The sequence below is a fragment of the Protopterus annectens genome, chromosome 2.part1 (assembly GCF_019279795.1).
Source record: "Protopterus annectens isolate FY-2018-M chromosome 2.part1, PAN1.0, whole genome shotgun sequence".
NCBI classification, from domain to species: domain Eukaryota; kingdom Metazoa; phylum Chordata; order Ceratodontiformes; family Protopteridae; genus Protopterus; species Protopterus annectens.
Genome location: NC_056729.1, coordinates 1361378311 through 1361522489, shown reverse-complemented (window position 1 = coordinate 1361522489; position 144179 = coordinate 1361378311).

Sequence of the window (144179 nt, the reverse complement as noted above, 5' to 3'; positions counted from 1 at the left end):
TAAGTAGATGATATGTGACATAGACGGTCAGCATAGGGCATCTGCTTTAGGCCTGTGATTATTTTAGTGAGGTATTTCTGCAGCCTTTCCAGTTGTTGCAGATGTCTTGAGAAGTGCATACCAAACAGGGCGTTGCATTCTATAATGGGTCTAATGAGGGATGAGTACAGAGGGACAATGACCTCCTTTTTTCTGGATGAAAAGCCTTTAGTGATGAGATGTGCCACATATACAAGCATTTCCTGACTGTTGTGGTGATGTGGTTATTGAAGGTGAGACCACTGTCCACCTGTGTCCCTAAGTCTCTTATCACACTTTCAGTGTTTACTGTACTGCCACCTATGTGGTAATTCACAGGTACATGTTTTTTTTTCCCAGAGGAGATAACTATACATTTCTTGGCATTGAGTTTGAGCACATGGCTCTGGCACCAAGCATCTGTTTCTGTAAGGCCCTTTTGTACAATATCCACATCATTTGGGAACTCAGTAATGGCTCCCAGTTTGCAGTCACCTGCAACTTTGTTAGCCAGAGTTCCTTAGTGTTGGCCTGTACTTTAGAGAAGTAGATGCCAAACAAGACTGGTCCCAGGACTGAATCCTGAGGTACTCCACTTGTCACTTGTCTGGAGCTGGATTTGGAGTCAGCTACTTTTACAGTGTGGGTTCTGTCAGTAAGCCAGTTGGCAACCCAATCGAGTGATGTAGGGATTAATGCCCAGCTTAATAAGTTTATCTATGATTCCAGAGTGGGGGATGGTGTTGAAGGCCTTGGCAAGGTCCAGATAGGCTGTGTGGACCACCTTACCCTCGTCCACATCTCTGGAGACTGATTCAAAGAAGTCAATCAGGTTCAGGAGACAAGATAGGCCCTTCATGAACCCAAACTGGGTGGGGTCCAGTGTTTGAAGGTTGCCAATGTCTTTGTTTATAAGTTCCATGATAATATGTTCCATGGCCTTGCAGATCAGGCTTGTCAGACTGATGGGGTGGTAGTTCCCATGATCCAAGGTGGACCCCCCCTTGTGTAGTGGGATAACTGTAACTGTGCGCCACTCAGTGGGCATGAAGCCTGAGGTGAGGCTATGATTAAACATGACACTTAGGTGAGGTGCCAGTTCATTTTGTAGTTCATGTAGTACACAGCCCAGGATTTCATCTGGTCCCATGGATGCTGTATTCTTAGCTTTGGAGAGTGTGTTTTTTAACTGTGTGGCCATTATTACTGGAATTTGTCAATCTTTCGGTATTAAGATGGGCCTTTTGGGGGTGAGAGAGGGGTGAAGTTGGCACTGAATTGATCTGCCAGGATATTGGCAATATCCTTGGGATCAGTATATTTAATGCCATTCTATTGTAGCTCAGAGCAGATCTGAACATTGCCATTTAGATTCTTGAAATAGCTATAGAATGCTTTGTGGTTGTCTTTGGAATCTTTGGCAATTTTATTTTCATAACTAGCTTTGGAGGATTTTATGAGGGATCTCAGTTTCTTACTGAGGCTGGAAAGGGAGTTTTTTTGCATCGTGGGATTTTCCTCTTTTTTGCAACAGTTTCTTTCTTGTGCAACTAACTCTGGGCAAAACTGCAATCCAAATTGTAGCTTGCTACAGATCCCCCACCATGCCCCAGGACTCCCACTCCTCTTTTCTTGATATACTGGAAAATATTACGGTCCATCCAAACAAACTAATAATGAGCGATTTCAACTACCCCACCATTAACTGGGAAAACTACTCATGTACCAACTCCTTCACTCAACACTTTCTAGAATTCATAAACTCCAATGCCCTGGATCAACTTATCCACACCCCCACCAGGGGCAACAATATCTGAGACCTAGTCATTATCAGCATGAGTGACCAGTGTTCCACACCTGAAGTCAACTCCTCACTGGTCAGATCCGACCATAAGCTAATCACCATAGATATCCACATCCTGTCCCCACCCCTCAATAAGGAAACCACTGTAAACAATTTCTCCAAAGCCAACATCATGCTTCTTAAGACAGAAGTGGCAAACTTCATGACATCCTTGCAGATGGGCACTGCAGCTATGACTGCAGAATCCTACACAAATGCACTATATAAGCACTTACACGAGTGCATAGATCATGCTATCCCTAACAGAACTAAGATGCTATCCTCCAAAAAAAGGAAGGCAATCTGGTGGTCCCCCACTATAAAAAAAACTCTACAACAGAAGGAAGAGACTGTTGCAGAAGAGAGTAAAATCCCATGAGTGGAAGAGATCACTGGTCAACCTCATTATGAAACTGAGATCCCTCATAAAATATTCCAAAGCTAGCTATGAAAACAAGATTGCCTCTGATTCTAAGGACAACCACAAAGCATTCTATAGCTATGTCAAGCATCTCAATGGCAACACCCAGGTTTGCTCTGAGATACAGCACAATGGCACAAAAATTACAGAACCAACTGATATCGCTAACATCCTGGCTGATAGGTTCAGTGAAGACTTTACCCCCTCTCACCCCCTAAAGGGCCCATATCTATACTGGAAGAATGCAGCCCATCCCTGAAATCATAACTGCACAGGTAAAAACTGTACTTTCCAAAGCCAAGAACACAGCTTCCATGGGACAGGACAACATCCCAGGCTGCGTTCTACATGAACTTCAGAATGAACTGGCCCCCCACCTAAGCACTATGTTCAGTCATAGCCTCAAGTCAGGCTTTGTACACACTGAATGGTGCACAACAACAGTTATACCACTACACAAAGGTGGAGCCACCATGGATCCTGGGAACTATTGCCCTATCAGCCTGACGAGCCTAGTCTACAAGGCCATGGAACACATCATCATGGAACTCATAAGCAAAGACATAGGTTACCTCCAAACCCTGGACCCCACACAGTTTGGGTTTGTGAAAGGCAGATCATGTCTCCTGAATGTGAGTGACTTCTTTGAAACAGTCACCAAAGCCATATACAAGGGAAAGGCAGTTCACACAGCCTATCTTGACCTTGCCAAGGCGTTCAACACCATCCCCCATTCTGGAATTATAGATAAACTCACTAAACTGGGTATAAATCCATACATCACAAGATGGGTTGCCAACTGGCTCACTGACAAAACCCACACTATAAAAGTTGCAGACTCCAAATTGGACTTCAAGCCAGTGACAAGTGGAGTACCACAGGGTTCAGTCCCGGGTCTTCTCCTGTTTGGTATCTACTTCTCTGAAGTAAGGGCTAACACAGAGGGCCTATGGCTGACAAAGTTCACGGATGGCTGCAAACTAGGTGCTATAGTCAACTCCCCAAATGACATGGACATCCTACAGAAGGGACTCACTGAGACATATGCCTGGTGAGAGACATGGCCTCAAGCTAAATGCCAAAAAGTGCATTGTCACCCCCTTTGGTAAAAACTCTGTTCCCATGAACTACCACATAGGCAACAGTCCTCTTAATGCTAAGGGTGTGATAATAGACCTTGGGACTCAGGTGGACAGTAGTCTCTCCTTTGATAATCACATCACCACAGTAGTCATAAAATCCTTCGACGTGGCACACCTCATCATGAAGGGGTTCTCATCCAGGAAAAAAGAGGTCATTATTCCCCTCTACTTGGCACTCATTAGACCCTTTATTGAGTACAACACCCCTTTTGGAATGTACCTCACAAGACATCTGCAATAGCTAGAAAGGCCACAGAAGTATTATGGGTCTCAAACAGTTGTCCTATGCTAACCATCTCAATAAAACTCCAGCTTCACTCCTTAGCATATCGCCTACTCCAAGGTGATCTCTGCCTAACATACAAAATTATGTCAAACCCAGAGCTGTTGGACATGCTACACCTAAAGAAATTCCAATCCCTCTGGGATATATGCTCTAGGGATCTAAACCATGTCACCACAATAAATAGAACATGCTGGAAGGATAGATTCCTGTCCCAGAGACTTCCCATACTCTGGAACAAGCTACCTATCTATGTCAAGCAAAGTTCATCATTAGCACTCTCCAAGAAAAATCTTGATGAATGGATGGGAATTAGGAAATTCATCCTGGGGATCACTCTTGTGGCCCTGCTTGACAGGGGCTCAGGAAAATAACTTTCATGGGTGGCGAAAGCCAGGGAACCTTGTTTCTAGGCTTACATAGGCCCTAGGGCTGATAGCCTAGTACCTACCTATGAACCTATAAACTATGAACCTCCTTCTACCCAGACTATAAGGTAGTTACACCACCACCAGCCACTCCAAATCCAACTACTCTAAGACTCTTGCAAGGGTACCCAATTATACTGAGTGAAATTAATCTTAATACAAATGGCAGTTTGACCAACATCAAGGCTTTCAGGAGCAGCCAGAGCTGTCACCAAATATATATAAGTACTTTCAGAGATTAAAATATTCTCCAAAAGATCAGCTACAATAAACAGTTTAAACATATTTAATAAGAAATAACAAAAGAACATGAAAATACTAAATATCTATTTACATTAAACAACAGAGTTTCAGCCACAGGAAATATTAAAATAACACAGGCAAATAGATTCACACAGATACAGAAAAAAAGTTCTTAACTAATCCCACTATATTTTCTTGACTGATCTAAAGAATTACTATTCCCTGGTTCACTTACTAGAGCAAGGCAAGATGAAGTAGGTGAGGGGTCCTTCTTTGTCATTTTCCAAGAACAGAGTGCCATGAGACTTCAGTCTCACCTAGTATTAAAATATCATTTTTAGTGAAGGATTAGAGAATTACATCACATAATCTGGTCGTCTGACTTCTGGTTCCCATGCCCCCCCCCCCTTGGCTAGAAGCTGTCAGAATTTAGCACATATATGTCAATAATACACCTTGCTAAGATCTGCTGCAGCTCCTAAAAGTCACAAAACAATTTTCAAACCTCCACCCTTCCAGAATAGCAATTAGTTCACCCCAAAGACAATGCAGAATACTTCCTAATACAGGGCTTTTGTCTCTGGCTGCATTGAGAACTGTGAGATACAATTGTTAAGGCCTAAGCTAAGTAATTTAATTTCAAACTATTTTTAAAGTTAGGTGGATTGAGATTAATGTCTTTTCTTCCAGTATCGTCTGTTAAAACATATACATTTAAAGAGTTACAATAATACATTTATATTTCTTTTCTGTCCAGCAGGTCACACTGTTGATACATTTTAACACAACCAGCTTTACAAATACATTTTCAGCACAAGCATCTGTACAAATCAGTCTGATGTACAAATGTCATATAATTCTTTACAAAATTCCAGCTAGTTATGCTGGCATATGTTACAAATCCACTGCCCTACTTCTTCTGGCATAGCTGGCAATACCTCACATCATCACACCACCAATCCCAGCATTCCATTCTTGTTTGAATAGGAATCCATCACTTTAGCTAGACCTAACATTTATTCCCTGAGAATAAAAACTCCTCTTCTTTGTGAACCAAACTGAGGGTCAATTAAAACTGAATAATCTTTTAACAACAATCTGTTTAAATCTTTAATTAATAAATGAGTTTCCTGTAGAAAAACAATGCCTGCTTTATGTAGAGTTAAATACTTATTTAATCTAGTCCTCTTTAAAGAGTTATTTAATCCATTTATATTTAACGAAAGGCATTTATGTGCTGGCAGCTATTGGAACAATAGATATAGAAATGACTATGAAATGATTTACTGCAATAAGCTAACAAAAGAACAACTTGTTATGGAAAAACACAATAAGGATAATGTGAACAATTCAGAATTAAAAAATGTTTAACCTCCAACATGGAATGAAGTATTCCAGGCTTGATGAAAAATCCATACAAGCTGCTTACTAAAAATACCATAACACAACCAATCACATTGCTGCTACTACTTCTATGTACATAAACTGAAATTTTCTAAATAAATATTTTACACTTTTTAAGAAGATGTTAAATTACTAAAAAACAAACAAAAAAAACTAACAAGGTTAATATATAATATGACCTATCAAATAGAAGAACTTTGAATACCTATTCATTTATAATAAATAGCATTAATTATACATAGCATTTATTTATATATTAATGATCATACTGAAGATATGCTCAGACCATTCTAAATACCTGAAATATATATATGAATTAGGAAACTCTGTGTTATGAGTTAATAATGTCTTTTTAAGGTACATGTGCCTGTAAATTAACCAGGACAACACTCCTGTCCTTTACGTACAACATTGTATGACAAACAGATTACCTGTTATTACTACACTTTATAAAAATATTATGAACCAGTACCTATATTAACATTTTGCCTATGCAAATTACGTACATTTATACAGCTTTAACTACAAAAACCTCATAACTGATTACAAATTCTCAACTAATCTCTCACATAGACTAGAATGTTGTGAAAACAGCCTGCATAGATATTGCTATTTACATTCATAGGATCATAGGATCATAGGAGGTTACTAGGCTATTGGCCCTGAGGCCCTTATAAGCCTAGCCAAGAGTTTAGCCCATGTTTAGACAAATCAGCACCCAATGCCCCAGTCCAGCAGGGACATGAGTAGAATCCCAGGGGTATATTTTCGGTTTCCTATCCAGTTATCCAGGTTGCGCTTAAGAAGGGATAAAGAGGAACTCTGCTTGATGTGTAGAGTGAGTCTATTCCATAGATGGGGAGTCTCTGGGAAACAAATCTGTCTCACCAACAAGTCTTGTTGATGTCACAGACCAGGTTGAGGCTAAGCGTGTGGGTTACTCAAGTGGAGCTTGACTTGCTAATATGCAGCAGCCCCATCAAGGTGGGGTCCGTGATCGCCTTGTATGCCTGACAGAGGTCCCCTCTGAGGATTCTGTATGAAACTGAGTAGTGGGATAAGGCTTTTGGTCTATCTGTGTATGGTAGATGCTTGAGGCCCTGGATTCTCCTGGTGAGGAAACTCTGTGGTCTCTCCAGCTGCTGCATGTGCTTTGTGAGATACATGCCAAAAGGGGCATTGTACTCAATAATGGGCCTTAAAAGGGAAGAATACAGGGATGTTATGACCTCCTTGTCCCTGGATGAGATACCCATACTTATGAGGTGGGCCATGTAGAAGGCTTTCCATATAACAGAAGCAACATGGTGGTCAAAAGTAAGGTTGCTATCAACCTAGGTGCCTAAATCCCTCCCAAATGATTGAGTGCTTAGGATGCTGTTATTAATTTGATAATTTTTGGGGACATCACTTTCTCCAAAGGTGATGATGATGCATTTATTTATATTCAGCTTGAGGCCATGTTTCTGACACCAGTCATTTCTCTGAATGAGGCCCTCTTGGAGGATGTCCACATCACTAGGGGAATTGATGACAGCACCCAGCTTGTAGTCATCTGCAAACTTAGTCAGCCATAGCCCACTGGTTTTGGCCTGCACCTCCGAAAAGTATATCCCAAATAATAGAGGCTCCAAGACTGAACCTGGGGTATGCAGCTTATGGGTCTACTGCTTGAAGTTGCTTCCCCTATTTTGACTACATGGGTTCTATCAGTGAGCCAGTTTGCTACCCATCTGGTGACATATGGATTGATGCCTAGTTGAGAGAGTTTATCTATTATGCCCATGTGGGGAATAGTGTCAAAGGCTTTGCCAGGTCAAGACACGTGGTGTGCACCGTCTTCCCCTCATCCATGACTTTGGTGACTGTCTCAAAGAAGTCGACCAAATTTAGCAGACATGACCTCCCCTTGATGAAGACAAATTGTGTAGGATCAAGTGTTTGGAGGTTGTCAATGTCTATGTTAATGAGGTCCATGATAATCCATTCCATGGCCTTGCAGATCATCTTAGTAAGGCTGATGGGTCTATCATTTCTCGGATCGGTGGATGCTTCACTTTTGTGTAAAGGGATGATAGTGGCTGTCCTCCATTCAGCTGGGATGAAGCCAGTACTCAAGCTTTGATTGAATAGGGTGCCTAATGGTGCTGCAAGTTCCTGCCTGAGTTCATGTAGGATGCAGCCTAGGATGTTATCGGGTCCCATGGAGGCTGTATATTTTGCCTTTGAGAGAGCAGTGATGAGCTGTTCATGAGATATAAGGGGAAGGGGGCAGGTACTGGGAATGTCCTGATTTACTGATGGGGGGACAGAGGGATAACATTTTTGCTGAATGTGAATTTGTATATGTGGTGTCCTTGACCACAAGTTCTGAACAGATCAGGGTGCTTCCTTTGAGGTTGCAGACATATGTGAAGAAGGCCTTATGATTGTCTCTATAGATGTGACCAATTTGGACTCAAAGTTTGCTTTGGAGGATTTCACTAATGCTCTTATTTGCTTGTTCAGGCTAAGGAGACATTGCTTCCCACTTGGACACCTGCTCCTTCTTGGTCTTGGACAGCAATTTTTTCCTTTTGTTATAGAGTGTATTTATTGCAGATGTCTACCAGACAGGTTTATTCTTCCTTGTGGAGGATGATTTAGTCCTGTCAGGTATTCCTGATTCCATGCATCTATATAAATGGTCGTATAGTGCTTTGGTGTAGTTTTGGATACTGATGCCAGTTCCTACAGAGGGGGAGGGGCCTGTAAAGCTGTTTATACCATACCTCAGGAGGTTGTAATCAGCTTTGGAGAAGTTTTATGTCTGATCCTAGCTAGAGGAGGGGTGGGGGACAGGGTGACTTTGAAAGTGAATGCTTTGTGGTCAGATCTTACCAGGGAGGATGATACTATAGGGATGCTGCAGTGGTTACTCATGTTGGTTAATACCAAGTCCAAGATATTATCACCCCTTATGGGAGTATTGACTAGCTGTTCCAAGGCATTTGCATTGACAAAATCAAGGAATCTCTGAGCATTTGTGTTCTGGCATGTGTAGTTGTTCCAATCTATGTTTGGGAAGTTAAAGTCACCCAGGATCAGGGTAAAGGGTTGAATCTTGATTGATTTGAACAGGTCCAACTAGGCAGATTAGGAATCTTGATTCAGATTTGGGGGCCGGTAACTAGCTATGATTTGAATAGGGATCTTGTCAATGGATAACTGCACCTGGACTGTGTCCTGTGCATCATACTGTTAGACCAGCCTGGAGATGTGTATGTTTTTAATGTATATTGAAACTCCACCTCTTTTGGCTTTACTGCCTATAGTTTGAGGTGTAAATGTATGATAGGAGTTCATATTCATTATCAAACAAGGTTGAATTATAAAGCAGACCGCTATTGTTTGCATTGTGTTTTTCAAGTTATGTTATTCCACTGTTCCCTATATAAAACAGATATCTGAGTCTTCTGACTAATAAAGTAGTGCTACAGCATTATCTAGTATGAACAAATGCTTCAACTAGGAACAATACCCATTAATAGGGTTGCCACCTTTCGTTGTGACTAAAACCAGAGTAAGGCCACACCCCTCACATCACCAGTAACCTCGGCCGCCCCACCCCCTCTCCTGCCCATATCATGCCTATTTTGTGACATCGCTATGTCATCACCTGGTGGAGAACACCCTCTTTTTCCATTCCTGCTGCCTGCTTTTGGCTGATTTACTATGCCTTTCTGTAAAAAAGCATAGTAAATCAGCCAATTTACAAACTCTGATAGTTTGTTTCCTTTTTTGAAACAGAATACCAGAGTTTGTACAGTGTTTTCCAGACTACCAGAGAATCAGTTTGATTTCTGCATAGTCCGGAAAAAAAAAACAGAGGGGTGGCATCCCTACCCAATAAAAACTTCAGAATTACAGAGGGAATATGACACTCAGTAGTAATGTTAAAAACATTTAACACAAATTTCCATTCAACTAGTAAGTGTGCATTTGTGTATTGTGTTTGAGGTTTAATGAGAACACCTCTATTTGTCTCACATCCAATATGCAGCCTTTGTCCATCATTTCACTTGTTCCTCCTTCAATAATTAAACAGATGTTCCAGGTATATACAATTAAAATAAGTCATTCAGAAATCTAATTAATTGCTATTATATTAAATTGCAGTACTTGAAGTTTGTCTTTAATACTGGGAAATATCATTTAAAAGCTAGAGCATTTAAAAGTTCATTTTAGCAATCTCTTTCTGTGTTCTGTAAGCATCTTGCTTCTGAGGGGGTTAAAGGTCATGTTGCACTTCCTTTATGACTCAGAAACTGTTTAGGAAGGATTCAGAGTGAAGCAGAGACACACAGAAACTCGAGGCAAGCTGAAAACATTCCCTATACTGTTTTGAAGTAATTCAGTGGGAAAATAGACTGAAAATAAAGTCTTTAACACAGAAGGTTTGTGGACACATTGAGCAAGTCACATTTTAACTGAACATTTTTTTAACACCAAATAAGCAGGGGAAAGTTATACAACCTTAAGAACACCACTAGAAAGAAAAAAGGATTAACAACACATCAGTGCACACATTTTAACTATATCCCCTACTGTCAGTAACACTATATGTAAATACTGTAGTAAATATTGAAATTTAAAACAGTAAAAAGTTTTAACATTCCCTTCTGGGTGGGACAGTGGTGTAGTCACCTCACAGCAAGAAATTCTCCAGTTTGATTCTCAGGTAGGGTGCCTTCTGTGTGGAGTCTACATGTCTTCCTTGTGTTTGAGTGGGTTTCCTCTTGGTGCTTTGGTTCCCTCCCACATTCCAAAGACATGCAGCTGGAGGATTTCTTCCCAGGCATCCACTGAAAATAGGCTCTGTCCTAGTTGGACTTTCCCAGTTAACAAATGTAAAATAAGTTAATACATTTTAAACACATACATTTCCCAACAGTCAAACCAACCCCCAAACCAGACTCATTCTATTAAAGTTTCTCAGTTAGTAACTTATTGTTGAAATGGAAAGAGTGAGAGGACAAAAAAGAAAGGCAAAGGAATAAAACATAAAGAAAAATAAAACTGTTTGAGTATGGTATTTCCCTTTATATTCATACTAGTTTAGTTAAAATAAGCTTATTACTATATAGTTTACCATCTCTAGTGGAAAAACTGCAATATTACAGTAACAGGGAGACTAATACTTGTAAATTAAAATTATGTAAGGGAAATAAAAAAGTATTACCTTTAGTTGATTTCATTTAAAAGATGTTTCAAAAAAGCCTATTTTAAGACAAAGAAAATATAACCAACAGGGAGTTTCATTTGTCACTGGGCTTTTTTTTTTTTGCTCTCTTTAACTGTCCAATCATTCCTTGTAGCCTGTCTTTTTAAAGGTACACTCAGGTCCATATCATCAGTAGAGTTAAGTAAATTATTTTTCTGGACAAATGAAACTGCATCTTCTAAGGAATCAAAAGTTTTTCCCGCTCTGGCAAGAAGAATCTTAGTTTTGCATGGTAGATTAGCTGAGTTTTTATTCCAACTTTTTTCAGTGATTTTTAACAGAGGAAAACCACCAGAAAGGAGTAGCCATTGTCAAATCTAATGAAAGAATCACCAAGCTTTCTGGGTGAAGCAGACCAGGCAGTTTTTAAAACTAGATCCTTGTCTTGACTAGAAATAAATTTAACTATTATAGATATTGGATTTGAAAGTTTTTTGGTTGGTGTCACTACAGTCAGTGATCTATGAATCCTCTCTGTGCCAAATGACAGGGCTTCAGGAAGGTTTAATATTGTAGGGATTCAAGTGTATAAGAAGTTTACCATGTTATCTCCTTTTAGTTGCTCAGGGACTCCATAAATATGGATGTTGTTCCTCCTTGCTCTATTATTCAGGTCATCATTTTTTTTCTAAGAACTTGTTTTATTGAAGAATAAAATTAATGTTATGTTCTCCTTCTGTAAGTCTGCTGTCTATGTCAGTAATCTGGAATTTCTGTTGTTTCACTACTTCCTTGATTAAATCAATCTGCTTTGTGCAATCATCTTTTGTTTTGTTGACTTTGGAGTCCAGTTTATCTAGATTTAAGGATAGGTCTTGTATGCTACAAGGAATAGACTGTAACTTTTTCTTCACTGAATTTTCTTGTGAAACTACTTTAGAGTGGTTCATCTTCCTTTGGCAAATCCTTATCTTGAAGTTTTGACAGGAAAATATTTGAAATGTAAATTATTTTTCTAGCAAAATGTCCCAAGAAGTTTCCAACACGATATTCCATCTTATTTAAATGATTTTTGATGGAAATGAGAATTTAATCCTATCAAAAATCTATAGGAAAAGCAAAACAGAATTCCTGTGCTGCTAACTGCTTGCCCTCTTGGCCACGCCTCCCCATATGTGCTTTTTTGATGGCTATAGAAAGGAGTTGGTTGAATCTGGGATTGTTGTTGATTTAGATCTCTGGAAATTTGGTCTATGATGCAGTCTCAATTTTAGTGCTGTTTGATGAGAGAAAGTGAAATGTGTGCTTATGTTCAGAAAAATGTCTTAGGATGAAGAGAATTAGTTTGGTTTTATTTGGGTGTAGGAGTAGGTGGGAGATAGTGAGCTAGGATTCAACAGATGAGAAAGAATCCTGGATGATTTTTCTGGAGGACACCAGTTAATTGAATTGTTGTAGACTCTTTGCTGGCAGTGTGAGGTTTGCTTATGAAAATATTCAGTAGGAGAGGACCTAATAGAAAGAGCCTTGTGGGGCTTCTCCTGCAACTCTTAAGGATAATAAAAAGTCGTTTTGCCATTTCACTGCTTGCTTTCTGTTAGATAGCTATGAAACCAATATATTGTTGACTGACTGAAGTTTTGCATATGAAACAGTTTCAAAGATTTTGGCTAGGTCAAAGAAGAAGAGATACTACATTAGCAGTGTTAGTGTTTTTATTTTTGGTTTTGGTGAAGTTGAGGGGAGCAGTTGTAGTACTGTGGTTGGGTTGAAAGCCATGTTTTGATTCTGAGAATAGACTGTTGACTTTAAGATATTTGAGGAGCTGGGATTGGATACATTTTGCCAGGATTTTGGATAGTGCACATAGAATCACAATGGGCCTATAATTAGAAAAACAAATCTGTTGAGTTACTGCCTTTGTGTAGTGGTATAATGCAAGATTTTTTAAATAACATGGATAGGGTTTTCTTCTATGAGTCAGGTTGATTAGGATAGACACAGACAAAGCCAGAATATTGGCTGAAAGCTTTAAACATTTCATTTGGTAGGTTATCAGCAGCCAGGGCTGTTGGTTTAAGGTTAAGTAAGCATTTCCTTATAGTGGAGAGAGGTATAGGTTGAAAGTTAAAATGCAGTGTTATGTGCAGCTGAGATGGTGGAATAAGGGAAATAATTTTATTGATATAGTGGAAGTTAAAATGGATTGCAATATTGTTTGTGGTATTATTAGCTGAGGGAGTAGGAGAAGTGGATTGGCCAGGTTGGAGTATTTTTTTTATTTATTTTATTATTGGATATCACAAGTAGTTTGGGATTACTGTGATGCTTGTGCTGAATTTTAGTGTAATATGATTGTTTATTATTCTTTATAAGCTGTTTGGTAAGTTTTCTAAGGTGTCTAAATGATTGATAAGTGGTTTAGGTTTTTTTGTGGACTATAATTTCCATCTCTGTCTTGATGGCACATTTCTTAGTTTCTTTTGAGAGTCATATTAATGGGTTTGATTTTACTCTCTTTGTTCTTAGTGGGGCCAGACTGTTTAGAAGTCTTAGGAAACTTTTTTTTGTAAATGGGAGCTAGCATCTTCTAAAGATAGAGTTTTTAGTATATTCCATTGATAATGGTGAAGGGAGGACATAAAGTTACATTTATTGAATATGGTTATGTTTTACACTTGAGTGTACAATACAGATTTGTTTGTATTAATGTGATGTCTGAGTACATATGTTGGGAGCTGACCACTAATGCAATCAGGTAGGTAGCCGGAGGAGTTTTTTGTTTGGATTCTGTTAGAAAGAATCTAGTGATGCATAGACTGCCTATTGCTATTTTTAATAGTTCTTGTACTGACATTGATTTGTGGAGAGAAACAACATAGGTTTATTAAGTAACCATTTGAAATGTTGAGACCTGCTTTAAGTAGCCCTATAATGCCGAGACTAAATGGCAGAAAAAATAGACTTCCATATACTAAGTCTGAGAATGAAAGGACATTGCTCAGAATATTACCTTTTCTCTAAGGATGATCTTGGAGTTAGTATAAAAGCTCAGAGTGTGTGGGGGGCTTGCCTTCCTGCAAAAAAGAAGTTTAAAGGAAAAGAGCAATTTTTTTTGGGGGGGGGGCAGGTCGGCACTCAAATTTGTGCTGGCATTTCAATAGGGAACCATTTTATTGCATTTGTGGCCATGGCTTAGTTGCTATGCTCCAACAAAATGCCTCGCAAAGGCGGCATGCACGGTCAAACCAAATACATAAATCCACAACGACGAGCAAAAACGATAGATGACACCATTCCAGTGAAAATCCTTTATTAATAAAGAGATCTATTCATATCCAGACCGGTTTTGGCCTTACAGCCTTTATCAATGGATAGCAAAAACTTTTAAGGTTACACAAATGCTTCTTATATTTATATGAAATTTTTAATCGAATGAGAAAACGTGGTATAGCCCAACCTAGTGGTTAGGATGTTCAAATGCAAAGAAAAAATTCAAAGAAAAAAATATTTAGAAACGAATTGCTCTTGTCTAAATAATCTCATAGAGATAATATAATGTATGTAATACAAAACCCATAAAAGCATATTTCTTACAAGCATGGTTTAGATATTAACCTGGATAGCATATACAAAATATAAAGAAAAATATTCCATATTACTGTGTTCATATAACATAGTTAAACTGAATTATAACTAACTTTTCAAATCAAATAAAAATAAGCTATTAGTGTCACATTATACAAAGGCATTCCAACAATATAAAAATTGTATATACAAAACATATATGTGGCAGAATATATTCCGATATGTTAAATGATATATCAAGAGAAATATATTATGATATAAGTGTAAGAGGGACAACATCAATGTACTTATAGTTCAAATAAACCCATAGTTTCTACAGCATATATTACAGAAAAAGGCCACCATCATGTGCAAATTAAAGTAATTAGTCAGTAAACTGAAAAAACCACATCCAATAACAGATTTACAAGTCTAATTAATCCATGTAAATCAGTATGCATCCGTAATATAATGGAGAACTCCCTCATTGTCCAGTACTGATTGGGTAGATACAAAAACTATTTTATAAAAACTATTTTATAAATGGTCATTGAGACCTGGCGGAAATAGTGCACCCAGATTAGTAATCTAATATTGTTCCTTTTTAGTTAGGATCGAATGCCATCCCTGTTGATTACTTCTATCCCCCACGATTTTGTCAATGACCATGAACATAAAGCGTGCATTTGGGTGTTTAATAATATGCCTATATAGCGCATTAGTATCTCTCTTATTCTTAATGTCGCTTTTATGTTCTGTCATACGTATCCTAAGAGATCTCGATGTTTGTCCCACATAAAAGGACTTGCACTGACATGTTGCTAAATAAATTATCCATGTAGTGCTACAATTGGCAAAAACTCTTGTCTGATATACCCGATCAGTATTGGCGCTAGTTGTCTTTGAGTGTGTGAACCTGAGAACAAGAACTGCAGTGGCCACAAGGAAAGGTGCCTAATAATTTATCCCCAGACAGGGTTATCTGTTGGTATATAGCTCCTCCCCCTTCTCTATGTTTATAATGCAAGAACAACCCCCCTAATGTTTTGCCTCTTCTGTAGGACATTTGGCATCTAGTGCCTAACAATGTTCTCAATTCATCCTGTGCCAGTAAGATATTCCAATTGGAATTCAAAATGTCTCTCACAATCTGGTGATTTCTGCCATAGGTTGTCAAAAACCTAATCGTAGTGTCTTTTTCAGTATCATGAGTTTTTTTTATATTGTAGTAATGTTTTTCTGTCTAAGGTATTACACCATTCACTAGCTGCAAATATGTCTCTATCCCTATAGCCCCTATCCTTAAATCTGCAACTAAGATCCTTCCTGGCTGCTTGAAAATCATCTTCAGATGAGCAAATGCTTTTAATACGCATAAACTGAGACTTAGGTATATTGCGGATGGTGTGGCTTGGATGCATACTGGATGCATGTAATAAAGTGTTGTATTGAGGGTATTTATGAAATATTTTGGTACTCAATGTATGATCCTTATTGCGGTAAACTGTAACATCCAAAAAGTGGATAGTGTTGTAATCATATGTAACAGTAAATTCAATACCCCATATGTTATCATTCAGGTATTGTATAAATTCATGTAAATATGATGTATCCGCTCTCCACACCTTCCAGCAATCATCTAAGTACCGTCGCCAGATGTCAATTTCCACCATGTAGATATTGTGTGACATATCATAAATCATACTCTCCTCGAAATAGGCCATGAAGAGGTCCGCGTATATAGGAGCAAAGGAAGCTCCCATTGCTGTGCCTTGTAGCTGTAAAAAAATTCACCATGGAAATAGAATACATTCTTGTTTAAAACATGTTTGCCATGCAGATCAATAGAGTGTTAAATCCTGGTGGATACAAATCAGATCTTTCTAACCAATATTGTAATGATTGTAATCCAGCCCAATGTGGTATACTTGTATATAATGATTTAACATCCAGTGTGCACATGATCCAACCCTGTTCAAGCTGTGTATCTTCAATAATTTGAAGGAAGTGTGTCGTGTCTTTTAATCTAGCCCTTACAGATGTTAATAAAGGTTGAAAGTAATGTGTCAAGAAAGCAGATAGCGGTTCAGTTAAAGAGCCATTGCCAGACACGATAGGTCTGCTTGGTGGTTTGGTGATAGACTTGTGCATTTTTGGAAGAAGGTATTTGTTTTTGTGGATCTTTAATGGTAAGCTGTTTAACTATCCCCAGGATTCACGAAGCCTCCGTGTAAGAGTTATAACTCTTACACGGAGGCTGCAGTTAAACTGAGTGATGTCAGCATGCTCTGCATATTCATGAGAGCATGCTGAATCACACCCAAGTCGAACACGGCCGTGTAAGACAGTAGGAGGCGTGTCCGTAGGCTGAGCCCTGCAAGCGGACACGCCCCCAGAAGTCTAAAAGTGTCCAAAGTACACACCCACAACAGAGTCCACGGAAATGTGAATAAACACAACACAACACATGCCCCTACAGACTATTAAACATAAAAGAAATATCAATGTACATTTAATATTTTTTAAATTGTAAAGATGTTTAACTGTGAGTGCGCAGGCGCTGGCGTGCCCGTAGCGCAGCTACAGTTAGCAGTCAGCATGAAAGCAGATAAGAACTACATATGCAAAATAAGCCAGAAAGCAATAGCGAAGCGGTAGAGATGCCGGCTGCAGAGCAGGCATCCATGGTTCGAGCCCCCACAACACAATTTTTTTTTTCCTCAAAATAAGCATGAAACAAGTCTCTGACACATATATGTACACATAAAACCAGAATATATGTAAAATGCAATGTAATAGCCTATTCATATTGAATAAATGTGAGCCAAGAAATGAATATAAACTGCCTTATATGCCCATAGCTGAGCTACAGTTCAACAGAGTGAGATTATGTGCCCGTAGATAAGCATAGGTTTAACTAGTGCAAAATGAGTGCCTGTAGCCGAGCAGTGGTTTACCACGCTAAATATATGTGCCCCTAATTGCGCTAAGCGGCATATGCGTGCCAATAGCCAAATCAGTGTTAAACGGCGTACCCGCTTATGCGAGCTGCGCACCGCAAACGAGCTAACCGACGGGCAACGGTGAGCAAGCCGTATCCAAAATGCCTTTACACAGACACACCCCTCAACATGTCTAGACAGTCCTGAAAAATAAAAAGCAGTGGCCAGGTTCGAACCCAGGATACTATACACCATAGTCAAGGTACAGAACCACTAAGCCATGACAACAGTTCTTAGAAATGCAATATCAGCTCATATATAGGAATGAATACAAACTACAGCATGACAATGCAGGTTTACTGAAGTTGATACAATTCCAAACTGGCCAATCACAGATATGTGCGGAAAACGGACTATATAAGCCCCATAGGCGGAATACACAGCATAAACGATTGTAGAACAGACCTGCAGTTAGAATGTCAGGTGTAGGTGAGGGTAGTCGCTTCCGAGCACAGAGGTGGGGTGTTGAGGAGTCCAGGTACATGGCCTGGCTCCTAGTCCATAACCATGAGGCCCAACTCATGCAGGGCCAGGTCCTTTGGGGAGCATACAAGGCTGAGGCGTGGGACCAGTTGGCTCATGAACTCACCAGTGCCACAGGAATTCCTAGGACAGGTGAGCAGGTCCGTCACCACCATGCGGACCTGAAGAGACGTAAGCAGGACCAACTGAAACGTTGGATCCAGGAGGCCCGGCAATCACCCAACGCCCCACCACTGAGTAAGTATAAATTAATTATGTTTGTAGAAAGTTAAACTACCTGAAATCATGGAGATGTGTATTCCAATATTGCTTCATTTATATTACAGCTGCAGGTGTCCGTTCTGCGAACCGCAGAGCCTATGCTGATAGGCTGGTGCGGTTGTGCCACCAGGCAGGTCAGTAATCCACTACTAGTAACTGTAAAGATATATAAATGTATGACAGTTAGCATAAGAGTGCAGTGTAGCCAGGAAGGAATTAAATCTGCAACTCACAGAGTGTGAAAGTTTATGCAAGTATTGCCTGATTACAACAGTTCCCAGCCTGTAAGATGAAACTAATCATGAGACTGTCCAACACATATTTGTAAATAAAACTGCCCTGCCTGTAAGAAAATAGTACACAAACAGCAGCAGCAGGTAAAGTATAGCTGCAGAAGAGGATGAATCCACCTGTGTGAGATGTATACTTGTGGAAATACTGAAACATGACAGAAGTGAGAGTGCTGGAAAGAACTGCAATAATTTCTGTTAAAACATGTCAATAAAGCCTAGAAGTACCAGTCTGAATAGTAACATGAAAGCAAGTGAGAGAGTGTGAGAAAGTGTCAGGAATACAGCACTACAGTAGTAATAACCCCTGAATAAAGTATACTGCAGTCAGGACATAATTAAATGCATGTGAGACCCAAAACCAAACAGAAACATCTGTTAAAAGTGTTGCTGCATGTGGAATGTGTACACCAAAATCTGGATATGCTGCTCCCAGTCTGAAATATGCAGATAGGATGACTGTCTGATATCCCAAACATCCACACCTGTCTACAGTTATACAAAGAACAGTTAACAGGAGATGTATCTGCACAAATTTCGATATGACTTGTGTATGAACAGCAATAAAATGTAGACTTATGTTGCAGTAACAGTCCCATTTGCAAGGTTAAGTAGTTAACATATAGGACACTGTAGTCAGAACAGTAGTGTGTATATAACTGTAGCTATTATAAATGTACACCATATGTGGTTGTATTCGAAGGTGTTAATAATATGTCTGATTTACCCCACCCTCTAACCATCTATAACCCATTCCATGGGAAAATGGTATGTGCAATCACAATTACCACCCCTGGACATCTGTCCTGTTGGGTCATATATATTTGCATGTCTGTTGATGCATCCGCCCTGTTCATACATCCACACCCGATGGCCTGTTGCCATCAACCAACCCTGCATGTTGTTGGACTGTGTATTACTGTTGAAATTATGCATGTGCTATGCACGCTGTTCAATGGTGTGAATAACTGGTTGTGTGGTTAATGGGAATACTAATGCATGCTGTTAAAACTAACTGTGAATGGTATTTATATGTCACTAACCCAAACTGTTATGACATAATGCAAAACATAGAACGACAGGGAAGGCGGGTTCCGGCGGACCCACCTCTCCCACCTCAGCTGGCGAGTGCACCTGGCACTAGTGCCGAGTCCGGACCCTCCTCCGGTGGCCCTGTGCCACCTGCGGGTGGAAGCTGCAGGACGGGCTCGCCTCTGCAAGCGTGGCCGGAGGAGATCCACCACTCACCCTCCGTAGCGTCCGGACTGTGGTGTGTAGGGAGATTCGGGACTCTGTCCTCGAGCCCCTACGCCAGCTCGAGGCACGGGTGGCGCAACTAACGGGCTTGCCCGTTGCCCCGCCTACACAGCCCCCAGCACAGCCCCGTCCTGGGCAGTGAAGGAACAGTGGCAACTGCCTATGGGTGGGGATATCAGTTCCACTGTTGCCATCTGTGGGCTCATGGGCTCTGGACATCCCAACCTCCGTCCTCGTCATTTGTGTAACCCCCCCACACGTGTCACACACCGCCCCTGTATGCGTCTTGTTTGTCTTGTCTGTTAACCTACCCAACCTACCTCCCCAGCTGTACCGACTACCTTCACCTGACATACCACTCTCACCTGAAAAAAAAAAAGGGCACTCTGTACCCACAAAAAAATGACGCCCCATACATAGCTGTCCATTCCGCACACATGTCTACTGGACATGGAACCCATCAATTCCAATTGGCTGTACAACAGGTATTATTGTTGTCCTGACACCTCTCTCAGGGGTGGAAGGTTTCAAATGTCACACCAAATTACATAAATATGCACAGCTGTTGCTGCTGAAGAAATGGGCAGCTATGGGCCTTACCTACATCCCTCCTGCACATCCCAAGCTTGTTTCCCTACTGTCTTACCCTCTTTGTGACCCCTTTTTCACCACTTTCCTGTCTCCCCTTTCTTTTCTTTCAAAGAAAATAGCCTGGTGTGCGCAAGAGTAAGCACGTTTAAGCGGTTTGTAAGCGGTGTGCGCCAGGTGCTGAGCTAACCGCCAGTGCGCATGTGAGCTCCGCAAACCAGCGCTAACCTGGTTACAACTGCTTAAAAGTGCCTTAGTCACTTTGATTGACAGGTCCTGCACTCAGTTCAAAAGAAAAATAAAATCCCACTGTGAGTCCCGAACCCAGGACCTTGGCAACTATAGTCTGCATGTCTTCCCACTAAGCCATGACTCTTACATAGAAACACTGTGCTAAAGTAAATATATCATTTAACAGTAGGAATGAATGTAAAGGGAATATAGATGTGTAGTACACAAAGCATGACATGTAGAATCACAAACAAAACTGGTGGATTTCCATAATAGTAGTGTGTGAACAGAAACAGCCATGCTAGTTGGAAGCTAGTAGGTAATAATGTCACTGTAGCACCTTGCAATCCACACACATACTCACAGCAGGATAATCACTGCCCATACCCCACAACCTCTTACAGGAACACATCCGGACCAAGTAATACAATATGTGGAGCAAAGGCCCAAAACCAGGGACACATTACAAATGAAGTTACAACAAATGCAGACAGTTCAGAAAGTAACAGGGTCTACACCTTGTGGGATGTTTGGAAGGGTATGTAGTCTGAACTTGAATGTTTGTCACCATATTCTGACTTGAGCCCAGACTGACCTGCCAGATAAAGGTGTGCATGAGATAATGACCAAATTATGAGGCAGACATGTGGACAGCCTGCAAATATCTGTACACATGACGGGTGCAACACCACCATATTTGAATAGTTAAGAACCTAGACATAGCAACAGTGAATGTCTTACAGGGATGCCCCACAGACCCCATGTGAAATGTTCAAACAGTAGGCAGAAAGGTGTACCACATGCAATGGTAACTATGGAGTCCAGAAAGTATTCACCACTCGCATGGCAGAAAAAGTGTAGTAATACCTATGCTCATGCTAACCCACAGTCACAACTGCAGCATACCAGACATATTAATGGGTGCACCCCACTGATATGTACCATTCCATGAGGCACATAACTGGTGAACCTGAAAGCCTCTGGGGCCTGCTCAGCAGCATACCCACATATGCTAATAGATGTCAAGGCCCACACCATGGCCAGACCACACTGCATGCTGTAACACCCTAGCAGATATAGCAAGCATTCCAGGGTGTGAATGTACATGGGAAATAGGAAAGCTACAGCAGCACACAACAGTCAAGACACCTAGCAGGCACACCAGTACTGACAGTAAAGGGCAACTATTGAAGACGTAGCAACAGAGTGCAAGCAAAGGTGAAAGGAAAGCACACACACACACATGCACACATCAACAATAGTAGTAGTTGTTAGTGTACATACACAGTCAGTACAGGAAACTGGAGAAATGAATGGAGGAATGTTAACCCACAACCCACCGAGTAAAATTAGAGATACCAACCTTTACACTCACAGAATGTTGTCCACAGCATAACAGCATGGTCCCTGCCATTAACATCTGAAAGGGCTACGCCTATTTCACACACCCTTTTATAGCACAGTTCTGTAATCACAGTGAGAACTGCAATCAGTACACAACAGGCTGCATGCAATTAGCAAATGCTGGCTAACAATTGGTGCAGAGGCCATCACATGGGCATATGCAGATACCTACAAAAGTATGCTGTATTCCATGTCCACGCATGCAATAATTACATTGCACCTGGAGAGAGAAAGAGAGACAGAGAGACAGAGAGACAGAGAGAGAGAGAGAGAGAGAGAGAGGGAGAACCACACCCAGAACTAGACTGCAACTAAGCAGACAGACAGCAATCCCCAGCAACAGCTACCTGAAGCTGCAACTGTGAATCGGAGCAGCAGGACAGAAAGACAGACATTCAGACACAGCTGTGACAAACACAGGTACTGTAAAGTAATACTATCAAGGTGTACATACTGTGAACCCTCCATATGTGTTATTGGGCTGTATCCATATGTATATGAAGATGTGTAATGGGCAGGGGATATACAGCACCTATCAGTGAAGGCTGTACATACAGTTGTATGTGAGCATCTATGTGCACATATATATGTCGTTTGATTGTAGGTTGTACTGCCATGTACTATTTAGATTACACAGCTATGTATGTTTAGCAGTATGTTAGTGTGTGTATACAGTAAGGTAGACATATATGCTGACATACCTGTCCAACATATGGCTATGTAGTTATGTCAACATATGTATGTGTATATATCTTATATGTATATATATATATACATATGATATGCATATATGTATACATACATAGAGAGAGAGAGATGTAGGACTACATAGACAGATACTGATAGAATATTGTAGCGACATATCTATGTAATGCACACATGCAGAGACAGATATATGTAGATACATATACATAGACAGACTGATCTGACCACCTACAGGTATGATTGTATATGCTGACCTGCAACACAGCCTGCCCCCTGTCGCCCACCCCTCTGCGCCCCACATCTACAGCAGAATATGTACATCAATATATATATATATGTGCAAATGTATACACACATATGTACATGTATATAGAAATAGACATATAGACATATCTTAATACATAGACATATGTATAGAGAGAGAGTGAGAGAGATGTATACAGAGCTGGAGTGAGGCACATGTGTACAGATGTATTGCAACTGGTGCCTGGTGACAAAGGCACGGAGTGAACACCAGTGTCACATCCGAGTATCATACCACAGTCCACATCACCTACACAGGTAACCACCATATAAATGAGTGTCCGCCCCGCACTGCATGTGTCAGGGGTGGTCAGGGTCAGACATGTGTACAATAGTGGCCCCAATGATAGTCACAGTGGCACACTATCCCTGGAATAGCTGCACATGATATGTGTCCGCACACATGGTCAGTCAGGCATGGACATGTAGGTCGGTGTACCCCCCACAGCACGTAATGTATGCCATGGTATGGACCTCACACGACAGCAACAGATATGTAGAAGGACACAGTGACATGTACAACACAGTGACAATGCACCCAAACACAGTACCATTGCACAGTGACTGTCAACACCACAGAGTACACATATGCCGCCCACGTACAGGTTACCACCCCCAGATGCACATATGGAGGTCACACCCATGACAGATGTCCAACAGGCATTGTACCACCGCCCAGCATCCACAACCTACCTGTCTGCTGTGTGTCGTCTGTGCCACTGCAATGTAGTGCACATGTGTAGGTACGGGTCCAGACTCACAGACAGGACACACCCTGCAACAAACCACACAGTGTTACGATGCGAGACTCCCCATGTGTACATGTCACACATACCCCTGCTGCATGTCACTCAGATAGGTAATATGCCATATGTGTCACCCTGTGTAACTGTGATGGCAGCAGGTACCATCACACCACATGTGTCACAATTGTCAGGTTAGCAGAACAGTACGCTGCTGTAGACACGGGGGCATTAGCATATTGTATAGTATTGTATTACAATGTCATGTATTGTGTTGTATTGTATTGGTATGGTGAGGTGCCTCCTGCATGGAGTGGAACCACTAGTGCTGTGCGCCAGTGTACAGGTACATACCCTGTAGTCAAGGTAGTGTAACATAGCACCTCTATATGTGTGTTTAGCGCCTGTCAGAGGGTATGTAGCATGCAACTGGGGATACCAGCAGGTCCCGTCCATGTCGTGTATTCTGCTCACCTGTGGGTGTCTCTCACCTGGATAACTGTGATGACCTTGAGGTTAGGGTCAGCAGGGATAACCATGCCTTAATACAGGGGAGGGGGGTGACACCTGCACTGACCCTGTCCGCCACAATGTCGCCTACCTGTGGTGTAGGTGAAATATGTGTAGTGTACTACCCATGGGCATAGAGGATGGTTCCTGACCAGGTCGCTAAATAGGTCAGGTGGGCCTCCTGGTCATCTGCAGTATCACGCTTGACGTCCCACTCAACATTGCCCATGTAGTCAGTGTGATGGGAAATAGATCCTTACCAGTGCTGCTCAGACATACCCTCCCTTCAGAGACTGATGCTCTGTCTCGTAGTAGCTTACATGAAGTGTAATACAATCAGTATATGGCTGGGGTTCGCCAGAGAGGATTCTGTCCCTTTGTGGACAGTGTCCTGGACATATATGAGACTGCATGAGCCATGCGGTCTTGGAGATGTCTGTAGAAAGCAATTGTGTAGGGGTCAGCATTGTGTGTTGTCTCTGACACTGGCCCAGTGGGATGTAAGGATACCATATCAGTGTTACAAAGTGTGACGTCTGTATCTGTAATGTTGTGCACTGTAGCCATCTGTGCTGGTGGTGGAGGTGGGATATGTATATCCAGGGCAAGCAGGGTGTTGTCAGCCCACAGTAGTCGCCGATGTACCATACAGTACCTAGACACAAACACACAGAGTGAGGAGGTGCACCTCACCTGAATTGGTGTTCTGACTGCTGGTGTCCAGTAGTATGTTGTACGTAGCCTGGCAGGTACTGTACAACAGTTGCTGGCCGAGCAGTGATACCTGGCCATCTACATGTGTATCCACCAATAGACAGACAGCTGCTACATATGTGTGATATGTGGTATCATGACAGTCAAGTAGCATGTGTAGTATGTGTGCCAAGGTCTGCCAACATAGATTGCTGATACCATGTTATCTTTATTCCCAGGTACATGGCCCACCCAAGACATGCAACCTACTCCGTGGCTGAGGATGAGGAGATACACCAGAGCCTGGTGCGGGACTATGCAACACTCTTTTCCCGCACCAGCCAGAATCAGCAGGTGAGGGCTGCACTGTGGCAGGACCTTGTCCGTCGGGTAAATGATATAGGCATGCATAATAGGACATATGAGCAGGTACGACATCACTGCAGTGATTTGATTAGACATGTCCGTCAGCGTCAAGGTCAGATATCCACAGGCAACAGGTCGCCACAGGTGGTGGGTGGCTACACATCCCCACTCACCAGACTGGAGGGACTGCTCCTGAGTGTAGTGGCTCCAGTCCACCTGCAACAACAACAGCAGCAGACATGCGTCATGATGGAGGCTGGAGCCACAGCAGCAGGACACTGAACGTGCAGGTAATATGTCACATGTGTAGTTGACTGTTCTGTACACTGGTAGTTAATGCATGTGTGTGGTGTGTCCTTTGTTTGTTGCTGCAACCATAGTATATAATGTGCAAGTGTGATATCCGCAATATTAGCTGCAGACCTTTGAAAGGCGACTGTGGTACTCCTGACCTGTATCATACTCAGTAATATTGGCACAGTTGTGTCCACTAACATTAGTTTCCTCCTGTCTGCAGGACCCTCCGGTATCACTGCATTGCAGCCTATCCATGCTGGTGAGTGTCTATTTACTTTACCTGTATAGTTGTTGGTAGTAATAGTACCTTTGGCACACTTAGTGGTGCCCCTTGTATGCATGTAGGTGTGTCTGTGTCTGTGTGTCAATATCACGCATACTGAGTACTGTTCAATTGTGTGAAACTGTGTGCATGTGTGCATGTGTGCAAGTGCGCAAGTGTGCAAGTGTGCATGTGTGCATGTGTGCATGTGTGCATGTGTGCACCTGTGCACCTGTGCACGTGTGCATGTGTGCATGTGTGCATGTGTGCATGTGTGCACCTGTGCATGTGTGCATGTGTGCACCTGTGCATGTGTGCACCTGTGCATGTGTGCATGTGTGCACCTGTGCATGTGTGCATGTGTGCATGTGTGCATGTGTGCACCTGTGCATGTGTGCACCTGTGCATGTGTGCATGTGTGCATGTGTGCACCTGTGCAAGTGTGCATGTGCATGTGTGCATGTGCATGTGTGCACCTGTGCATGTGCATCGCTGGCAGTGTGAAGACATTGTAAACTGTGTTTCCTGTTTCCTTCCCACAGGTTCTGTTGCTGCTTGGTGTTATCTAGCAGGGAAGCTGAGTCAGGTGCCGTGGGTACTGCTACTGATGACATTGGTGTAGTGGCACAGGACGGTATGCCAGGGTCCGCCATTGGTCAGCCAATTGACAGTACACAGCTGTCGACACCATCCATGTGCACAGTTATCCTGCCAATACACCCCTTGTCACCACTGTCCCTAGGTGATGGACAGCATACAGTGGGCATTGACCAGGGTAATGTGGTATCTGCGGCACATGCTTCCGCACAGCAGCCATGGGCATGGCCCAGAGATGGTACCACACAGACAGATGTCCAGGGTTCTCGTAGGAGCATCCATGGGCGTACTGCCCCTGGCAGACGTGCCCACAGAGGACTTACAACCTCAGCTATGTTTCGGACTGTCATGCAGGCACAGTCACGTATGGAACGGTACACCAGACAGGGTCTGAGGGAGCTGACAGCATGTCGCACAGCCATGACCGATGGTATGCGTGACATTGCGGCCGCCATCCGTGATTTCACCGACGTCGTAAACAGACGCTGGGGACATATTACACCGCTCCACAACTACATGTCCATGAGCCAGGGTGATGGTGGGCGGTTGCGTCGTCGACGCGGCAGATGCCAGCAACAGCAGCAACTGACATCCGGCGGGGACGACAACAGGGCCGCGGACGCCCCCGTAGAACCAGCAGTAGCCCCAGCAATGCTGGGTCTGTGCTGTCATCAGACCGCCCCAGGAGACCACGCACGTGGCTCTGGCCAGGGCCGACAGGGCTCTGTGTCCAGTCAGTGAACACCCGCTTCTGATGACAGTACCCAGTCTGGGTTGGTACCGATACGGTCCGTAGCACCCTGCAAGGCACAGGTACCGTGTCCGTGGCCAGAGACACTGATCTGTATGACCTGGCAGGTACAGTCTGTGGCTGTCCACAAACACCAGTATATGGCAGCCATGAGGTGGAACTGTGTGCATCCATACACACATGCAAAATAACAACACCTAGGGCTACCGTGACACGCACACACTGCATCAACACTGCCCCACCTTCTACTGCTGTCCCTCACCAACACACATACACATACATGTCAATTGGTGGTATGGGTGGCTGACCCAGGCATACCAAGTTCACACCCTGTGCATATGATGAAACTGTGCCACCTCCTGCAGTCTGTAACAACTGTGCAGGTACAGGTTAACATGTTGCTGATGCACAGGGTGACCACATAGATGTGTAGTAATAGTATCATGTTGTGAACAGTACTGTGCTGATTTAATTGTGGGTATATCACAGCATGCCTGATGCAGTATTTGTGTGATTGTCATGTCCTGTTGTCTACACCCATGGTAAGTACCATAGTGTATCATCTGCACATGTTGGCATACTAGTGGTAATGATGTCAACAGCAGCCTACATACATAGGTAGCACAGGGAATGGGTAATGAATGTAGTAATACACAATGATGGACATGTAAATTGCAAGTGGCATGTTGGCCACACTAGACTCTGCAATGCAGATGTGTGAGGATGTTGATATGTGTGCAGAACTACACAACTGGTACAGGACACACAGGTGCACACTAGCACTGCATGCACACACCTCATACCATGCTAGACAGCACCAACACACATAACGAACTGTCACAGGAGGGAGAGTCCCCATATATGTCAGGGATACTGTGGTGGCAGGCCAGGGAGCATACATCCTACTAAGTATGGCACCACTGAGAGACGGATCGGTGTCTGTTATTTGACATGTGTATTACTGCAGGTATGGGCACATGGGTTTATATCCAGTTATTGTACATCCTGACAGTACATGCATGTTCCGTACACTTGTGTGCACTGAGACTGGACCCTGGCCATCTGACCAGTGTATTTCCATGTACATGTGCTTAGCGCCTGCATATGTGCAGTGTTACCTTATGGAACTGGTACAGCTTGTTTGTTGTACAATGGACTACATGGAGCCCTGTTCACTGTACCTTTGTTTGCATGCATGTTTGCTTGCAATTACCCTGGAATACCGATCACACCTGCAATGCATAGTTATAGAGCTTCTGTGGACTCCTAGTGCCATCTGTGTAGCCTGCTATATGTATGGCCATGTCCCACTTGAGAGGTTGCCACTGTTTGACCTGTTCACATGTACATTGACTGTGACACAGTGCATATGACCTGCCTGACATGTGTCCACGTGAGCAGTCATATATGCTACTGCTAAGTAGTCACAGGCACTACACCTTCACACATCCATCTCCTGTTGAACTACCTGCTTTGCTAGGGACAGCCTGCACCTGTCACCCCTGGCCTATCAGATATTGGCAAAGCCTCTTGCTACCCCCATAGTGCCTATGTTAGGCAGGGCTCACATGACAAACCCACCTTCATAGGTATCACAAGGGATAAGACACTAAGAGCAATGCTACCCAACGCCAGATGTCTAAACCTCCAGATGCATGCACCCAAAACACTCCTTTGCATGGGAAACATCGATATGTGTGCAGTAACAGATGCCTGGTTCAGGGCTACTGAGACCACCCCAGCACTACCGGGTGTAACCCGGTTGATTTCTTTGCTACAGTCACCAAGGCCATTGCCGAGGGGAAGGTGGTTCACACAGCCTACCTGGACCATGCAAACGCCTTTGCAACAATACCCCACTTGGGCATTCTAGGGAAGCTCACCAGCTTAAATATGAGCCCCTATGTCACTAGATGGATTGCACAGTGGCTCAAGAACAGAACCCACATGGTTAGCATTGCTGGAGCCATGCCAGACCCCATAACAGTTACAGGATGTGTCCCAGAAGGCTCAGTCCTGGGACCCTCTTGTTAAGTACATCTTTATTGGAGGTACAGGCCAACACGGATGAACTGTGGCTGTCCAAATATGCAGATGACTGCAAACTGGACACCATAATCGACTCCCCAGCTGACACAAGCATCTTCCAAAGGGGCATCATAGCAACAGACAACTTGTGCCAGAGCCATGGCCATCTGCTGAACAGTGTGTAGAAGGGGAATGTGCATCCTGTAGTCTGTTCACCTAGTTACCAAAAGGGACATTGTCCCCACACACACTAACCCCCCTCAGCCAAAAACACACACTTGCCAATTGCAGGATTCAAACCCCTATCTGACTGTTATGACACGTGAGACAGGCGCATTAGCTGAGCACGCTATTTGCATTACTGGGGGTTTTTGCTTCCCCTGCTATACTTATAGAGTGCTGACATCATCAGTGTTTAGAAAAGGGAATGGGCATCCTGTAGTGTCCTATCCTATTTGCCAAAAGGGACACTTCCCTCACACACTAACCCCTCTCAGACAGACACACACACTTGCCATTCACAGGAATCAAACCCCTACCTAGTTATGTTATGACACTTGAGACGGACGCATTAGCAGAGCGTGCTATTCGCATTACTGGGAAGTTTCCTTTCTCCTGCTCTACTTATAGGGTGCTGACATCAGCAGTGTTTAGCAAAGGGGAGGGGCATCCTGTAGTCTGTTCACCCATTTTCCAAAAGGGACATTTCCAGCACACACTAACCCCCCTCAGACAAACACACACACTTGCCATTCACAGGAATCAAACCCCTACCTAGGTTATGACACTTGAGACGGACACATTAGCAGAGCGCACTATTCACATTACTGGGAGGTTTCCTTTCTCCTGCTCTACTTATAGGGTGCTGACATCAGCAGTGTTTAGCAAAGGGGAGGGCATCCTGTAGTCTGTTCACCCATTTTCCAAAAGGGACATTTCCAGCACACACTAATCCCCCTCAGACAAACACACACACTTGCCATTCACAGGAATCAAACCCCTACCTAGTTATGTTATGACACTTGAGACGGACACATTAGCAGAGCGCGCTATTCGCATTACTGGGAGGTTTTCTTTCTCCTGCTCTACTTATAGGGTGCTGACATCAGCAGTGTTTAGCAAAGGGGAGGGGCATCCTGTAGTCTGTTCACCCATTTTCCAAAAGGGACATTTCCAGCACACACTAACCCCCCTCAGACAAACACACACACTTGCCATTCACAGGAATCAAACCCCTACCTAGCTATGTTATGACACTTGAGACGGACGCATTAGCAGAGCGCGCTATTCGCATTACTGGGAGGTTTCCTTTCTCCTGCTCTACTTATAGGGTGCTGACATCAGCAGTGTTTAGCAAAGGGGAGGGGCATCCTGTAGTCTGTTCACCCATTTTCCAAAAGGGACATTTCCAGCACACACTAACCCCCCTCAGACAAACACACACACTTGCCATTCACAGGAATCAAACCCCTACCTAGCTATGTTATGACACTTGAGATGGACGCATTAGCAGAGCGCGCTATTCGCATTACTGGGAGGTTTCTTTTCTCCTGCTCTACTTATAGGGTGCTGACATCAGCAGTGTTTAGCAAAGGGGAGGGGCATCCTGTAGTGTCTTTTCCTATTTGCCAAAAGGGACATTTCCCTCACACAGACTTACACACACGCCAACCTCACACACAGACAGACACACACACACAGAGCACTTGCAGGATTTGAACCCCTATCTATCTATGTCATGACACTTGAGACGGACGCATTAGCGGAGCGCGCTATTCGGATTACTGGGAAGTTTAATTTCTCCTGCTGTACTTCTAGGGTGCTGACATCATCTGTGTTTGGAAATGGGAATGTGCATCCTGTGGGGAAGCAAACACCAAGCACACTATGGCTAAGCTGTCATTCCCTAGGGCAAACAGCCTAGTGTTGACCTCTACACCATTATGTTTAATTGTCAAGTGCACATTATTTGTTGCTGATAGACTGTTTGCATATCTTTATTGCCATAGCATTCCCTGTTGGTATGAACAACCTCTGCATCTGTGGAAACCGTTTGCATATGGGAGGGATCCACTATATCACGTATGTCTCTGTAGTCATTTAACTGTGTGCACTGGGCAGACTGCTGTAATGTGGTTGGTTCCTGGCATAACACATAACAATACCAGATATGTGTGTCCCACTGCTAAACCAAGATTTGGACTAAGTGTGTGAGCATGCCCAGTTCAGCCTTCCCATGGCATGTTGTCAAAGTGTGTGAGCATGCCCAGTGTGAGCATTCCATATGTTGGACTCTGCAGCCCACCACATTTGTGGATGTGTGTGAACTTCACAAACTATCACCCGTTCATGGTTGTGGGTTGTGTGTCATGTTGTGTAGTTACTGTACAACTGCTTTGTGTGTGAACACAACAGGATTATACTGTGCCTGCAGTGTTTACTTGGGATACTTTGCATGCAGTCGTCAACATCCTTTCACACTGACCTAACACTGTAGTACTGTATAGTGTACTGGCAGTACTTTGACTGTGGTGGACAGTAACCTGGGCTTTACTGCTATCACTGCTTTACATTTTGATCGTGGGCACAACAGCCTGGTTGGGGCCAGTTGTGTACATCTGACCATGTTGCATTCTGTTCAGATATGCACTACTTACACCAGGCTTGCCCAACATTGTTAGTGTATCCCACAACATAGGTGTACAATTGCAAACACTAGCGATGTGCCCTAGTCCATGGCTAATGCAAGTTGGAGAGTGTGTTTGTCCTTCAACACACATTGTATGGGGAGTTTGCCATGACATATGTCATGGTTGGTATACTGTGCCTCTGTCTACCTGTGACATGACAGTGATACCCAGGATAAACCTACCATCTCCCGTCCACCCATCAGGATTCCTATTGAGGAAGATTGATAAGTGACTCTATGGGTAGCCTGTGCTGAGGGTTCACTCATGGGTGGGAGTGGCTTCTGTTATGGATCACACAGTACAGCCTGTCCTATGTAAGTCAGTGCTGGGGTTCAGGTCTGTCATGTGCATAGCTCACTGCCATTCAGATTGTACTATGTGCAGCATTTTTATTGATGCCAGCAACACAGGCAACACATGGCATGTGTGTAGGCTGATTGATACTCCTGATGAGGTACTGTTGGGGACTTTACAGTTGCTGGAGGTGTCTGCTGAGGTACATCCCACAGGGGCTATTGTAGTCGATTGTACCACTGATGCAGGAGGACTGCAGAGCCACAATGACCTCCCCTTATGTAGATCTGACATCCTTCATGATTAGGTGGGTATATGGTATGTTTCTGTAAACACTACAGCACATGTTTGTCCAGTGCAGGATATCTATCACCCTGTGTCCCCAGGTCTCTCATTACATGTTAACTACATAATGGGTTAACACCTATGTGGTAATTGGTGGGCACTTACTGTATATCCACGGGGTTGACTATACACATTTCTGCACTTAGCTTGCTGACATAGCTATGGCACCAGTTGTCTGTTTCTATGTGGCCCTTTTGTGGGATGCATGTGTCAGCTGGTGGATCATATGTGGTGGGCGGTTTGTAGTCCTCTGCAAACATGTTAGGACACAGTCCTTCCATGTTTGCCTGTACCTATGGGACATATATACCAGACGAGGGAGATACCAGGTCCAAGCCTTGTGGGATGCCAGTTATATCTGGTTTGTAGTCTGACATGGCTGAAGCATGTCTGACCATGTCTGTTCTGTCCTTGGTCTGGTTTGCAACCCCTCTACTGACATGTGGGTTTATATTTACACTGGTGAGCCTATCTATACTGAACATGTAGGGTATTGTATAGAAGCCTTTGCAAGGTCCAGATACACTGTGTGGAGCACATTGCCCTCATCAATGACCTTAATGACTGTTTCAATTGAGTCCAACATGGTTAGGGGCAGGATCTGCACTTGAGGAGGCCACACTGGGTTGGGTCCGGTGTCAGTAGGTCCCCAACATCCATATTTCTGTGGTACATGCTGCTCCTTTCCATAGCTGTGCAATCTGGGCTTCTCAGGATTCTGGGGTAGTACTGTTCAGTATCCATTCAGGCAACACCTTTTTTGAGAGGGACCACTGTTGTTGTACACTGCTCTTTGGGTACATATTCTGTGGTAATGCTGACATTGAGCAGTAGTGTGGTTTGGCATTCCATTCATCTTAGACTCCATGTTGCACTACGCCCAAGTCACCATCTCATACCATTGCTGCTGTGTGTTTTGCTTTGGAGATGTTGTCTGTTACCTCAGCATCTGCTATGTCAGGGCCAGCAGTCTGCTGGGATAGATATTCTGCATAATGGGGGTGTGGGGTTTGCACTGCACCTGTCGGGATGTATGTTGGCAATATGTGTGTGTGTTTGTGGTATTTGTGTGATTCAGGGCATATCTGTGAATTCACAACATGGCTCCTACCATCAGTTGTGTAAGCCTTCGGATTATCCTTCATGTCCTGTACAACTTGTATCTACATAGGTTCATAGGTTCATACTAGGCTATCCACCCTGGGCATTTGTTAGGCTAGCCAGGGTGTGTGTGGCTTTTGAGACCCCTTGCTATCTGGATATTATGGCCATGTATTATTTGCTTAGCTGTGCCTCTGTCTGGACATGACACAGTGAAGACCCCCACTCTAACTCTACAATCATCCATCCACTTGGCAAAATTCCTGTTGAACAGTGTCAGTGAGGGGCTCTGCCTAACATGGGGTGGGATTCTGGTCCAGGGTGTGTGGAGCCTCTGGATTATGTATCTGTCCCACCGGCACATCCTATTTCATTATGTGTTGGGATTGACATCTCTCACTCTCACAGCCTCAATGGATATGTGTTGTCTGGGGTGGAGCATGTCCATTACTCCTGTGTTGGGCATGGCCTCCTACAACAGGCATGCAATGCCTCTGTGTGGGCAGTCTGCGACTGGAGTCAGCTGGGGTGTCTACAGCCTAGCAGCATATGACATATATGTATGACACTTTATCCTCTTGGTGAGGTACCTTTGCAGTCTTCCTAACTGCTGCAGGTGTCAGGTAAGGTAGATCCCATATGAGGCATTGTACTGGATTATGGGTGTGATTGGGATAAAGTATAGGGGCACAGTGACCTCTGTTGCCATAGATGTGACTCCTTTCCTACTACAGTGTCACATGTAGACAGTCTTCCTAGCCACATTGGCAATGTGGGTGTCACATAACAGGTTACTGTTCACTTGTGTCCCTTGGTCCCTGGTTACTCCTTCCATACATAATGGTTTACCACCTATGTGGTATTTCGTGGTACCTTGTTTGGTATTTGGTGGGACATTCATACTGTCCAGTGTCTTCAGGACGGTTGGGGGGGGGTTATTGTGTGTGAGAGTGCGGTCTGTAGCATACTACAGACTGCACAGCAGTCTTGCCTACAGTTAGTTGCACGTGGGTGAACTCCACTGCCTTGTGCATTGTCAGTTACCTGGACGTATGGGTGTCTGTGCTGCCTATGGTTACTCACCTCCTTTTATGTAGTGTTCCATGTTTTGGGGCCATGACACATGGTACATGGTATAACATGGTAGTGCTGGTGTGCTGTCAGGAGCCTTGCAGCAGGTTTCTGTCACTGCACAGACATCGATGTTCTCTATGCTGGGGATGGCCTCGAGCATGCATATTGGGGTGTACACATCTGGCATCAGTCAGCATTTCCCTTATGTTTCTTCCCACTTATGTTTTCTCGGGTGGTGGGTCAGTCTTTTCAGCCTTGCCTACAAAGGCTGTGTGGAGGTGTCCAAGGCCTTATCCACTATTCAGACGCCAGGGGTAATGGGTGCAGGCCATCCCAAGGGCAGCTGCATGGCTTGTCAAGCATGACATCCCAAGCTGACAGACATTGGATCCCCTTGGACTGACACCAGTAAGTGTGCTACTTGCTATGACTGATCATTCCATGTTTCTACTGTGGCATTATTCTTGGTAAGGGTAGGTTGCTGCAAGCGGTGAGTGTCATACCAGCCTGGACTACATAATCGGATAGCTCATCTGTGTCTCTTTACATGTAGTCTAGGGCAGTACATCTCGGGTCATTCACACCAGCATGGACTATGACTGCATCATATTTCTGTTTGCTTTGGAGTGACCTTCATATTTCTGTTATGTGGCATATTGTGGCGGCCTACAGGCAGCTTACTGTACCCTTTCCTTTGTTCAGTCTGCTGTGCGGGACAGCAGTGTGTCTGACTATGGAGTCACCTATTACAACTGTATCAGGCATGTTGTTTCTCCTTCTGGCCTGTGACTGTTTGGCATACCAGCTTTGTGTGCTATGTGTTGCATGTGCTATGTTTGGAGGCTGTTTCATTGGGTGTCTGCTTTATTGGCCTCTGTTGGTGTGCTGTGTGTGTGATTTCTGCCTCTGGGAATGTATTTCTGTGTTTATGTGTTTGGTTTGCAGTTGTGATAGGTCTACGTGGGTATGTGTTTGTGGTGTGTGTGGTTACCTTCTCCTACTGACTTGTTTTGGGTGTACTGAGTTGGGGGAGCTCTGCCTCCGGTTTGGATGGATGGTTGCATCTCTCACATATATTTGTATTTCTTGGGTGGAGTTGGTGGTTGTCTGTGTACTTGGGGCAGGTGTAACATTGCCTCAGGATTCACAGATTCCACTTGTTGTGCCTGGCCTTACTGGATTGCATGTGTGGACAGATTATATTGCCATACTACTGATCAGTAATTACGTCATTGTTCATGCTTGCTCTATCATGTAGTAGCTTCCTCTTTCTCTTGCATGTTTTGGTTATGGCTGGTGTCCACCATGCCAGATTTAGGCACTGTGTCTTGTTTTAATTTGGGACTGCATCATCCAAGCATTCCTGGCGGTGTTCATGTAATGGCTGTCTTACAGGTTCTGAGGCGTGGCCCATATTTTGCACCTGCATGGGACCTTTCATGGATTCCACATCATTTTGGAGGTGTGCAAATAATGCTTAGCACATGTTTTCCACTGTGATTTCCCAGACAGGGACTGTGGTCAGGATTTGTATATCCAGTGTGATTACTATATGGTCTGGTGTTACCAGTGTGCAATACACTTCTCATCTTGACATCCCGTACCCATGTTGCTGATTATCACATCCAGTATGCTTGCCCCTCTTGTGGGTGTGCTACGTTGTTCCTGGACCTTTTGGCTTGTGGATTCAATGACCTTTTGTCCTACACTGTTGCAGCTGGTATAATGCTCCCAGTCTATGTGTCTGGGTATTTGCAGTCACCCAAAATAATGTGGTTTGGAGGACTTGATATATTCATGTATTCCAGCATGGGCGATGCAGTTCCTGGTGTTGGGCCAGTACTCTGTAGCAGGCTATACACTGGTGGGCGGTTTTAGCCACTGTTACTTGAGCATGGCTAGTCCATGCTGCTTTTGTGGTGGTACCAACATGGGGTGTGGTTATCCTTGACAATTCTTGCTGGTCGCCCTCCTTTTGTAGCTTGTTCCAAGTGTTGAGGATGTACAGCACAGTATGAGGTGTAACCTGGTAGTGTTAGGGTGCTGTTGTGAGCCTTGCCTCAGTATTCTGTTACAGCACAGTTATCAACATTCTCCATACTGGGTGGGCTTAGTCTGCATGCATCTTGCTGTTTGACCTTATCCCTTATCTGATTCTTATCCCTTCTGGTACCTATGGAGATAGGTTTGTGTTTTGCACCTTCCTATTCGGGGCACACTGTGCATGACAACAGCCTTTGCCAGTATCCATACGGCCTGCACTGATAGGTGCATGCCAGTCCTGGCAGGTGGTGCATCATGTCATGCTCAGCATGTCATCCCAGACTGGCACACAGTTCGTCCCCTTTGCCTACCTGCATTACTTGATTGTTGCACTTCATCATCTCGTTGTCCTGTTGTGGCATGCTGCTTGTTGAGGGTAGGATGTTAGACGGGTCCTCAGGTGTGCATATGGTACTTGGTGTTACATTACTTGACACACAGCAGTCATGCCTCAGGTGGTGCTGCAGGGCTGCCTCTGTCGGATGCACATATTACACTTCCCTGTACATGTTTGTGAGCAGGTTGTGTCACATTAGGCATCCCTGTTACTATATGGTGAGTCGGAGGGGTATCATTCCCAAGGTTCCTACTGAGCCAATGTATGTGCTATGCGTTGCCTCTTTGCCAAAGCCAGGGCATACTGGGCACGCCTCCTTCTGCCTACTGGGGCAGGCTCAGGTTGTTCCTCCTCCGAGTCACGCTGTGCCTGTGCTGGCCTTGGCGATGGTGGGGGGCTGTTTGGCCCAGCCCTATGGTGATCCTGCTGCAGCTGTTTTCGCATGATCATATTATGTAGCATAGCACATACCATGACAATTTGGGTACATGTAGTTGGTGTGTACTGCAAGGCTCCACCAGATGTGTCCAGACACCGGAACCGTGACTTGAGCAGCCCAAACACACGCTCTATTACATTACGTGTTTGTGCGTGTGCCTCATTATGGCGTTCCTGTTCAGGTGTGTGTGCATTTCTGATGGGTGTCATCAGCCACCGCTCCAGTGCATATCCTGCATCCCCCACTAGGTGTCCGTGTGGGATGTCCCCATTGGCAAATGTCTGGTACAGCTCCGTCAAATGCCAGATGTGGGAATCATGGTAGCTCCCAGGACAGCCGGCACACACATTCATTATTATGCCCTGGGCATCACACACGACCTGGCAGTTGATGGTGGGGAAGCCCTTGCGGTTTATGTAGGCCCTACCCCGCTCTCCTGCTGGTGCTTTGATGCGTATGTGCGTGCAGTCTATGGCACCCAGTACCTCAGGGTATTCCGCTATTTGCTGGAAGAGACGCATGTTGCTGGCCAATACCTCACGGGCATTGGGGAAGTATACATGATCACCGACATGTGCTGACATGGCATCCAGGAACTGGTGCAGTACCCTGGAAGCTGATGCCTGTGATATCCCCATCATATCGCCAGTTGGTCTCTGGAAGGTACCTGTTGCTAGTATTCTTAGGCCAACACATACCTTGGTTTCCACTGGAATGGGTTCCCCTCTGTTGGTTCTGTGTGTGAGGCGTGGCCTGCACAGCTCCACTATTTGCTGCAGGAGGTCTCTGTCCACTCTATAGCGCTACTATCTCCAGCTCATGTAACCCGTGGTAGGTGACCCTGGGCCTGTACACTCTTCTCCGTCTCCTCACTGGGGGTTGCCTGGCACCATCTGCATTGTCACCACCCTCAGCAAGTCGCCTATGTCTCATTATGACAGCTATGGCAGCCCCTAACATTTCTGCTCTGAGTTCAGCTTTTTCAGTTTTCACTTCTGATAACTTAACTCCTGTCTTGCAGTGTCTCTTGAGAGAAACATTCTGCACTGCTGTTTGCAGAGTTTTAAGTGCTGGGCTGGCCTAGTATTCTGCCTGTGTAATTGCCTGCATCTAATTGTTTTCACCTTTCATATAAATATAGGAAGCATTTGTGTAACCTTAAAAGTTTTTGCTATCCATTGATAAAGGCTGTGAGGCCGAAACCGGTCTGGATATGAATAGATCTCTTTATTAATAAAGGATTTTCATTGGAATGGTGTCATCTATCGTTTTTGCTGGTCGTTGTGGATTTATGTATTTGGTTTGACCGTGCATGCCTTTGCGAGGCATTTTGTTGGTGCTTTGCTTTTGGCTTCGCTGGTGGTTCTCGATAGATGCCCATTATTCTCGTACAAGGAATATTTATTTTTCCTTTTTTTGTACCTTCGTTTTGAGGAAGAGTGGTTACCGTTGGTTTTCCATAACAGAATAAGCAATTTGGTGTTTGTTTGTTAGTAACACCACTTGTTGAGGAAGGCCTACTTGGTTCGTTTGTTCATAAAAACGCAGAGTTATATTTTTTCTCGACCACTAGTGTGGAATCGGATGAAGTTTGGAACTTTGTTCAAGGGACATATGTAAATTGGCGAAAGCTATATAAGCACAAGGGTGGATTCATCTTATGCCAATTGTACTGGATTGCTGATATAAGGAGCCACGATTTATGCTAGGTATTCCAAATCAAGGGTGGACAGTCATGTTGTGTACTTAATCGTTTCTTCACACAAAACTGGTTGGACACAATCGATATTGTTGGTTTGCTCACTATTGGGAAATACTGACTTGTTTGGGCAATCATCGGCAGTGATTTTGTTTTGTATTGATCGACAACAAGATTGGGAAGCTGGAAGTGTTGGGAATATTCTGTACATGGGATATGTGGTGACTTGTGAGGGTCACACAGGAATAAGGGCGCATTTATTTTTCACTTATTTGCTAACAGTGACTGAAGTTGCTGAACGAACTGGATTGCCTAAAACATAGGTATATAATTCACATAAGGTACTGTCTATAAGGGTTTGACTATTGTGTGCTCGCTAACTTGAAACAGTGGTGGATAAGATATGGCGTACCTATAGTTCTTCTACTTGATTAATTGACTTGGATCACCATTGGCATTGTCAGCGGTCTTACTTAATATTGGCTTAATGAAGACTGCTACTTGTTATATTTATATACACTAACATTTTGTTTTTTTCTAGCCTATGAGGCATGTTATTTACAAATGTATGCTTCATATAATATTTTGGACAAAAATTTTACAATTGTTTTTGAGTAATAGCTGATTTCAATACATCACAGTATACCTTTTGATGAAAACTTGGAATTATTGCTTTTGTACTCTACATACATCATAGTCATGTTTCATGGGTTAATAGTGTTACATAGGGTTTGACTAGGTGGTCATATTTTCTTGAATAGTGGGAGCATCTTTTAGTCCATGCTAGCTAGTGGTTTAGGGAACATTGACTTGATAATTTATATATGTTTTGAATGTCTGTAGTTGTATGACATAGGGATTTCCTTTACATTTATTTTTTCATTACATTTCATGTACCATCGAACATCATTTAGGTACTATAATTATTGTGGTATTGTTCCCCACAAATGGTTAGTATGTTTATTTGACATGAATCCACAGATAGTTACACTATAAATACTATTTTCATATATAATAATAAGTTTTGATTCTTGCAGGTACCTGTGAATTGTGATTTTGTAACCTGTCTTTTAACTAATACATTTTTTTGGTGTTTTCGGATTATTAGATATAATATAGTGTTTACTACAACCTTTGATTTTCAGTGCAGTTCCTATATATTGTTGGAATACTAAGTGGGGGAATATTAGTCTGTTGGTCATTGGTAGACTGTACAATATGGATCTTGAGCAGATTTTGAATGGGTTATGTGCTGATAGACATGATTTAGGTGTCTTTGGTGTTAATGACATGTCAAGCAGTAACCAAAATGGCTCTAATTCAGGTCCTACTTATAGTTGTGACTTAGCTTTCAACAAATTTAATAAGGATCTTAAAAACCTCAGGGCAAATATTTGGCACCTGAGACTATTCAAAGCGTACATCAATAAAGATATCACTCCTAGATGCCTTAGAGTCAGGTTGCAGCCCTTGGTCAGCAGGTCGGAGGACAGGCTTACAAAGGAATGGAACCAGGCTCTGCATCAAGCCTCTATGACATTTGTTAGAATTCTAGCAGCATATTATCAAAGGATGGTGGACATCTGTTTGACAGAGGTAAAGGCTTCATGTCAGGAGTGTAAACAATTTGAGTCACGACCTATATATGCCACGTTAGTAAATAAATTATCTAAAGATTTAGCCACCTTTGACCAACAGACTAGGGATAGAAAAATTCGCAAATTTAATAGGGACTGTTCTGACTATGAAAGGGGACGTCCTTTTGACACTTTGAAAACAGTTAGATTTAATGACATTGTTCAAAAGACATCAGGTACTAAATCCTGGAGAAGACCTCGTTCCATTTTGAAATCTACTGATGCATCCTTTGCCAGTACTTCTGGTGATGAATCATCTTGTACTGATAATGATTGCAATAATTATCGAGAATCACCCAGGAATAAAAAATCTAACTCCAAACTCCCTTTAGACATGTGTCAAGGCGACGAGGGGGTCGCAAGCACAAACATAAACACAAGAACCAACTCTATGGAGGGTTTAATTCGAACACTTTTGAACTAACTGCATCTGGCTCTAATAATGTACTGAATCTTTTTGATGTATCATTGACAGAAGCACAAGCGGTTTTACTCAATAAAGGCCTTGGATTCATTCCTGGTTCCTTTAGTCATGAATATAGCATTGTGAATGATGTAGTGTCATTCTGTCGCAATTTAAATCTTAAACTGTTTTTTTCAGGTCATATCTGTCAAAGATCAAATGAATTTAGGTTTTTGAAATCGGATTTCCAACCTCCGATGAATAAGTATGTTTCGATATTTCAACAGTCTGTCATTAGGAATTTACACTTTCATCATCTAGAATCACACCATCTAGGCCCAAACATCTCCACCATGGAAAAAATTGCTTTAGAAGAACTTAGGAATAACCATAACATAGCTATTCTGCCTGCAGACATAGGGGGTGCTGTAATAGTCATGAATATTGGTGATTATCTTAATGAAGGTAAAAGACAATTAGCAGACCGTAGGTGCTATATGCAAATGTTTATTGATCCTACATCAGGGTTTAAGAAGGAAATTGATTCCTTCTTACGAGTAGCTGAAGAGAAGGGTATCATAACAAAAAATATAGTTAAACAGCTTACCGTTAAAGATCCACAAAAACAGATACTATACCTTCTTCCAAAAATACACAAGTCTATCACCAAACCACCAGGCAGACCTATTGTGTCTGGCATTGGATCTTTAATTGAACCGCTATCTGCTTTCTTGATACATTACCTTCAACCTTTACTAACATCTGTAAGGGCTAGATTAAAGGACACGACACACTTCCTTCAAATTATTGAAGATGCACAGCTTGAACAGGGTTGGATCATGTGCACACTGGATGTTAAATCATTATATACAAGTATACCTCATTGGGCTGGATTACAATCATTACAATATTGGTTAGAAAGATCTGATTTGTATCCACCAGGATTTAACACTCTATTGATCTGCATGGCAGAACACGTTTTAAACAAGAATGTATTCTATTTCCATGGTGAATGTTTTTTACAGCTACAAGGCACAGCAATGGGAGCTTCCTTTGCTCCTATATACGCGGACCTCTTCGTGGCCTATTTTGAGGAGAGTATGACTTATGATATGTCACACAATATCTACATGGTGGAAATTGACATCTGGCGACGGTACTTAGATGATTGCTGGATGATGTGGAGAGCGGATGCATCATATTTACATGAATTTATACAATACCTGAATGATAACATATGGGGTATTGAATTTACTGTTACATATGATTACAACACTATCCACTTTTTGGATGTTACAGTTTACCGCAATAAGGACCATACACTGAGCACCAAAATATTTCGTAAATACCCTCAATACAACACTTTATTACATGCATCCAGTATGCATCCAAGCCACACCATCCGCAATATAACTAAGTCTCAGTTTATGCGTATTAAACGCATTTGCTCATCTGAAGATGATTTTCAAGCAGCCAGGAAGGATCTTAGTTGTAGATTTAAGGATAGGGGCTATAGGGATAGAGACATATTTGCAGCTAGTGAATGGTGTAATACCTTAGACAGAAAAACATTACTACAATATAAAAAACCTCATGATACTGAAAAAGACACTACGATTAGGTTTGTGACAACCTATGGCCGAAATCACCAGCTTGTGAGAGACATTTTGAATTCCAATTGGAACATCTTACTGGCACAGGATGAATTGAGAACATTGTTAGGCACTAGATGCCAAATGTCCTACAGAAGAGGCAAAACATTAGGGGGGTTGTTCTCACATTATAAACATAGAGAAGGGGGAGGAGCTATATACCAACAGATAACCCTGTCTGGGGATAAATTATTAGGCACCTTCCCTTGTGGCCACTGCAGTTCTTGTTCTCAGGTTCACACACTCAAAGAATTTACTAGCGCCAATACTGATCGGGTATATCAGACAAGAGTTTTTGCCAATTGTAGCACTACATGGATAATTTATTTAGCAACATGTCAGTGCAAGTCCTTTTATGTGGGACAAACATTGAGATCTCTCAGGATACGTATGACAGAACATAAAAGTGACATTAAGAATAAGAGAGATACTAATGCGCTATATAGGCATATTATTAAACACCCAAATGCACGCTTTATGTTCATGGTCATTGACAAAATCGTGGGGGACAGAAGTAATCAACAGGGATGGCATTTGATCCTAACTAAAAAGGAACAATATTAGATTACTAATCTGGGTGCACTATTTCTGCCAGGTCTCAATGACCATTTATAAAATAGTTTTTATAAAATAGTTTTTGTATCTACCCAATCAGTACTGGACAATGAGGGAGTTCTCCATTATATTACGGATGAATACTGATTTACAGGGATTAATTAGACTTGTAAATCTGTTATTGGATGTGGTTTTTTCAGTTTACTGACTAATTACTTTAATTTGCACATGATGGTGGCCTTTTTCTGTAATATATGCTGTAGAAACTATGGGTTTATTTGAACTATAAGTACATTGATGTTGTCCCTCTTACACTTATATCATAATATATTTCTCTTGATATATCATTTAACATATCGGAAAATATTCTGCCACATATATGTTTTGTATATACAATTTTTATATTGTTGGAATGCCTTTGTATAATGTGACACTAATAGCTTATTTTTATTTGATTTGAAAAGTTAGTTATAATTCAGTTTAACTATGTTATATGAACATAGTAATATGGAATATTTTTCTTTATATTTTGTATATGCTATCCAGGTTAATATCTAAACCATGCTTGTAAGAAATATGCTTTTATGGGTTTTGTATTACATACATTATATTATCTCTATGAGATTATTTAGACAAGAGCAATTCGTTTCTAAATATTTTTTTCTTTTAATTTTTTCTTTGCATTTGAACATCCTAACCACTAGGTTGGGCTATACCACGTTTTCTCATTCGATTAAAAATTCATATAAATATAGGAAGCATTTGTGTAACCTTAAAAGTTTTTGTTATCCATTGATAAAGGCTGTGAGGCCGAAACCAGTCTGGATATGAATAGATCTCTTTATTAATAAAGGATTTTCATTGGAATGGTGTCATCTATCGTTTTTGCTGTTAGTTGCTATGTTATTGCCTGGTGGGATGTATAGCCTAGTAATGCATATTTATTTTTCTATTTTTGAGTTGTAGATTAGTGATCAGTATTTCTGCATTATTAAAATTTGGGAAGAGGTGTTGGTGGAGTGGTACTTCCAGAGAGATTTGGTATATGATGGTTATACTGCACCATTTATTTTTCCTATCATTTCTGAGCAAGTTAAAGTCTGGAGGAAGTATTTCATTGCCTTTTATTTCTGTTATTAATGATCCATGTTTCAGTAGCGACTTTTATGAACGTGTGTGTGTGTGTGTGTGTGTGTGTGTGTGTGTGTGTGTGTGTGTGTGTGTGTGTGTGTGTGTGTGTGTGTGTGTGTGTGTACACCTATCGCTCAACCTCTTAAAGTAAGAAATCTGGACAAAGGCAAAATAATGCTCATATAAAATTAGAAAGTTGCTAGAATAAAAGGTTTGCATTACCATGAATTTTTATGAATTTTCTGTAGGATACGAATTCTGAAACGTAATCATCTGTCTTTATTTAGTAAATTCCGTCCTCACTGATTTGCCAGAAAACCACACATTTTATGAGGAAGAGACCAAAAATATGACGCAAAAACCTGGACATTTTGCGATAATCTGGACAGTTGAAAGCTATGCTCCCACATATATATATAGGGGAGGTTGTATAATAGTTAATATGTTTGCCTACTGACACAAGATGCAGTGTTTGATTCTCACCTTCAATGGGGAAATTGTCTAAGGTTAAAATGCTCCACAAGGCAGCTAGCCCAGTACTTGCCTTTATAAATCTATATCTGAGCAGTAGAGTGATAAGCATGCCTGCAAATTAATAAGTTTATTGAAGATACTCCTGAGCTGCATATTAAGTAATAGTCAGTTGGATACTCTGACAGATGGGGGTTGTGTGGTGCAGTGGGTAGGTATATTAACTGAGCTGTTTAAAGGGCCTTTGCTGGGATGTATGTCTCCACTAAGTTTAACTTATTTGGCAGAGTACTGAAAAAGGTAGTACAATTTATTTTTACTTTTTACCTTTACTATAATATTTGGTGTTCTGGTTTTAAGGTGTGTAGATATAATTTGGGTGATATAAAGAGAAAATGTGCTGATTTGTTTAGATTGTGTGAGTATGGATTAAAGAGTGATGCAGTGTAGAGTTTTATAGGATTGTGTTAACTTGTTGAATGTGCTTGTAAGGTCAGGAATAGCAGAGTAATACTTTGGATATAAAGCATTTCTGTAGGAGAAGTGATGAAAAGTCAACATAATGTGAAGTTAACCTGAGTGAGGATGTGAAAGTACTATGGGGAGAGTTTAATGGAATGATGTTTACTGTAGACTGGAGTTCGGTGGGACAATAATATTGAGAAGAATAAAATCTTTTGACAGATTAGGTATAGTGGATGAGAAAGTTGTATAGATTGGGACATCTTAGAAAACCTAAGACAGGAAAGGATATCTGGAATATTATAGGTTCATATGTGTGTACTACGCAAATAACCACAAGGGCTTTTTTAAGCCTAGCCAGCATGATGCCAAGTCTAGGCAGGGTCTTGGGATGTGAAACATTTACAAGCAGTGGCCTGGGAGATGATCCATTTGCATGCTGTCTGTGTCCATTAGAGACATAGGTGCCAAATCAGGGATGAATTTCCTGTTCCCTATCCAATTGTCCAAGTTGCACTTGAATTGGGTTAGGGAGGAACTCTGCTTCACATGGATGGGGAGCCTGTTCCAGAAAAAGGGTAGTCTCTGGGATACATACCTGTCTCTCTAGATGGTCTTGTTCATATCACAGGCAAGGTTTAAGTCTTTGGAATGGTTAGTTCTGGTGCTGTTCATTTTGCAGATATTCAGGAGGTCCATCAGGGTGGGGTCTGACAATCCCTTGTATGCCAGGCATAGATCTCCCCTCAACAGCCTGCAGGAGACAGAATACAGGGATAGGGCTTAGAGGCAGTCTGCACAGGACATGTTACTTACGGCCTGTATTTTGTCAGTATGGAAACTCTATGGACATTCCAGTTGTTGGATGTGCCTAGTTAGGTACATTCCAAAGGGGGCATTGTACTCAATGGTAGGTCTGATGAATGATGACTACAGTGTAACAGTGACCTCCATGGACCTAGATGTCATATTTTTGTTTATAAGTTGCAGAACATAGAATGATTTCCTCACTACTGCATATCTGTATGTGTCCCCATGTCCCTGACTACTGGGTCAGTTCTTAGGGCTTGTTTTGTCAATATAGCAACCAGGGGTGGATGACTTCCCAAAGGAACTTATTATTAATTTCTTGGAATTTAGTTTTAGTCCATGGCTGTGACACAAGTTATTTGTCTGTGTCAGCCTTTCCTAGAGAACATTAGTGTCGGTGGGGGATTCTATGACTGATCCTAATTTGGAATCATCTGCAAATTTAGTCAACCAGAGTCCCTTGACATTGGTCTTGACTTCAGAGAAGTAAATCCCAAAAAGTAGGGGTCCCAGGACTGATCTCTGAGGGACTCCACTTCTTAATCGCCTGTTTCTAGAGGTGGACTCCCAAATTCCAACTTCCTGGATCCTGTCTGTCAGCCAGCTGGCTATCCATTGAGTGACATAAGGGTTTATCCTTAACCTCTTGAGTTTGTCAACAATGCCTGAGTGGAATATTGTGTCAAAAGCATTGGCCAGGTCAAGGTAGACAGTGTGACCCATTTTTCCCTCATCCATTGTTTTGGTGACCTTGTCAAAGAAATCTACCAGTAAGTGTAACCTGCCCTTGATGAAATCAGACTGGGTTGGGTCCAGTGTTTGAAGGTTTCTTATATCATTAATGATCATTTCCATGATAATTCTTTACATGGCTTTGCATATGAGACTAGCGAGACGTATGGGTCTGTAGTCACCAGGGTCTTTAGATGGCCCACCTTTATGTAGAGGGATGACTGTTGCTGTTTTCCATTTATGCAGCATGACGTTTGTTTGCAGGCATCTGTTAAATATTGATTCCAGAGGGCCTGATAGGTCATGTTTCATGCTATTTAAAAGGCATCCTGGGATATTATCTGGGCCCACTGATGCAGTGTTCTCGGCCTTAGAGAGAGCATTAAGGACCTGTTCTCCAGTGATAGTAGGGGGAGTTATATTTGATGGTATTTTCTGAGGGAAGTTGACAGGGACAGAGGAGTAAAGTTAGAGATGAAATTGTCTGCCAGTAGGTCTGTTATATTGTGTGGCTTAGTGTAGGTGGCTCATAGTTAAGACTGAATACGCATAGCTGAAACAGGATGCTTTAAGTGTGAGTGATGTTTTATATTGTTGAATTGTATGGTTTGGTCATTGGCTAAGGATTAATTGATTATCAGGTGAGAAAAAATATATGTAAACTCCATAATCATACTGCCCTAGTAAAAATCAAAAACCTGACAGAGAGTAAATCACTTCCTGCACCAAAATGCTAAACCAGACAGTGCTGTGGAGAAACTAGCAGCAAAAAACATACTAACAGTGATTTCAGCCACAGAAGAAAAAAGTAAACATTCCTGTAGAACTGGAAAGAAAAGAATAAAACAAATACAAGTGTTTTGATGCTGCCTGTTGTACTTGTAAATCTTTATTCCACTATTACATGATCACAGAAAAAGAAAAAAGAGAAAAGCCTACACAAATGATTACTACCAGCATCAAACATGCAGACTGCACTGACATTGACTGTATATTACAGTCAAATAATATTGTCAGCTATGCAACAGTCAACCATAAAACAGAGCATTAGTAAAAAAGCACTGTATTAAAAGAAGGATGTAAGGTCTGGAAGATTTATCGGTAAGTGCTAATTACAGTACTCTACATGCCATGTGACTCTTCTTCTTGCTTCCAGATAGTTGAGTCTGAATGCACACATCAATTCAAACATCAATGGGGCTAGACCATGTCCTCAGTGTTTATCTTCTGTTTTTGATGATGTCATACCCTGCGTGTTGTACCCCCACATTGCCAGCAGCCTTATTAGTAATAGTCTCATTCACTGCTGCTCTGTGGACTGCATAGTTTTGTAGTGTTGCACTACAGTGGAATACACTCATAAGCACATAGGCTTCTGTAAAGACAATATTGCACAATTTGCATGCCAGCAGGGTATGGCACTGTGGGTTTACCCACATGTTCGCCATGAATGACGCAGTGGTGCAGTGGTAGCATTGTCATCTCACAGCAAGAGATTTTCTGGTTCGATGCTCGGCTGGAATGCCTTTTGTGTGGAGTCTGCATGTCCTCCATGCATTTGTGTGGGTTTTCTCTGGGTACTCTGGTTTCCTCCCATGTTACAAAGACATGCAGCTGGTGTGTTTCTCCCCAGGCCTCTGCTGCAAATTGGCTGCATTCCAAGTAAACAATTGTTAAAAATAAAATAAAATATCTAGAACTCACTTGTGTGTGTGTCTATGTGGTTACATATGTCTTCTTGAACAATGGGCCAGATTCACAAATGGCTATACTTGGAACTGCTACTGAGTGCGTGTCACTCACTTATGGTCACAGAATAGCATGCTATTTTCTATTCATTAAATGGCTCTACACATCTTGTAGAACCACAAAACAAAGGCAAATATTAGAGTGTGCTAATGAAAACATAGCTAACCAAATTACATGTTAATTAACCAATCCAAGATGGCGGAGCCATTCAGGAAGCTATAAAGTAATCATGTATACTTGGTGTAGCTCTTTGCCATTTAGAAAAAAAAGCAATTTTAGGGACTGCTGCTACTCTCTTGCATGTTTATGTGCAACCCGCTTAAATCTATGCTGCTGCTGATGATGATAGATTTCGGCCAAGAACAAGAAAGGTGTTCAGACCTCGTTGAACATATCATGGACCTGCATGATATTGAAATATAAGAGTAATACAGAGTTGATATGGAAACACTACATGAACTCTACAACTTCTGCTGCTCCCACCTCAGACCCAAGTGAAATTGAAGAGAACCTATACCAGTGGAAACTGTTAGCATTAAGGATATTAGCTACTGGACATTCCAGAGACCCACAAGGGATATACTAGGGTGGTCACAAGCCACAGCCTCCTGAATATTGCACCAGTGTTTTAATGCTATGCTAGAGCATACAAGGAAAGACATCAATTTTCTAAGCACACCAGAGGAGACAGCAAGAACAATGCATGAACTTTATGCTGTAGCACACTTTCCTGAAGTTTTGGGGGTCATAGACTGCACTCATAGAAATAAAAGTCCCACCTGGTGAACAGGGAAGGACCTACATCAGCAAGAAGGGGTTCCGGTCATTGAACTGCCAGGTTGTCTGTAATGCCAGTAGGTTCATCTTCAATGTGTGTGCAGACAACCCAGGCAGTTACCATAACTCACACATATGGTACACCTCTCAGCTCTACACAAAGTGTGCTATGGGAGATATTCCACAAAGCCATCTACTGAGTGATGCAGGTTGTGAACTGGAACCATGACTTACAACACCCAACAGGGCTCACAACACCCATCAGAAATGTACACACACCCACAGAAGAAGGATGGAATGATGCCCATGCTCAAACTAGAAACATCATTGAGCATATATTTGGCATGCTGAAGTCAGGTTTCTACTGTCCAGACCCATCAAAGAGTGTCCTGCAGTATGATCTGGCATGGGCATAGAAATTCTCACAGTCTGCGCCAAATTGCATAATATCACCTCAAGGAGACTTCAACAGGTACAGTAAGAGCCAGGACCACACATTCCTAGACCACAGGCAGGGCCATCACCTCCAGCTCATATAGATGAAGATTCTGTGGGAGAACCTCAAGCTGCAAAGGGAGCCAGCAGAAGTAGATATGCACAATATGCCTTTGTCTTGGTTAAGAGGTAAAGAATAGCACACATGCTTACCACCCAAGAAGCAAAGGAAAGCATGCACAGTCACAAAGTAAGAGGCAAACAATAGCACAAACACTCAATGTGAAAGAATACATATAATAACTGAAGCACATACTAATATTAAAACTGATGCCAGCCAATGTCCATAAACTTTACTTACCCGTGCAATGGCTGTGTACAATAACATCAGACAGAGACAGCCCCAAAGGACATGACTTGTATCCCAGTAATGATAAGGTAAGTGTGAAACCTGTAGTATATTAACAAATATGCAAGAAGATAAACATAACTGATATACCTGCACACTGTTAGTCATAAATGTACTCAATCAGAACCTATGTGAGGTGTTGGCCTATGGCATTATTGGCTTATAGGAATGATATCTGCAGTATACAACTATGCATTGTACACAATAACAGACATCAAGCTGGTTACTTAACCACTGTACACAAAACAATCAACAGGACAATTATAGCATCAGTTTCACAAGTGCAGCAGTAAACAGGAATGAAATATCAGTGAATTAAATGCATGACTTACAATACTAACTGAAAAAAATCCTTCCAAAATGAGCATGTACAAAATCATCCCAAATATTATTATGTAATACATATGCATAAAATTAGCATATTGAGAAAGATTCACTTAGCTATCCACATTCTGCATCAGACATATGTGTGACCATAAGTCAAACCCAAATGAACAAAGGGCATGGCACAGTCAATATCATTTGTATGGGGTGGGGGGGGGGGGGGCAGTAGCCCAAGGCTGACACCAAAGTTGAGAATGCGTATGAGTAAGAAACACTTAACATTCAGTAAAGTAGGAAATATCTCAGGGCTACTAACAAGAGATGTATCCCAATCAACATTAAGGTATGCTTAGCTTGCATTAATGTGTGTGTGTGTGTGTGTGTGTGTGTGTGTGTGTGTGTGTGTGTGTGTGTGTGTGTGTGTGTGTGTGTGTGTGTATGCGTGTGCATGCGTGTGTGTGTGTGTGTGTGTGTGTGTGTGTGTGTGTGTGTGTGTGTATAAATCAAAGCTCAAAGAGTTGTGTGCCTGCTACTTGGACAGAGACACAAAGCACTGGCTGGACTGAGAGGGTGCTTGTAGGTTTTGGCTTGGTCACTCAGCTGAGATCTCAACTCTATAGCTGTGCCAGTCGGGTGTCTTATTGGGGATCTGGAGAAAAAGGAAGAAACCAGCCCTGGACTGACTGTGGACACCGTGTGATCTTAAGAGAAATTACACTTGATGCAGAGAGCTGCATATGGAAATATTGTGTGTGTGTGTATGTGTGTGTGTGTGTGTGTGTGTGTGTGTGTGTGTGTGTGTGTGTGTGTGTGTGTGTGTGTGTGTATGTATGTGTCTATACCTGTAATCCTCCCAGTGTACATCCTCACTGTTGCCAGTAGTGAGGATTGAGGCTCCTTGATTGCTGGTTCAGTGATGGGTTGTCACACAGGGAAAGATGATTGTAGGGATATTCAGTTTGGTCAACTTTTAATAAAGATTCTGACCACCTGTTTAACTTTTCTTATTATAATAAGACACTGACATGCTTTTTAAGATGATGCATACTAAAAATCTGAGACACATTGCTATGAATCAAAGGCACAAGCTAAGCATTGTTAGTGTAATGGAGAGTTTGAGAAGTTGTTTGTTTGTCTTTTTCAGAGAATAGGAATATGTTATTCCATGGTACAATGTTTTGGAGTTATATCATTAGGTAACTTTTTCTTTTTTCAAAAGTTTTGTCCATAGCTGAGGATTTCATATTGTTGCATATAAAGTATATAATAAGTTCTATACATAAATGTGATTTCATTATACCTATGGTTTTTTTCCTTTCTTATATAAACATCTGATTTTAAATGCATATCTATTAATATTAGTGGACTGAATAATCCAGTAAAGAGGGAAGAATCTGTTCAAATACTTGCAATTACATGAAGCTCAAATAGTATTTCTACAGGAAATACATTTACTTAATAAAGATGTAAATAAACTTTCATTAAATAATTATTTGGTTTTAGCAGGTTCTGGCTTTCAAGCTAAAAGAAGAGGTGCCCTCATTTTATGAAAGAACTTACTAGCAATGTAATGTTGAAATTCTAAATCATAAAGTTTCAATAAACTTGGAAAAAATTAAACTTCAGGGATATTCAAAAAGCCCTTTAAGCTTACATAAACTTGCTGTTAGGGCAAAGAAAATGCATAAAATAAACCATATCAAAGAAATTATGACATGTATAAATAATAAAAAAGAAAGAACAGATATTAAAGGTATTATTGAGGGCTTTAAAATATTTTATGAAAATATAAATATATATAAATAATACAAATAACCTAGATAATGATGATATAGTTGAAACCTTTCTAAGAGAAAATATAAATAATAAAATAACAAGTGAACAAAGAAAAAAATAATAGACCATTCATTTTAACAGAAATAAAAGATCAAATAAAAAAGTTAAAAAATAAAAAGGTGCCAGGATTAGATGGCCTTATACAAGAACTATATAAAATGCTACGAAATGATGCAGTTAAAATGTTGGATAAGGTCTATAGTGAAGTAAAAACAACTGCTGAAGTCCACCCCATCATGGAAATATTGCCTTATATCACCTATTTTAAAACAAGATAAGGATCCTAAAAAGTGTTCATATTCAGACCAAATTCACTTTTAAACGTGGACTATAATATGTTCATGTTCATTTTAGCTAAAAGAACTAACCAACTTATACCTAAACCAATTAACAATGATCAAACTGGGTTTATTTTAAATAGATAAGTACACAATAATATAATAAGAATATATACACTAAAAGACTATGCAAATAAAAATATAAAAATAACTTTCTATCATTGGCTTCAATTTAGATAAGGCTTTTGACTCAGTTAATTGATAATACCTATTTAAAACACTTAAAGTGTATAATTTTTCACCTAAGCTAATTGCATTATTTCTAAGTTATACAATAACTCTTTCACTTATGTAAAATAGGTTATTTGCTTTCTAATTCCTTTAAATTACAAAAAGGCACAAAATAAGTCTGTCCATTATCACCTTTACTTTTTGCATTAGATATCGAACCCTTTGGTAATAGTATTAGATCCAATGCTCAACGGAGGCACTGGGAACTAAGGTCGGGTGGCACTATGCCAAGGTAATAATATGGCTAGGCTTGTAAAGGCCCCAGGGCCATTAGCCTAGTACACACCTATGAACTTATAATGCTATCAAAATAAAAAAAGATTTCTAACTAAATATTCAGCTCTTTGCTGTTGATATTTTACTAACCACAGGAAATATAGAGAATTTATGAGAACATAGAATTAGTTCTATGAGTCAGTTTGAAGAAATCTCAAACTTAAAATTTAATTATAATAAAACAAGTACATTATTAATTTATAAAAAATTAAAAATGCATACAAAATACTCTTAATTGGAATAGCAGTCAAATGAAATACCTTGGTATAACCATTACATATAATAGTAAAGAAATTATACAAACTTTCAACAAGTTGTTTATAAGATTTTAAGTTTAGTCACAAATTGGAACAAATTCTTCTTTACCATGGAAGAACTATTAATGCTTATTAAGATGGTAATTCTCCCTAAAATATTGTTTGTCTTACAATGTTTGGTACTATCTCCAGATGGTAATTCTCCCTAAAATATTGTTTGTCTTACAATGTTTGGTACTATCTCCACCAAAAAAAATGATGACGAAAATAAATAATATTCTGCTTAATTTTTATGGCATCCTAATAAAATAAGAGTTTCCTTTGACTGGCCAGAAATGATTGGGGTAACGGTGGAATAGGATTCACTTATATTCAAATGTATGCTTCTTCAACAATAGTAAAAGTTAAAGCACTGTGGATAAATTCATCTTATGATTCAAATTGGAAACAAATACATGAAGAATATTATTAGTAAATAATAAATATATCACAACCAGTCATAATGAAATAGTCTCTAAGAGTTTTATCTCATTATTAAAAGATTTTTGCATAAATGGAATTACATTGTTTTGTCAAATTCCCTGTCTTGCCAATTTTACTTTTTGAATTTTTGCCTATTTATTGATACTACTGCCATCCAGTAGTCAGTTACACAACTGCTGTCCTCATTGCAGAAATGTTAACAGAACAGATGTAATGCTAAGGTATTACAATTTTTTTTTCTTGTTGGGGTGGGGTGTGGACTCCCTTAACTTGTAAATAGTATAAAATGAGCACTGTGTATTCAGTTGTTTTGTGTTGAGGATGTGTGCACAGATTTTATTTGAATAGAATAATTTCTCTGTGTGCTACAAATTTTGTCTTCTTTCTGTTTTGTTATACAGGATTATGGCACTCAGACGATCTGTTCCATATGAGCCACCATTCAGTGCTGTATAGAACAAGGTAACCATTGAAGCCTTAAGCCACCATGGAGCCTTCCTGCTTGAGAGAGGGGCAAATGTGATATGTCTGCTAGAAAAAGCATCTGACAGCAGGTAGTTGCTGACATAAATGCAGTGGGTGACCATGCTAGAAACTATAATCAGGTGTGGCACCAAACCACTGATATGATTACAATGGAATGCAGCATGACAACTGGGGTAGCATGAGAGCAGAAGGTTACGGTGGGTGGTCTGGCTACCAAACTACCACTCAGTGAAATTGAACAGTTTCTGTACACTGTCAGACATCCCAACAACTCAGCAGAGGGTTCACACAGATTCTTTGATGTTAATGCTGATTGGGATGACAGGCCAAGTGTGTCCCAAGAAGAACTTCCAGGTATACTATATATAAGTTAATTGGTACCATTCTATATGTCTTTATGTGTATACTTGTATACTTCTAATATATCTGGAAACATTGAAATGGGTGCCTTGGAAGACACAGAGTCCAACAGAGATTTTGTTGAGGGGGAGGGGTTGGTCACTCTGATTGATTCTGAGATGCTTTTTACGGGAAAAATAGGCAGCGCATTATTTTCTTGGCCTTGTGTCATTTGCTGTAATTTGCATTGTGATGCTTATTAGCCTTCTTTTCTGTCTTCATTTTTTCAGGGACATCAGAATTACCATCTGAAAAACCACCTGCATGTGGTAAGCACAAACATTTTTTGATTAGTAATAACCATCAGCTTGGATCATTTCCAGTCACTATTTCTCTCCTTCTTGTGTTTGTTCTTATTATCACAAGTGATCCTGACAGTGGTAATGTAGAACTCATACCACCTGATGTCAGAGTATCAATAGCCTCTGATGATGATAATGGTGGTGATATAGAGGCACAGTCAGGGGATGTAGAGGTTCAGTCTGACACTGAGTCTGAGGCTCAAATATCCACTGCCTTATTTTGGACACAGCCAAGCATACCCATTCCACTGAGCCCTCAAATACAAGACATATTGAGGGTGACGCAGTTGGTGGGGGCTGTGGGGTTACTCACGGTGCAGAGCTGGGTGAGTCTGCCCATAGCCATCGCAAGGGCATGCTGCAGGTGTTCAAAGGAGGCCTACTGTCCACCCTTGTCCTGATGCTTGAGTATCATTATGTGCTATCAGACATATGTATTGCGGTGTCATGGAAGCACACACATGTTCCACCAGGCCTTGGAAGAAATAGTGCGCGTCCTAAACATGGTGCATTCTAATGTGCATGACTGCCTGAACCATGTAGGTGACTCCTTGGATGGGATGAGTGACACACTGGATTGGGCAGTGTCTGTGATGGAACGTCTGTTGGGGGAGGGTCAGAATCCACATGTCTGTAGATCTGCAACATCCTTTGGTGTTAACTGACATGGCTGTTCCAGATCCCATAGTGGCAATACTTTCACTGCACAGTCAGTGATTGAGTTGTCTACACCCAGAAGTGGTAGGCCATGGGATTGTGATTCTGGATGTAGTCATGAAGATAGCTCATCCACATTCAGGTAGCATCCCCATTTCGAACCAAGGATGTGGAAGTGGCAGTAAAACTCCTGCCTGAGGCAGTTTGCATGGCTGTTGAGCAATCACACTGAACAGAGAACTCTACAATGCATGGCTCACATCTTTATAACATGCTAGAATGTAGGGCTAGCACAAAGCTTGATTGTGATCATGCAGACACACACACACACACACACACACACACACACACACACACACACACACACACACACACACACACACAAACACACACACACCCAAGAGAGGCTGGCACAGGTTTACTAGCTATACCCCCTTCTGCCCAGACTATAAGGTTGTTACCACCACCACCAGTCAACTCCTTATCAGCTGATTTAAGGAACTTAACAAAAGGTATCTAATCTTACTGTATAATATTAATATTAATACAAATGATAGTTTGACCAAGAGCAAGGCTATTAGGAGGGTCTACTTTAGATTGCCGAAAACTTAAAATCTCGAGCGCGAAAATGCAGGTATTCGATATTCATTTTTTGGATTACAGCACAGTGGCGATTGGGATATTTGCCCTTTCCTCACTGTAGTGCGATCTTGGAGTTGGACTATATATTTAGTGGAGGTGGGGTGGGGGGTGCAGCCCCCCACAATATTGATTTAGAATACCTGCATATTTGCTCATGTGAGCACTCAAGATTTAAAATTTTCGGCGATATAAACTAGAGCCTATTAGGAGTGGCCCACACAGTGTCACCAAATAAATATACAAGTACTCTCAAAACTTAAATATCTTTACACAGATCAACCACAATGAAAGGTTTAAATATATTTAATAACAAATAATAAAAGAACAAGACAATACTAAATATATATTTACAGTAACATCAGAGTTCAAAACCACAGGAAATATTTAAAACAATATTGCAGGACAGTCTCAAATAAATAAAGAAAAATATCTAAACTGATCTTCACTTTATTCCTGACTGTATCTAAGAGAATTAGTATAGCCAAGAACTTACTTATAGGGCAAGGCAGATGTTGTTCTGAATGGTTTTCGTTAAGTCAAACACCGAATACAGAATGCCCTGTCTCACTAAGAGACTTCTCAAATTAATATTACAAATATTACAGCTGGGATGGCTTGCAGAATGATATCATTTCTTGTCATCTGACTCTATCCCAAGTGAAACCCCCACTGCTGGGAGCTGGCAGTATTTAGCAGCTACATGTGAAAATACATAGACCTCAGATCATTGGCAGATGCTTGGAAATCATAAAAGAATTACATTCCTCCGTATTTCAAGACTAGTAATTATTTCACCCTAAGGACAATACAGAAAGCTTTTCAGCACAAACTCTGTGTCTCTAGCTAATTGAAAACTGAAAGGTGCCATCTTTTATTGAATAGCCATAAAGTAATTTAATTTCAGCTATTTTTATGAAGTTACCCTCCTGTATTCCAGTTTCCAATGTTAAAATATATACATTTAAACAGTTACAAAAGTGCATGTACATTTGTGTTCTATTCCAGTAGGGCACAGTGTGGTTACATTTTAAGCACAAGCACTTTGTAAAAAACCTTTTCAACACATACGTCTGTACCTGAAGTTTGATATACACATGACATACAGTTCTAATAAATTTGTAACACAATCATCTTATATAAATCAAGTTGATATTCACAAATGACATATAATTATTTACAAAATTCCAGATAGCCATACTGGCAGTATTCCCCCTTTGTCACACTCTGTACCTCACATTATCTCCCTGGTCTACTATAGGGAGGAAGTCAGTTGTTATTTTCATGTTTATTAATTTATAGGTCAGATGATTTTATATTCTTTCTGTTTCATTTACTATGTGTAAAGTTGTTCATAGGCTCATAAGTTCATAAATTATTACCAGGCTAACTGCACTTGTGGGCCATTCCAAGCCCAACCAATTACCCCATATGAGAATCAAATCCTGCACCTTGTGCCTATATGGTGAACGCCTAAACTACTATGCCAGCCTCCCACCCTTGTAGCATATTTATATTCTTTAACTATATACATATTTGCTTATTCTGATCTCATTCTGTTTCTGTTTTTATACTATGTCTTCTACTATTACTATATTCCTAGGTTTTCTGTTTTAGCTATAATGCTAGTGTACAATGTCATATAATATAACATTTATATTTGCCATTATACATTTGATACTCTTAGTCCCATTTTTCCTTAAATGCTATGTGTAATAGTGTCTGAATAAGCATCTGACAAATCTTCCATTTTAAGATTCAAACTTTCTATAATGAATTGTTTTGCGATATTAAGTGTTGTTATAATTAAAAATAGACAACAGAGAAACACAATCCTAATTTTTTATCAGAAGTGCCTTTCTATAGGCTAGTATATAAACTATCCTTCTGGTATACTGCAAGCATTCAGGACTATTTGATAACTGACAGTGGTTTAGAATGCAATTCACTGTCATTTGCATATTTTATGACTTGTATTAATTGACATCTTAGCATATGATTCAAAATATTATAACTTACTTTTAGACAGGAAGAAGTAACCTAAATAGTTCTTAGAATTTTCAGAACTCCCTCAGCATCACAAAAGTGCTCATGACTCTAATTAAGCTGCTTCAAGCTAGTCCTCATAACAAAGGCTTGTGAATGAACAGTTTATCAGCTACAATTCACACAAAAATGTTTATAATTGAATCCAAGCCACCTCTATATTATACATCAATTCCTCAAACCCTTCCAAACCACTAAACAACCAACAAAAACATTTCAAAGTATGTTAACCATTAAAAAGCTATTGTATTTAAAGAAATAACATGTAATGATTCAGCAAGCACGATTTATATAAGACAGTGGTTCCCAAACTTTTTCGATTTTCGGCTCCCTTGCTGAATGCAGGTTTTCCCCAAGGTGCCCCCTCCCCCCGTGGTGCGCATAAAGTGCCTATTTCATTTATTTAGTTATTTATTCATTTATTTATTTGACATTTGTTTAATGAGGCTGCCCGACTGGACTAGGAGACCTGGGGAGAAAAGCTCAAAAGTACAGTAAAAAGACAATTACCAAAAAAAAAAGTGTACATTCTGCTTAACACCAAACACTGATCTACTATGGCTGAGAGGTAAGCAAACCTAATGGCAACCTTATTAACTTTAAGTTTATAAGAGGAATATTTAAAATCTGTCCCTATTATTTGGCTCTGTCCAGCATACCTCTCAACTGTATAGATTTTTACAGAATGTCCAGATTTTTGCCTCATATTTTTGGTCTTTATCTCATAAAATTGTTGTTTTCTGGCAAATCATTGGCAGATCATTGAGGTTGAAGTCAGAAAATAATGACAGTTGAGTTTCATACTTCAAACCCTTCACAAAATTCATGCTAATGCAAAACCTGCATTTCTATCAGCTTTCTAAGTTTGTGAGAGCAGTACTTAAAAGTGTCCCTATTTTGTGCTTTTGTACCCCCACTATTTTTGGCTTTGTCCAGATTTCTTGATCTAAGAGGGTGAGAGGTACGTGTCCAGTGGTATGGACCAGACTTACACAGACCTCATTGCTGCTGCTGCCAGGGATCACTCTCACTTTTCACGTTCTCCCCCAGTGACACACACACATACACACATGCACACACACATGCACAAACATAAACGCACGCACGAATGTGCGCGCACACACACACACACACACACACACACACACACACACACACACACACACACACACACGTGACAAACCCATAACTATTGACATTTTCTATAAGACTGCTCCCATTATACAAAAATATGTGAATTTTGATCCTGAGTACATGTCCAGTTCTAGAGGAAATATCTCTGGAATGCTGCAGGCAAGGCAAGGCTATTAAACCAGAGAGGTAATGAAGACAGTAGGGACTTAAAACATCTACAAACATCTATTTTTAAATAAGCTGCTACACTTAGTTGTGTGAGTTCCTGTATTTTTTAAATAAATTGTTAAAGAAGAAGGTTTAAAACAGATATAACTCACAGAGCTACCAAAAAAGTAGGCAGCATTTAAAAGACAACCCTGTTGAAAAACTGAAGATAATAAAGCCATTCAAGGGAAGAAAAGTAGGAAAGAAGGATCCTCACAAAGATGGATAAACTGAAAAAATGTACAGCAAATGATGGAAGTAAAATAGCTGGGGGTCATCTAAAGGACACAAGGAAGTTCAATATGCAAGGATTCAGCCATGACTTTTTGGAACTGCATGCCAGCTTCCAGAATCCAACACCCCTCAAAAAATACAAGCATAAACAAAAAATGTTTAGTCAACCATTCATTCCAGGCAAAAAAGTACTTTAACAAAACATACCACCATAAACCATGATGAAAATGCTAAATTAAACAAATTAAAAAAGTTAAAATTCTAGTTCATCTACTTCACAAAACACCTTTTTTAAAAATGTACTCCATGGCATGCATACTGTACTCTTGGCATCAACATGGTACACAGAATACCTAAAGCATACCCATAATGACAGCAGAACATGACTGAAGTCTATTTAGACTGTCCAACTGTTGAGATTAGTGCCCTGAAGCCATCTTCTCCCTCCTAATATCACACACACACACACACACACACACACACACACACACACACACACACACACACACACACACACACACACACACACACACACACACACACACACACACACACACACATACACACCCTACCTCCAAAGTCATTTCTTTCCGAAGGGCAGCAGATTCACTCCACGAAGCAGCCAGCAGCAGTCAAAAAGGCAGATAGATCCAAGCCAGCCTGCAAATCCATAGAGCAACAGCAGTAATCCATTTAGACTAGCCCAGCAGCAGTAGTTGTTTCTCGCTCACGTTCAAGCTGGAAATGTGCACGAGAGTTCAATTCTGACAGGCTTATGGAGCTGAAATTGCTGACATCATCACGCATGTTATGACATCAGCATAAACTGCAAAGTTTAAAAATTCAAGCTGGGAAGAATTCGGAAATGAAGTTCACGGCACCCCTGTGAGGAAGCTGTGGCTTCCCAGGGCACCATGGTTCACACTTTAGGAACCCCTGTTATAAGATGTTTAATATAAAGCACACTGTCATTTTTTAAAGGAGACATAGCATATAAACTTGCATGTCCCACTCACTAGACTGAACAAGGAGAAGGTTACCGTAAGCTGCCTGTTGGGTGCCAGAATCCGTCACATAACGCATGCACTCAGGTCACTCCACAACAAGTACAAATATGACTCTGTCATTACACATGTTGGCGTAAATGACCTGAGACATACCTCCCTGGACTACATGAAAAGAGACATGGAGGAGCTCTCTGACCATGTAGCCCAGGCTGGTATGACTCTGACTCTGAGTAGCATCCTGCATTCACCCAAAATGATGCCAGCATACGAAGAAAAAATTATCAGTTTCAACAATTGGTTAAACTACTGGTGTCATTCAAAGGGGATCCAGTACTTGTCAGCCTGGGATGACATGCTTGACAAGCCACGTTGCTTCGCCAGAGACGGCTTGCACCTGTCACCCCTGGGCTTTCAAATACTGGCCAAGACTCTTGCTGCCCCAATACTGCCTTTTTTAGGCAAGGCTCAAAAGACAAACCTGCCTCCATAAACAACAATAATAAACAAAAACTGAGGGTGTTGCTGCTCAACGCCAGAAGTCTAAACCTCAAAATGCACGCACTCAAGGCTCTCCTTAGTATGGAAGAAATCGACGTATGTGCAGTGACAGAAACTTGGTTCAAGGCTCCAGAGAGCACCCCAGCACTACCAGGCTATAACACCTACCATACCTTTAGGTCCCAAAACCAGGACCAGAACACAAAATGAGGGGGTGTGTCCATATTCATCAAGAACACCCACACCTCCAGGTTAGTAGCACAGCACGCGGAATATGAGACCATCCAAGTGCAACTGACAGCAGGTAAATTGACTGTTCAATTTATAGCTTGCTACAGACCTCCCACCTTGTCTCAGGACCCTCACGCAGCATTCCTGAGAACATTAGAAAGTATGAAGATTCTACCCAACACCATGCTACTGGGTGACTTCAACTATCCAAAAATTGACTGGGAAAACTACTGAAGCTCAAATGCCCTAGCCCAATGCTTCCTTGAGTTTATAAACTCAAACGCCCTTGAACAGCTGGTCACCACTCCCACAAGAGGTGACAACATACTGGACCTGGTCATCACCAACATGGGGAACCTATGTTCCACACCTCAGGTAAACTCGTCATTGGTAAGATCAGATCACAAACTAATCACACTGGACATCCACATCCCGACCCCCCCCCCCCCCAGTCAAGGAAATCAAGGTAAAAAACTTCTCTAAAGCCAACTTCACACTCCTCAAGACCGAGGTGGGAAGTTTCAAAGCTCCCAATCAAATGGAAAATGATAACCCATCGGCAGAATCCTTTACAAGTGCATTCTATGAACACCTTCAAGAATGCATGGACCAAGCCATCCCAAGTAAAACCAAGACCAACTCCTCAAAAAAGAGGAAGCCAGTCTGGTGGACCCCGGCCATAAATAAACTTTACAACAGAAGGAGGAAACTCCTGCAAGATAGAACAAAATCCCAAAATAAGAAGGCATCTCTGATTAACATCAGTAAAAAACTGCGCTCCCTCATTAAATCATCCAAGGCCAACTTCGAAAGAAAAATAGCCAGTGACTCTAAGGATAACCACAAGTCCTTCTTTAACTATGTCAAGTGTCTAGGGGCAAACTCTCAGATATGCTCCGAGCTAGTGCATAATGGCCATAAATACACTGAACCAACCGACATTGCCAACATCCTGGCTGATAAGTTCAGTGCAAACTTCACCCCCCCCCTCCACCAAAGTGGCTAGCACCCATCCCAGAAGAATGTGGCACTCCAGATATCTCAGACACACAAGTAAAGACAGCCCTTGCAAAGGCCAAAAACACAGCATCAATGGGACCAGATGCTATCCCAGGTTGTGTCTTACACGAGCTTCAAAATGAACTAACCCCCATCTCAAATCACTATTCAAACTCAGCCTCTCTACAGGCTATGTACCCAAAGAATGGCATACAGCAACAGTCATACCACTCCACAAAGGTGGTGCCACAACTGACCCTGGGAACTATCGCCCTATAAGCTTGACTAGCTTGGTCTGCAAAGCCATGGAATGCATTATCATGGAGCTTATTAACGGACATTGGGAACCTCCAGACACTGGACCCCACCCAGGTCGGCTTTGTTAAAGGCAGATCTTGCCTCCTGAACTTGGTTGACTTCTTCAAAACAGTCACCAAGGCCGTAGATGAAGGATGGTGGTCCACACAGCATATCTGGACCTTGCTAAGGCACTCAACACCATCCCACACTCAGGAATCATAGACAAACTCACCAGCTTACATATCAACCCCCATGTCATGGGATGGGTTGCCTATTGGCTCTCAGACAGAACCCACACGGTAAGAGTGGCAGGCGCCATGTCTGACTCTAAACCAGTCACAAGCGGAGTCCCACAGGGCTTAGTCCTGGGACCCCTCCTGTTCGGTATATATTTCTCTGAAGTACAGGCAAAGGTGGAGGGACTGTGGCTAACCAAGTTCGCAGATGACTGTAAATTGGATGCAATAATTGACTCTCCAGCTGACACAGACATCCTGCAAAAGGGTCTCACAGAGACAAACACCTGGTGTCAAAGTCACGGCCTCAAGCTAAATTCCAAAAAATGCATAGTAATCCCATTTGGGAAAAATAAAGTACCTACAAACTACCACATAGATGGGAATCCACTAAGTACAGAAGAAGTAATTAGGCACCTGGGTACCTAAGTAGATAGCATGCTCTCCTTTGATAACCACATAGCCAAAATGGTCAGGAAATCCTTCTATGTGGCACACCTGATCACAAAGGGTTTCTCATCCAGATCCAAGGAGGTGATTGTGCCCCTTTACTCCTCACTCATTAGGCCCATAATAGAGTACAATGCCTTATTTGGGATGTACCTCACTAGACACCAGCAACAACTAGAAAGACCACAGAAGTACCTCACTAAGAGGATTAAGGGCCTTAAACAATTACCCTATGAAGCATGACTAAAAAAGCTCCAGCTCTTCTCAGTCGCTTACCGTCTGCTCAAAGGTGACCTATGCCTGACCTATAGGGCCATGTCAAACCCTGAACTAATGGACATGCTTCACCTCAAAAAAACAAGATCCCTCAAAACCACTCGTTCTAGCGACTTGAACCTATGTACAACAATAAACAGGACATGCTGGAGGGATAGATTCCTGTCCCAGCGAATCCCCTCACTCTGGAATAGAATCCAAATCCATATTTGACAGAGCTCCTCTCTGACCCTCTTCAAGAGAAATCTTGATGAGTGGATGGGTAATCGTAAGTTCTACCCTAGGATCACTTCAGGAGCCCTGTTGACAGAGGCCCAGGTTACTAATCTAATGGGGAGGCGAAAGCCATCACTATGTGGCTAGGCTTATAAATGCCCATGGGCAGATAGCCTAGTACTTACCTATGAACCTATGAACCTATGAATAGCTGTTAGTAATTCAATGGAATAAGACCTAGCCAGAAACATGTCTTTCAAATGTTCACACTCAAGTAAGAAATCATTTTCAAGAGTGACCATTCTGGTCGCTCTCACTAGCTAACACTTAACTATTGCCTTCTTCTGATGGAAGGGGTGGTTACTCTCGTAGTGCAAAAAACTGTTAGAATACATGGTCTTTCTGAAAATTTTGGCCACATATCTCAAGTTGATGGTGCCCTTAAAGAGGGAAACATCCAAATATAAAATATGCTCAGTCCCAAATTCAAAGGTGAAATCTAAAAAAATCAGTTAACTCAGAGATTTCCTCATAAAACCTCAAAGCCTGATGACTGTCACCTTTAAAAATAATAAAAATGTTGTCCAAAAACCTAGTATACCAGACGGTATGTTCCTTGTAAATATCACATTTAAATAAATGTTATTCTTCCCAAAAGGCCATTACGCAGTTGGCAAAACTCCCCCCACGCAGGGAGCCCATTGCTACCTCAGATTTCTGAAGGTAATAACTATCTTTGAAAAAGATGAAATTATTTGAAAGATTGATATTAACCAAATACTCGATTAAATCAATCTCCAGGGGCACCCTTTCTGAGTAGGAATTCCCTTACCCATTCAATACCTAAAGCCTGTGGAATTACAGTGTACAAATCCCAAACATCAATTGTTAGAAAATTGTATCCAGCATCAAAGGTCAAGGAATTTAAACAATTTAAAAAGTCCCATGAGTCACAGCATATCTGGGATACAACTTTTAGGTATTTCTTCAATAAGCTGTCGACATACTTGGCACAGCCATAGGTCATGCATTTTCTCCCATTCACAATAGGATGAAGGGGTGGATTTATTTTATTTTTGTGAATTTTCAGGAATCCAAACATAGTCAGGGTTACAGGGGCTAATATATTCATGTAATTAAAAACATCATTGTCAACTCTAGAGTCAATAAATAAATCATTAATATATAATCTAATACGCTGACAAGCCCTATTGTATTCATTCAAAGAAACCTCAATATAAACATCAGAATTAAGTATATCCAAAATCTTGTTGTTATAGTTACTTTCATTCATGAAGACTAAATGTGAAGACTAAGAGTGAATTCCTGTAGCTTGTGTACAGTGAGCTTTGGATGTGTTTTGTACTCTAAAACAGCAATACAGTGAATACTCAGAGTTCAGATCACAATTGTTTTATTTCTTTTGTTAGCTTAGTTAGTCAGGGTGAGCAGGCAAAATGTCAGTAGAGGAGTATGGAAAGCTGACAAGGAGCCAGCTGGCAGAGATGTGCAGGCTAGGGTACTGGTGCATGGAAACCTGACTAAGGCAGACATGACTGCAGCCTTGGTTACAGCTGCATCAGAAAACAGCAACCAGGAGGACAATCAGACTGGCAGTGGAGATATAATACCCTCAGAGAATGGACAGCTCAACCTTTCTGCAGAGGACTTAAATATCCATCTGGAGCTAAAGAGACTTGAGTTGGAGGCCAGGCATGTGGAAAGAGAAGCAACTGAGAGACTGAGGCATCTAGAGGATGAGGAGAATGAGAAACTGCTATGCCTGGAAGCTGAGGAAAAGGAGAGGCAGAGGCAGCATGAGAAGGAGATGCTGACTCTTCACCAGGGTAATGGGGAAGGGATTAAGTAACTGGACTCCAGAAGCAAAACAGGTCAGTAAATTTCTTCTGCAGTTTAAAGAGGGGGATAATTTTGATTCATATGTTTGAGAGGGTATGCAAACAGTATGGGGTTGACCAAAGGCTCTGGGTATGGATCCTGACCCCCTTACTTCATGGTAAAGCTGTAACTGTTTTGTCAAAAATGTCTGATGTTGCATGTTTTGATTATACTGTTGTCAAAATGTACATGAGGAACTAAGCGGCACACAGGTGGATGACTGTAACAACTTTTATTTAGTGCTTTCATCTGCAATAAGCACGTGACTTCTTCAGAATACAATAAGCTTACTTTGCTTTCTTCCTTATAAATAATCAACATACCATGTGACTAAAACAATTAAGACAATCAATCAATTTAGAACCATTTTTACAGTAAAATAATATAAAATAAACTTATAAAAAGTTTTTTTCATAAAAAATCCATAGTTCATTAAAATACATATAAATTTCATATCTATTTTTGTGAGAATACTCACATTATACTGAAGCAAATAATATACTGACCCCCTTCCCACAAATATATCTCTTTACTTTTGAGATTTAAAAAAATTAAAGATGAAACTCAGCTTTTAGTTTGAGATAGCTAGATAAAGACACTGTTTCATTAAGGCCAGGGGGCTGATTGGCATTAAGTTTTAGCTGCCACATCAGCTCCCATTGTCAAAAAGCATTTGTTAGAATTGCTTAAGCTAATACCTGAAACATATAGGAAAAAGTTTTGTGAGCATAGACGCAAGGCAGATTAAAGTGTGTGTGAATATGTTGCTGAACTGAGCACTTATTTCCATAGGTGGGTGAATGGATGTCAGGTCACCACTTTTGAAGGGCTGGCAGACCTTTTGATGAGGGAACAAGCTCTTAGCACTTTGCCTGAGGACATGAGGATCTGGTTAGCTGATAGACAATGTGCTACTTCAGATGAGTTGGGGAAGAAGGGAGACCTATACCTGGCAAATTAGGGCAGCCCTGCACAGGAAAGGGACCCCCAGTACTGATTATGGGTCTAAAGAAACCCATGGTGGGCAGCACAGACTGCCCCAACAGAATCTGCCAGTAGCAGGGGAAGCCACTAGTCCAGGTACACGTCCAGGAGCTAGGGTTACATGTTTTGAATGCAACCAGTGGGGCCATGTGGCATACAGATATCCACAGAGGCAAGGTGGGGAACAAAAGTTGAGAGAGACAGTAAGTGGGAAAGACAAAATGCCAATAGTAGGTTGTCTTGAGACAACAGGGGTACTGAACTATCATCCTGCAAATGTCCTAATAGGGAAGGATTTGGATGAGGTAATACCATGTGCTTATGCAGTTACACACAGTCAGGCTAGGAGATAAGCATGTGGACCTGGTAGCCTAGGGGAGACCCCGACAGACTGCATACTTGCAGCCAGGACTGGTGAGGTGGTTACTTCAGAGAGTGACCTACTCTGTAGCAGTGAGACTGAATGTGAGCCACACCTGCTTGTGGGTACTGATGTTCCCTTGGACAGAGTGACTGCAAAGGTAGAGATGAGTAATAGTACCCAGGCTGACAGTGAGGCACCACTGTCAGAGGATGCCAGACGTCTTGTGGGAGTGGAGCTGGGAAGGGCTACAAGGAGAGAGTTGAGATAGGATCAGCTCTCAGACCCTACATTGCAAGGCCTGAGGCAGGTAGCTAGGGAGGCACCTGATTCTCAAAAAAAAGGGGGAATCTGTATACTTGGACAAAGGGTTACTATACAGAGTGGACCCCTGAGGGAGGAGTAGAAGATGAGAGAGTACAGCAGTTGGTAGTGCCTAGACCCTACCATCTGGCGCTTCTAGCCATAGCCCATGATATTCCCTTTGCAGGTCATATGGGCATAAAATGTACAAAGAGGCGTATTATGCAGAACTTCTATTGGCCTGGAATTTCCAGAGATGTAACAGGGTACAGCAGGACCTGTGAGCAGTGCCAAAAGGTAGGCAAGGCAGGAGACAAGGTAAGAGCTCCTTTGATGCATTTGCCTGTGATTGAGGAGCCATTTCAGAGGGTAGCTATGGATATTGTGAGTCCTCTGAGTACCCCAAGTTCCACAGAAAAAAAGTATATCCTAGTGGTAGTGGATTATGCTACATGATACCCTGAGGCGGTGGCTTTGTCCTCCATTGAGGCAGAGAAGGTGGCAAATGCTTTGTTAGAGATTTTAAGCAGGGTAGGTTTCCCAAAAAGAAATACTGACTGAAAGAGGTGACAATTTCATGTCAGACCTGCTGGCTTGTCTGTGGAAGTCCTATGGGATAAAGCACATTAAGACCACCCCCTACCATCCCCAGACTAATGGTCTTGTTGAGAGGTTAAACTCTACAATTAAGTCCATGCTAGGGGCATTTGCTGATCAGTTTAAGAGGGAATGGGACAAATATTTGCCCCATCTGTTGTTTATTTACAGAGAGGTTCCCCAGGAATCCACAGGTTTTTCACCCTTTGAGTTGCTGTATGGGCATAGGGTGAGGGGACCTCTAGATTTAATTTGAGATGAGTGGGAAGGTGAATGTGAGTCTCACAAGGAATCTGTTATGGCATATGTTCTAAACTTCAGGATTGCTCTAGCTAGAGAGTATGCTGTGGGGCAGCAGGTAATGGTTCTCATTCCTGTCAAACACAACAAGCTGCAAGAAGCTTGGGAGGGACCCTATAAGGTGGTAAGAAAGGTAAGTGATGTTAACTACATGGTGGAACTGCTAGGCATAAGGCAGGGGCACAAATTGTACCATGTTAACATGATTTAAACCTTACCATGATAGGGAGGCCCTTGTGCTGAGCATTTGCAGTGGATTGCAGGAGGAGTCTGAGGGAAATCTGGGGACTGATCTCCTCAGTGAGGCTCGGGCTGACACCTCAGTGGAAGGGGTAGCAATGTCCCAGTAGCTATCTCCTACCCAGGTTTGAGAAATCTGAGCAGTGTTGCAGGAATTTGGGGACATGTTCACTGGGAAACCAGGGTGCACCCACCTGGGCCAGCACAAGGTGGATACAAGACTCCAAAAGCCTATTAGGCACGCCCCTTATAGAGTGCCTGTGAGAGTCAAACAGACTCTGAGGGAGGAGATACAGGAGATGTTGGAACTAGGGGTGATTTAAGAGTCCAACAGTCCCTGGGCCTCCCCAGTGGTGCTGGTGCCAAAGAAGGATGGCAGCACCAGGTTCTCTTTGGACTACAGGAAATTAAATAGTCAGACAGAGTCAGATGCTTAACCCATGCCTAGCACAGATGTGGCCCTAGAGCAGCTGGGTGGGGCTAAGTATCTTACAGCCATTGATATTACCAAGGGTTACTGGCAGGTGCCCTTGACTCCCAGTGCTAGAGAGAAGTCAGCCTTTGTGACTCATTTTGGCTTGCATGAGTTCACAAAGATGCCCTTTGGGATGAAGAATGCCCCATTAACTTTCCAGAGGCTGGTAGATCATATCCTAGCAGGAGCAGGAGGGTTTGCCCTTGCTTACCTAGATGATATTGCCATCTACAGCCATTCCTGGCCAGAACATCTTCAGCATGTCAGGGAGGTGCTGGGCATACTACAGAGGGCAGGGCTGACCATTAAGCGAAGCAAATGTCAGGTGGATATGGCAAAGGTCTCCTACCTAGGACACAGACTGGGGAGTGGTAAGATAAGGCCAGAACCTGCCAAAGTGGAAGCCATTCAGGCATGGCCTGCACCTGTTACTAAAAAGCAGATGAGGGCATTTTTAGGGACAGCAGGTTACTACAGGAAGTTCGTCCCCAGTTATAGTACCATAGCTGCTCCCCTCACAGACCTGACAAGGAAGGAACAGGCCAGATAAGGTAGTGTGGACCCCAACATGTGAGCAGGCATTTCAGAAACTTAAAGAAGCTTTGGGAGGACCCCTTGTGTTAGCCACTCCAGATTACAGCAAAGAATTTGTTGTGCAGATGGATGCTTTGAACCATGGGGTGGGGGCTGTACTTAGCCAGATTTCTTCAGAGGGAGAAGAGCACCCAGTGGTTTATCTTAGTCGTAGGCTCCAATCCAGGGAGGAATGCTATGCAGCTGTAGAAAAGGAATGTCTAGCCATATCTGTATGGAAGGAAATGCACTGTTATGACAGATCACAACCCCCTAACATGGTTAAACAGAGCCAGCTACTAAGATGGAGCCTAAGGTTAAAAGCACATGATATGTCAGTGCAGCACCGCAGTGGGATTAGCAATGCCAATGCAGATGGGCTCTCAAGACAGGGAATGGGGTAAGGTATATTCAGATAGACCTTACTCTCTCAAGCAGCATTTCTCAAGGGTCACTTGAAAAACTAGCTTGATGTCTCGGGAGGGGGGGGGATGTGAAGGCTGCCAGCCTAGCCATATAGAATTTTATAGATAATTCTATCATTTGTAAATATAAATGTGAACCACAGGTGTGTTGTCTTAAATGGGAAAACTGCTGTAAGAAAGCTAAGTCAAGCATTTTATGACTGTATTTGATCTTTAAAGTTGGCTCCAGACCGTCTAGGTGAAGACATTCTTTCTAATGTTTTAACCAAGAGTTACATTGCGAGATTTAAAGATGCAAATGTATTTTTATTGCTCTGCTTCCTGACCAGCTGCAAGATAACACAAAGAGATGTTAAGAATGTAAATGCAGTTTCTGTTAGCCTGGGAACCCAGGGAAGTGTGAAGAATGATGTAATAGGAACCAGGAATGTGATTTTAAAAACAGAGAGAATCAGAGATTATTAAGCATTTTTGTCTTGACCATCCAACTCATCAGCACTCTGCTTGTTTCTATATGTAAGTTTATCTTAGACTTGTGTTTTCTCTTAGAAATAGCAAGAAACTAGAAAGATTAGACTGTGTTTTTCTGTGATGTCAGAAATGTACTACTGATTTATTTTAAGTATTTCTCTGTGATCTCTGAACTCTTGACTTGCACTGTGTAGTAAGAAGTATTGTCTTGTGTTTTATTATTTATTATTAAATATTTTAAAACCTTTCAACTGTTGCTGTTTTGTGTAGAGATAATTTAAGCTCTAGAGTACATTGCATATTTATAGTGATTACTGTACCAAGTCACTCTAATAAGCCTTGACTGTTTAGTTATACTACCAATTTGATAATAATATTGCACAGTAATAATTGGATGACCTTTTAAGGGCCTTTGAGTAGCTGATAAATATTAGCTGGGTGGTGGCAGGGATTTTTACCATATAGTCAGTGTAAAAGGGGCACAGCTAGAGAACCTGTGCCAGCCTTCCCCAGAAGTGTCTGTGTGGTTGTATAAACACTTATCTCAAAGTGTGTGTGTGTGTCAGCTACTTGGGCAGGGACATAAAGCACTGGTTGGACAGAGAGAGTGCTGGAGTTTTAGCTTGCCCAGCTGGTTGAGATCTGGTCCCTATAGCTGTGTCAGTGAGGATGCTTATTGGGGACCTGGAGAGCAAGGGAGTGACCAGCCCTGGACTGACTGTGATCTCTGTATGCTCTTAAGGGAAATTGCACTTTACTGTGTGTATTTGTTATCATTTCCTCCTATATGTGACACCCCTCACTGGTGTTAGTGGTGAGGATTGAGGATCTTTGATTGCTGGGTCTGGGCATGGGTGCCTGTTAGAAAAATATATATTAATGTGTGTATTAGCAATATGATTAGTGCATTTAGAGCTTGAAAAGGGTTAACACATTTATTCTATTTCATACTGCATAAATCTGTACAAACCGCAGTTGCTTTCTGACCTTGTATTGTTAGCTAAAATCTTGGTTGTGCCTTGGAAATTTGCTGAGAAGCAGGTGATTTCTGCTTGCATTTGGAAAATAATGAATAGAACAATACTACTTGTATAAAACTTAGACAAGAAGTTCCGCTGTGCCATGAGAAAATACACAGCTGTAGAAGTTACCGATAATTAGTACAAAGCCTGCTTGAAAATATAAACTGCAATCAGCATTTGCTTGTATCTGAATTAGAAAAGTACCTTGAAATGTAACACTGTACAATAGACGCTTGTAAATGGATTAATGGTCACCAAGACCAGGTTGTTTTTCTCAAAAGTTTCTCACAAATCTAGTCATGTCAGCAGAAAATCTGAGTAACATCTGCTGTAGAACAATACTGAAAGTTGTGTTTGATTACGTCAGCTTAGAAGGCCATGTCTTGTAAAATAGTATAAGAATGAACATACTTCCTGTTAGTAGTTAGACAAATCCTTGTATTTGCATGTTTTTGTCTCCTTGCGGCAAGTCAATTAAAAGTGCCTTAACTGAACCTTACGTTTATTGGTCTTTGAAGTTTTTTTCCTTTGACAGATTGGTCCTTCGGACCGGAAATCCTCACATTGCCTCGGATCAGACAGGCCAGGTGGCTTGAAACCGTACGGGGAAGAAACCACATCGGTTCTTCTTATTTGAAAAGCCCTCCAACTGAATTGTCGTACAAAAGAGGCCAGCCACTTTCTGATCTGCGACTGAAGGACGGGTTTACTCGAACCAGGTGATCAATCACGAAGGCTCAGGTAAGGTGAATCTACCTTCTTTTTCTGTTTTAGATCAGGGACTAGATTTGTATTTGTTCTGTTAAGACTTTATTTATAAGTTAGGGACAGAAAGATTACTGTCTTGTCATAGATCAGGGAAACAGAGCAGGTAGGCAGTCAATCTGAAGAGACTATAAAAACATCTGTGGTACCACGTTAAAAATAAGGAGTTACGTAATGATTGAAAGGGTAGAACAAAATGGGTAATAATTGTACAAAAAGGTCCCAAAATCCGCTGTTAACCGAAGACACGAAATACATGCAGTCACAGCGTGCTGATAATATTAAATACTACTCAAAATGGGTTAATAAGTATGAATTTGATGGTAAATTAGAAAAATCCTCACTTGTCAAACTTGTCAAACAGCTTAAAACCGATTCTAGAGGTCGGGTAAAAAAGCAACGTCAATTAGGAATTCCTCAGGCACACAGGTGGATTGAGGAAGTAAACCGAAGGGAACAAAAGAGTAATAATTCAAAAGCAATGTTTTTAGATAAGGAGGACAATAACTTAGTAATAGCGTCAGCCCCTCCGCCTCCCTTACCAGAATATGAAGCAAGTGAACAAGTTAGTCCACCCCTGCGATATCCTGCTGTCACTGTAAGTAGAGACACTACAAAAGCGAAACCGTTTATTAGAGATCCCGTTGAAACCAGGCCTCAAACACGGGCAGGAAACTCAAAAGGGGACATTGAGTTATATCAAATGGGTAGAAATTCACAATTTATGAGTGAAGAAGAAATATGCCCACTTATAGAAGTGCCTAATCCTCAGGCAGGGCAAGAAGGTCAGGACCCAACTATTCTAGTGTATAGACCCTGGACTTTGGAAGACATCCGGAAAGCCACTGAGGGAATTCCCCCATCCAAAAGTTAATTTTAGAAAGTTCTTAGAAGATTTGCAAGGAATGATGCTGAGTTATAATTTAAACAGAGAAGAGGTAGAAAAAGTAATCAGACAAATTGTGGGACCAGATTGGCACATGATTAGTAGCGACTGGAATCCCCATGATGCTGCGCTCAGGCCCCTCCCACATAACAGCGCAGAATTAGACAACAGAGTGAAAGGTCTTACAGACCACATCTCTGAGAAATGGAAGCCTAGGGCAGACTGGACTTGCATTAATCAATGCATCCAACAGGAAGGTGAAGCTATTGACCGATATTATGCCAGACTATTAGAATGTTTTAATAACCATTGTGGAATGCAGGCTCCTGAAGATCAGACACATGATTCCCCATATGAGCAGCAGTTAAAGAATGCATTTTTGAAAGGCAGTATTGCACCTATAAGCAGCTTTATTACAAAACACATGGTAGATCATCGTACAAGCAGGTTACAGTCATTGCTTGAATATGCTAGGCATGCTGAAAGCCATTTTAATAGCAAAAAGAAAAAGAAAGCCCAAGTATTTTCTGTAGAAGATGGAGCAGAAGTATATGTAGTACAGTCCGGGAAGAAGGGCAAGAGAAATGCCCAGGGAACCAAACAATCAGATCAGCGATCAGAGGACTTTGAAGGGTGAAAGAAAAGGGGTGAATGTTTTAAATGCGGTAAGAAGGGACACTTGGCAAGGGATTGCAAGAAAAACAAGAAAGCAACCACGGAAGATAAGGAAGGTGAGGACTGACTATATGATAGTCAGGAATCACTAGAAGGGGATAGCAGAGAAGGGACAAATGAATATGTGATAGAGGGAGTAGAGAATGTGAAAGAAGAAATAGAGGAAGTGCAAGAAGTCATGGATAGTGAAGAAAATGAAATATTGGATTAGGCTTTATTGAGCTTAGAGCTCTATTTAGCAGACACAAAACCAGAAGTTACACTACTGGTAGCAGGGAGGGAAGTCATATTCTTGTGTGAGTCAGGGGCATCACTGACCCTGGTACATCCCTCCAAACAGCCAGAGAATTAAGAGTCACCTGATTACATATTAGTGAAAGCAGCTAATGGACAGCTGTATCGGGAGCCCCTCTCCCATAATATTGTGATAACTGATCCTGTTTCAGGATTGACCCAAAAAAGCAAAATTGTTGTATCTGCAAAATGCCCAGTAAACCTCTTGGGCAGAGACCTTATGCAGCTATTTGGTAGAGCAGTAGTTCAGACTATGCAGGGTATGGAAGCACAGCGACAAATTGAAACCTTTGCAGTGCAATCGGAGGGTGAAATGTTTTATTGGTACAGCCAGGACTTGGTTACGACTGGTCCAGGGGCAGTGACCGAAGAGGTGATGAACGTAGCCATCAGCAAGTTCCCCTTCCTTGACACTGATAAACAGCATTTGTTGCACTGTACTCTGTATTATTGTAATACACCAGGACCTGATAAGGAATATGAGCAAGAATTGTTTGAAAATCGTGCAAACAGATTGATATTACGTAATCTGTACTGGGACACAGAAGGGAACAGTGTAGTTAGCTGTTCATTGCCCCAGGAGTTCTTTGCACTTTACAAATCTAATTGTTTACCACATGTTAGCTTAACTAAGGACAAAAATGTAAAATGGGTAGACTTAGGAGAAAAAGTCACGAGATGGGAAAAACAGACAGAGTTAGAACTGTCAGAACAGGGAATACAAATGCAGAAGCTGAATTGGATAACTCAGACCCACCCAGCTGTACACTTGCAGTCTAGCAAGGACAGCTGATTAGCACTCCTATTTAAGGAGGAAGAGAATGCCTTACAGAATATACCAGAAAATCTCTGGTCAACAGGAAAATCAGATGTAGGACTTATTCGTACAGCAGGACCAGTTGCTATTACGCCAAAGTCAGCATTTAGACCACAAAAGAGACAGTATCCCTTAAGAAAAGATGCAGAGGTAGGAATCAAACCTATTATAGCAGCTTTACTTAAGGAAGGGGTGCTGGTGGAATCTCCGGATTCACCATATAACACACCCTTATTTCCTGTTAAGAAAGCGAATGGAGAGTGGCGTATGGTCCAAGATTTACAAGCTGTAAATGACGCAGTAATACCAAGGGCACCTACGGTGCCAGACCCACACACCCTGTTGAATGATTTAAAACCTCAACAGAAATATTTTTCTGTGGTAGATATCAGCAATGCGTTCTTTTCGATACCGATACACCCTGACAGCCAGCATTGGTTTGCATTCACATTTCAGGGAAAAAGGTATACATATACGCGACTACCACATGGGGTATTGTAAAAGTCCAACAATATTCTCACAGGAAATGGCAAGCAACTTGGCGGGATTTACCCCACCAAGAGATAGTCAGATTTTACATTATGTTGACGATATCCTGCTGGCATCCCCCACACAGCAAGATTGTAAAGAAGACACCATAGCGCTATTACAATTTTTAGCCACTGAAGGACATAAAGTAAACAAAAATAAACTGCAGCTTTGGAAAAAACAAGTTAAATACCTAGGATATGTAATATCCAAGGAAGGTAGGACATTAGATGAGGACAGAAAAATAGCGATTTTGCAAGCACCAAAACCCACTACCAAGAAGGAAATGATGTTCTTCCTGGGTACGACTAATTTTTGTTGGAGTTGGATTCCAAACTATGCCTTGGAATCTGCACCGTTGACTAACCTGATTTATAAAAAGCCTATGGCAGCACAGGATTTATTACAATGGACACCAGAAGCAGAATCTGCCTTCTGCAAACTGTAACAGTTAATAGCGTCCTCATTAGTTTTGGGATTACCAAACTATCATAAACGTTTTTTCCAAACTGTAGATTGTAAGCAAGGTTATATGACATCAGTGTTAACACAGCAGCATGGGGACAAGCAACGCCCTATTGCTTATTATTCATCACAACTGGACCCAGTGGCACGGTCTTTACCTCACTGGGTACAAGCAGTAGTTGCAGCTGCAATGGCAGTACAGGCTTCGGCCTCAATAGTGTTGTTCCACCCTCTCACATTGAGAGTGCCTCATGCAGTCGCGATTATTTTACTACAAGAGAAGGTAGCATATCTTTCCCCTGCTAGGCATCTTTCCTGTATGACTATATTGTTGAGCCAACCTCATATGACAATTGAACGATGTACGACTTTGAACCCTTCTACCTTGCTCCCAACCCCTGCAGATGGCACATCACACAGCTGCCTGCAGGTGATTGAGCAAAAGACACCGCCTAGAAAAGATCTTACGGATGTTCCCTTGGATGATGCCGAGGTGACATACTACGTGGATGGCTCATGCAAAAGGGGTCCTGCAGGACAGAGCCTAGTAGGATATGCAGTAGTTTCTGACACAGATATTATAGAAGCAGAATCTTTACCACATAGTTTATCTGCACAGGCAGCAGAATTGATTGCCTTGACACGGGCATGTACCTTAGCAAAAGGTAAATGTGTGAACATTTTTACTGACAGCCAGTACGCTTTTTCTACTGTACATGTTTTTGCGCAACAGTGGAAAAATCGAGGAATTATAACATCTACTGGCAAACCAATCAATCATGCACAGTTTATTTTAGATCTTTTAGAGTCTATTCAGTTACCTCAGAAAGTAGCTATTTGTAAATGCACAGCTCATACCAAGCAACAGGACAGGATTTCAAAAGGTAATGCGAGAACTGATACAGCTGCAAAGCAGGCAGCTTCAGAAGTATTTCTTTTGAATGAGGAACTACAACCCTCTGAGATTTTAGACTTAGAAATGTTAAAGACAATGCAGACACTTACTACGCAAGTTGAAAAACAAAGATGGGTAAAACGAGGAGCAATTCTCGAAAAGGGGCTGTACATCTCTAAAGAAGGAAAACCGATATTGCCGTCTAATTTGTTTAGATATGCAGCTTTGTTGAGCCATGGGCAGTGCCATGTCTCAACAGGGGGGGTGGTACAGCTGGTAAACCAAGTGTTCACGATGTACAGATTTACAAACTACTCTAAAAAATTTTGTTTGTTATGCCACATCTGTAATAAATATCATGCACAAGGGGCATTAAAGCCCAAGCAAGGGAGTTTCCCTACAACACCGTATCCGTTTCATACTATCTGTATGGATTTCATAGAGTTGAATAAATGTGAAAATAAGAAGTATTGTCTTGTCATTGTAGATATGTTTTCCAGATGGGTGGAAGCCTTTCCGACTAAAAATCCAAATGCTACGACTGTGGCCAAAGTTCTTGTTAAAGAAATCATCCCTAGATTCAGCATTCCAGAAAGGATCTACAGTGACAACAGCACACACTTCGTAAATCAGACCGCATAGCAGTTAAGTAGACATTTTGGTATTTCTCTAAAAAATCATTGTGCATATCACCCACAATCAGCAGGGCTAGTAGAGAGGCATAATGGGATTTTAAAGAGTAAGCTAAGAAAATTAATAACAGAAACACAGAGAAACTGGGTGTACTGTCTGCCCCTGGCACTGTTGAGCATGAGAACTGTTCAGAATGCAAAAGGATTGACTCCTTTTGAAAAACTCTTTGGAAGGGCTTACTATATACCTCAGTGGAAATCTCTCATGCCCGCAGACCAGGAAGCTGACAGTACATTAGCTGAGTATATGCGAAACCTCTTAAATTCTAAACATTTGCTGCAGTTAAATTCTGTTTCAGATAAAGAATGAACCAGACCGTCAGAAGTGGCAGTGCCCCCTGGAGCGTGGATCTGACTGAAGATAGTTAAGAAGAAGAATTGGGCATCTCCGAAGTGGGAAGATCCATATAAAGTGCTTTTGCCAACACCCACTGCAGTCAAAATCACAGAGCTTGCCTCCTGGATCCACCTGACGCACTGTAAATTAGTTAAAAACTTTAAACTGGACAAAAATCTTGTTACATGCCAAGAGCAAAAATGATAGAGTCCAGAAGAAACAAGAATGCAGAACAACCCTTTCCTCAGAAGTATTGCATAATCATCCTGTTAACTGCATTAGTGACAATAATCTTTTTGTTGTGGCCTTTTCTTTTCCCAGCCACACAGACTGAACTGAATAAATGTGAAGCGTTACTCATAAACTGGCATCCAAACTTTAACACTTACCAGGCAATTAAATATGTGTATGCTGAGACTTTCAATGTTTCGAATTGCTGGATTTGCACAGCTTTGCCGACAGCATATGGGGGGGGGGGTTATTAATGACTACAGTAACCCTAGGGGTCAATGAGACTTGGGAGAACTTGATTTATGATACCTCAACCATTACAGCATGAGATAAAATAGCATTGCACTTGTCTGTTCCACAAAAGGGAACTGTGTGTTTTTATAAAAGTGATACTGTTCAGGTGGGTTGGAGCAATTGCAATGTGACTGTTCCTTATAAATGTTACACTAAAGGTAACAAAGTAGATCTTTATTGTAATACAAACTATGATTAATTTCTTGGATTGATGCACAAAACACTTGATGAAGTAAAACATAATTCTGTGGTCTTTATAAACAGCTGTCTACAATTGATATAAAAATGTTTCATGCAGGGCAAGTGTATATACATAGCAAGGTTACTACTAAAGTAGAGGACTGTTATTTTGTGTGTGGCAGAAAGGCATACAAATGGTTACCTGAGAATTGGTCTGGCAGTTGTTTTTTGGGTTACCTGGTTCCGGCCATACGACACACTGCAGTTTTGCCTCATGGAAAATTTTGAAATGTCCAAAAAGTCATCAAGAAACTTGTAAATGCAGTGGGAAAAATTGATGTGCGTTGGAAAGACCATCACTTTCAAGGCAAAGGACTGACACACATGGACTTGAGTGATAGCGTTATATCGTGGGCAGGCATATCACCAGCATATGGAGCAGTGAAATCGATCTGGGAGCTGAGAAAACTGTCAAAACATCTCGAAGTAATGAGCAACGCAACTTTTTCTGCTGTCGAATTGGTGACTGATGAACTGAATGCTATGAGAACTGTAGTGCTCCAAAACCGCATGGCTCTCAACTTCACCCTAGCGGTGAGAGGTGGTACGTGCGGTTTAATCCAAAAAGAATGCTGTTCATATATTCCTGACCATAAACACGAGATAGACAATCATCTTGAGGTAATCCAGCAAGTGTCGGCCATGACCAAACCAGGCCCAAATCCACTGATGGACTTTTTCCAGAAATGGTTTGGGGGGTGGGGTACCATCCTAATGAACATCCTGATTGCCATTTGTGTAGGTATGCTCCTACTGGGAGTATGTGTTTGTTGTGGTATCCCCTGCATGAAAAGACTGATTAAAGACCTTATAGACATGTCAGTTTCTGAAACCTTATATCAAAGTGCTGAGTTTGAAGAACTGTTAAAAGATTGAAAATGCTTTCATAAGTTTAAACTGAATGACTCTCTTAACTGCAAATCCTGAGTGGAAGAGGTTAGGAGAAGAAAACAAACTGTTTATGCTTATTTTGAAAGTAGAATAAAAGTATTAATAGGGGGAAATGTTAGAAAAATATGTATTAATGTGTGTATTAGCAATATGCTTAGTGCATTTAGAGCTTGAAAAGGGTTAACACATTTATTCTATTTCATACTGCATAAATCTGTACAAACCGCAGTTGCTTTCTGACCTTGTATTATTAGCTAAAATCTTGCTTGTGCCTTGGAAATTTACTGAGAAGCAGGTGATTTCTGCTTGCTTTAGGAAAATAATGAATAGAACAATACTACTTGTATGAAACTTAGACAAGAAGTTCCGCTGTGCCATGAGAAAATACACAGATGTGGAAGTTACAGATAATTAGTACAAAGCCTGCTTGAAAATATGAACTGCAATCATTATTTGCTTGTATCTGAATTAGAAAAGTACCTTGAAATGTAACACTGTACAATAGACGCTTGTAAACGGATTAATGTTCACCAAGGCCAGGTTGTTTTTCTCAAAAGTTTCTCACAAATCTAGTCATGTCAGCAGAAAATCTGAGTAACATCTGCTGTAGAACAATACTGAAAGTTGTGTTTGATTACGTCAGCTTAGAAGGCCATGTCTTGTAAAATAGTATAAGAATGAACATACTTCCTGTTAGTAGTTAGACAAATCCTTGTATTTGCATGTTTTTGTCTCCTTGCGGCAAGTCAATTAAAAGTGCCTTAACTGAACCTTACGTGTATTGGTCTTTGAAGTTTTTTCCTTTGACAGTGCCGCAAATACAATAGGGCTTGTCAGCATATTAGATCATATATTAATGATTTATTTATTGATTCTAGGGTTGACATTGATGTTTTTAATTACATGAATATATTAGACCTGTAACCCTGACTATGTTTGGATTCCTGAAAATTCACAAAAAAAAAAATGAATTAAATCTACCTCTTTGTCCTATTGTGAGTGGGAGAAAATGCATGACTTATGGCTGTGCCAAGTATGTTGACAGCTTATTGAAGAAATACCTAAACGTTGTACTCCAGATATGCTGTGACTCATGGTACTTTTTAAATTGTTTGAATTCCTTGATCTTTGATGCTGGATACAATTTTCTAAGAACTGACATTAAGGATTTGTACACTGTAATTCCAGAGGCTTTAGGCATTGAATGGGTAAGGTAATTCCTACTCAGAGAGGGTGCCCCTGAAGATGAAATTGACTTAATCGAATATTTGCTTGCTATCATTTTTGCAAATAATTTCATCTTTTTCAAAGATAGTTATTAACTTCAGAAATCCGGGGTAGCAATGGGCTCCCCCTGTGGGGGGAGTTTTGCCAACTGCGTAATTACCTTTTAGGAAGAAGAACATTTATTTAAATGTGATATTTACAAGGAACATGGTATCTGATATACTAGGTTTTTGGATAACATTTTTATTATTTTTAAGGGTGACAGTCATCAGGTTTTGAAGTTTTTAGAGGAAATCTCTGAGTTAACTGAATTTTAGATTTCACCTTTGAATTTAGGACCGAGTATATTTTATATTTGGATATTTCCCTCTTTAAGGACACCATCAACTTGAGATATGTGGCCAAAATTTTGAGAAAGGCCATGTAGTCTAGTAGCTTTCTGCACTACGAGAGTAGCCACCCCTTCCATCAAAAGAAGGTGGTGGTTAAGTATCAGCTGGTGAGAGCGGCCAGAATGGTCACTCTTGAAAATGATTTCTTACTTGAGTGTGAACATTTGAAAGACATGTTTCTGGCTAGGTCCTTTCTCATTGAATTATTAACAGCTATTATTGATGAAGTAGTAACTAAAAGAGTGAAAGGTTGGTTTAAAACCCTTTTAAAGGGAGAACAGATAGATATTGATACCAACAATGTAGATGTTTCCAATGAGGCACATACCTCACTCTCTGATAAAAATACTAATCATGTATTAAAATTTAGTACCCCCTATTCTTTGGATGCTGGAATTTTAAAAAAATATTCTGGCTAAAAATTGGGTACTACTTATGGAGGATTCTTCATTTAGACAAAAGATTGGTACCAAACCAGGCATGCTATTTAGACGTGGCCGCAACATCAAAAATTTATTAGAAAACAGGAGTGAGATACACACTGGTAGGTCTGGCATGTATAAATGTGGATGTTGTAAATTTTGTCATCTTATTAAGGTTTCTAACAGATTTTCTATTGCAAATAGAGTTTATTATTAAAAGAGTAGATTCAACTGTGAGAGCTCGGTGGTTGTTTACATTGCTTTGTGCCAATTTTGTACTGGGTTCTACATTGGAAAGACCAAAAGACACTTCAAAGAAAGAATTTATCAGCACCAGTACAGTATGAGTAAAATAAATGTTACTAATGCTTTAGCTAGACATGCCATGGAAAATGAGGGACACACTTTTGTATATATGGTCATCGAGCAAGTGATGAAAGACAAAAGGAGTGGCCAATGGCAGTTGTACTTGGAAGAAAGAGAGTTATACTGGCAACTCAAACTTAATGCCTGTGTTTTCCCCGGACTTAATAAGCAGTGTTCTTTAAAATGTATTTTGAAATTAAAAGCACTTGAGAGATAGATAGTTTGTATTCTGAACTATTAATGCATTCCATGATACATGTTATTTGATTTAGGAGGTAGCAATTTATATTTATATTTAATTTACATTATATTACAGAAGCTTGATTTTATTATTTATTTTTATAGAAATGGAGTTATCTTTTTAATGGTTAATTGAATAATTAATATGTGATGTCACTTTTTAGTCATTATATAAGGAATGAATCATTTGTACTTGTTGTCTGAAGAAGTTGAATTACTGTTTTCAATGAAAGCACTAACATAAACTGTTTCTTGGAGATTACCACAGCGTTGGTTTTATTTGTTTTTTTGGTTTTATACTTTGTTTATAACATAGAATGTCTTTCCTGGGTGCCATTGAATCTCAAGTATATTATCAGTAGCATGTTACTGGACCATTTTAAGAACCCAGAATGTAACTTAACATGCCTCTTTAGTGACATTTGTTGCCTCTTGTATTATATTTAACAGTACACTACTCAAATATGCCAAGATATCAGAATGTGTGCCACCTAACATACATTTCATCATGATAAAGATTAACTTTTAATAAAATGAATAGTTTAACCTTTTAAACTCTAAATTGTGCGGCTTTAATTTCATATATAGCTAAAATAATCAAACTGTTACATTTTTAAAAGGGAACCAGTAAATATTTGAAGTAGAGAAAGAAAGAAAGAAAGAAAGAAAGAAAGAAAGAAAGAAAGAAAGAAATTATTTACCTTGTAAAAAGTAATATTCAGTACCTGTTCATAAGTATTCAAGCACTTCTTTAAATTAATAAGAATTTATAACCATGAAATACATTGATTTTCATTTGCCCTTCAGTTTTTTACTGTTTTTGTTTTTTATTAACCAACCATCTCTTATTGCATTTCTCTTCAAAAAGTTGATAGACTCCAGTACAGTTCTTTTGTTTTTTCTAGGATTTTATTTTTCTGTATAAAGCCCTTTGCATCTTCCAAAGTGTTAAAAATCTTCTTTCCTTCTGGAAGGTGAATCCTTATTTTTACTGGAAACCACATTTGTGCTTTATTATTGTTTTTCTTTAAGCTTCTAACAAGTATTACACATGCTTTTCTCTCTGACATCATTAAGGTTGAATAGTCATTGTGAAATCTTATAGCATTTTCTTTAATTTTAACTGGATAATTACTCCATTCATCTTTTAAGACTTAAAGCTTATGCTCACTGACTTTGGTGAAGGCATTTTTTTTTTAGGAAGAGTTGAAAAGTCATCTATGTGCCCTTTCGATGCCAAGGGAAAAAGCTTCAGGCAGGTAAAAAAGTTTTAGGCAGCCAGGTATTAAGGAATTGAATCATACTGTCTCCCTCTTCTTTTACAGGAATCCCATAAATCCTGATGATATTCCTTCTAGATCTGTTCTCTAAGTATTCTCTTTTTCCCAGAATAAGTTGTTTTGTTTCAGAAGAAATTCAGTTATTTTCATTTTCAAGTAATCTTCCATCAAAATCAGACATTTCCTCTTCTATACTCGAGATTTGTGATGATTGTTGTTTAAGAGATTCAATCACCGCTTCAATTTATTTTTATATTCCTCTTTAAAATTGTCCATTTTGGTTTCTAATGTATCTGTCTTTACATATAACGCACTGATGTTACTTAATATTGCCTGTATGTCTTTTTTTGTTGTACTGTCCTGTACACTGGGCTTAGATTAGCTCATTCTGAGACAATTAGTTCTTTCTAGTTTTCATGAGAGAAAAACATTAAAATTGTTTCAAACTTGTTATTTTTTAATAAATCTTTCAGCAGATGTTCTATTTAAGTTTCTATTAAAAATCCTGTCAGAGATGTTAAAATGAAGCAAAGCAAAAATCAGTGCTCTTAACTGCTCACCATCCTGGCCATGCTCCCCATATGTACATTTTCTGATTACTACTCTAAGCCTGTGCTGGTGGCAAAGAGGGATAAGAAACATAACTGAGTGTGTGTTTCTATTGCACTGATAGTGTGCTGTTTGAGAGAGTTAATGCATATTTCATGAGCATATTATCAGGTTATAACACAGACTAAGGAAACCTCACAATCCTGCAGTTTCATTATTATTCCCTGATGTTTGCAAGTGCTGACATTTTTTTTTCTTTTATTAAGTTTAACATTTGCATGCATTTTGGCAAAGTACACTTTGAAGTGGCAGTTGTTTGTGGCAATGAATGACAGTCCATTCCCCAAAGTACAAACTGACAAATTAAATTTGGAATGTCATCATTAGTACATTTTTGAGTGGCACACATGTGTTTTGCTACTGCATTCTGAAGAGCATTAAGAGAAAAAATTCTACAGCTCACCTAATTATCACTATAGCACACAGTATAAATATAAGTTTAAAGAAGCAGCACAGATAATGCAGGGAAGATATTTTAAGATATTTTAATTTTTAACTGGAGATACAAAAAACACAGACAAATACTATGTTGCACATGAAATGCATATGCTGAAGTATATGATAAATGTTCCATATCTTGTCTGCAGTTCAAGTGACTTGAGATTGCAAAGGTGTTGCTATTGTCTAACAGTCTAATGACCTGTTGCCCACATTAACAATATTATTAGCAAGTGATGTTGTGTTATATGATAGGTTGCACAATATTATAACACAAAATGTTTAACATGAGTACTGTGAATAGGTGTGTGACATGCTCTATAAACTCTTAACAATCACACCTCATCATAGTAGGAAGTACATGTTCACGGCATAATTTGTGTCCTAACTAATTGTATATAGTCTGCCAAGAATGACCTGTTGTCATGGTCTGTATGTCCTCTTTCTGAGTCATTGACACTATATGACATGTTGATGATGTGTAGACCACATGCTGCTTATAATATTTGTAGAAGATGTGAAAATGCAGCATGTCTCTTTTTAACAGTATAACTGTTGATGAATGGAAATAAAGTCATGTTTGTCCTTGTGTTTTGTGGTGTGGAATATAAATTGTTATACATGGTTTTTGCCTTTGCAATTTGTGCACTGCTTAGCAGAGTGCAAACAGGGCTTACAGACGAAGGAAAAGTGAAACATTTAACCCATTACATACGAATCACGACTCCAGGCGCATCTGCAGTTAACTCCTACTGACGCATCTAGGTCTCAAATATTACTTGTTCATATTTGCATCAATAATTCCAAAAGCGTACTATGTACAAGGTTTTAAAAGATTTCATCATAATGCTTACACAATGGCAAACTCAACTGCATTAATACTTGAGATCTGTCTAGTGTAGGTAAAGAGATATTAACCATTGTTTTTATGATCATTTATATGATATAATTTTCACATTTGTCTAACTATCTCAACAAACAAATAACACAGACAAATCTCCTTAGTCTCATATGAAAGTTTGCAACTAGATGAATAAAATGTTACTGACAGTATGTTTGTAACTTGAGTGGTTGCTGAGATATTGTAAGTTGTTTACAAAATATTACTAACGTAATGCTTACCATGTTTACTGAGACTTATAACATTTGGTTTAAGACCTAGATCTTAAAGAACACTACCACTATAAAAACAGTTTGTCCTGAAGGGTCTGCCATTTATATTACTTCTTTCATAAGCCCTATGGTTCCAGAGATATGAACATTTGTTTGAAATGTGCGGACATAATTTGATTCTGTCGAAAGGCTCAGGCTCCACCTACTGGAAGTTACAGTACAAACTTCCTGTGCTCCATTGGAGTGAATGAGTTAATTTCAATAGTCTTCATTAGTGCAAATGCTCCTGGCACCACTGCATGGTATTTGTAGTGAGTAAGTGATGTGCACATGATATACACCTCTCTCTGTGGCACAAACTGTAAATCCAGTGACTTTGGATCCCTAACAGAGTTGCTCTGGGGTTTAGATCCATACTGTGCTAAGGGAATATGAAAATTGTTACTCAAGATTTATGACTTACTTTCATCACAATGTCATATGCTTTTTTTCTGTTTCTTGTCTTCTGTACTTGTTTACTGCAGAGCAATGTGCAATCAAGTTTACCTGCTTTTATTTGGGCAGCCTTCTGTAACTCAGACAGGCTTAGCGGTGATGCATGGACATCAGCACTATGGACAATACTGAGTGGATAACCTGCTGTGTAACTGTCTCTGTGTCACCAGGTGTAAGGTCACTGACTTTAGAGACAGAGCACAAATGATCAAAGGCTCAAACTGAGATAACACTTATTCTTACAAAGGATGTCAGAATGTTATTTCTAGCAACACTTTGATTAGGAAGGCAACACTACATACACATGGCTATCATAAGTAGGTTGATTGCATGAAATATCTCAGAAATACTTGTGATAACTACATTTTTCTAGACAACATATCTCATTAATGAATTATTTATGAAACCCATTTGATTGTGTGTGTAATTGTTTAAGCATGAAAATTATGACCATTGTTGAAAAATCCTCTATATGATGGGCACAATAGTTTAGTTAAAATTATCTTGGCTCCTCTCATAGCCCAACTATGTGTTTGGAACAGAATGTATTGTGAGGTATGTATGTACCATACCCCAGATTATATTACTCAGCATGAAAGTCTATCCATATGAAATAAATTTACAAGCAGTCATACTGCCTCTTACATGGGAATGCAGTTCCCAGGAGTTCTGATAGTCGCACACATACAGTCCTAATTGAATTATTTCTCCATTCATATTGAATGCATTATATTTGTAATGACCATGGCTGAAAGGGAGTTCTCCTAAAGCACTTAGAAATAATAACCTGGCTTTAAATCTATGCATTTTTTATTCCATAGGTTTGAGTTCCACCTCATAAAACTAGCTTTTTACAATGTGCAACTACCGTGAGGGGTTGGTATAATGGTAAAGGTGCTTACCTAATAGGTGTAGGGGTTTATTCTTACATGGGGTAATTGGCTAGGCTTAAAATGGCCCACAAGAGCAGTTAGCCTAGTACTTATCTATGAACCTATGAACAAATTATGTCCCACGTCATCCTGTTTAAACTTTTAAACACCAAGGCTTATAAAGCAATGCATTAAGCATTTCAGTGTTCAGCAATGGAAAAAGTGTGAATAGGTTGAGCATCACACATGGCAATTATCACTACCATGTTTCACACTATCGTTGCTGTTTTTTTAAATCCCTGTCTCAATATTTGGCAATAAAGCTTTCTTTTTTCCATTGTGCAAATACAGTTGGAATGGTTGTGTGTCTTTCTGCACTAGCTGTTAACCTTGAGATTGAAATTTGTCACCAATTCAGACATAGAGTTGTTGCTTGACTTCTGCACACAGAGGTGGGGTGTTGAGCAGTCCATAATTTTTGTGGCACTCCTCATGGTGCTGCAGGCAGACTGTACTGGGTCTCAGTATAAGACTGAGGCTTGGAACAGCTTTGCCAAGACTGTCTCCAGTACAAGTGGCATCCCATACACTGGAGAGAATTGTTTTTACCACTATAGTGACCTGAAACAGCACAGGAAGGACCTCCTTACCTGATGGGAGGATGAGTTTAAAACTGATGACTCCCCTCGGTTGTATAAGTATACTGACCCATCAGCATTCAGTTATATTAAATGCAGCAAACTCAGATGGATCTACATTATGCTTTCATGTCTTGTCTTCTCTTCTTCTGTGTTGTACAACTCCTGAAGACATTGCAGTGAATAAGGAGGCACACCAAGAGAGTTCAAATTGTCTTGGAGAGGCATGGGGTATGCATGCATCAGATCTTACTGTAAACCTTAGAATTATTGTGATTATATGTACTATGGCAATACTTAAATAAATAATCATATTTATATCTTAGCAGTGCAATTGATTAATGGTACAAGAAAGTGAGACCTTTCCATGATACTTGGATATGGCAAACATATATAGAATGGATAATCATAAATGTGTATGTAGTGAAATTATATAATCATGTGACATACCATGGATATAATTCTCTTTTTTTGTCTCACCTTGCCCCTTCTCTCTCATTTTTTTAATTATTTTTCTTAATATTTTATATGGCTTAAAAATGCTTTGTTGTCAAACATATCTGCTTGCAAAAAATGACATTCTGCACAGAGAGATAGACTGACCTATCGGTCCACCATCCCTCTTGAGGTTGCTGCACCAACACAGGGCCCCAATCTGTCACTGCTGCCTCCACAACCCCCACCTTACCTGCATCATCTGTGTCAGCTAGCTCAGCCCCAGCTGGTAGTGCACTGGTACCCTCTAGGAGTAGTAATAGTGGAGGTGGTGATTTTCTCACCTGGCAAGAGTTGACAGCACTGGTGGAGCCTATCATGGAAAGGGGCCTCAGTGGCCAAATCAGCCACATAGAAAAGGTGCTTTGTCATACTGCCAAGAAGATGCCTCATCAAGCACTGACACAAGAAACTGAGACAGTAAAGTAAAGTCTAAATATATACCAGAATCACGAAACAAAATGTAATGAAGCTGTTTTATTCAATGAATAAAACAGCTTTGTTACATTTCGTCTCATGATTCTAGTATATGTTTAGACTTTACTTCATTTTCCTGGTTGTACCAGATTTATCGACCAGGCTTTCTTTGTAAAATTGAGACAGGAGACAGTGGTGACAATTCTGAGGGTAAGGACTAGATTCTTACTGTTCTCAGGATTGACATGGGTGCACCTTTGATGTACCCTAACTATCCAAAATCCTGGTGTCCCAACCTTTTGTGTCCATCACCATCCCTGTCTGTTGTATGTCTGTGCCTGCTTCCTCACCTACCCTTCCTACCTGACCTTCACATTCCTAAGCCCCTTCCCCAACATTCTCGTCTCTTGGAAAGTAAAAAAAAAAAAAAGACCCATACATAGCTCCACAATTCACTTATGTGTCTTCTTGATACACTTAATTTGGTACAATTGGGTCTACAACATTATTCTGTTTTTGCCACATACCCTTGTTGTAGTGACAGCCCAAATTCAGCAAATTCTATCCACAGTTCTACATTTATGCTGTGAAGAGGTGGATAGCTATGGTTCTCTTCCACTACATTCCTTGAAATGTCTCTGTTCTTTCCCTTGCATCCTCCCTTCTGCTTGCCCCCCCCCATTTCACCACTTTCCTATCAGCCCCCCTTTCACACGTTTCATCTGGTCAAAAAGTAGAATCACACACAACACACAACACAAATGGCCAGAAATAGCCCATTAGAAAGTGCATCACCACTAAGTTTGTTTATGCTCTAGGAGGATAACGACATTAAAGTTTTCACTTTTTCCTTCAGCAGTGAATTCTGTTTGCTTGCCACCTAACATTGTGAAAATGGAGAAGGCAAGCACAACAGTTCATTTCTGAATACTGCTTTGGCCCTCATGTCTCAAACATAAACTCTAACATGAAAAATGTATCTCTGCAACACGTTAACATTAAAAGATCTGTTCTACAGTTAATCAAAATCAAAACATTTTGTCACTACTACTTCACATTCCAAGTTCAACACCTCAATGTATAATCATTCATAGGTTCATAGGTTCATAGGTGTGTACTAGGCTAATGGCCCTGGAGCCTTTACAAGCCTAGCCCATAAGATTACCTTGGCATTGTGCCACCCGACCTTAGTTCCCAGTGCCTCTGTCGAGTAGAGCCACTGGAGTTATCTCTTTGGTGAATTTTCTATTTCCCATCCACTCATCAAGATTTCTCTTGAAGAGGGTCAGTGAGGTGTATGGGAAGTATATTTCAAAGTATGGGCAGTCTCTGGGTTATGGAACCTGTCCCTCCAGCATGTTTTGTTGATTGTGATAATGAGGTTGAGGTCTCTGGAGCATGTGGTGCTTAGGGATTGGGATTTCTTTAGATGCAGCATTTCTAACAGAGCTGGGTCAGACATCACTTTGTAAGTCAAGCAGAGATCGCCTCTAAGTAGGCGATATGAGACAGAGAATAGTTGGAGTTTTTTGGGTCTGTCTATGTAGGACAAGTGTCTAAGGCCTAGGATCATCTTTGTGAGGTACTTTTGTGGCCTTTCCAGTTGTTGCAGGTGTCTAGTGAGGTACATGCCAAATGAGGCATTGTACTCAATGACTGGCCTAATGAGGGAAGGGTAGAGGGAGACAACAGCCTCTTTCTTCCTGGATGCAAAACCCTTAGTAATGAGATGTGCCACATAGAAGGACTTTCTGACCACAGGAGCAATGTGGTGGTCAAAAGAGAGGTTGCTGTCAACCTGTGTTCCCAGATCTCTTATAACTCCTCCTGTATTCAGTGGACTACCATTGATGTGGTAATTCAAGGGAACTGTGTTTAACCCCAAGGGGGATGATGACACATATTTTGGCATTGAGCTTAAGGCCATGGTTCTGACACCAGTCGTTGGTCTCAGTGAGGCCTTTCTGTAGGATGTCAACATCACTTGGGGGGTTAATAATAGCTCCCAACTTGCAATCATCTGTGAACTTTGTCAGCCGGAGTTCCTTTGTGTTGGCCTGGACTTCAGAGAAGTAGATACCAAACAGGAGACGGGATAGGACTAAACCCTGTGAGACTCCACTCGTGACTCTGACTTGAAATCAGCTACTTTCACACTGTGGGTTCTATATATGAGCCAGTTTGCAACCTACCTAGTGATATAGATGTTGATGCCTAGCTTAGTGAGTTTTTCTATGATTCCTGAGTGGGGAATGGTATCAAAGGCCTTGGCAAAATCAAGGTAGGCTGTATGAACCACCTTGCCTTCATCCACAGCTCTGGTGACTGACTCAAAGAAGTCGACCAAGTTGAGCAGGCATGATCTACCCTTCACAAAACAATCTGTGTAGGATCCAGAGTTTGGAGATATCCTATGTCCTTGTTTATTAAGTCCATGATGATGGGTTCCATAGCTTTGCATATCAGACTCATCAGGCTAATAGGGCAATGGTTCCCAGGGTCTGTAGTCACTCCTCCTTTTTGGAGAGGAATGACTGTAGCAGTGCATCATTTGGTAGGGACAAAGCTTGAGGTGAGGCTGTGATTGAACAGGGCACACAGATGAGGTGCCAGTTCACACTGTAGTTCATGTAGAACACAGCCAAGGATTTTGTCAGGCCCCATAGAAGATGTATTCTTGGCCTTGGACAGTGCTGTTTTAACCTGTGCAGCAGTAACACTGGGTGCCTGGCAATCTACTGGTATTGTGATTGGTCCTTTAGGAGGGGAGAGAGCGGTAAAGTTGTCACTGAATCTGTTGGCCAGTATATTGGCAATATCTGTTGGCTCGGTATAGGAGGTACCATTGTGCAGTAGCTCAGAGCAAATCTGGGTATTGTCTTGGAGATTCTTTACATAACTATAGAAGGCCTTGTGGTTGTCTTTACTATCTGCTGCAATTCTGTTTTTATAGCTAGCTTTAGAGGATTTTATGAGGGATTTCAACTTTTTGTTGAGGCCGATAAGGGAATTTTTCCAGTCTTGGGACTTTACCTTATTCCACATCAGTTTCCTCCTTCTGTTTTAGATTTTTTTTATGGCAGGGGGCCACCAGATTAGCTTCTTTTTTTTTTTTTTTGGAGGAGAGTATCTTGGTTCTATTGGGTATGGTGAGATTGATGCATTTGTGTATGTGTTCGTACAGTGCATTGGTGTATGACTCGGCGGTCATGAAACAATTGTCCATTTGTATGGGTACTGTGAAGTTAGCCACCTCTGTTTTTAGGAGCCCAATGTTAGCTTTGGAGAAGTTTTTCATGGTGCTTACCTTTGTGGGGGGGGGGTGGATTTCCAAGGTGATTAGTTTGTGGTCAGATCTAACCAGGGAGGAGTTGACTATTGGTGTAGAGTAACAGTCGCCCATGTTAGTAATGACCAGGTTAGGGATGCTGCTACCTCTAATGGGGGTAAGAACGAGCTGGTCCAGGGCATTGGAATTAATGAATTCCAGGAAAAGTTGGGCAAATGTACTGGTACGTGAGTAGTTTTCCCAGTTAATGGAGGGGTAGTTGAAGTCACCCAGTATGAAAGTGTTAGGTTGGACCCTAATATTCTCCAGGGTGCTTAGGAACATGGAGTGAGAGTCTTGGGACATGGTTGGGGACCTATAGCAGGCTACAACCTGAATTGGTGTCTTACCCAATGTTAACTGCACCTGAAGTATCTCAGATGTGTTATGTTGGGCTACCAGTCTAGAGGTGTGTGCATCGTTTATGAATATGGAAACACCACCGCCTTTGGAGTTTCGGTCCAAGTGTTGGGGCCAAAAGGTGTGGAATGAGTTATTGCCTAGTAATGCAGGGGTGTTTTCTGCTGCCTGCCTTGAACCAGGTCTCTGTTACAGCACAAATGTCGATGCTCTCCATTTTAAGGAGTGGTTCAAGTGAGTGCATTTTGAGATTTAGACTTCTAGCGTTGAGCAGCATGACCCTCATATTGCATTTGTTTGCAGTTGTTACGGGTAATTTGGTCTTTGAAACACTGCCTAAAAAAGGCACTACAATGGCGGCAAGAGCCTTGGCCAGTATCTGGAACCCCAGGGGTAACAGAAGCAGGCCATCTCTGGCAAAGCATCAAGTTCTGTCAATCATGTCATCCCAGGCAGACAGATACTGGATCCCCTTAGAATGACACCATAAAGTTAGCCAATTGTTGAAATCAATAATTTTCTGCTTGTATTGTGGTATCATTCTGGGTGATGGTAGAATGCTGGTCAGGGCTAGGGTCATACCAGCCTGGGCTACATAATCTGAGAGCTCCTCCATGTCTCTTTTCATGTAGTGCAGGGAGGTGCGTCTCAGATCATTCACACCCATATGTACAATGACAGAGTCATATTTGTACCTGTTGTTGAGGGAACTGAGTGCATGCATTATGTGGCAGATCCTGGCGCCTGATAGTCAGCTGACTGTTACTTTCTCCTTATTCAACCTAGTGAGTGGAACATCAGTGTACCTCACTATCGAGTCACCTATGACTAGTATGTTGGGCATGCTGTTTTGCCTTAGGGGCTTTGGTTGAGTGGCACACTGTTTAGGAGAATTATGTGTCTCTTGATTAATGTTTTGTTGTGGTGGTCGAGTGTGTTTCTGCCTTGGAGGTCTCTGTTGTTTGGGTAGATTTTTGAAAGCCTCCGCGAAGGTGGGTGTGCGGTTTGTGTTTTTATGTGAAGGCAGTGCTGGTGTGTATTCTGGAGAGCTATGTGTTTCATGTGGTGTGGTGCAAATATTGACCTTCCCTTCTTGACCAGCTATTCCAGTCTTGGCTGGAGAGTGCATGGCTTTCAATATGGATATATAAGTATATCTGTCGTAAGTCTGAGAGTTGGGAGATAAGAGGATAGGTTTGCCAGTGTACATGAGACAGTTGCTACATTGTCTCAGGATGCCCAAGTTCACCAGGTTAATAGAAGAAAGTACAGGGAACTGACCTTTAGACATGCCTGGAGGGGTGGGCATTAATAATAAGTACTGGAGCTGTTTCCTTGTAGAACGTTTAGTGCTGGTAGCACTTGTGTGTGCTACAATAATTGCTACAAGAAGTCTGGTTAAGTGCTAAACTAATAAGCTAGTAAAAGTGTAGAAGACGAGAGAACTAGCAGAACTAAGGGCAAAATTGAAGAGAAGACTTTGGCACCGCTCAGAAGCTTACAAACAGTCCTGGATACAGCAAATCTGTATCAGGACTATACTTTATGTGTTAATACTTTGTCAACATCTGTGCAAATAAAGTTCTCAGTCTGCACTTTAGGAAGACATTTTGTACAAAAATAAATATTCTTACTGGATTATATTACTTCATTACATGGAAATTGTTTAATGTACTCAAGTGAACTGCAGTGAAATGTGTGGCTGACTGAACACTTCATTCTGTACTGTTATGATTGCAGTACAGCACATACACTTGCAAATGATGTACAACCACTTAAACACACATTCTTCATCATTACTTATCCCTACTGCATTGGAACATTAAGAATTGTTTTGTATTGATAATGTACTTTGACCATGCATGAGCAGATACCATTACTAATATTAGTAGTATTCATAAAGGTTTAGATAACATTATCCTAACCTGATGATCCATGACGGCTTTATTATCCATCCTGTGTTTCACAAGTGTTTGCGTCTCATCTGCACAGCATCATGTAAAACAGGTACATGTCACTTTCAGTTCTACAATATACAATAATGACAGCATAGCGAACTAAGTCAGCAGTATGTATTTAATATTGATCAGAGGTTGCTGTCTCTACTCAGCATGCTAATGACATTCATATCTAATGTAATCCCCTCTGTTAAAATGTTAATTTGCATAACTGTAACATCCATAGGTTCATAGGTAGGTTCATAGGTAGGTAGTAGGCTATCGGCCCAAGGGCCTAAGTAAGCCTAGCCAACAAAGTTCCCTGGCTTACGCCAACCCAAGAAAGTTAATTTATGTGCTCCTGTCAAGCAGAGCCACAGAAGTGATCCCTGGGGTGTATTTCCTATTTCCCATCCACTCATCAAGATTTTTCTTGAAGAGTGTTAATGAGGAACTTTGCTTGACAAAGATGGGTAGCTTGTTCCAAAGTATGGGAAGTCTCTGGGACAGGAATCTATCCCTCCAGCATGTCCTGTTTATTGTGGTGACAAGATTTAGGTGCCTAGAGCATGTAGATCGGAGGGATTCGAATTTCTTTAGTTGTAGCATGTCCAACAGCTCTGGGTTTGACATAGCTTTATATGTTAGGCAGAGATCACCTTGAAGTAGGCGATATGCTACAGAGTAAAGCTGGAGTTTTTTTAGATGATCAGTGTAGGGCATCTGTTTGAGGCCAGTAATTCTCTTTGTGAGGTACTTCTGTGGCCTTTCCAGCTGCTGCAGATGTCTTGTGAGGTACATTCCAAAAGGGGCATTGTACTCTATAATGGGTCTAATGAGTGTCGAGTAGAGGGGAACAATGACCTCTTTTTTCCTGGATGAGAACCCTTTTGTGATGAAGTGTGCCATGTAGAAGGATTTCCTGACTACTGTGGCAATGTGATTATCAAAGGAGAGACTACTGTCCACCTGGGTCCCAAGGTCTCTTATCACTTATCACACATTCGGTGTTAAGAAGAATACCGCCTATGTGGTAGTTCATGGGTACAGAGTTTACAATGCAGTTTTGGCATTGAGCTTGAGGCTATGGCTCTGACTCCAAGCATCTGTCTCAGTGAGGCCCTTCTGTAGGATGTCCACATCATTTGGGGACTCGACTATAGCTCCTAGTTTGCAGTCATCTGCATTGAAGTCAGATTTGTAGTCTGCAACTTTTACAGTTTGGGTTCTGTCAAGTGAGCCAGTTGGCAACCCATCTTGTGACATAGGGATTTACACCTATTTAGTGAGTTTAGCTATAATTCCAGAATGAGGGATGGTGTCGAAAGCCTTGGCGAGGTCAAGATAGGCTGTCTGAACCACCTTACCCCCATCTATGGCTTTGGTGACTACCTCAAAGAAGTCGACCATGTTCAGAAGGCAAGATCTGCCTTTCACAAACCTGAACTGGGTGGGGTCCAGAGTTGGAGGTTACCAATGTCTTTGTTTATGAATTCCATGATGATAAGTTCCATGGCCTTGCAGACCAGGCCCATCAGGCTAATAGGGCGATAGTTCCCAGGATCAGTGGTGGCTCTCCCTTTGTGGAGTGGGATAACTGTTGCTGTGCACCATTCAGTGAGCACAAAGCCTGACATGAGGCTATGATTGAACATGGTGCTTAGGTGGGGAGCCAGTTCATTCTGAAGTTCATGTAAAACGCAGCCTGGGATGTTGTCTGGTACCATGGATGCTGTGTTTTTGGCTTTAGAGAGTGTTGTTTTTACCTGTGAAGTTGTGATTACAGGGACTCTGCATTCTTCCTGTATAGATATGGGCCCTTTAGGGGGTGAGAGGGGTTAAAGATAGCACTGAACCTATCTGCCAGGATGTTGGCAATATCAGTTGGTTCTGTAAATTTTGTGCCATTGTGCTGTAACTCAGAACAGATCTGGGTGTTGCCATTGAGATTCTTGACATAGCTATAGAATGCTTTGTGGTTGTCCTTAGAATCAGTGGCAATCTTGTTTTCATAGCTAGCTTTGTATATCTATCTATATATATATATATATATATATATATATATATATATATATATATATATATATATATATATACATCCTATAATACCAAGTCTGCTTTTATTTACGTGTATTTGCTTAGGAAGTGTGACCACCACTAATTATTATAACATAAAGATTGCACAGTTTTATTATTACAAAATTGTCTTTGTGACATAGCATTTTTAAATCAATTATCTTAGTACAATTTGAACATTTCCCCTCCCTCTTACATATTTCTGTATATTCTGTGCACATTGTTCTTGTGACAGAGGAGGTACTGCCAGCACAGCTATCTGGAATTTTATAAATAATTATGTCATTTGTGAATATCAATATGATTTATACAGGATGCTTATGTTACAAATGTATTAGAACTGTATGTCATGTGTATATCAAACTGCTTGAAGGTATTTGCAAAGTACTGCTTGAAAGGTATCCACGGTGTACCCTACTAGAATAGAACAGAAATGTACATGCACTATTGTAACTATTTAAATGTATATTTTAACAGTGGAAACTGGAATACAGGAAGTTAACTTCAGAAAAATAACTGAAATTAAATTACTTTATGGCTAGACCATAAAAAAGATGTTCCCTGGGATTCAATAATGGTGAAATGCCGTGTCTGAATAGTGTAGTAGCTGCTGCACAGAATATAGGTGCCCAGCAATTCAGTAAAGAAAGCTGGGGGCATGCACGAGCCTGCTAACACTATTCTGCCACAGACATGACTGTATTATACTAATGACTTCATTTACTGGTGAAAACCATGCAAATGAGTACAATTAGTGATCAAGTAACCAGGCAGGCATCCGTGGCAGAATAGTGTAGCTTGCAGAAATGTACTCAGTTACTCACCATGTACATTTCTGCAAAAATCAAAATGGGGCATGACAGTGTGAACAAAAGCATGTATTCTAATCCTTAGGCATGCCAATGGCCAAATATATGGCCATTGGCATGGAAAAGGATTGCAAATTTATAAAAATAAAACTTTTTTATGGCCGATTTCTGCCGTTTAAGCATAGTGCAGTGGTGCACAAATGAGAGGGTGCAGAAAATAAAAAAAAATGAAAAAGACATTTCTAAGTGAAATCTGCATTTTACCATTATAGTGGGTAGCATGCAGAAAGAAAACAATAGCAGGCAACTGTGGTTGCTAAGGGGAAAGGCGCTGGTGCAGTGCTGTAACTAGGGACTAAGGCATTGGAATATGTAATGAAGGAAATTTACTGAATCACAAAAAGGAGACCATTGCCGAACTGCACCTAATTGTGTAGGAGCTATAAGGCAGTCGTGTAAGCAGGAGAAGCAGCTGACATGAAAAGGGAATGTGTCATGCTTGCGTAAGCACATTGGAGCTCTACAGCTCCTGTTTGTGCTCAGCTAAGCACAGCTAAACAAGGGAGTGTGTCTGAGGCTGCTTAGCTGTGCTTTGTTGAGTTTATAAACAATAAGTGTGTTCACCCCCAGGGGAGGGCCTTTACAGCTCAGCATTGTTTACCTTAGCTACAACTGTTTGCGCAGCGCACGCGGAGCTTAAACATAATGGAAACAGGAAAAAAAAAGAACTAGCAAAATAAAGGAAATGAAGTACAAATCCCTAATATGGGACTCTCCAACTCACAATGGACCATTCAAAGCACTCAATAATATAGCTGGCAGGTGGCTGCAGGGCTGAAAAAGGGAGGAAATTTTACTAAAAGAAAAGAAAATAGGGAAATAGCAGAATAAAGGCAATCAAGTACGAATTACCACTAATGCCTCTGCCACTCACAGTGGTCAATTCAAAGCCATGAATAATATGGCTGGCAGCTGGAATGTATCATACTCAGCCAATCACACAGGCAGCATCTGCAGCACACCAGTATAAAGTATGCAAACACCCTTCAGTCTGGTTTCTCCCACAAACTCTGCACCATTGGAGTAAACCTGGGAATTTTAACTGACAAAATGCTAGGGGCTGCTGTCACTTTGACACATCAGTATGTGCTAAAGGCTGAGGGTGGTGTGGAGGATAATGCTGACAACCGGCCCATACTGAGGAGGAGGAGATGAGTGTTCCGACCCAGGGTAACCTACCAATGGCTACATGATCTTGGGATAGTAGAGCACTACAGGGTGGACAGGGACACACTTCAGCAACCCATCGAGCTGTGCCAGCCAGAGCCAACAGAGGGGGAACCCACCCCAGTAAATACCATGGTATGTGTAGCCTTAAGAATACTAGCTACAGGTACTTTCCAAAGACCTACTGGGGACATCATAGGGGTCTCATTGGCATCTGCATCCAGGGTACTCCACCAGTTCCTGGATGCCATGCTACCACATGCCGGTGAGCACATTTACTTCCTCAGCACCCATGAGGAGGGGACCAGCAATATGCACCTCTTCCACAATGTAGCAGACTACCTGGAGGTACTGGATGCCATAGACTGCACTCACATCCACATCAAAGCACCACCCAGTGAACTGGGTAGGGTCTATGTAAACTGCAAGGGCTTTCACTCCATCAACTGCCAGGTCATGTGCAATGCCCAGAGCATTATCATGAATGTGTGTGCAAACAGCCCTGGAAGCTATCACAACTCCAACATCCGGCAGTTGTGTGCATGGTAAAATGCATGACCTTAATATGCCTGGGATATTGGTGACCCACAACAGGACAATCCCATACTCACCGGCTTCAGGCTGCTATCCCACATCCAGACCAGAGGTACCAATGTAGTTTTGGGGGAGAGGCATTGTTAGCAGACTCACATGTGACATTGGTACAAGATGAATGCTGCTTTTCTGCACATGTATAGTACAAACTCTAATACTGCACAATTTGCTGTCCTTCACCATAGATGTGCAGCATTACAAGCCTCACCCACAAATGCAGTTTGACCTGACATATGTATCTAGATACTCTACAGAAGTCATTACGACTGCTACAGTATTCAGTTGATGTCCACTGGGGCCTTATCTGGATGTTCCTTGCCTGTTGTCTGGTTGCCACCCACCTCCGTGACTTGTGTGTATTGAGTTTGCTGGCATGTGGAGGCTGCCCCAAGGTTGGCAAGGAGATCATCCACTGGTGTAAGTAGGGTCTGCATAGCAGGACCCCCACCTGTGGCGATACGGTCCCTGGCCATGGCAGCAGCCCTTTGCCGGGCATGACGTATCAGGCCAGTCACCCGATGCCTGACCTGATCATATGTGTATCCATGGTGGCTCACCTTGTTTACTCTGTGGTCTGCTCCCACAGATTCTGTTGGCTATGACCAAACATCACCCCATGGTGCTGGATGATCATATCTGTAATGACTGCAGTTTCAGCTGCTGTGTATGCCGGCTGTCTAGCATGCTGCATTTCACCTGGAAGACATAAACAGGGAAAACACATCACAGGACCTCATATATTGGTCAACATTATTTACAGAACCTACACATCAACATTAACAAGCAGTAGCCATCACTTACGACCACATCATACTCCTGTCATCTATCATCACAGTATGAGCTTGCATTGCACTCCTGGTGCTGATGTGTCATGTTTCCTTCAATGAGGGCCAGTAAATTGCATAATCCACCATTCATCATTCACCTTTGTGAAGAGGGTTGACAGTGGCCATCTTCCTTACAGACGGGATGTCAATGGTGCTCAGGCCTTGCTTGCACACAGTGTGTAATGGAGCTGGGAGCATATGCCTGAGTTCATGTAGGATGCAGACAGGGATGTTATCAGGTCCAATGGAGACTTACTTTTGTTGCCTTTGATTAGGCATTATGGACCTGCTCCCTGATGATGAGGGGAGGGGTGCAGGTGCTGTGCATATCCACCTATACTGATGGTGGGACGGGGGGTGATGTTTTCCCTTAACCTGTCTGCAGCGGGTTGGCTATAGCTATGGCATGTGTGTATGTGGTGTGATTTGCCACCAGTACAGGGTGGATTGGGTTGTTGCCTCTAAGATTTAAGACATATGTGAACACGACTTGTGATTGGCTTTAGTGGATGTGTCAAATTTGTACTCATAGTTAGCCTTACAATAATTCACCTGTGACCTTATATGCTTGTTTGGACAAAGGTTGACTTGCTTCCAAGTTGGTGCCTGCTCCTACTTGCCCCTATACGGCCAATATAGTGACCGATTATATGGTTTGTGTATTGCTGCTGTCCAGCAAAGGGGATTACTGTAGCTTGGTGGAGGCAGGTTTTACGAGTCAGGTATTGGTGAGTCCATATAGCTATGTAGGTGCTCATATAGCTGTTTGTAGTAGACATGGAGACAAGGTCATAACACAGCTGGACACCTCTCCAATTTCAACCTAATAATCATGCTTATTCTAGCACCCATGTTTGTGTCAGGGCAATGCAACAACCAGTAGCTGTAGAAATTTGTCTGTTGGATGCACAGAAACTAAGATTACACACATGTACAACATGTACAGCTTATTTACCTGACATTTTGAATCTCATATCTGTTGTTTTGAGGCTTCCAGTTACACCTACTCATGCATACATACATTTCTGTTCTATGTCAGTTTGGCACACTGTATTTACACTCTTGCTGCTCAGTCATACCTCTCAACCTGTTAGAGCAGGACATCTGGAGGATGGCACACATGCATGGGGGGCAATGGCTCACAATTAGTGACACTTTATTAATATTGCTGAAACACACTTAAGTCAGTTGATAGCACAGTAGACTTTGCATTCACAGAAATACATTGGAGGATGCCCGACACTCATATGTATGCTATTATGTTCTAATGTCAGTCTTCACAGATTTGCCAGACATAACACAACGCTATGAGTAAATAACTACAAATATGAGGCACACATATGGTCAGTGTGCATAACACTGGACAGTTGAATGGTATGAGCTCAGTATATCACATGCAGTTCAACACACACGTCTGTGACAGTAGTTTACTATGCACATACCCTGTATAGGTCTCTTAGATTTGTGAGACAACATGTATATCATAGTTGTGTTCACAAGTAACATATGCATATCTACGACATTCCAGTAGCTGACCCAGCAGTGTCACAGTCAGTATTGTTCAACAGACACATCAGTCGTAGTCATATGTGAGCCATCCTTGTCTGGGGTGACTCAGGGGCCTGAGCTGTGATCTATGTCACTGAAGATAGACCCAGATGCTATGGCCATATGTGCTGATCATCAATATATCAGTACAGTAAGTCTTGTTGAGACATATTTGTTTAACTTCCTATTTCCCATTATTACTTACCCCCTACTGCATTCCATTACATGCTTACTTGTTTGACATACATTTTTTTCCAAGTACTGTTGATTTTGCTTTTGATTTGTGTTTCTGTCTCTCTCTCTCTCTCTCTCTCTCTCTCTCTCCCTCCAGATGTAGAGGTATACACCTGTTTTGCATAGGCAGCAGCTTGCATTTTGTAGGTAATGCTCATGAGAAGGTGGTGGCCTGTGCACCAACTGGTGTCCCCCACTTGCTAATTGCATGCAAAACAGCGGTGTTGTTATTCCTATAGCCAATGGCATGGCAACACACTCCTATAATTGAGTACTTCATGTGGGAGTTGCACCTTTTTCTTGCCTGTGAAGAGGACATCATGATGGTGTGTGAACAATAGCATCACAGAGGGTAATTGGAAATACCTCTTACAACACAAAATATGGAGACAGTCCAACAAAATGGGGGAGAAGGTTCCAGAGTTAGGGACAGAATGTAAGTATTGCTGTTATACAGTTGGATTAATGCTAGTTTAACAGGGTTTGTGTGGACATCGATTTTCTGTGTGATTTTAAGTCTGACAGTGTTATGTGGTTGATATAACTCTCAACTGTAGGACTATCTGTAGAATAGCCAGAGGTTTGACTTTTATGTTTGCTCTGTTCCTCAGAGAGTTTTTGTCCTTGGCAAAACAGTAGCAAACTCTGGGGACTGCAGTCAGTAAATGTTAACATCCATTTGTGCTTCTGACTTCATATCCCTCAGAAAAGATGTGTTACAACAAAGCCTGTAACACCAGCAACATTCTCAGTTTATAACAGCAATATTTCAAATATGCCCCTGTTTTTGAGCCTCTGTCTCCCAGGTATGTTAGACTTTGTCCAGATTTCATGCAGCAAGCGATTGATAGGTATGGTATATCATTATTTAGTGCCTTCATTCCTGATATCATCCCAGGGATGTAGCAGAATACCAGACATGTTATAAAGAAGAGGCCATATATATGAGGACAAAGCCTGGACATTCTGTGGGAATCAGTACAGTTGAGAAGTATGTGTATGTCTGGGGATTGTTAACAGACTGTCATGACTGTGTAGTAGTGTAGTGTGTAAATCTTAGTTGGCCTGTGTAGGGAGGGCGGTTAGATGTAAGTGTCATTGCTCCTTTTCTATCTGACTGTGCATGCTGCCTCAGTTTCTGGTGGTCTATCAGCTGCATATGCTTGTAGGGGCAGACTGAGACATGTCCCATACCACCTCAGGATTCCTACTACACTATGACTTGTGGTAGTATATGTAGGGGTAGTGTGTCAGTGGCAAACATGATATTTTTGTTCACATAGTCATTATACTCTAGTGTTCATTTGTCTTAATGGTATGCCACTGTGACTGTGGTGAAACTGGTTGTAGATATGCACTTTCACACCAGTGTCTGCTTTTCACTACTGTTATATCCCTGTAGTGCCTGATATATTTGCACATGCATGTGTAATTCCATATAGCTGATTTGGGGTAGTGTTGTGTCAGTCTGACTGTAGTTTGGATGGTGCTTGGTGACATGGTTAGCAGCTCAATGTAGTTTCCCTAATGTTATGTTATGTCCAGATATTCATAGGATGTCCAGTTGTCTGGCTCATATCTTTGGTCTGGTCCACATACGTGTTGTGTATTTCTGACAAATTAGTGAACAAAACAGTGATGTGAGGATTTAAGTCACTAAATAATGAGAAGCAACTGAGTCTTGGACTTGTGCTATTTTAGTCATTATATGTAAGAAGAGATGGTGTTACTGCAGCAACTGTTTTGGCTTATCTACTCAAGTATTTCAGCTATGACTCTGCCATTGTCCATGTTGGTGTGAATGACCTCAGCCGTACCTCAGTGGACTACATGAAAAGAGACATGGAGGAGCTCTCTGATCACGTAGCCCAGACCAGTCTGACCATGACCCTGAGTAGCATCCTACCCTCACAAAGAATGATACCATGGTATAGAGAAAAAAATGTCAATTTCAACAATTGGCTAAGCTTCTGGTGTCATTCAAAGGGGATCCAGTGTCTGTCAGCCTGGGATGATATGCTCGACAATCCACACTGCTTCGCTAGAGATGACTTGCACCTGTCACCCTTAGGCTTACAAATACTGGCCAAGGCACTTGCCACCCCCATAGTGCCTTTTTTAAGCAAGGCTCAAAAGACAAACCCACCCCCATAAATAGCACAAGTAACAAAAAACTGAGGGTAATGCAACTCAATGCTAGAAGTCTAAACCTCAAAATGCACGCACTCGAGGCACTCCTCAGTATGGAGGAAATCGATATATGTGCAGTAACAGAAGCCTGGTTTAAAGCTCCAGACAGTACCCCAGCACAACCACGCTACAACACATACCATACATTTTGGCCACAAAACCCAGACTGAAATACAAAAGGCGAGGGAGTATCCATATTCATCAAGGATACCCACACCTCCAGGTTAGTGGCACAGCACGATGCTTCAGAGATCATCCACGTGCAACTAACAATGGGCAAAACTGCTATTCAAATTATAGCCTGCTACAGATCAACCACCATGTCCCAGGACCCCCACTCCGCATTCCTGGAAACACTGGGAAACATAAGGGTCCTACCAAACACCCTGATATTGGGTGATTTCAATTACCCAAACATTAACTGGAAGAACTACTCAAGTACAAACATCCCTTGCCCAACATTTCCTAGAATTTATAAACTCAAACACCCTGGATCAACTGGTCAACACCCCCACCAGAGGTGGAAACATATTGGACCTGGTCATCACCAACATGGGTGACTGGTGTTCCACACCAGAGGTCAACCCCTCACTGGTTAGATCTGACCATAAACTAATCACTCTAGATATCCACATTCAGCCACCATCCCCGGTCAAAGAAACCACCATGAAAAACTTTTCAAAAGCAAACTTCACGTTACTTAAGACCAAGGTGGGAAGTTTCAAAGCCCCCATGCTAAAGGATAATGCTGTCCAAGCTGCAAAATCCTTTACTAATGCACTCTACGGGCACCTACAAGAATGCATGGATCATGCTATCCCAAACAAAACCAAGACTCACTCCTCCAAGAAAAGAAAACCAGTCTGGTGGACTCCTGCCATAAACAAGGTATACAACAGAATGAGGAAACTAGTACAGAAAAGAGTATAATCCCAAGAAGGGAAGACATCCCTGATCAGTATCAGCAAGAAACTATGTTTCCTCATAAAATCATCCAAGGCTAGCTTCGAAAGAAAAATTTCCATGGACTCCAAAGATAACCACAAGGCATTCTTTAGCTATGTCAAGAATCTAAGTGGCAATTCTCAGATCTGCTCGGAGTTAGTGCAGAATGGCACAAAATACACTGAACAGACCGATATAGCCAACATCCTTGAAAAATTATATGGAGCTCTCTCTGCTTACTGCTTGCTTGCTGTGGGATTTGAAGTCTTCTTAAGACACACAGTCTTGCTGTGCTGTTTACTGCTGAATCAGAAACACATCATGACTCCATCTGTAGTCTGTTTAAAGCACCAAGCCTTTCAAATTGCACACTGATAAAGAAATATATTTTGCAGCTATAAGCACAGTTACAGATAACTTATTTTATAACAAACCACACGTAGTCTGTCAGATTTGTAGCATATATTTACAAAGTTTTCCTTCATTACAGATATGAATGATGACTTCTACAAAATACCTCTCTCTGTCCTTCTCTCTCATAACTGAATTACTACAATAGCTATGTACAGAGCTAGTCACGCACAGAAGAGGTTGTTATTTCCTTCTGGTATATTTTTCTGGCCTTCTATGGGAAGTCACATAATGTCTGTTTTTAGACGTTTCTATTGTCCTTTTTTGATTTAAGCACTTTTGCTGATGTGAGGATGCCATTCTGAAAGGAAACATCTGTATAAGCTGTTCCTACTGGAAAAACATCACGTATTGCTGAATTTATAAAAAAGGATGTCTGTTAATAGATATTTGTTCTACAAACATGAGAAAATCATATAATCCTTGCTTTCCAATATTGCTTTGTTAGGCTTTTCTTTTTGATGCTGTGAAGAGAAGCCTGTCTGTTATACATATAGTATGAATGCACATTTTACATTGCTAAACTCTATACATATATTCAAGCAAACTTTTTATTCTATGCTTTATCTTTCAGCATATTTATATTCATAATATCTAACAATTCCCTCTGTTTTTAAACATACTCAAAACATTCTATATAAAAAACACATTAAGAAACAAAACCTTTAGTCTTTTTTGATACAAGTCAAAATGCAATTTTACATAGTTAATACAATGAAAACATGTATTACTACCAAACCTGAATGTATTTAACAACATTTCCTTTTGCAGACCATTCTGTGAAAATATTTTATCAGTTATGAGCTGTGTCTGTTTTAATTTTACTTGATTAATTTATTATTTTGCAATCAGAGAATTTAATTTATGACTTAGAATTGTTTCATTAACTCTTTGCAACTGCTGAATTAATTATAAGAGACAATAACTATGTGCTACTGCAAGCATTTATACACTACTGAAAATATACAGTTTCAATGTCATTTTAACCATAACATTGTGTTCATGTCTCTGAACTGCTCTATAACATCTTGGTAAAATACTGAACTGGGCTTAGATAATAAATATTTGAAAGCAATTATTTTACTGGGGTAAAACCAGTGATATTACAACTTGACAAATTACTTTTGAACTTATTACAATGTATCCTGATCAGTATGTATTTACACAGACTGTTTGCTATTTATGCATTTCAATGTAGTAGGTATCCTGGACCCATTTTTTCTTTAAATATTTTTTTTACACATATTCATTACTAGACATTAATTTCATTTGTACTGAATGTTTCTGCATTTGTACACACAAAGACTATCATTTGTACTGAATTCTTCTGCATTTGTACATACAATGACTATAAAGTACATTTAGTCTAATTTTATAAATTTAATAACATTAATATTAAGCAAAATCTTGGAAAATGTTTGTCTCTTTAGAAATATCTAGTGGAATTGCCACCAAATGCATATGTCCTGTTATTTTAAACTACATACTCAGCAATTAAAATATTCATGCTTTTTTATACCAACATTGTTTTGTCAAAAACATATTGAAATAGTGACCATTCTTGCTATTAGAAACATTTATGCATTTTGCATATCTTTATTCTCTCTTGTATAGCTTTAATAAAGCAATTTTAAATCATCTCTTGTTTTTTAAACCATCTCTTGTATAGCTTTACAATTTAACAGGTTGTAAATACAATTTAATTCTAAACAATACAGTAATAACCATTATGATAGCTATTAACAACTTGTAAAATATCTTATCCTGTCAGGTTTAATCCGGTTTACCAGTATTTCTAATACACTAATACCTGTTTTTCCCCCCATAAAAGAGTATTGTCAAGAAGGAATTATATATTTCTTCCTCTAGCTTTATTTTAGACCCTTGTTGTTTATTTTTTTCTGTAGCTTTATTTCAGACCTTTGTTGTTTATTTTTTCTGTAGCTTTATTTCAGAACCTTGTTGTTTATTTTTCTGTAGCTTTATTTCAGACCCTTGTTGTTATTTTTTCTGTAGCTTTATTTCAGACCCTTGTTGTTTATTTTTTCTGTAGTTTTATTTCAGACCCTTGTTTATTTTTTCTGTAACTTTATTTCAGACCCTTGTTGTTATTTTTTCTGTAGCTTTATTTCAGACCCTTGTTTATTTTTCTGTAGCTTTATTTTAGACCCTTGTGCAGTACTGCTTATACAGTCAGTGTAAAACTGAGAAAGTACCCCTCCCTCTTATACAGTCAGTGTAAAACTGAGAAAGTACCCCTCCCCCTGTAGTACTTCAGCACTGTTTACCTGCCCTATGCTGTGAGAATAGAATGTATGTCAGCTCAACACTTTGGTTATACATTTATTTTATTAGGTTACTAAATAAAGCTTTCACTGTATATTACCTCTAGTAGGTATTTACACCCTCCTGCACAATTGATTTGAACTGTATATATACTATAGCCCATTTGCTGGCTGTACTTGATGCAACTGAGGGTTTTTTTCTTCTCTTTTAACATTTACTTGCAAACAGATTATCAGTGACATCTATGCACAATTGTGGCATTTTATGACAATTACTAAATAGTGTTGCTTGTAAACATTTTAACAAGTATGTTTTAATAACAATGATGCTTTAGAAAAACTCAAGCTACTTGCCTGGCAATCAGTCTTGTTGTTTATTTTATCTTTTCAACATTTCCTGTAACTATTCATTCAGTCTAGGAAGGTATGAGCTCACATTTCATACTCTGTAAACTATAGTTAATTTTTTTGGCATTTTTCCTTTAACGTGATTGTGATTTGCATAACTATGCATTTATACAACATAAATAGACATTATTTTACAATTACCTTACATGGATTTCAGTATTTTTTATTTATTTATCTATTTAACTGTCCTGCCATTAATTTTACAAAAACTGTTTGACTAATACCATCTGTGATTTTATTTATTTTTAAAATTCAGAACTTTAACTGTTTGGTGTTACTATACAATTATAACATATGTTTATATTTGCTGTTGTCTGCCTTTTACTTTTGTTCATTGTAAACAAATGTACTCTAGATGAAAAGAACACACATGCATGTCTGTCTTGTATATGTATATCTTTATACAAGCATGTCATGTCCCTACCATCCTGGCATGCATGTTTAACCATTTTCAAAACATAAACATATTATGAAATATATTTCTTTTGCACAGATTAACTGTGTATGCAGGAAATTCCCAGTCTTTGTCAGCTGAGCTAATTTATTTCCTTTATCCTGCAACTGCTGTTAAATTTCCTGTAATATTGTATGGTCTTTCTGACATTTTTTAGTAAGCTGTTCTGCTGAATTTGAAACTCCTATGCCCTTTTGAAAAGATGTGTGTATAACTTGTCTAAGCTTCCTGAATTCATTGTCTCTGTCTTTTAGAATTTTATTACATTTCTTTGTAACAAAATGTACTAGAGTTTCTATCAGTAACTGATTTGACTGTTGTTGCAACTCTGAAATAAACCTTTTACATCTGGTGACAGAACATAACTGTCTAACATTTGAATATAATGTCAACATATTAACTTTTCTTGGTTCTTTACCTTTACAATTTTTGTCTGTACAGTCTAACCTTTGGATAATGTCATGCACTGTATTTTTATGACATTGTACACACAATAAACATTTTATACCACACATGATTTTATTTCAGATACCAGTCAAATATTATAATCCATTTGCATAATGCCTTACTATCAAATTGCAATCCATTTGCATAATGCCTTACTATTAACTTGCCCTAATAAGGTTTTACATTTGCTAATATGCTGTATATACATTTATTCTGTTATTATTATTACCTCTATGGCATTCATACTGTATGTAACACAGAATAATTTTCTTACCAGTCAACAGACAGGCAGATGGCCAAGCTGCTTTACTGTAGATGGTTGAAAAGTTTCTGAAGTCACTTGTGAAGTTGGTACAGCAAAACTGGCAGATTCAGTCTTACAACTTCGTCTTGTACCTTTTCTGGAGAATTTATGGAACTGCTCCACCTTCCTGCAATGCAGTCTCACCGGATTTAGACGTCTATTAAACTGTATTGCTACAAACTGTTGAAAACTGTAGAAATCTGAAGTACTTCACATAAACGTTACTGTGCTTTTACAGGGGTGACATTACCCATTCACTCCCCATGTTTTTGGATACAGGCTAGGAACGTTGTCAAAGGATCACCATTGAAAAATTATATGGAGCTCTCTCTGCTTACTGCTTGCTTGCTGTGGGATTTGAAGTCTTCTTAAGACATACAGTCTTGCTGTGCTGTTTACTGCTGAATCAGAAACACATCATGACTCCATCTGTAGTCTGTTTAAAGCACCAAGCCTTTCAAATTGCACACTGATAAAGAAATATATTTTGCAGCTATAAGCACAGTTACAGATAACTTATTTTATAACAAACCACACGTAGTCTGTCAGATTTGTAGCATATATTTACAAAGTTTTCCTTCATTACAGATATGAATGATGACTTATACAAAATACCTCTCTCTGTCCTTCTCTCTCATAACTGAATTACTACAATAGCTATATACAGAGCAAGTCACGCACAGAAGAGGTTGTTATTTCCTTCTGGTATATTTTTCTGGCCTTCTATGGGAAGTCACATAATGTCTGTTTTTAGACGTTTCTATTGTCCTTTTGTGATTTAAGCACTTTTGCTGATGTAAGGATGCCATTCTGAAAGGAAACATCTGTATAAGCTGTTCCTACTGGAAAAACATCACGTATTGCTGAATTTATAAAAAAGGATGTCTGTTAATAGATATTTGTTCTACAAACATGAGAAAATCATATAATCCTTGCTTTCCAATATTGCTTTGTTAGGCTTTTCTTTTTGATGCTGTGAAGAGAAGCCTGTCTGTTATACATATAGTATGAATGCACATTTTACATTGCTAAACTCTATACATATATTCAAGCAAACTTTTTATTCTATGCTTTATCTTTCAGCATATTTATATTCATAATATCTAACAATCCTGGCAGACAGGTTCATTGCAAACATCAACCCCATCTCACCCCTCAAAGGGCCCATAACTATACCAGAAGAATTAAGTGCCCCTGAAATCACAGACACTCAGGTTAAAACAGCCCTCTCCAAAGCCAAAAACACAGCATCAATGGGACTGGACAGTGTCCCAGGCTTCGTCCTACATGAGCTCAAAGATGAACTAACTCCTCACCTAAACACACTGTTTAAACTCAGCCTCTCCACAGACTATGTGTCCACAGAGTGGTGCACAGCAATGGTTATTCTGCTCCACAAAGGTGGATCCACAATGGGACCCAGGAACTATCGCCCTATAAGTCTGACTAGCTTGGTCTGCAATGCTATGGAGCGCATCATTATGGATCTCATCAGCAGAGACATTGGGAAACTCCAAACACTGGACCCTACCCTGTTCGGCTTTCTTAAGGGCAGATCATGCCTCCTAAACCTGGTGGACTTCTTTGAGACAGTTAGCAAGGCTATAGATGAGGGAAAGTTGATCCACACAGCCTACCCAGTCCTCGCAAAGGCCTTCAACACCATTCCCCACTCAGGTATTATAGAGAAGCTCACCAGCCTGAACATAAACCCCTACATCACGAGATGGGTTGCCAACTGGCTCATGGACAGAACCCACATGGTAAGAGTTGTGGGAGCTAGGTCTGACTCTAAACCGGTTACAAGTGGCATTCCCCAGTGCTCAGTCCTAGGACTCCTCCTGTTCAGCATATACTTCTCAGAGGTACAGGCAAGCACAGAAGGACTATGGCTGACCAAGTTCACATATGACTGCAAACTAGGGGCTATAACTGACTCTCCGGCTGACACAGACATCCTCCAAAAGAGTCTCACTGAGACAGATACCTGGTGCCAAAACCATGGCCTCAAACTAAATGCCAAAAAGTACATAGTCATCCCCTTTGGAAAAATCAAAGTACCCACAAACTACCACATAGGTGGTAGTCCCCTAAATATAGAAGACGTAATAAGGGATCTGAGGACCTAAGTAGATAGTAACCTCTCCTTTGATAATCACGTTTCCAAAGTGGTTAGAAAATCCTTCTATGTGGCCCACCTAATCACAAAAGGGCTTGCATCCAGATCGAAAGAGGTCATTGGGCCGATTTACGCATCATTCATCAGACCCATCATAGAGTATAATGCCCCATTTGGGATGTACCTTACAAGACACCTGCAACAACTGGAAAGGCCACAGAAGTACCTCACCAAGAGGATCACTGTCCTCAAGCAGATGCCCTATGCAGCTTGACTGAAGAAACTCCAGCTGTACTCGGTTGCATGCCACCTACTCAGAGGTGATCTCTGCCTGACATACAAGGCCATGTCCAACCCAGAATTGATGGACATGCTCCACCTAACGAAAACCATATTCCCTCGAGCAACACGCTCCAGGGATCTAAACCTCACCACAACAATAAATAGGACGTGCTGGAGGGATAGATTCCTGTCCTAGAGACTTCCTATGCTCTGGAGCAAGATTCCAATCTACATTAGGCAGAGCTCCTAACTAACCCTCTTCAAGAGAAACCTTGACAAGTGGATAGGAAACAGAAAGTTTACCCCAGGGATCACTTCAATGGCTCTGCTGGACAGAGGCACAGGGAACTAATCTAAGGGGGCGGCAAAAGCCAACACATTTCAGATAGGCTTATAAATGCCTTTGGGCAGATGGCCTAGTACCTACCTATGAACCTATATGTGCTTATTTTCATGGCTTTGTCCCCCCAATTTGTCAGGCTTGGTTCAGATTCATTGCAATAAGGGGTTCTGAGCATACCACTCAAATGGTCAGATTGTTGCAGAATGTCCAGGTTTGTTGCTCATATTTTTGGCCTGTTCCACAAATTATTTGTATTTCTCTGGTAAATCACTGTGATGATCTGAGGATTTCTGTCAGTAAATGATGACATACATTTCATTTTCAGACCTCATATCCTTCAGAAAATATATGCTGAAACAAACCCTGTTACTCTAGCAACTTTCTACTTTTATAAGAGTAATATTTAAAATACATCCCTAGTTTTGGCCCATTGTCCCCCCATTTTGACAGCCTTTGCCCAGATTTCTTGCACTAAGAGGTTGAAAGGTATGGTTCGATGGTATGACTGCACTACATGTTATGTACACACACACACACACACGCACACACACATATATATACATATATATATATATATATATATATATATATATATATATATATATATATATATATATATATATACATATATATATATATATATATATATATATATATATGTGTGTATATATATATATATATATATATATATATATATATATATATATATATATTATATATATGTATATAAATATATATATATATATATATATATATATATATATATATATAAAATATATAGATAGATAGATATAGATATAGATACATATATTATGAATATATTTTTTCATACATATATATCTCCATACATACAGATATATATATATATATATATATATATATATATATATATATATACATGTGTGTGTGTGTGTTTGTGTGTGTATATGTATATATACAAAACCTGAGTGATTCCACAGAGCTTTGTCCCTACTGTTGAATGACTCTACTGTATGATATGTTTGAAAAACCATCAGAAATTCCTACAGCTCAAATAGTGTAGTAGTACATTGCTCTGACTATAGTGTACAGTGTCCTGGGTTTGAGACATGGTAGGGCTGATTATTTTGTTGCTAGGCAGAACAATGGCTGATGAAGACAGACTGATTAAAGCAGTTTTAAGCAGATTTAAGTGCTCTAAGCAATGCTAGTGGGCAATGTACAATTGTACTGTAATTTGATTGTGAAATGATTTCTGACACTGTAAGTGGGGAGTGAAATTTAGAGCTGTGTATGGGGCAATATTTTTTTGTGGGACAGATGCCTTTTTTTTAAGGTGAGAGTGGTATGATGATGAAGGACTCTAGGTACATTTGAGGAGGTAGGTTGGGTAGGTAAGGTTGCATTAGCAGACAGACAAGACATTCAAGACTGTCTGAAGAAGCGTGGTGGTGACCATTTGTTCCTATATTTTGGATTTTCGTTATTCTATCAAGTGGATTTATGGTTCCTGTTTCAATGACTTTTTTGGTCTACTGCAAATTGTGATTCACTGCTCATTGAACTAGCGAAAGCTGTTGTTTCTTTTAGTGCATTGTTGCTACACTTCAGTGAGCTCCGGTTCACTTTGGACTTACTGCCTGTCTACATAGCTTCATGGTGAGAGTACCTGGTTGCTTTTCTCAGACAGACAAGACATACAAGACAGCAGACAGGGGCAGTGTATGACACATGAGGGGGGTAAACACCTTGGACAGGGAAGGTTGTTGGGAATCTGAGTCTCATGCGCCTCCAGACAGTGACAGTGGGACTGAGTTTCCCACCCATGGGCAGTCACCACTGCCCATTCACAGCCCTGAGGGTGGCTGTGCTGGTGACTGGACAGGAGGAGCGGGCTGCCTCTCAAGGTGTGCCAGTCAGCCCTCAATTTGCCGCAGGTGTACCTCCAGGTCTGACTGGAGTATCCTGTGAACTAAGCCCCGGAACTGATGGCAGGTGACAGGCTCCTCTACGTGCCTGTGCCTGGGGTAGATAGGACCCATCCCCCGAGGTGGTTCCACCCGAGAGTTGTGCAGGATTAGCAGAAGGGGCAGTTCCAGGGTAGGTCCCAGATGTGCTGGGGCCTGGTGCCATGGTAAGATGAGGTGGGATGGGTGGATCTGTTGGGATTGGCTGTCCCAAATGTGCTTTGTTATGGGGTTTAAAATAATAGTTTGGGAGAAACCATATAGGTTAATATGGGTGGAAGGCTTAGATGCACTACAGCTAGTCCAGTCTATGTTAAAGTCACCCAGCACTATGGACTCCTGTGGTAAGTTAGTGGAAAGCAAGCTAAGGATATTTTCAAGGGCATTAATGTTGTTTCCAGGAGGGAGGTAAGAGCAAATTATATAACTGGCTTTACAGGCATTGATTTGCAGTTTGGCAATGAGTAATTCAGCATTACTGTCATTGGGTGGATGTGAATCAAGTGAGCTAACTTGTAGCCATGATTTATATAATATTGCTACTTTACCACTTTTTTTAGTTTTGTGGTCAATTCTAGGTATATTATATCCAGGTGGGGTAATTTCATTGTCCTGAGTTGAAGGTTTTAGCCAAGTCTCTGTGAGCCATAGGATGTTGAAGGAGTATACATCTAATAAAGCATGAAGTTGGGCTACTTTATTGTTTATGCTACAAATGTTGAGATGAGCTATATAGGGAGAGTTAGATGGTCTAGATGGGATGTGAAAGGTAGATGGACTGTGGAGGTCTGTGGCATTGATATTGTTTGGGCCAGGGTTGGAATGAATGTCACAATCTAATAGAGGGTGCAGTTGAAGTTTATGTACACACTTTAGGATAATAGAGTAAAAGTGTATAGATTTCCTGGATGGAAGATACGAGATGTGGGCATGTCTGTGGTACTTAGGAAGCAGATAGGAGGATGTAGATGTGATATTTAAGTGGTTGTTGGTGGATGCATGAGTTGTAGGAAGGGTTTGTAGAAAGGGATGGTGAAAGTCATTGAAGGTGAGATGTTCATAGATGGTTAAGAAATAGGATGCAATCAGAATATTTAGAATAGTGTGACACAGTATTAGTTTCTTGTGGTTAGACATTTGTACTCTAGTCATTGTCTAGAGTCTAATATAGGTTTTAGAAGAGGAGGAAGGAGGAGGGGATGATAGGGGTAGATGCAGAGAAGGAAGGTGTGAATGCCTATGAGGTGTATTGGCACTTTAAAGTGTAATAGCTAGACATATAATGTTAGAGTAGAGAGTTGGTGAGGAGTAGTGATTGATTGGATGGTAGGGTTGGGGTGTGGCTTATAGAGGTATAAAGTCAGGTGCACTGGGGGTGGGTGAGATTTGGGGGTAGGGTAGGGGAGCTGAGTGAGCCTGCAGGGTGAATGGAGTGGGTAGACTCAAGAAAGGGAAATGAGGAGGAGCTACCAAAAAACAATCAGTAACACAGTCGCTAATGCTATCTGGAGAGTACAGGTAAGTGTGAGTTCCAATGTACCTTAGGGCAAGACCACATGAAGAGAAGAGCACAGTATGGGTAGCAGACACTTGAGATTTAACCATTCAATTAGGGAATATTAGTGGGATAGCAACGTAGAGCTGGAGAAATGTTTGGGCAATACACCAGAGACTTAGTAAGCTAGTATGGCCTTATACAGCCACCTAGTGGCGTAGTCCACTCAGTGCAGCTGCTCCGCTATGCGAGGGCTGGGAGTGTGGGTTTGTATAAAAATACAACTGTAGTAGTTAGCTGGTAAATGGGTTTGCATGGGTTTGCGCGATGGTAAGCAATGCTAAAAGCCGCTTAGTCCTGAAGGAGTTTAATCCTGCTTAGCATCACTCAGTGCTGCTTAAACCCACTTAAACACACTCAAACATGACTTAATTAAAAAAACAAAAAAACAAAAGGAAAATAAAAACGGCTGATAGCATAGTTCACATCATATATCTACTGACACTGCAATACTGGAACAGATACACTACCCTGGTTAACAAATATCAATTTCTACATCATTGTGTAAAAATAAAGTAAAATTCATGTAACAATGCTTTCCCATTTACAAAAGGGATGGACTGCCTTGCTACTCAAACCCTGAACTCCTGCATGCCAAACTGGTACATTATTTTATCATTGAAGATTTTGCCTATAATTTTGTATTCAGCTTTTACAATCTGGAGTGCAAACATGCTCAACTATGCTTAAACACCACTTATATGTAAAAAAATATATATAAACACTTTAATGAGATACATCCACAATACTAATATTTAACATTTGGTAATGCACAACCTGTCATTCTATCAACTTTCTAACTTTGTCAGAGCGATATTTCCCAGGTTGTGCATTAGCATGTATTTTTTGAAGGGTATGAAATCTGATAGTCAGATGTCTGTTATTATTTCTAAATACAAAAATAAAACATAATTTTTATGAGGGACAAACAAAAATATGAGGCAAAAAGCTGGATATTCTGTGAAGATCTGTGCAGTTGTTGGGTATGCCTGACCAAATATGTGAGCCAACATTATGGACATTCAGCGAAGAGCTGTGCAGTTGCGAGGTATGCCTGACCAAATATGTGAACCAAAAGTATGGACATTCTGTGAAGATCTGTGCAGTTTAGAGCTATTCCTGACCAAATATGTGAGCCAACACTATGGACTTCTTCTTTCGGCTTTTCCTGGTTAGGGGTCACCACAGCAGATCACCTGTCTGCTCATGATTGGCAGTGGAGTTTTACAGTGTCGAGTTACCAGCCCGGCACCCAACCTTCCACAGAAGGCACACACATGCACACACTCATACCTAGGGCCAATTTAGAGTGTCCAATCCACACTATGGACAATCTGCGAAAATCTGTGTAGTTGCGAGGTAAAGTGCCATACAGCACTTTGATAATGCAGGGGGTATGTGACAGAACCTGTCACATACTCCCTGCATTTGTTTTCTAATCTACTAGCTATTTCACTGTCCGTGGACACTGAAATAGATATTTTCTTTTGCTTTCAGTGTCTGCGGGCACTGAAATGCATTTAAAAAGTGCCATCCAGCACTTTCTGAGTGCAGGGCGTGTATTAGATGTGAGTGCACTACTTAAATACATCCCCTGCACTCAGTAGTCTTTGTGTCCATGTAGCCTTAGCAGTAGCACGCCTTCATGAAGGTGTGGTACTGCTAAGGCTACATGGCAGTAGCATGCCTTCATGAATATGCAAGGTGCGCTGCTGTTAATGCTAACGCTACATGGACACAGTTCACTCCATGCAGGAATAGCACTATTCCTGCATGGAGTTTGTTGGATCCAGGAGGTTGTCTTTGAGTTTCAGTGCAGCAAGGAGACACAATGTCTAAAACTAGAGAAGTTTTCTGTATTGTTTTGGAAGTGTTTTATTGTTTTATGACTTCCAGCCTTTGCCATAGATCTGAGAAAAATACCTTGTCTGTGTATTTTTACAGGTGGATGCTAAATGCTACCAGCTGCCATCAATGGTTGTTTTGAGCCTGGAAACTAGGAGTCAGATGGCAAGCAATGATGTAATTCTGGAAGTTATTCCAGCAGTAATATTTGAGATATTAATTTGAGCACTCTGAGAAAGAAACTGAGCATTCTGTATTCTGACAACATCAAGATCCATTCACCACACATTTGCCTGGCTCTGCAGTAAGTAAGTTCTTAGGTTACAGTATAACTCTCTTAGATATAGTCAGGAATATGGGGAAGCATAGTATAGATGTTTTTCTTCATTTACTTGAGACTGTTGTGCAATGTTGTTTTAAATATTTCCCATAATTTTGAACTCTGATGTCTATGTAAATATATATTTAGTATTGTCTTGTTCTTTTATTATTTATTATTAAATATATTTAAACCTTTTACTGTGGCTGATCTGTCTAGAGATATTTAAGTTCTGAGAGTACTTGCATATTTATTTGATGACACTGTGGGCCACTCCTAATAGACTTGCTCTTGGTCAAACTACCATTTGTATTGGTAACATTACACAGTAAGATTGGACACCATTTGCTAAGGGCTTTAAAGTAGCTGATAAAGAGGTGGCTGATAGCAGTGATAACTACCTTATGGTCAGGCCAAAAAGGGAATAGTTAGTAAATCTGTACCAGCCTTTCCTGTGTGTGTGTGTGTGTGTGTGTGTGTGTGTGTGTGTGTGTGTGTGTGTGTGTGTGTGTGTGTGTGTGTGCGCGCTACTTGGGCAGGGACACAAAACACTAGTTTGACAGAGAGGGTACTGGAGGTCTTGGCTTGGCCACTCAGTTGAGATCTGAACTTTATAGCTTTGCCAGTGGGGAATCTTATGGGGATCTTGAGAAAGAGGGGGAAAACAGTCCCATACTGACTGTGGTCTCTGTGTGTTCTTAAGGGAAATTGCACTAGATGCAGAGCTGCATCTGGAAATGCTGTGTGTGTACCTGTCATCCTCCCAGTGTATGTCCCCCACTATTGCCAGTGGTGAGGATTGAGGCTCCTTGATTACTGGTCCAGTGGTGTGGTGTCACAGTCTTCAGTACACTTTTTCTGCCTTTTAACCCATCTAATGTAGTTGTTCTTGCCATGTACACTTCCCTGTTACTTATTTATGTATTCATATATTTAATTTATGCGCACATTGCACTCAGTACACTTTCTGTTTTTGGTTCAGCTTGCATTATTTATCTTATGTAGCTTTTCATGCTGTTTGCATGAGCACACTGAACAGATTTGCTCATAGGCATGCTTGTTTGTTTACTGTGTGTGCTCAAGCTGCTGAACACATTTTCATGGCCACCACCACTGTTGCTGGCCATAACAATGTGCTTGTGTTCATGGAAGCATGATGAGTAGCATGCATGTGCGAGAAGCCTTCAAGCTATTCATGAATCCCAAGGAATGTTTATACAAGCATCTAATACAAAACAATTTGAGCATAGAAAATAGTATGCAGGACTATGGTGGTTTGATATGATTTCTATCGGCCTTCTGTGTCTTGGTCTGGCTGGGTGGGCATCATCAACATCATCAGCTACCATAGTCATGTCCAGCTACCACTGGTTGTTTGCCAGCCCTACCAAAACATAATTAATAACAACATAATGGACTTCACTGCCATTTGCCTTGTATTATGCAAATACATCAGATCCACATCTGTCAGTTTAGAGATACTCTCAGCTGACCTGGGGGACATATCCATGCACTGACATGCAGCACCTGCCTGGCAGTGGACATATTATGTTCCTAATATTGTTGTAACTGTAGAGCAGCCATGTATTTGGACATGATGGAAAACCATATGTTTGAATGTCCTACCTCATTTAGGGTGAATAATCACAGGTGAGGAATCTGTAGTGCTTTGGTATCTTTTGGATAAATGGGGTTCTGTCTTTTTGCACTCATCTACGTCAAGGATGTAAATGTAGACTTTCTGGATAACATTATAAATGCAACACAACACATACCATAAGGCTAACAGCAATGCAGTTGTAGCCCCAAAATGCTAAAGTCACCTTCAGTTTTACTGCAGAGCATGCTTTGCAGTTACACTTCTAGAATGAAGGTGAGTTATTTTTGTGGCTCCTGTTCTCTCAAACCTCTCCTGGTGCATCTTCATTGCCTTCTTTAATTTCGGTTATCCTTGGCAACCAGGTGTACTAATATCCACACTCGATTCTACCCATCTGTGATCCTGTTTCAACCTGTGTCCACCTCTAACATTGGCAATGCCCCCTCAATACAGATTACACTCAAAAGAGCCTCTTCTTCTTCTTGGTAAATGGAGATAGTTTATAATAGGACATGTCATCCTTATTAGCGCAGCTGCAAATGGTGCTGACTCAATTGACATTCTGATGGGGCTGTCAGTTAAGCATGATAGTTGTTTTAAATGTTACATTTTATTCTGTGAAGACTTAAAAAGTTTAAGAAGGTTTAAGTAAAAATATCTGAAACTCTAATAAGGGTTGTCATGAAAAGAGACGGTGCCAGCCCAGCTATCTGGAGTTTTGTAAATAATTATATGTCATTTGTGAATATCAACATGATTCATATAAGATGTTTGTGTTACAAATATATTAGAGTTGTATGTCATATAAGATGATTTGTACAGACGTGTGCAGAAGAGATATTTTACAAAGTGCTGTTTGAAATGTATCCACACTGTACCCTATTTGAATAGAACAGAAGTATACATACACTACTGTAACTGTTTAAATGTATATATTTTAACAAGAGAAAATGGAATGCAGGAGGTTAACTTGCAAAACTTCAGAAAAATAGCTGAAATAAATTACTTTGTGGCCATGCAATAAAAATATGTTATCCTGTAGTTTCAGTACTGCAGGAGACATAATGTCTGTACTAGAGAAGTTTTCTGTATTGTCTTTAAAAGTGGAGGAATGTAAACTGTTTTATGACTTCCACCATTTGCCAAGATCTGAGGAAAAGCACTTGTCTATGCATTTTCACAGGTGTATATATTGCTAGATTTCAGTGGTGGGGGGTTTACCTGGGATAGAGTTGGATGACAAAAAGTGATGTCATTCCAGAAGCTATCCCAGGAGTAATATTTGAGATATTAATTTAAAAAGTCTCTGAGAGAGAAACTGAGCATTCTGCAGTCTGTCTTTGGACCTGACCAGAAAACCCATTCACCACACATTTGCCTTACTCTGAATTACGTTATTAGGGTAATATAGCAAAGTGTAATTTAGATGGGTTTCTTTATTTATTTGAGACTGCCCAGCAATATTGTTTTAAATATTTCCTGTGATTTAGAACTCTGCTGCAGGAATTTGTTAGAAACCAGAGATCATTTTAGGCTGAATGATAATGATATAGACATAACAGGGCATTATAATTGTAACAGCAAAAATGTGGTTTATTTGGCTAATTGTCAAATATGCCCCGCATTTTATGTGGGGAAGACCTGGAGGCGATTAAAAGGCAGGGTCAGGGAGCACCTTTTGGATATCAGGAATCATAAAATGACTAATGCTCTAAGTAGACATTTGCAAGAGCATGACCAACATATGTTTACATTTTTGGTTCTTCAGCAGTTAGTTAATGATGCCCAAGGTAGAGTGTTAGATGTACACTTGGACATATGTGAACTTAGGTGGCAATTGAGATTAAATGCTACCCAGCTCCCTGGTATCTATGAAAATATTAATATTTCATTTTTATTGAAATTGAAGTATATTTTAGGTTGATAAGTGCTTCTGTAGGACCAAAAAAGTTTTTTGAGTTCTATTTTTTCCTGTTTTAAATTATTCACTTTTTCTTATAACTATGTATATGAATAAGTATTATTGGTGCTTTATGATTTTAACTAATTTGTTTTAATTTTTAATTGATTGTATTAATGATGCTTATTATTTAATTATTGAGTGAAGGGTGTGGTTATCCTTTATAAGGACTGGGCTTTAGTCTGTAATTTGTTCTGAAGAAGTCCCGATTCAGGGAACAATGCACTTAACTGTGTGGAAACCTGTGTGGAACAATAAACTGCTATTGGATTCTACCTGCTGTGCAGTTTGATTTTCATTTCATATTGACTTCTAGCCATAACCCATGACATTCCCTTTGCAAGTTATGTGGGCATAAATCTTACAAAGATACATATTATGCAGAATTGTTATTTACCTGGGATTTCCAGGGAAGTAACAGGGTACTGCATGACCTGTGAGCAGTGCCAAAAGGTAGGCAAGGCAAGAGATAAGGTGAAAGCTCTGGTGCCTCTGCCTGTAACTGAGGAGCCATTTCAAAGGGTAGCTATGGATATTGTGGTGCCTATCTAAGTACCCCAAGTTCTACAGGAAAGAAGTATTTCTTAGTGATAGTAGATTATGCTACCAGATACCCTGAGATGGTGGCTCTGTCCTCCATTGAGGAAGAAAAGGTGACAAATGGTTTGCTAGAGATTTTCAACAGGGTAGGTTTCCAAAAAAGAAATACTGACTGACAGAGGTGTCAATTTCATGTCAGTCATGCTGGCTTCTCTGTGGAAGCAGTGTAGGGTGAAGCACATAAAGACCACTCCCTACCATCCCTAGACTAATGGTCTGGTGGAGAGATAAAACTCTAAACTGAAGACTATGCTACAGGCATTTGCAGACCAGTTTAGGAGAGAGTGGGACAAATATTTGCCCCATCTGTTTTTTGCTTAGAGAGAGGTGCCCCAGGAATCCACAGATTTGTCACCCTTTGAATTACTGTATGGGGATAGGGTGAATAGACCTCTGTATTTGGTGAAAGGACCTCTAGATTTGATTTGTAATGAGTGGGAGGGTGAATCCCACAATGAGTCTGTTGTAGCATATGTCCTAAACCTCAGGATGAGGCTCAGGGAACTAATGGGCTTTGCTCAGTAGAACCTGACAGAAGCCCAATAGCAGAAAAATGCCTGGTATGACAGGTATGCTTGAGCTAGAGAGTATTCTGAAGGGCAGCAGTTTATAGTTCTTATTCCTGTCAGACACAACAAGCTGCAACAGCCTGGGAGTGACCCTTCAAAGTGGTAAGAAAGGAAAGTGATATTAACTACATGGTAGAACTGATAGGCAGGAGGCAGGGGCACAAATTGTACCACGTTAACATGATGAAACCTTACCATGATAGACAGACCCTTGTGCTGAGTATTTGCAGTGGATGGCAGGAGGAGTTTGAGGGGGAACCGGTGACTGATCTTTTCAGTGAGGCTCAGACTGATACCTCAGTGGAAGGAGTAGCAATGCCCTAGCAGCTATCTCCTACCCAGGTTTTATAAATCCGAGCAGTGTTACAGGAGTTTGGGGGCATGTTCACTGGGTAATCAGGGTGCACTCACCTTGTGCAGCACCATGTTGATACAGGAACTCAAAGGCCTATTAAGCAGGCCCCTTATAGGGTGTCTGAGAGGGTCAAACAGACTCTGAGGGGAGGAGATACAGGAAATGTTGGAACTAGGGGTAATCCAGGAGTTCCAGAGTCTCTCGGCCTCCCCAGTGGTGCTGGTACCAAAGAAGGATGGCAGCACCAGGTTCTGTGTTGACTAAGGAAATGCAATAGTTACACAGAGTCAGATGCTTACCCCATGCCTAGAACAGATGAAGCCCTAGAGTAGCTGCATGGGCCTAAGTATCTTACCACTATTGATCTTATCAAGGGCTTCTGGCAGGTTCCCTTGACTCCCAGCACTAGAGAGAGGTCAGCCTTTGTGACTCCTTTGTATGAGTTCACAAAGATGCCCTTTGGGATGAAAAATGCCCCAGTAATGTTCCAGAGCCTGGTTGATAATATCCTAGCAGGAGCAAGAGATTTTGCCCTTGCTTACATGGATGATATTGCCATCTACAGCCATTCCTGGCAAGACCCCCTTCAGCATTTCAGGGAGGTGCTGAGCAGACTACAAAGAGCAGGGTTGACCATTAAGCCCAGTAAATGTGAGGTGGGTATGGCAGAGATCTCCTATCTGGGACATAGAGTGGGAAGTGGGAAGATCAGGGCAGAAGCTGTCAAAGTGGAAGCAATTCAAGCATGGCCTGCTCCTCTTACCAAAAAGCAAGTGAGGGCACTCTTAGGGACAGCAACGTACCACATAACGTTTGTCCCCAATTATAGTACCATGGCTGCTCCCCTCACAGACCTGACAATGAAAAACAGGCCAGATAAGGTAGTATGGACCCCAACATGTGAAAAGGCATTCCAGAAACTTAAAGGAGCTTTTGGTGGACACCCTGTGTTAGTCAGTCCAGATTACAGCAAATAATTTGTTGTGCAGGTAGATGCTGTAAACCATAGGATGGGAGCTGTGCTCAGCCAGGTTTCCTCAGTGGGAGAAGAAGACCCAGTGGTATATCTCAGCCATTGGCTCCAACCCAGGGAATAATGCTATGCAGCTGTTAAAAACAGATGTCTAGCCAAAGTGTGGGCACTGCAGAGACTTCAGCCTTATCTGTATGGAGGGAAATTCACTGTAGTTATGGACCACAATCCCTTAACATGGCTACATCAAGCCATCCATCAAAATGTCCAGTTACTAAGGTGGAGTCTAGGGTTGCAGGCATATCATATGACAGTGCAGCACTGCACTGTCATATGACAGTGCAGCACTGCAGTGGGGTTAGCAATGCCAATGCAGATGCACTCTAAAGACAGGGAATGAGGTAAGGTATTCCCAGATAGGCTCATCCCTCTTAAGCAAGGTTTCTCAAGGGTTACTTGAAAAGCTAGCTTGAGTCTTCAATGCGGGAAGAAATGTCATGAAAAGAGATACTGCCAGCCCAGCTATCTGGAATTTTGTAAATAATTATATGTCATTGTAAATATCAACATGATTCATATCAGATGTTTGTGTTACAAATGTATTAGAGCTGTATGTCATATAAAATGTCTTGTACAGACATGTGTGTTGAAGAGGTATTTTACAAAGTGCTGTTTGAAATGTATCCACAGTGTACCCTACTGGAATACAACATAAATGTACATACACTATTGTAACTGTTTAAATGTATGTAATTTAACAGGGGAAACTGGACTATAGGAGGTTATCTTGCAAAACTTCAGAAAAATAGCTGAAATTAAATTACCTTATGGCCACACAAAAAAAAGATGCTATCTTTCAGTTTCAGTGCAGCAGAAGACATAATTTCTGTACTACAGAAGTTTTCTGTATTTCTTTAAATGTGGAGGAAAATAAATTGTTTTACAACTTCCACCATTTGCCAAAGATCTGAGGAAATGCCCTTGTCTATGTATTTTCACAGTTGGATGCTAAATATTGCTAGTTTTCAGCAGTGGGGATTTAACCTGGGATAGAGTCAGATGACAAGAAATGATGTCATTCTGCAAGCTATCCCAGCAGTAATATTTGAGATATTAGTTTAAGAAGTATCTGAGAGAGAGACTGAGCATTCTGTAGTCTGTTTTGGCCCTGACCAGAACACCCATTCACCGCACATTGCCTTCCTCTGAAGTAAGTTATTAGGGTATAGTAATTCTCTTAGACACAGCCAGGAATATAGCAAAGCTTAATTTAGATGTTTTTCTTTATTTATTTGAGACTGTCTTGCAATGTTGTTTTAAATATTTCCTGTGATTTTGAACTCTGATGATTCTGTGGTTATATACTGAGTACTTTCTTGTTTTTTTATTTATTATTAACTATATTTAAACCTTGCATTGTGGCTGATCTGTCTAGAAATATTTAAGTTCTGGGAGTACTTGCATATTTATTTGGTAGCTCTGTGTAGGCCATTCCTAATAGCTTTGCTCTTGTTGAACTACCATTGGTATTAATAGTAAGATTACACAGTAAGATTGAACACCCTTTGTTAAGGGCCTTAAAGTAGCTGATAAGGAGTGACTGGTGGCAGGGGAAACTACCTTATCATCTGGGCAGAAGGGGGCATAGCTAGTATACCTGTGCCAGCCTTTCCCATGTGTGTGTGTGTGTGTGTGTGTGTGTGTGTGTGTGTGTGTGTGTGTGTGTGTGTGTGTGTGTGTGTGTGTGTGTGTGTGGGTGTGTGTGTGTGTGTGTGTGTGTGTGTGTCCATAAATCAGACTTCAAGGAGTGTGTGCATCAGCTACTTCAGCAGGGACACAAAACATTGGTTGGACAGAGATTGTGCCGGAGGTCTTGGCTTGGTCACTCCGCTGAGATCTCAGCTCTATAGTTTTGCCAGTGGGGAATCATACTGGGGATCTAGTGGAAGAGACAGAAACCAGCCCCATATGACTGTGGTCTCTGTGTGCTCTTAAGAGAAATTGCACTTTACTTTGTGCATACTTGTCATCCTCCCAGTGTACATCCCCCACTAGTACCAGTGGTGAGGACTGAGGCTCCTTGATTACTGATCCAGTTGGAGGGGCATCATAAGGGGCATTACTAACTTGATGAGAGTGAAAGACTGCACACATCCAGCAAGGGGACTGCAGCCCCCCTAAACCCCCTGCTATACACAATTTTAGCTTCCACTGCTTGGTAGTCCTATGGAGTGGCAGGAGGAACGAATCCCCAGAGGTACAATAAGCTAGCTGTCTTTTTAATCGCTTTCATTTCATTAAGAACAATTTAAAATGATAAGATTAGATTTACTAATTATAATTACAATGCCTCCCATGGCCCACCGAGCTAATGGGTCTTGCTATTGTGCATCCTGGTGTGTCTTAATATAAACAATCACCCAGTAAATTGCACTTCTTTCATTCTGATGCTATGCTCCTGTTTGGGAACAGCAAATGCAATTCACATGCATGTATTAAATATATTCATGATGCAATAACAGCTACTGTCAAGCTATAGTGCGACATTGCAATGAGTAATATTGACCTGTACTTACAAACTCTGCTCAGAAAGCTAATCTATTTCTCACCACAGTCAAATCACAGTCTGGCAAGTAGTGCAGAGAATTAAGGCTATAAGCTGCTTCCTGTTGTCAATGGCTTGATTCCTTAAGCTTCCACTGGTCTGCTGTGTAACTCTGTCACTTAACCTGACAGTGCTCTTGGAATGCTAGGCTAGGTTGCTCAATGGTCATTACCTATGAAACATTCACCAGTGCAGGTCAGCACTGTACAAATATCACTTTTTAGCTAAAATGAGGTGCAAAGATTCAGCAGGATTCATAATTACATAATGAAGCATGTACACTACAGAACTATATAATAAGAAAGTGTAGCCAAGCACCAATGACCATCTCATTCAGGGATGTCTTTTGCTTATCTTGTTGCACATTTTTCATGGAGACAGGTTTATTAGGAATTACAATACAGAGTGCTTGACAGGCTATTATGTACATGGCTACATGTAGGTCACATGCACATGTGCAATGCATTCTCTGCACTGTGTATGTACAACATATCACATAGCCAGTGCTGTGCAATGTGCATATCAGCTGTGCAAGAACAGATATATGCATACATAGATAGGGTCATGGGCATGCTGTTGATAACATAGTTTATCTGCCACTGCAATATCAGAATAGGGACAATTACTCATCAGAAAGAATACATCATGTCATTCAGGAGCCTGCAAAAAAATGGAGCATTGTTCATTTTTTGCACATAAATAGTATACTATAGTTTAGATAAACACCAAAAATGCTAACTCTAGATGAGATCAAATACATGTTTGGTATGTAGATAATTCTTTGTCATCTGTTGGCGATATGCTGTACATACACAAGGCAAAGGAAACACTGCACATGTGCTGTTACAGCTCATGGCTTGATCATGCTTTTGAGTACATGTGACTTGCATGTCAAGCAGCCTGTATTGAGTATTCCAGACTGGGTGGGTCCAAAAGAGGTTAGTTTACGTAGACTGTAGTTAGTCTTCTTATATGTTATTATGCATTTTACTGTTGCAGTTTGCATTTAAATGTGGTTTCATTGTTTTCCTGGGTTGATCATTTGCTGTGTCTTTTTTTTTGGGGGGGTCTTTTTTTTTCTAAATGTAATGAATCACTGTTAATTCATGTAACTCATGCAGCATTGTCAGACGTTTGACAGTGTCTCTCTACACATTGTGGCAAGAGAACAAACCACTATAATCATAGACAGTACAGGTCATGAAAATGTGTCATGTGTGACATGTACCAAATCATTCACACAATACTGTCTTATAGGCCCAGCTGAATCTGCACCATATTATGTGTAAAAAAACACATTTCCCTCTAAGTGCATTGTTTGCTAAACAATCATAAGCTCCCTATACATTGCACTATTTATAGCCACAGCCCACATTAGTGATACTGAATGTCTCTTACAGCTGCAGCTGCATAAAGTTAAATGTGTACTAATGTGTCTGTGGACTACAGTGACATGGCACTGACCTTGAGTGATGCTTTGGAATGTAACTACAGAAGCATTTTAAACAGTGTTGCTGATCAACACGATCTACCTGTGATCTCACTGATTCACACATGACAGTAATGATAGCTATAATATGTATGATGGTGTGGTGTAGCCCTGACATGCATGTATGTATGCATATGTAGGTATGGGTGTATATGTGCGTGTGTGTGTGTGTGTTTGTGTGTGTGTGTGTGTGTCTGTGTATGTATGCGCACATACAGACATCCTCTAGTGCAGATAAACAGATGTATTGCACACACTGAATACATATGCACTGCATATCGGTTGTCACAACCATTTATGACATGTCATGGGTGGTAGACAATATTAATGTTATGTCACTGGATAACCCCCCCAATGTAAACTGCAAACATATCCCAAAGTGATCACACAGTTTCCCTCTGAGACCATTCTTAAAATATAAAAGATTATGACTTGGCCTCTGATCCTAACCTACTAATTATGTGTTCAGGACATGGATGTCAAGAAATTCACCTCTAGAGCAAAGTCCAAAATGAAGCTTGGCATCCATGTTGTGAGCATATAATATGAAGTTACAGCTGGAGATCCATTCATAATTCTTTGTAGTGCATTCTGCTTCATGTACTACTGTGTACAGAAACATAAAACTAACAAAACAAAAAAAAAAGAAATCACAAGGGACTTTGTTGCAGTCTAAGGAAAGCATTTGGTTCCTAAATACTGACTACCTCTAGTGTTGTAGACAGTACTGAGAAACATAAATGTATCATGTTCTACTGCTGGTGTTTACTGTCCAGCACTGTCAGCTTTTAGTGCCAGATGTGATCTTAACAGTGCATAGGGGGTGCTTAACAATCATCTAAACATTGTTAATATTCGTGTTAGAGTAACTCTGAAACAGGGTGTCTTTTCAACTGTTAATAGAATGTAATCATGGTGTTCCATGCACTACCTAATGGTAATAGTACATATTTCTCAGGAGCATCTTACTGGGTCTGGTTTATGGAGAATAAGATAGCACAGAGCATAATAACATCAAACTAACCAGAAAGAAAGGAGCCCTGCTCATATAAAATTTTACCTAAATGTAAATTCATTATGAGTGCAAGAAAGGAAAGAACATCTGGGACCTGTTTTGGAGATTGAGGATCATTTATTCCGAATGGAGGTTAAAATGTATACACCTGGCTGATGCAGTTTGAAATGATCCGTACTGTGCAATATTACAGCCAGGGAAATTCAGAAACCTGTCTATACCGCACAGCCCAATCTCCATGAGGAGTTATGCATGGTGTACCTTCAACATGATGCCTTGCCTTATATTCACTTATATGCGCAGTTTACTTAAACCTGGAATACATATGCACTACAAAAACATGTCAAACTGTCCTAAGTGGGCGTTGAAGTAGTCCTGTGGAATCTACACAATCATTAGTAGAAATATTATTTTTCTAAAACATGAGCTAAACATATCAGACTCACCACTAAAAGTTATAAAAGTGTAACATAATGAAGAAAAAGCGAATGTGCAGTGGTGTCCATGTTCCGTATTTGTCTGACAATGCTAGGTGGAAATGGATCTGCAAAAGTTGGGAGTTTAGCACTAAGCATGGACTTGAAAAGGTGTGAAAAAGAAAGCTCTTCATAATGTAAGAAACATAGCTAACATCTGTGTGGCTATTCTGTGTATTACTATAACTCTTACCACAAAGTATGAAGTATGTTGCATTTGTAAATAGCTCTGGGGAGAAAGAGAGAGACTAGTGCAGACCGCACAGCATGCAACAGTGTGACTGAATAGATCTGCTGTGTGATTACAGTATTTTGTGCTCAGTGGAGAGAATTCTTAATTTAATCTTTTTTAATTAAACATTTTTATACTTTTAATTTCATCATGCATCATGTACAACAAAGCATTCAGTGTATTTAGTAAATTATGTTTTCTAATTTAATATTAAAGTCTTTCTTCAGAAGCTAACTTTACAGAATTAAACCAAGTATATAATTTCCAGTGTAGTCCAAGTACTTGAATTCTTCTTTCTTTCTTTTTTCCTGTGTATTTTCTTTGTAGTATCATACAATGTTGCATCTCTCAGTAAATTGCTGGCTCTCATTTTCAAAGGAGTTCTTACATCGCCCTGCTAGATAGGGGACCAGGGAAGTAAATATTGTGGGAAGAAATAGCCAGGGAATTGTTATGGCTAGGCTTGTACAGGCCCTAGGACCAATAGCCTAGTACCAACCTATGAACATATATTAAAGAGCAGTGACACTTTATTAAAATTGTATGGAATATTGTTACTCGTGCACAAGTCTAGTATAAATGTTTTACCCCATAAAGTTGATAAGGTTTGCTTAATGTTCCATGCTTGTTTCTTTTTATGAGCTATCCTTTTATTAAATCATGGAGTGTGTCTGTGTCAGGCAACCTTATTATCCATCCTATAGGCAAGTACCTAGACTTTTATACTTTAAGTTTTAGTTTTTTGCTGAGGTCAGAAAAAATATTTATCTTGTAACTGGCATCTCATGCAGGGAAAACAGCAAACAGTAGGCTGAATTTGGTCATAGTGAGTGACAGAGAGGTTTATAACACTTCACTGAAAAGTCAGACTCAAATCTTAGGATGCATGAAACAAAATCTTTTCATACAATTCTGATTTGTCAACAATTTTTCCATCTGTCTGCATGTTTCAGTTATTCAGTGGTCAGTATTTTTAGTTTATTTCTACTACACATCAGACATTAATTCTTTCATGGAGTGTCCATGATAAATCACCCAGTAGCTTTATTATTCTGATTTTCTCGTTCTTGTATATTAAATTGCTATTATATGTCATTCAGTATTATTTTGTACTACAATATCTTTTTGTGTATTATTTGCTATTATTTCATATTTTGTGGATTAGATACTATTGTTACCATTTTGTACTTTTGTATACCTGCGACTGTTGCACAAAGTATGGCTAAAAAGGGTCCAACGATCAGGGCACTTACTCATTTGGTAAATAAAAAAACAAATAATTAAATAAATAAATAAATTCCTTCTGGCCTGTAAGTCAGTGCTACATAACAATACATCATGATTACTTTACAGAGTCTTCTGATTTATATATCATGACCGTCACCTAAAGACAAGATAACCGCTCCTCTCTGTCCTTCAGATTACCTTGGGGTCTGATTTATTTTTTAGTTTACTTGAGTCCATTGCAGAACTTGTAGCCTGATGTATTACAAAAAATCTTGGCTGAATAGTATCATATTAGCCTTGCATATCTGGCTACGCTTGCATGACTGGTTATGAGGCAGCATCAGGATATGCTTTATGACATTAAAGGTACAGCATAGTCTGTTTTGTGTCTAACTGAAATATCTGTTAGCTACACAATGTTCAGATCCCTACTGGCAATCCTTGGGCAATGACAACTTGTCTTTGTCTCTAATGTACTCCATTAGATTTTAGTTTGGAAACCTATTTATTGAATCAGGTTTTAACTCCTATTCCATAATATTTACATTTGCTAAGAGATAAGAGCACTGGGCGCACACACTCCCTTTTCATGTGAAACCAAGGAGTAATGTTTATTAAAGTGAATTTATCAGAGTGACAGAGTAGGCAAATGGAGGCTGTAGGAAGCAAACCAAGGACCGCTGCAGGGTCTAAGCTTAGAGGGACATAGTCTTTATTGCACTAAACAGCATATACAGTATTATGTTTTAGTTAAAAAAGGTTAGTGCAATGTTCTTGTTATTGTTTTTAATTCAGAGCTTTAATGACAGTTTCCCTGTGCTATGTAGTCAGATGTCTTGTTTACTGCTGCGTGATTGGTTAACTATGTTATCGATGTTGCAGTGACTTGAACTGTATTTATTGCATGTTTTCCAGAGTAAAATTAAAAAAAGTCACCTGCACACTTTTCTCCAAGTTTTTGCAACTTCAGAAGTAGTACATTTAGTAATCAGGGGTAAAGAGGTAACCCTCAGCAGCAGAAATAGTGCATGTATAAGCGAAATGCATTTGTAATGCAATTATTAGCAAGTACATTACACAACGCAGTTATACAACACAAGTTATGTACATTGAAAGGTAATTCTATAACAACTCATTAAACATGTGACTGGATGTACATGATGTTGCAATGGTCACAAGTTCTTTTATTTAAATCATACAAAATATAATCACTGTAGAATTAGACTTCTTAAACACCACTAACATGCACAGTATATTGTGATCAAAGCAGCAGTCATCACTGCCACAGGGTCAGGGTGGCACAACAAGGCACACACTCAGGTAACTGCCTCAGCAAGTGTAATGTAGCTAAGGGCACCCATGCCGATGGCTCATGCAGCAGTCCTGGCTGCCCTTGTCATGTTAGGAAATTTCATATTTAACCATTGAACTGCTGGTCATGCCATGTATACATTAGGACACAATGTGGATTTGCTCAGTGTCACACTTGGTATGATGTGACATGTCAGTTGTGGTCTGACCATGGTGACCCATAACAGCTGTACATGGGTGTTGCAGCATGGGCATCAAGGATGTACAAGGGCCATGGGTTAGGCAGGCAAGAAGAAGTCTCCCTCTCTCATCTGGTGGCATTCTGATCACACTGGTTAGACCATGTATGGCCTGGTTAGTATTGTGGTACTGCTCAATCACTGCTGATACAAGCTATTCATCAAAGTGTGCAACAGATGCCACACTGTATCTCTGTGCAGTCATTTCTGCCATGACCTCACCATGCCTGCACTCCTGAAACTCATGTAACACATGGATCTGATGTGCGACTTTGTCCATTGCAGTAGCAACAGCATGCAGTTCAGTGCAATGATGGCACTGTAATCTATCATGCGCCTGTATCAGCAGTTGTACACCCTCAGATACATGCACGCTCATTGCTGCTATTTAGTTGCTCAAGGTTGTCTGCTTGACCAGTAACTCATGATTTACCACCTGCAGAATGGCCAGGTAATCAGTAAGCATGGCCACAGTGACTCCTAACAGCATACTAATGTAAATTGTAGTGGCACACATACCTGGCATGTCCACATTTGTGGCTGATTGTGCCTTTTGATGCAAGCTTGTGCAATACATAAGGACATAAAACACAAGTGAGTATCTAGCACTCTAACATACAAAACAGATTCCTATCTCTAACATTGCAGTCATCAATAGCAAGTGAAGGAAGTATGTACCTGGTGATCTGGTCCTCCATTGGCTATGTGAAGGTTATGCAGAAGAGTACACATCACCATTAGTCTTGATCACAATTACATGATTTCTAACAGCAAACTAGTGTGACTCATAGTGCCACAGTTACCTGGCATGTCCTCATCTGAGGATCACAGAGCTGCTTGATAGATATGGCTGGCACTGTGCAAAGGCAGAAGAACATACAACACATGTAAGAATGTAACACAAATGACATCTATTACATATTAAGAGGTTATGTAGGTTAATAGAATACATACCACAGGGTCTTGGTACCCCAACCTCAATGCCACTACCAGGAATTTTCTTTTGTGCTGTTAACAATAGAGTTGTATCATCATAGGGGGAAACTGTCATGCATATCACAAGGTTAGGCCAGGCCACTGGTTTCATAATATATGTACCACATAGATACGTGTCTCCTATATGTGAATTATGATGCACTTCTATATATATATATGTGTGTTCCCTATGTGTAGCATTACAACTATGTGTGGTGTACATCCCCCTGGCATTGCCCACATTTGCAAGCATTCAGTCATACTGGCACATGCAATGTTATGGGTGCATTTCAAATTCACAGGACTGTGTCTTCACTGAGCAGTATTGCAGTAGTACTTTATGTGTGTTCACTGTTATTCACATCTGTTGTGTGCATAATATTATTCTGATGCATTTCCAGAGATACATGCTCATTGTGTATGAGTTTCACTGCAATATTGTTTTAAGTGCATATTGCACCTGATTACATTTATCATCACAGAGCTGTGTCTCTTTTCAGTGTGAGGCATTCACATAGAACTCATAGTTGTAATATACCCTCCTTTGGCCATTGTCTGCTGTGCATGCTGTACATGTGTGGTAATCTTCAGTGTTGTGGACGATCAGTTTCTGCTCATGCATTCCCTAATTTCCCTTCCCAAACTTACACATGATACAGTTGTATCTATGTTGCAGTTGTGACACCTGTCGTAATGGGTTAGCATGGCAGTACATATGAATTATGCATTACTAGTATTTCTCATTTTTTATTTCAGTGATATTCCAGGCAGGTTTTGTGTTGTTGTAGTACATGATTGCGTTGTGTATCTAGTTTGCACACACATGTTTTGCATGTAATTACATTTACATGTAACATACATTAATCATATTCTGCAGCATGCCAGTTTTAAGCTGATTGTCTGCAGCACTTTGACCTTGTGCAATGTTAATGAGCACATGCGTGTGTGATGTTTTGCTGAAGACATCACTGTTATGCTTATTCACTGTAAGCATGTTTCACAAAGGGCATTATATTAGGGGTCTGTATACATGACATATGTCTACAATGGAGTAATTCCCACATAGACATACTATTCCTGCCCATATGATACACATATGCATGGCATATGTCTATAATAGTATCATTCTCACATAGACATATCATTACCCATTTGATACACATATGCATGGCATATATCTATGATGGTGTGATTTGTTACTCTACATCTGTGTAACAGTTACATGAGTGTCCTGTGACAGTACTGTGCTGAATGGGCAGTTTGCCTGCCCATATGTTGCTGGAAGTTGTGTGCACCACACTAGTATAACACTAACCCATGCATAAATTACATATGTGTTTTTTTCTTCAGTAGGGTTACATCTCATTTAGCTTCAATGAGCATAGTCCGGATGTTGTGATGGTATATATGAATTATCACATTTATAATGTTGTGCTACAGTACTGTGGCTAATCTGTGCCCACAACACCTTTCACATAATGCACAGGGGGCATACTATTGTGTATGCTATTGTAGAACACGTCATTGCAGCATATTAGGAATGAGCATGTTGTATATGCTGCATGTATGACAGTCATTCACTAATGGCAAACTTGTCCTCTGTCATTACTGTAGCAAGATTGTGGCATTTACTGTGCCTAGGCTATGATGTGTCTCCTCAGCAGGAGTAACATTTTGCTGCTCACTTGACAGTAATGTAGGGCTTTCTCCTATGAAATGCAGGGCTATTGATTGGTTTAAAGAATAGATATTTGCCAAAGAATCATGTGGTTCTATCCTGACCCCTGCTTTTGTGATCCTCCATATTTGTATGTATCTCTGTGACCTGCGGATTACTTTGTAATTTGTGAGTATCTCTAGAGCTGTCAGCTGAGTGGCATGGCCACAGATATACATAAGTCTGTGCTGCATTGCCCTTTTTGTGCAAGTATTGCTCACTATTGCATGAGTACAGTCATTCCTGATCTCACTGTAAGGTGGTAACAGTGCTGACAACATCACAACAATGCTGGTGTTGTGTGCATTTATGCATTAGTTTATGTATATTTGCATGGTAGACCATACTTAGACTGCATCCTTACTTTGTTTTAGCTTACCATAACCTCTCCTGTGCAGTCTAAATGAAACTTTACAAGGCCTTACTCTGTCAGGCAATTCAGGTCCTGTATCCCAGCTCAGAAAAATTATTTTCTTAGTTACACTCATATGCTAACCCAGTATTCCAGACAGAGTACTCTGTAGAGATTTTTAAAGTCTGCCAATTCATTACGCTCCTAAAACATATGCTCCCAGTTACTCCTTTCTTCCCCGTTACACCTCCAACATGTGTCATCTACCTGAGGAAAAATTGTTTGGAGTCTGCTTGAAGTATAAAAGTATCTATGCAAAAACGTCCAGGCAAACATCCTAAATCTTCTAGACTCTGTTGCATATTTGGGAGCCATGCTTATGTCCTCCCATTGTTTTTTTTTTTAATTGCATATCTAATCTGTCATCCCAATCTTTTCTGACTTCCTCTGACTTGATTCCTATAGTTATTGTGCAATATTTTATATGTCACATTAATTATCCATTTTTAACAGCAGTGTTTGTTAAAAAACTCAACCAGTGCAGGTCTTTCATTTAGAATCCCTTTCTTTTGGTCTATATTCTGATATCAGTCCCTGTTAGGTAAAACAATCAGTAGCCTAGAATCCAAATATATTCTTGGCCTCTTCCCATTCTATTACATTTTCTCCTCTAATAATTTGTTCCTAGTACCTTGGTTCCTTTGCCAGCTTCCTCCAGTAAATTCCAGTCCTGTTTTGTCTATTCTCTGTACCCCTTATTACATTCATCCATATCAACAAAATCTCTTTTCTCCATTGCCATGTTGGCTTAGTTCTTCGTTATTTTGTTTCTGATGGAAGCAGAAAAGGAAATCTCACTATTGTGGACTATTCTTACACAGTTCCATTTTTTTCAGGATATAAAATTAATGAAGATGGAACAAAGGCTATGGCTATAAACTATGTACCCACACATGAATTGGTCCAGCAATACGGGACATGATAAAATTATTTAGGAGTATGGATTAAAAACAATTCAGTTATGGCAGCTAAGGATATATGGGAAGAGACTAACCAAAAGATAATACAAAAGATGAGAACCTGGAAGCTCTCGTCTATGGATATGGATAGTAAGATACAAGCAGTAACATGTTTGTTTTTAGTCCCTTTAGTTTTTTATACTGGTCAGACATATTTTTATCAACCAGAGGAGAAGTTGTGTACAGTAATTAATAAAGAGGTTGAAGGATTTTATTTGGGAGAGGAAGAGGGCAAGAGCAAAGAAGTTTAGGATTACCACATTTGAAGGGAATATTTCATAGTTACAGAGTTAAGGCTCTTATACATAACACAAGCAACAACTACAATTCAAAGTGTAAAGGTATAATGATAAAAATGTGAGTAAGTCAAGAAATAAGGAAATAATGGCCTTTTGCATGCAGATCCTTCAGGGGCCTTTCGTATTCTGCAACTAAAACCACTTCTGAATATTTAGCTAGAAATAAATTAATGAATGACAGATGACTCTATATGCTATAAATAGTATATAGGAATGCTGCTCTGAAAAAGTTGCTAGAAGTATATTTCAGAAGTAATAAAGTGTAGACAAGATATGATGCAGGTAATACAACTCAAAGAGGAAAGTGTGTGGGAAGTATTTGTCACTCGGAATTTGGAGATACTGCACGTGTGCAATACTCACATAAGAAAAGAGTGAGGTTCATAAAGCAAACAAAGGAATAGTGATTTAGGTTGAAACATGTCATTCTTTCAAAAACAAGTTTTAAAAGTGAAATCATAAACCAAATGGCAGACAAAGCATTTGGCCCTGATATGATCCACCTCAGAAATGGTAAAAACATGGAATATTATTTGTCACAATCATGGTAAGATGCTTAAGTACTATTGGACTGGCAAAGGTCAAAGATTTTTCATGGAAATAGAAGTGAGAACAATGGAGAAATATAAAAGTATGGATACTTCATTTAAGTTTACTTTCTTTCTTTAAAAATCATAACAGAGAAAGTTTCAGTGCATATGACTAGGACACAGGATACACTGCAGAGTAGATTCATCATAGGAAGGTCGTGTCTCACAAGCCAATAGCTTTCTGCACTAGACAAGTAATATGCAAAAGTACTAGCTCTATGTGCTGACTTATGCATATCTTACCAAGATGTATTGCTAAGTCCCATACCTTATTTTTATATATAGCTTAACTAACCAAGGAATGAGGCCTACCATAGCATACTGAGTCAAAATCTGGCTGCTAATAGCACAGAGGTTAATGTGTGTGTGTGGGTATTTGCATGTGTGTGTGTGTGTGTGTGTGTGTGTGTGTGTGTGTGTGTGTGTGTGTGTGTGTGTGTATGCATGCATATATGCGTGCATTGTTACCTGCCCACCTCATTTCCCCTTTCACTGTGGGAGGACTATCATTTTGGCAGTTATTGAGGTGCCCTAACTCCTGTCACCCCTATGGTCACCTGAAAGAGTAGTAGTCCCACAATGGCAGCCCCTTTCACCCATTCACATTTCTGCATGTGTATATAACCAGTTGCAGTGTGTGAGCATGCTGTCTGTTGGGTGATCATCCATGTCTCTATACACCATTTGTCTGACACTTAGCTTTTGCTGGGTATTATCTATGTAGTGGAATATGTTACCTCCCTTCCCTAAGATAACTGAGTCAGCATCAGTCATTCAGCAATTGATGCAGTGTCATTTGTAATGTAGTCAGGGCTATCTCCTGTCTCTGCCATAGAGGTGATGGGCAGAGGGCAATAGTAAATGGCACCTGGAGTTTAGGAAAGGGGAGCTATAAATACTGTACCCCATGATTTATTTATTAGATTAAGCTCCCTTCAGTGTCGATATAAGTTACTTAAAAACAATAACTGAAGTGACAACATATGTCTGAATAGTTATCACAGTGATCTTTACAGGTAAACAAAGAAAGTGAACTGGAAAAATATAAAAATTATATTTTATGAAATTAGATGAGTGATCAGGTATAGATGACATTAGATGTACTTCTAAGATATGCATCTGTGCAGCAAAATTCAAAAGGACATCTTCACAATGTCAGTTAAGATACTTATAGAATCAAAATGGAGATGGACTTTCTGAGGATAACAATGCCAGAAAACAATTGCAAGGAGTTAGCAAGGAAGAGTAGGGATGCATGGGGAGAGGTATGACTACCTGAAAACATCACAATATTTTTTGTTTTGTATACTTACTGATATAATATTGTTTTGTATAACTTACAGTTCTGGAGACTTCATATTTTACAATACATTGACAGAATGGAGGCTGGCTCTATGGGGTGAGGGTTTAGCATAATGGTTATGGTCTTCACCTCACAGGATTGATGTACAGGGTTTGATCATTGTGACATTATTCCTCTGGGCCAATGATCAAGAAGCCTCAATCCTCAACACTGACACTGGTGGGGAATGTTCACTGTTAAATATTTTTTAAAACACCAGCCACATATTGAATAATACATAATAAAGAAAAAACATGGAAATTCTGAATATTTATTTACAATAAATACCAGAGTTTCAATCAAAGAAAATGTAAAAAAAAACACAGATGGAAAGACAGACAGATACAGAAAAAAACAAGGTCTCGCTAATCTCATTATATTTTTTAACTGACTGAAGAATTACTGTTCCCTAGTTACTTACTAGAGCAAGGAAAGATGAAAGTGGATGAGTGTCTTGTCATGTCCAAAAACAGAATGCATTCCTCACATCTCTTACTAGTATTCAAATACAATTTCAGTGCTGGCTACAGAATGACATCATATCTGGTCACCTGACTCTGTGATTCCCACACTACCCTTTCACTAGAAACTGAGCCCAAGATCTGGCACTGCTGTGTAACAATACATGCATAGAAATTTAGCTAATGTTTACTACAGTATCTGTAAACTGTAAAACAATTCCAACACTTCAGGGTAGCAATTAGTTCACCACTAAGGACAATAGAGCAGGATCCCAGCCCAGGCTTTTCACAGACATTGTATCTCTGGCTGCATTCAGACCTGTGAGATAAAATCTTTATAGCCTAAGCCAAGTAATTTAATTTCAGGATATTTTTCTTAAGTTTAGCTGGGCTGATCTTTATTTTATTTATTTATTTATTTTTATTTAACATTTGTTTGCCAGGATAATCCGACTGGACAACAAGTGTCCATTTTCAGTACAGTCCTGGGGAGAAAAACTCCATAAGTTTACAGACAGAAGAAAAATTTACAAGAGAGACATTACAGAGTAGTAGCATACAGATGGTAGACTTTACAGATGTTGGCATACAATAAGAAGATATTCCCTCTTTTGGTTAAAAATACAGGTGCACAGAATATACAATGAGAGTAGATAAGAACCTGGTAGAGCATTGCAAGATATTTCACAACTGAATAAGAGTATATAGTTTTCCATATATACAGTCTATCTATATCTAATACAAAATAACCTACTAGCCAACTGTCAACATGGTTTTAGACCTTTACATAGCACTACTACTGCCCTTCTTTCCTTCACAGACTGTATCAACAACAACCGCAACCTTAACAAACTCTCTTCAGCCCTATTCATTGACCTGTCTAAAGCTTTTGACATGGTAAATCACCAAATTCTCATCACTACACTGAAATCCTTGTCACTAGATACATCCTCCATAAAATGGTTCCAGTCTTACCTGGATAAAAGACAACAGGCCGCACTATGGCACAAGTCTCTCTCTACTCACCTGTCTGTCAAACTTGGAGTCCCACAAGGGTCCATCCTTGGACCTCTACTTTTTTCCATATTCATCAATGACCTCCACCTTGCCATCCCCCAAGCTACATGCATACAATATGCGGATGACTCTACACTGATATGCTCAGCCCCCTCCTCCTCTGAACTTCTCTATCTTACTCAACAAGTATTTAACACAGTTGGAAATGGTTCACACATAGATGCCTTCTCCTAAATCCCAAAAAGACTAAACTCCTTCTTTTCTCTCCTACTAAGAAATCCCCCCTATTAGATTTCTCAGTTAACTCTACCAATAAAACCATTATATCCCCTGAACCAACCACCAAACTATTAGGAGTCACCATTGACAATAATCTCAACTTTGATATCCATATTAACAATACCATAAAAACTGTCAACAAAATGCTAGGCTCCATCTATAGGATAAAATCCTTTCTCCTACCTTCAGCTCGAACCACAATAGCACACACTCATCTTATCTCTTCTCTTCTCTATGCCTCACCTATTTTTACTAACCTATCAAAAAATAATATTAACAAATTGGATATGTCCTACAATAACATTACCAGATTTGCAACAGGCAACCCATTTAGAACCCATCACTGCCTCAATTTAAAGCAGCTAGGATGGCTTGAACTACAAAATCTAATTAAATTTCATCAGCTAACTATAGCCCACAGCACTCTTTACAAACCGTCTAAAACACCTATTCTTTCCACACTAATCACTCCCTATAAAAACCTGGAATCCTTAAGGTCTTCTCAGAAACATCTAATACATACAACTAAAACAAACAATAAAGCTGGTGACTCCCTTTTTTCTAATATAGTTGGAAAAGCCTGGAACCTCCTTCCAAATGAACTCTCCACACTTCCTTCACTACCCTGTTTTAAAAACAAATTGAAAGTACTCCTCAAAACTCATTGGTTATGCCCATGCTCTAAACCTGACTAGTCTAACTGTCCTAATATACTCTGATCTTCCAAACCCATTAACACATTAAAAGCAACTCCTTCCTTATTAAACGATGTTACTAATTATCTCTTGAAAACCTTGATTGTATTTGCATTCCTTTATTATGCCTGTATTTCTGCATTGTAAACTATAGATTGTACTTGCATCCTTTATTATGCCTGTATTCTGTATAACCTGTTATACATACTGTAAATAGCTTTTTTTGTTTTATCTATCTCATGTTAATTGCATTGTTAATTGCATTGTCCTAGCTTTGGCGCTTAACTCCTCGGGCCTCTACTGAAAATGGACATGTATCCAGTTGGACTAGCCCGGTCAACAAATGTAAAATAAAATAAAAAATAAAATAATACAGTCAAGCAAATAGCTACTGCTATGAATCCACAGGAGCTTCACAAGAGAGATGAACCATGCTCATTCATCTTTTGACACAACTACCTCAGCACACTTCTTCAAAACAAACCGAGGATCATCTTAACCATGGATTTACTTTTTCGAATTTGGGATTTAACTTATCTACATGAAATGCAGGGACCTCTGTTAGCCAAATTTTAACTTCTTTCCTTCCTTTCCAGTATCCTCTGTTAAAATGTATACTGTTCATCAGTTACAGCAATACAGTTTGACATACATGTATATTTCTTTTCTGTCCAGCTTGACCCACTGTTGATACATTTTTAGCACAAGCAACTTTACAAATATAACTATGAACCTATAAAAAATTCACCCCAGGGATCACTCCAGTGGATCTACTTGACAGAGGCAGTAGGAACTAAGATCAGGTGGCATGATGCCAGGGTAATCCTATAGGCTAGGCTTGTAAAGGCTCCAGGGCCATTAGCCTAATACACACATATGAACATTTTTAGCACAAGCATATGTACAAATCAGTTTATTATTGAAATGACATATAATTCTTTACAAAACTCCAGCTAACTATACTGGCATATGTTACACATGCACTGCCCTACTCCCCTGGCACAGCTGGGACTACCTCACATCATCACAATCATAGTAGGATTATTAGCTAAGCTTAAAATTACCCTTTAGGGCAGTTAGCCTAGTATCCACCATATCCACCTGTGATCTTATGAACTTATGTATGACAGAACAAATGTGTAGAGACACTAATGGAGCTTGATATAGATGGAATATCCAAGAAATAGTGCATTATCTCAAGGCAGAGAAAATCCAAGACCAAAACATGCTTAAAAGCAATGGCTGTATGCAACTAAATATTCTAATCTAAATATAGTAGAAATATTGGTCCAGAGCCATAGGTTATACATGAAAACATTTTTCAGAGACAAGGCTATAAATATATGGAGCAATAACCCTAAGGAAATTAAGGAATTACAGATGTGGAGGTTCATATCTGCAGACAATGCAGTCAAAAACTATAAAGAAGGTAAAAGAAGTAAACTAATGTTTAAGGGCCAATAAGCAACTTGTTATGTAAAGTAAGGATGAAAGTAGACAGGCCACATGCCTCTTAAGTCTCAAAAAATTGCAAGACTCAGTAGTAGATGTTGGGCTGAAATCATTGTTGCAGAGACCTTTGATGTTAAATGCACACAAATTCAAAAACATCTCCCTACTCTTACATCTGGTAACATGCTCTAAAATACTAAAAAATTCATAAATGTCTCCATACACTTACTTTGGCTGGATGATTGCTGTAGACAGCCATAGTGTAAAATGCTCACAAACAGCCAAATAACTCCATACTTCTAGATTGCTGAATGACTTCTGTAGAGTAATGCTGCCAAATGCTGATGAAATATCTCCGTACTATTACATGCTTAATGACTGCTATAGCGAGCCATTCTGTCAAATGTTCATAAATACATAAATGTCTCTATACACTTACATTTGCAGTCTGATTACCATAGAGATCTATGCTGTTAAGCACTCACCAACACATGGATATCCCATACTTTTACCTTAGCAGAATGACAAATGTAGGTAACTATGCTGTCAAAAATTTACAGACATGGGGGCGTGGCCAAGGATGAACACAGGATAGCAGCAGATTTCTTCAGCTCCACCAATTTCATTACATTGACAGGAATTAATTACTTAAAAAATTAATTCTTGAAGTAATTTTCTTTCTAAATATGTTTGTTTTATATAGTTCTTGAACTATATCTAAAAAAGAAAGGAAATCGTAATAATATTCCTGTCAGAAATTACTTTGGAAATTTTCCTGTCAGTTTATCAGTCTGAAATGAGTTCCAGTAAGACAAATTCTCAAGACTCCAGCATCAAGAAAGAACTTCAGTCTCTGATAATTATAGTCCAGCAACTTACTGCTAAGATGGATAAAATGGATACTAAAATAGACACTTTCATAGAAAAACTACAAAACAAATAGACTTGTTACATATGGACCTGCAACAACAGAAGATCCAGATGACAGGCATAGAAGAAGCTGTGAATGACATGGAAAATAAAATACAAGAACAGGAAATCAACATTGAGTTTCTGCTGAAACAAAATACACATTTACAAACAAAGCTGGATGACCTGGAAAATAGATCTAGGCAATAACATTAGGATTTTTGGACTGCCAGAAAATATTGAAGGTAACAATATTACTTCTTTTTAACAACATGGCTCCCTAAAACTTTAGATTTACCAGAAGCATTCTCTTTTGGTATCGAAAGAGCACATA